Source organism: Cebidichthys violaceus, unplaced genomic scaffold (genome assembly GCF_023349555.1).
Source record: "Cebidichthys violaceus isolate CVI_PGR_0920_01 unplaced genomic scaffold, fCebVio1.0.p SCAF_179, whole genome shotgun sequence".
In the NCBI taxonomy this organism is placed as follows: Eukaryota; Metazoa; Chordata; class Actinopteri; order Perciformes; family Stichaeidae; genus Cebidichthys; species Cebidichthys violaceus.
The window spans coordinates 28,703-146,657 of NW_027176350.1; the positions used below are offsets into that span (position 1 = coordinate 28,703).

Below are 117,955 nucleotides of genomic sequence, written 5' to 3' on the forward strand. Positions count from 1 at the left end.
CAATAAGTGCTAATCTCTTATCCCAACTCAATATTGTTCAATGTTGACACAATAGGAAAACATGAGAATAAAAGCCAGCATTAAATATTCAATATAGAAATGCATAAAGTACACAAAATACATGCAAACACATTAGTAATAGCAGATCAAGAAATACATTTTTTTAACTGTCTTGGTGGAAAAAAGCCGTCATAGCTATTTAAAAAAAATACATCTTTCATTCCAACAATACATTAAATGTAAAAGAAGTCAGAGTGTAAATCCTTTAGAGAATGATCCCTCATCTCTTCAGCCCAATGGAGCTTCCTATTCTATTTCAGTCCTTTCACAATCATAACACTCTTTCTGTTAGAAGTTCTCAGCCAAAAAGCTCTGGTAAACCCACTGTACGCGACCTTAAAGGAGAGCGAGTATTGGACTTGCTTTTGACAGGAAATGCAGCAGAAATGCTACTGTTACTCTCTACTGAATGAGTAAATGGCAAAGGTTTGCTGACACATTACCTGTAAAGATCAGTAAGGTGATGATTATGTCATGGCTGCTACATTTTGTTATCTTGTTGTAGAGCTCTTCGTCCTCCCAAATTTTCTGCTCGACATAAGTGAAAATAGAGGGAAATGTCACTCATGTCAAGTGGTTTGACTCTTATCAACTGTTTGTTCAGCAAGCGTTTCCTACAATAGTTTCTTCATATGAACGGCGTAAAATCATTTCCACTGAAAACTCTAGGTACATTTTCCTACAAAATACATTCATCAATTTTTTTACCACATCAGATCAATTAATTAAAAACTCACCTTTTAAGGGAAAGATGATCGTTGATTTGATATGTTTTCATATATCGATGTGTTCTCATACACACATTCTTCTGGTTCTAGGCAAAAAAAGATTTGTTACATATTATTATTCACATGCCCAGTTGTAATTTTGTACACACAATATAATTATGATATACTGTAGTTTATTTTATATTTTATATTTTTATTTAGTCTTTGTTGTTTTTTATATATATATATATATATATATATATATATATATATATATATATATATATATATATATATTAGGGCTGGGCAAGTTAACGCGTTAATATCGCGTAAATGCATTAAATAATTAACACCGACAAGTATTTTATCGTGCGTTAACGCAGTTTTTTTATTTGTTATTATTAAGTGGACATTTTTAACACAACAACCGGGCAGCGAGCGGTGAACAACTGTTTGTGTGTTTGTGTGGCGTCTCTTCCTGCTGCTGCTGCCGCCCCCCCCCCCTTCACTCCGTCACCGTTGGTCACTCCTGTCTCACTCACACACACGTGGACGATCGTCTCGTTACAGGATCAAACGTGACAATATCAAAATACATATTGTCGTGTTTTTAAATTAACAAATAAACATAGCATATGAGAACAAACTGCTCTTAACTGCAACTCTTAGCATAACTTCCCAGGTTCCCATGCTTCACCTATATTCCCCTGGGTCCTAAGTCCACGCAATATTAGAGTTTTTAAAGTTTTTTTTGTTTGGAATATGTATAATAAGCATATCATTTAGTTATCACTACTGAGAATTTAACAAACATAAAAAACATGACGTAGATAGGTTTGCAGATTTCAAGGTGTATATTTAAAATTGTATCTATTACACACATGAAAATAAAGTTGCTGAATATCTATTATCAGAATCATTATAATTGTATTTTAACTACTGTGTAAAGGGAATACTGCTGTTAAAAACCACCTTATTTGTTTAAAGTGTTTGCAAACCAAATTTTATTGCACTTTTGTTCATATAGCAGTACCTTTAAAATACAAGTGCGCAATACACTACTTTTTAATTAATTATTGAACTTTGCGCATAACAATGCCATTAATCGCGATTAATCGCAAAAAATCATGCAATTAATCATGATTAAAAATTGTAATCGTTGCCCAGTGCTTATATGTGTGTGTGTGTGTGTGTGTGTGTGTGTGTGTATATATGTGTGTGTGTGTGTGTGTGTGTGTGTGTGTGTGTGTGTATATATGGATGAATTAGATCAGATAAATACAAACCTTTACTTTCAGAATGTGGCGGAGTTTTCTTGTTTCTAAATATTAAAAATAAAGCATTGTTAAAATGTGGCCGTACCACAAGATGCAACTCAAAGTTCAAACTGTAACCTGTGTTGCCTTTGGGTAGACTTTTACAAAATGATTCCCTTATTATATAATGGATTTCTAAACTTTAATACAAGATTGTTTACTGATTTAAGTTAAGCACTAAAAATGCAAAACAACAATTACAAGTATTTCAAGTATTGTTACACCAGTTATGCATTTTCAATGCAAAGAATTATAAATGTGATCAACAGATATATTTTCATTGACCTCCCGTGAACATGTTAAGAATGTCATTCATGTAATACATTAAATCCTTTCTGTTTATTATATAGACTACCATACATCTAATTACAAGAGATTAGGGTAAGGTCAGTGTTAAATTAGGGTTAATCTAATGTCATTAATCTATTACTACATAATAAAAGGAAGAAATGGCTGACTGGGAGTAAAGGTTATTCTTTAACTTACTTTTTTTTGTAAAGATAGTACCCTCCACCAGCTCCTGCAGAAGAAGCCACTAAACATACGATAACTATTCCAGCAATGACACCAGCTGAAAGACCTCCAGACCCGCCTTTACCTGAAAAAAATACAAAATCACACAACCAATCAATTTTGCAATATCAGCTATTTGTAAACTCTTAAAAAAATCACAAGTGAGGTGAATGCAAAATAAAGTAAAACGATCTGGGGCCTGTTGTTCGAAACCTAGATAAGGGATTAAGTCGGGATATGTTGGTTATCCTGGCTGAATTTAGCCTGCAGTTGGTTGTTCGAAAGCTGGATAACTTTATCCTAGTCAAGTTACCATGGTGATTTATTCTCTGCAGCTAGCCTGCTCCAGACCAGGCTAAATGCCAAGCTTAGTTGATTCTGTTGTCTTATCTTTGGAGTCAGCGGCTGTGCTGATCAGAAATTAATGTGTTTTATACAGTCATTCCATGTTCTGATGAAGGCTACGCATTGGCCTCGTTTTTAAACAAACAACACGTAGGCTAAATTATTATTTAAAAAAAGAAATAAAACAAAACATGATCAAATTAAAAAAAATAAAGTTAGCCTATTACGATAGTTCTTTTTCATAATTGGGGCCTATTCGTGTGTTCGTCATTGTAAATAAACACCCTTCATATCGTTTGCCAGCTCAAATCTGATTTTATTGCAGTCATTACAGTAATTAGAAATGGTTGCACTTGCAAAGGTGCTTGCAATTAATTACACTACTCATTTAATCAGCCCGTCTCCAAACTTCAAGACAGCAGCGGTGCTTCATTTTATGAGAGGTGTGTCACCTTACGTCAGCATTCAGATCCGCTGTTCATTGGAGGAAAGTGTCCACACCTGTCGTCTCATCAGAGAATCTGTGATCAATCTCTGTGGTCTACTGAAGAAAGCCGTGGCCGCACACTTACTCGAATTAGTTAGACCTGGCTTGACAAAGCCGCCCCTCCTCAGCCTGGCTCGGCGTTCGAACAACCAATTAAGCCAAGATGAATTTATGAGAGTTTGTCCAACCTGGCTTTCCCACTTATCCTGGATGTCTTTATTCTACTTTCGAACAACAGGCCCCTGGTCAAAGCAAATTAGCAGAGTTTGTTATCCTCTTGGGGCAAAAAGGCAGCAGAGAACAGATTGGAGTCCCTGCCACTCTTCACATGAATAAAAAGTATATGTTTACCATGATGATAAAGATAACAAGTAAAACGATGATAACAAGTTTGAAAATGATAAACAAAATCTGGGGGTGTGGAGTTAGAAGATGGTTACCGGACTTCTGTAGCCCGCTCTTCATCTCTGCTTGAAGCTAGCATCGTGACGCTACATCAGCTGCTACTAGCACAGCAAATCTGAATCTCTGTTGATGGTTGCGTTGTACTGTGGGTAATGTAGGCGTGTTTTTTTTCCAACTATCCATTGTAAGTCAGATAACTTTGAACTGTAGAAGTGTATTGCTAAACTCTAATCTATAAAAAAAAAACATCTTTAGGAAGCCTATAGTACACTTAAGATAATCAGACGTATAACACTGTGGGTTGGCTTCAATATCCAAGATTATCAACAAAATCAACACCATGTTGGTACCTGTTACAGACAATCCATGGACCGCTGACAATGTTCTCCCAGTTATACTATTCATCACTTCACAGATGTAGTCGCCACTATCAGAAGATTCAGTGATGTTTTTAGTAAAAATGGCAGAATTGTGTATCTTTGTCCCGTTCAGTTTCCAGGTGTAAGTAGCAGGTACGGACTCAGCAAAGCAGATTAATGTTAAGGTCTCTTCCAAATGTATCTCACTTGGACCACAGATTTGAACATTTTCTGGTCCATCTGAAAAACAGATATTTGTAAAAGTTCTTAAAGCAGCATAGATAATAAAGAATATAAAACTCTTCTGTTACAGAAATATTTCAGTAGCACACTGTTATTTAAGGCAGTCATCATTTTGAACAGTACATGTATAGTTTGTTACCTACAGAAAACAACCATGGTGTATGTAGCGTCATCGTGGCTGAGCGGGTTGCTGACGTTACAAAAATAATCTCCAGTGTCTTTTTTACTCAGACTGTTAAATGACAGCACTCTGTTGTTGTCGTAAAGTGCCATGGTGTCATCCGGAGTCAGATGTAAGCCATCCTTCATCCAGTCTCTGGTAAACACAGAGCCAGCAGCATCACAGGATAAGTTGAAAGAGTTCCCTTCAATCGACGGGTTTGTTTTCGATCTGATAAAAGCACCTGATATTCTCTCTGTTGGGTGACAGATGTGTGAAAAATGTTAGAAAAAGTATCTGAATTACTGAGGGTTTACCGAGTCAACCCATAGAGACACACACAGACCCATCTTTGTCTTTTTATAGAGGGGGATATGGGATCTTTAGAGGGAGATAGTAAGTCAACAGTATGCCTTATAGACGTATACGTCTTCTGAAAGCTGGAAACCTGAAGATTAATTTGAGATGCAGCTCAGCAGTGTGAGTCAAGATTTTTTAGTCATTACTCAGTGATCTGAATCAGAAATTAATGAAGTAATCCATTATCTGTAACCACTATTCAGAGGGGGGGGGGGGGGCTGGAGCCGATCTCTACTGACATTGGGCAAAGGCAGGGTACACCCTGGACAGGTTGCCAGAATATCGAAGGGCTGACACATAGAAACAGACAACCATTCCCGCTCACATTAATACATAACGGCAAGTTACAGTCATCAATTAACCTAATCTGCATGTCTTCCGACTTTGGGAGGAAGCAGGAGAACCCGGAGAGAACCCACGCTGCTACGGAGAGAACTCCACATAGAAGCCCTTAATTAATTAATGTAAACAACAACAAAAAACACACATTTAGACACCAAGATCTTGAGGAACACCATATTAAAACCATGTTGTGATTTGGTTTGAAAAAAACTATGGACATTGAAGAATGACGATTAGATGGCGAGCACTTATATTATGGAAACTGCTCAGAAACTGTTTTCGTTAATATATCTAGGAAAGTCATACATGCTCTGAATGCCTTAAGTCTCATGTTTGTGGTTGTAAAGTTTCATGAGGCTGTGATTATCCTAGAAATACAAAACTCAAAACAATTCTTCTCTTAATCATGTGTATAATGAGTGTCCAACTGTCTTCACAGTTATTTCAACATTTACATTAGGTTGAACAACCTAAACCTCAGAAATATCATCTACAGTGTATGAGTTCTTAGTGTGTCAGTTCACACAATGAATAACTGAGAAGGAAACTGTCATTAAAACCACAAGATTCTTTAACGATTGACTGAAAACAGTGGAAGGTTGCAAGACTCATGATCTTTGTCCTGGAATGTGCTTTCCATTTGACCAAATATTGTTTCAATGTTTAGACCACAAGTCTTTATGGAGCATGTCATCCATAAACACAACATTGACATGTAATCCCTGTTTAAGTTGACATAGCAAAGTTACACATATGCAGAACATACAGAGCAACATTTGAAGTGTTTCTGTCCACCTGTTGAATGTAAATCCAATATTCACTCTTCTTTTACCTCTGCTTTTGTTTCCACCAACTCCTGAGGGAAAAATGTCTCTAGCTGAATAATGATCGTCTAAACTCACCAAATCATTTCTAACTGTGTCTGTCAGCTGTTTGATGCAGGGCAGGTGGTCTACAGTTGGTTTTGCTGAAAATGATCTATAGAACTATGAAAGTGAATCAAAAAATTCAAGCTGCAGGCTGGAAAACCAAAACAATGAGCTGAAAGATACGTAAAAGATTTATAGAGCTTTGATCATAGCCGCTTTAAAAAATAGGATGAAATAAGCAAATTATCAAATTTGTTAGGATTTTGCAGTTGCCTTTTAGAAACAAAACTTCACCTGCAAGATTAAGCAATACATTTTTTTTTTACAAAGTTTTACAACTATTATCATTAATAATAGTAATAATAATAATAGTTGTAATAGTAATTATTGTATTAATAATAATAATAACGATAATAATAATTATTATTTATAATTAAGATTCTTTGCTTTGAGTTGCTTTATGCAAGTGTACACTTACTGTAAGCACTATCTTTTTGACCCTTTCACGACTACATCGAATAAACCTTTTAATTCAAACTTACCCAATACAGAGACAACTGAGGGCTGAGACATTTCATTCCTCAGAGTTTTGTTGTTAAAGGCCTGACAGCTGTAGTTTCCACTCTGACTCATTTGAATGTTCATCAGACTGAGCTCTGGTCCAGTTTCAGAGAGCAGGTCTCCATTCAGAAACCACTGAAACAGGGCAACAGGTCTGGAGTCAGCTGAGCAGGACAGGATGATGTCTGACCCTTCATCATAGTATTGTTGTGACAGAGATATTGTCAGATTAATAGTATCTGGGCCATCTGCATGTTGGGGAAAACCACAGCAAAAAGTTAGTATGCAAAACTGCATTATCATGTATCAAGTCACCAGAAAAAAAGAAACATCTCTACAATGAAATGTAACAGAACAAGCATGCAATGAAGACAACACAACACAAGGCCACTCCTCACCAAGCTGTTACAATCTAAACTTTCTATCTCTGTTTGCATCCAGATGTTGTCAGATGAAGAACTGAGCATGTAGGTTAGTAACTCACAGCTGATGAAGAGGTTTATTAGACCACTTCCGGCACCATTGACAGGTTTGGACACATTGCATCTGAATGGTCCCTGGTCGTAGCGCGTCACATTAATGGTGACATTGGCGCCTCCATCAGTGAGCTGAACTCTGTCACTGGCTGTAACCTCAGAGCTGCCGTTGAGCCAGAGGCAAGAGAGAGAGGATCCAGAGGAGGAGCAGGTCAGACGGACAGAGCTGTCCTCCACCAAGTCTGTGCTGCTGGCAGTTGCCATGACATCAGAAACTGGCACTGTGGATGAAAAACAAAATGGTTTTACATTTGCCACCACATAACAAAAGTACAGCATAGGAAACACTGAGAATGAATCATTAATCTTATAATGAGATGTTGAGTGGCTGCACATTGAAAGTTTACATGAACTCCTGCCACTTTTTCTCACACATTTTTAGACCAAACTGTCTGTTTAGGGCTTTTACAAAATGCTTTGCACGCCAGAGGAAGATTCATTTTTGTTGATATTGTGTCGAACTGGAACTGATTTACCTCAGTGTTATTTTTAGTGAATAACCTTAAAGCTTCAACCAATACTGATACAGTGTCAACCAAAATCTGAATATGTAGAGACTATACAGGTGTACCCAACTACAAACTCAATCTAACCGTTTTATGTTTTGATTTTTTTTACCTAATGTTGATTTTAGCGCTTATAGTCATACCACTAAAAATAAGGACATCAGTGGTCAAGTGAAATGATTCAAATGTAAGTTATGATGCAGTTATTGTAAGACTTTGAGACTTTAGATTGCATAATCAGTGATAAACCATCCTCAAATTTACAAATAAGTTTTAAGATCTTATGATCTAACTACTTGCATTTTCCCAAGCTTTCAACCACCCCTCAGATTTTTCATTTCTTGTTTTGTTTGAGTATTATGCAATGATTAATGTAATAACGTAATCTGAATTCTGGTATAGATTTTGTCTGAAAACACTGAATATTTACATTATTTAAACTGAAACTATCTATTTCCTTCTCAATATCCATGCATTAATTATTGAAAGAGAAGAAACTTGTGAGATGTGTGGAATTTGCCCACCATGTACGTCCAGTCTTGTGTTCCCTTCCTTCGGTGGTTCTCCAGCTATACTAAAGAAAACGCTGTATTCTCCACTGTCATTGTGAGTCAGATTCCTGAGCTCCAGAGATCCAGTAGATATGAAGAATGTGATCCTGGCTTCGTACTCTGGTTCAGTGAAGTTGTTAACATTGAAATATATATTTTTACCACCAAATTTCCAGGTCACTGATTGAAATGGTGTTTCTGATGGAGTCAGCATTGTGGAGAGCATCACTGTCTCTCCCACAGCTGCATTCAGAGGACCGTCTGGCAACACACCAGCTCCTTTGGTCAAACCTGGAGGAGACATTTACAGGGATCTAAAAACTACCCGAAACACAAATGTGCAGCAGACAATACACCTGTTCTCCCTGAAGAAGCTTATCTACAGTACACCTCTGGGTATGAGAAGCATCGTGAGTATTTCCATAGCTCACTTGTAGCTTTGAGGTATTTTTCAACATTTCATCTTTGCTGCAAACAGAAATAAAACTTCTGAATAAAGTTAAAGTGATCATCAAATTGCTAACAAGCTGAAGTAACTGACATGTTTACATAGCAGATTGTCAGCTGCATAGAAACTCCTCTTTGACCCCTTATGTTAGGAAAAGGTTTGTCTTCCCACATTAATTTAGAATACAGCAACAGGGGAACTTTCATAAATAAGTTAATTATCACTTGTATCTGCTGTATCATGTGGTAAAAGCTCACCTGAGATGGCCACCAGGATGATGAAGTGTATCACAGCAATTTCCATTTTTTCTTCAGTACCATTAAATATGACAAGAGAAAAGAGGGATCACACTGCTTCACTTTGCTAATTTCAGAATGATGTGTGCTGATTTCAATATATGAAGGTAGTACAAGGAAGTACTGTACAGTGGGGGTTTGCCACATCATCATACCTCTAAAAGGTTCACTTTCCTGCACTGTAGTTGATCATTAACAATGTACACAAAACACAACTGTGAAGTATTTTGAATTTATTATGTCCAAATAGCAACAACCACGACAGTTTGACATCATTAAACAGTCATGGGTTTGTTCAGAGACGCCCTGTTTTGAATGTGGATCTTTGCTCCGAGTCGCCAACATTACAATTGATACATTAGTCCCGTCAGGTTGCTGATGGCAAGACACAATCATTGTTCACAAATGATTCGATTAATTAACACAGTATTCTGTACTGCAGTACATGAAGTCATATACAGTGTTGTAGTTCTGTTGTTTTAGGTATTGTTAGCCATACTAGAGTCTCAATGGCAATGTTGGTCTGTTGTTTGGTTGGTTGGTTCCCCACTTTGGTTTGGACTAAAAAAATAATTAAATGGATTGCTATATAATTGAAAGTTAAAATTTTAGACAGACATTCATGGCACCCAGAGAATGAAAACCTACACACAGACCTGATCCTGATCCTCTGACCTTCCTCTTACGCCACCTGCAGGTCAAACTTTTCACTATCTTGTGAAAGATCTCAAGCTCTACATGATGCATTGCAACACAATTAGGTTGAAATGTATGGTTATTATTCTGAAAACTTTATTTAGTTTCCACTCTTCTATCATTTCATAGGGACTCAAACAACTCGCTAATAAACAATTCTCAAATACAAATAAACATAAAACACAAGCAGATAACAAAAACAAAAGAAAGGTAATAAAAGCTGAATCAATCTTAAGAAACTAGAGGTTTGTCTGTTCATGATGTCACACAATGATTCAAACATTCATGTATTTAATGATGCCTGCTGCTTCATAACATTTTGTTTTTAATTTCTCCTTTAGTTACTTAAAAGTTGTTTTATTCCACCCTGTCTGACAGACATCATGCGTAATCTTATTGCTGTTGACACACTGAGTATTCATTTATTAATAGTTAATGAATTATTAGTGTGTATGAATTATACTATTAAATAAACAGTAGTATTCACATCGCCTCATTTACCTTCAGTTGTCAATATAAAAACACATTTTCACCACTAGAGGGTGACGTCTAGCAGCTTTGGGTCATGACTGCAGCTTAGTGAGTTTATCTCATTATGCAGACACTTTGTAACTCAACACTAGCTCTGCGTTTACTGACTCGTATAATTGGAGCTGCCGGAGGCTCTCACATTTATTTCGACAGTCAAAGTTTGATGAGTGACATTTCCCTCAGCTGTTTCTATCTCACAAAGGTAGATCAATGGATATGTTACCTTTACTTTGTGCAGTCGCTGTGACTTTCACAGGTAAGACTCTTTATTTTAAAAGTTTCACTGTCTTCTGCTGTCAGTGTTCAAAATGCATTTTCTAAACTTTGTAAATCGTTGAATTGTTGAGATGTTGTTGGAAAGGTTCCCTGATCTTGAGGTCTGCTGTTATGCTTTTGTGACTCGATGGCAGCATGGACAGCAGACCGTACGCATAACTACTAAAAGTAACTTAGTTGCTGTGACAAATGTTTTTTTTTATAGTTGGCTCTGATGAATATGCTCTAGGAAATATGATCATAAATTACAAATACAAATTTGGTAAAATAGTGTAGCTTTATTGGAAAGTGTAGGATAGATTAAAACGCCTAATATGAGGCTGTTCTGATTGATAGTTAGCCCACTAGTCTCTCACTAAATGGTTTCTTTTGTTTGACTTCAGTTCCATAATGTGGTCTAAAAATGTCATGTAATTAAAATGCTGAAGATTGAAACCAACCACTGTAACTTCATTGCTTGTTTGTTTTCCATATAAAGACATCTATACTAATATATTATGGAAATGATTGTTTTTGTGTTTTTCCTTTCGGATTATGCCGTTTTTTCAATCTCCACAATTTATCAGAGTTCCTCTCAGACCTGTAAATGTCTCCTCCAGGTTTGACCAAAGGAGCTGGTGTGTTGCCAGACAGTCATCTGAATGCAGCTGTTGGAGAGAAAGTGATGTTCTCCACAACACTGACTTCTTCAGAAACACCATTTCAATCAGTGACCTGGACATTTAGTGATACAAATATAATAGTTTTCAATGTTAACAACTTCACTGCACCAGAGTACGAAGGCAGGATCACATTCTTCATATCTACTGGATCTCTGGAGCTCTACCGAAGGAAGGGAAAACCAGACTGGACATACATGGTGAACAAATTGCAATTCTTAGTGGAGACTCCACATGACACTTGATTGATGAATAAAAAGTGTTTAGGTGTCGAGTGGTTTGAAATTTGTTCTATAAAAAGGTTCAAAACATACCTGCTAAAACAGAATTCAGATGATGTTATTACATAATAACATAATTATTTGATACTAAGATGAAACAAGCAAGGAAAAAGCCTGTTCAAACGTGATTGGTTTATACTCCACAGATTACAAATGGAAACGCAAATGCTTCCGATTAGGGCTGCACAGTTAATCAAAATTGAATCAAAATCTCAATATGGCCTACTACAATTTTCAAATCGCAAGAGGCACAATATTTTTAAAGGTGAAATGTTTATCAAAATACCATTTCAAATTGAATATCGTCTGCTGCAAAGATGTGCTGACCTAAACATATTCAAAAGGCTTAAAACATATCTTTGTTTGGTACAGATACCAGCAAAAATTCACATCATATTGCATTTGCATTTGCAATATGATAATCACAATTAGATTTTTTTCCTAGACCAAAATCTTGTGTATAGAGATTATTTATTCACCATATTGCCACATTAACTACAGTCCATCACAGGAGGGCGGCATTCTGCAGCTTTTGGCATAAAGTCATCTGCAGATTCAACGGATTTGTCTCAATATTCAGACATGTTGCAATTCAGCGTTTTGTTAGATTATCAGTGTTGACTTGAACAATTGTCATATAATTACAACTGCCATAGGATTACATTCATAAAGGGCACATTCAAAGTCTGATGATCAGCTTTGACTTGTCCACGAAGCTTCGTCAACAATCAAGAATAAACCTGAGGCACAACTTAATTGTTTTATTTATTGTTTGTTAGCGGTACACAAATGTCAAATGTATCAGTTCAAATAAACAATAAGTATATACAGCTTTACAAAAAATAATTTCCACAGTTGCCAGTGTCTGACCATTATATTTAAAAGACTGCTACATATTCAGTTGCATTTAAAACCATATAACAGAAAAAAACGTAATATGTTGTGTTGCAATTCTCCAAATTGTTTTAATAAAATTATTTGTATGTATCTTTTGCATAATCTCTTATCCCAACCCAATATTGTTCAATGTTGACACAATAGGAAAACATGAGAATAAAAGCCAGCATTAAATATTCAATATAGAAATGCACAAAGTTCATAAAACACATGCAAACAAATGCAAACACATTAGTAATAGCAGATCAAGAAATTGGTGCAAAAAAGTCATCATAGCTATTTTCAAAGAAGAGTGGAACACCTTTAGAGAATGATCCCTCATCTCTTCAGCCCAATGGAGCTTCCTATTCTATTTCAGTCCTTTCACAATCATAACACTCTTTCTGTTAGAAGTTCTCAGCAAAAAGCTCTGGTAAACCCACTGTACGCTACCTTAAAGGAGAGCGAGTATTGGACTTGCTTTTGACAGGAAATGCAGCAGAAATGCTACTGTTGCTCGCTACTGAATGAGTAAATTAATATCTTGTTGTAGAGCTCTTCATCCTCCAAGGCTTCTGTTTGACATAAGTGAAAATAGAGGGAAATGTCACTCATGTCAAGTGTTTTGACTCTTATCAACTGTTTACGAGTGTTCAGTTTGCATTTCCTACAATAGTTTCTTCATATGAACGACGTAAAATCATTTCCACTGAAAATTCTAGGTGCATTTTCCTACAAAATAATTCATAAGTTTTTTACCAAATCAGATTCATTAATAAAACTCACCTTTTAACGGAACGATGATCGTTGATACTATATGTTTTCATATATCGTTGTGTTCTCATACACACATTCTTCTGGTTCTTGGCAAAAAAAGATTTGTTACGTCTTATTATATTCATATTGTATGTATGTATGTATATACAATATAATTGTGATGTACTGTAGTTTATTTTGCATTCTGTCTTTGTTGTTGTGTGTGTATATATATACACATATGTGTGTGTGTGTGTGTATATATATGTATGTATGTATTTATGTATGTATGTATGTATGTATATATATATGTGTATATATATATATATATATATATATGTGTATATATATATATATGTGTATATGTATATATATGTGTATATATATATATATATGTATATATATGTATATATATATATATATATACATATATATATATATATGGATGTATTATATATATCCATATATAATATATATTTATATATGGATGAATTAGATCAGATAAATACAAACCTTTACTTTCAGAATGTGGCGGAGTTTTCTTGTTTCTAAATATTAAAAATAAAGCATTGTTAAAATGTGGCCGTACCACAAGATGCAACTCAAAGTTCAAACTGTAACCTGTGTTGCCTTTGGGTAGACTTTTCCCAACATTATTCGATAAGGGATTTCTAAACTTTAATACAAAATTATTTACTGATTTTAAATTGAGCACTAAAAATGCAAAACCACAATTACAAGTATTTCAATTGTTACACCAGTTATGCGTTTTCAATGGAAAGAATTATAAATGTGATCAACAGATATATTTTCATTGACCTCCCGTGAACATGTTAAGAATGTCATTCATGTAATACATTACATCCTTTCTGTTTATTATATAGACTACCATACATCTAATTACAACAAATGAAGGGTAAAGTTAGTGTTAAGTTAGGGTTAATCTAATGTCATTAATCTATTACTACATAATAAAAGGAAGAAATGGCTGACTGGTAATAAAGGTTATTCTTTAACTTACTTTTTTTTGTAAAGATAGTACCCTCCACCAGCTCCCGCAGAAGAAGCCACTAAACATACGATAACTATTCCAGCAATGGCACCAGCTGAAAGACCTCCAGACCCGCCTTGAACTGAAAAAAATACAAAATCACACAACCAATCAATTTTGCAATATCAGCTATTTGTAAACTCTTAAAAAAAATCACAAGTGAGGTGAATGCAAAATAAAGTAAAACGATCTGGTAAAACGATCTGGTCAAAGCAAAATAGCAGAGTTTGTTGTCCTCTTGGGGCAAAAAGGCAGCAGAGAACAGATTGGAGTCCCTGCCGCTCTTCACATGAATAAAAAGTATATGTTTATCATGATGATAAAGATAACAAGTAAAACGATGATAACAAGTTTGAAAATGATAAACAAAATCTGGGGGTGTGGAGTTAGAAGATGGTTACCGGACTTCTGTAGCCCGCTCTTCATCTCTGTTTGAAGCTAGCATCGTGACGCTACATTAGCTGCTACTAGCACAGCAAATCTAATACACTTCAGATAATCAGACGTATAACACTGTGGGTTGGCTTCAATATTCAAGATTATCAACAAAATCAACACCATGTTGGTACCTGTTACAGACAATCCATGGACCGCTGACAATGTTCTCCCAGTTATATTATTCATCACTTCACAGCTGTAGTCACCACTATCAGAATATTCAGTGTTGTCTTTTGTAAAAACAGAAGAATTGTGTATCTTTGTCCTGTTCAGTTTCCAGGTGTAAGTAGCAGGTACGGACTCAGCAAAGCAGTTTAATGTTAAGGTCTCTTCCAAATGTATCTCACTTGGACCCCTGATTTCAACATTTTCTGGTCCATCTGAAAAACAGATATTTGTAAAAGTTCTTAAAGCAGCATAGATAATAAAGAATATCAAACTTATTCAATAATTGATTTAAAACTCTTGTGTCACAGACCTACAAACTAAAATATTTCAGTAGTACACAGTTATTTAAGGCAGTCATCATTTTGAACAGTAAATGTATAGTTTGTTACCTACAGAAAACAACCATGGTGTATGTAGCGTCATCGTGGCTGAGCGGGTTGCTGACTTTACAAAAATAATCTCCAGTGTCTTTTTTACTCAGACTGTTAAATGACAGCACTCTGTTGTTGTCGTAAAGTGCCATGTTGTCATCTGGAGTCAGATGTAAGCCATCCTTCATCCAGTCTCTGGTAAACACAGAGCCAGCAGCATCACAGGATAAGTTGAAAGAGTTCCCTTCAATCGACGGGTTTGTTTTCGATGTGATAGAAGCACCTGATATTCTCTCTGTTGGGTGACAGATGTGTGAAAAATATGAGAACAGGAACAAAAGTAACGGTTACTGTGAGTTGACTGAGTAAATACATTTAAAGGAACTTGCAAGATGCAGACATAACTACTGATCCCTTAATCAGGTACAGTATATAACCGAGTATATAACCAAGCCAAGGGTCAGACTGTCCACACTGATAGACTGTCAAACACAGTTTTGGGTAATCTATACTTTAGAAAAATCATCTATTTGAGTGCAACATACCATTGACATTTTAGAAACATAGTGTGTCAGTTCACACGTTGAATATTGGAGAAGCACTAGATTTTTTAACAATTGACTCAAAACAGTGGACAGATGCAGTTTGACCAAATGTCATTGTTTCAATGTTTTGACCACAAATCTCTACATAGCATGTCATCCATAAACACAACATTGACACATTATCCATGTCTAAGTTTAAATAGCAAACATTTAGGTTAGGCATGCAGAACATACAAAGCAACCTTTGGAGTCGTGTTTCTGTCCACTATAAGTTCAATATTAACACTCTTTTTTACCTTTACTCAAATTCCTGCATTTCTGCATTTTACTACTGTATTTTATTGTCTTACACTGCTTTTTAGTGTTTTAATGACTGTTAATGAATGTTCTTAATTGTTTTTAAATCTCCTTTTCTTTTGCCTTATGTTTTGATGCTTTTAATGGTTTTATGTGAAGCACTTTGAATTACCTTGTTGTTGAAATGTGCTATACAAATAAACTTGCTTTGCCTTACATTTTTTCTCCACCAGGTCCTGAGGGAAAAATGTTCCTTTAGCTGCGAAATGATCTACTATGTTCACCAGCTAATTTCTAACATGGTCTGTCAGCTGTTAGGTGTAGGGCAGTTAGTGTACAGTTGGTTTTGCAGAAAAAGATTCTTTAAAAAATGTCAAGCTTGAAACAAAACAATGAAAAAAATAAGATACTATATATATATATATATATATATATATATATATATATATATATATATATATATATATATATATATATATATAGGTTGGTAGAGCATTGATTATAGCTGTTTTCAGTAATCCATTGAAATTAGTACATTTTAAGACACTGCTTTGAGTCCACACTACAAATTATGCAAGTTTACACTTACTGTAAGTGCCATCTTTCTGACGCTTCGCTACTATATCCACTACATCCAATACTCTTAATTTAAACTTACCCAATACAGAGACAACTGAGGGCTGAGACATTTCATTTCTCAGAGTTCTGTTGTTAAAGGCCTGACAGCTGTAGTTTCCACTCTGACTCATTTGAATATTCATCAGACTGAGCTCTGGTCCAGTACCAGAGAGCAGGTCTCCATTCAGAAACCACTGAAACAGGGCAACAGGTCTGGAGTCAGCTGAGCACATCAGGTTCATGTTTGATCCTTCCTCAAAGTATTTTTGTGACGGAGATATTGTCAAATTAATATTTTCTGGGCCATCTACAGTGTGTGGCATATGAGGAGTAGAAAAACAAAAGAAAAAAATCACCAAAAGAATGTTCTACGTGACATGCAGCTTCTGTCAGTGTGAAGCCTCATTATACTGTACCATCAACTTTGAAGCATGCATGCATATAGTGCAGGATAAAGAGTCTGCACATATAAGTCAATAACTCACAGTTGATGGAGAGGTTCACTGGACCACTGGTGCCATTGCTTACAGGATTAAACACTTGACACCTGAATGGTCCCTGGTCACAGCGCGTCACACTGACTACAGTGAGAGTGGAGCCTCCATCAGTGAGCTGAACTCTGTCACTTTCTGTAATCTCAGAGCTGCCGTTCAGCCAGAGGAAAGAGAGGAAGGATCCAGAGGAGGAGCAGGACAGACGGACAGTACTGTACTCCAACACGTCTGTTGTGTTTGAAGTTACCATGACATTGGCAACACCCGCTGTGGGTGAAAAACATTGTGGTTTTACTGACCACCTTTCAGGGACAAGGGCACATTGTTCAGTAGAGTGGAGCAATGTGGAGAGCGAATATGAATCCCATTTTAATAATACCATGATAAATGATAATGATTAGACGTTCAAGGTCTGTATGTGAGTTGGACATAGACATGTTGTCACAGGAATGTTTACTTTGTTTATCGCATACTATCTGTTGTTTAGTGCAATATTTAACCAGAGTTTGCTAACCGTACCTTGTTTATTTGACCTAATCAGCCATGACCACATTCACCTTGTAAACACAACAGTTAAACTTGCAAGTTAATGCCTCAGAATCAAACTGAATGGCAGTTTCATTATCAATCACTCCAAAGCAACTGTACGATGTGAAAGGAGATAAAGTCTGTGATCAGACTAGATAACTGTAAAGATTTTGCAGTTATAACAAGTAACATGCATTTACACGGTGAATGTGTTTAACTATGACTGTCCTCAGTTTGTGTAATAGTCATATTTTCTTGCCACAACTGTGTTATTGGCCACTCCAAGAAGTATTTTTTGTACAAGCTCAAACATTTTTCATTCTGAGCCTCAGTTGTCTCTGTACAGTCAACAATTGCAGACGTATCTTGTATTGTTCTTTTTGTTTCACAGATGCTTAATACAACCTTTTCAATTTACAGCTGGGGGAGACGGGTGTCATTGGGAAAAATATCCCCAATAAACTTTCAGCATATTGTGATACAAGTGGTCTGAGAGAAGACTAGACTTCTGAACCTCCTCTTGGCTCTGTTTTCAGGCTTTAGAAACCTGGTGACAGGAGACTTTGAGCAATCACAGGTCATTTCAGAGAGAGGGCATTCCTATAAACTCTACCACAAATGCAGATGCACACACACATCCCAGATGGTGAACGCCTGATTCAATGGCAGGAAATCCTGCAGTAAAATGAGCTATTCCAGCATTTGCAACAACGGTCTACACTGCAAAGCAACCCAATAAAAGAAAGACAGACTTCTCAAAAAGAGTCTAAAAGAGGCTGAGAATAAATGTAATTAGTCACGTCAATATAGACGAAGCGTTTTAGACATGGGTGGGCCTTTTGCTAACCTCTTTAGGTTGTTGTCTGGAATGATCTTGTGATGTCACAATAATCCAGCTGCTGTCTAATGGGAGGGGCTTAGCACAGAGAAGGGAGAGCTGCAGGAGGAGGGCTGTATTTGCAAATTCTGACTTCTTTTTTTTTTTTGCCTTTTCCAGAAAACTGCCTACCCCAGCTTTAAGAAAGCTTCATCTGATACCATCACAGGTACATCCCTTCTTTTTTGTATCCATATTTCTTTGAACAAAACATTTCATTGAACTTACTCAGTACAGAGATGGCTGCAGGCAGAGATTTTATAGATCTCAGAGTTTTGCTGTTATTGGCTCGACAGCTGTAGTTCCCGCTCTTACTCTCCTGAATGTCCATCAGTCTGAACTCTGGTCCAGTATCAGACAGTAGATCTCCATTCAGAAGCCACGTATATTGGGCATCAGGCCTGGAGTCAGCTGAACAGGACAGGTTGATGTTTGATCCTTCTTCATGGTATTGTTGTGGCGGAGATATTTTCAGATTCATATTATCTGGGCCATCTACATGTAGGGAAAACCACAGCAAAAATATAGTATGCAAAACTGCATTATCATATATCAAGTCACCAGAAATGTAACAGAACAAGCCTGCAATAAACAATTTCTAAATTAAACCGTCTGTACAATAACTTTGTTGGCATTGTGCTGTAGTTTGATTGATTCCATAAGGTTGAAAAATGTGTTTCTAAGACTTTGGATACAATACAACAGGGACACAATACACAACACAAGGCCACTCCTCACTAAGCTGTTACAATCTAAACTTTCTATCTCTGTTTGCATCCAGATGTTGTCAGATGAAGAACTGAGCATGTAGGTTAGTAACTCACAGCTGATGAAGAGGTTTATTAGACCACTTGTGTCATCACTGACAGGGTTGGACACATGACATCTGAATGGTCCCTGGTCGTAGCGCGTCACATTAATGGTGACATTGGCGCCTCCATCAGTGAGCTGAACTCTGTCACTGGCTGTAACCTCAGAGCTGCCGTTGAGCCAGAGGAAAGAGAGAGAGGATCCAGAGGAGGAGCAGGACAGACGGACAGAGCTGTCCTCCACCAAGTCTGTGCTGCTGGCAGTTGCCATGACATCAGAAACAGGCACTGTGGATAAAAAATAAAATGGTTTTACATTTGCCACCACATAACAAAAGTACAGTTGAAGGAAACACTGAGAATGAATCTATAATCTTATGAGATTTTGAGTGGCTGCACATTGAAAGTTTACAGTACTGGCATTAAATTAACTCAGTGGTATTTTAGGTGGTTGTTCTTTCAAATACATTTTCAATCTCATGTAATCCAATTTATCATCCTATGACCTTAACACAGTATGACCATAAAACGTCAATCAATGACGTTGAGACTGATTGTCTCAACAAGAGCTATGAAAAGCAAATTAAGGCAGGACAGTTGTGCAGGAATGCATTTGAGTACACAGGTGTATTTAAAAAGTGTATCCATTACATGTTTTTTAAGATATTGTCGATATCAGTGGTTAGGGTCATAGAACTAAAATTAGAATAATGCTCATCGATTAAATTATTCAAAACTCATAGTTACTGTAGAACTTATAGACTTTAAATTTCATTATGAGTCAGAAAACATCCCAAAATTTGGATGGAGAAGTAAATTGAGCATAAAAGTTTATTCTTGACCGTGAAAACAGTAGTTTGACAAAAAATAAATGTTATTTAAAGTTGACTTACTTGCTTTTTCCTACACTTTTTATTCATCAATCAAGTGTCATGCATAGTCTCCACTCAGAATTGAAATTGAAATTTGCTCACCATGTACGTCCAGTCTTGTGTTACCTTCCTTCGGTGGTTCTCCAGCTATACTAATGGAAACGTTGTATTCTCCACTGTCATTGTGAGCCAGATTCCTGAGCTCCAGAGATCCAGTAGATATGAAGAATGTGATCCTGCCTTCGTACTCTGGTTCAGTGAAGTTGTTAACATTGAAATATATTATATCTTTACCACCAAATTTCCAGGTCACTGATTGAAATGGTGTTTCTGATGGAGTCAGTGTTGTGGAGAACATCACTGTCTCTCCCACAGCTTTGTTCAGATGACTGTCTGGCAACACACCAGCTCCTTTGGTCAAACCTGGAGGAGACATTTACAGGGATCTAAAAACTACCCGAAACACAAATGTGCAGCAGACATTACACCTGTTCTCCCTGAAGAAGCTTATCTACAGTACACGTCTGGGTATGAGAAGCATCGTGAGTATTTTCATAGCTCAGTTGTAGCTTTGAGGTATTTTTCAACATTTCATCTTTGCTGCAAACAGAAATAAAACTTCTGAATAAAGTTAAAGTGATCATCAAATTGCTAACAAGCTGAAGTAACTGACATGTTTACATAGCAGATTGTCAGCTGCATAGAAACTCCTCTTTGACCCCTTATGTTAGGAAAAGGTTTGTCTTCCCACATTAATTTAGAATACAGCAACAGGGGAACTTTCATAAATAAGTTAATTATCACTTGTATCTGCTGTATCATGTGGTAAAAGCTCACCTGAGATGGCCACCAGGATGATGAAGTGTATCACAGCAATTTCCATTTCTTCTTCAGTACCATTAAATATGACAAGAGAAAAGAGGGATCACACTGCTTCACTTTGCTTTGCTAATTTCAGAATGATGTGTGCTGATTTCAATATATGAAGGCAGTACAAGGAAGTACTGTGCAGTGGGGTTTCCCCCCATCCTCATACCTCTGAAAGGTTCACTTCCCTGCACTGTAGTTGATCATTAACAATGTACACAAAACACAACTGTGAAGTAGTTTGAATTTATTATGTCCAAATAGCAACAACCACGACAGTTTAACATCATTAAACAGTCATGGGTTTGTTCAGAGACGCCCTGTTTTGAATGTGGATCTTTGCTCTGAGTCGCCAACATTACAATTGATACTTTAGTCCCGTCTATCATTTCATAGGGACTCAAACAACTCGCTAATAAACAATTCTCAAATGCAAATAAACATAAAACACAAGCAGATAACAAAAACGAAAGAAAAAGGTAATAAAAGCTGAATCAATCTTAAGAAACTAGAGGTTTGTCTGTTCATGATGTCACACAATGATTCAAACATTCATGTATTTAATGATGCCTGCTGCTCCTTAACATTTTGTTTTTAATATCTCCTTTAGTTACTTAAAAGTTGTTTTATTCCACCCTGTCTGACAGACATGTGTAATCTTATTGTTGTTGACACAAACTGAGTATTAATTTATTAATAGTTAATGAATTATTAGTGTGTATGAATTATACTATTAAATAAACAGTAGTATTCACGTCGCCTCATTTACCTTCAGTTGTCAATATAAAAACACATTTTCACCACTAGAGGGTGACGTCTAGCAGCTTTGGGTCATGACTGCAGCTTAGTGGGTTTATCTCATTATGCAGACACTTTGTAACTCAACACTAGCTCTGCGTTTACTGACTCGTATAATTGGAGCTGCCGGAGGCTCTCACATTTATTTCGACAGTCAAAGTTTGATGAGTGACATTTCCCTCAGCTGTTTCTATCTCACAAAGGTAGATCAATGGATATGTTACCTTTACTTTGTGCAGTCGCTGTGACTTTCCATTGCTACAGCTGGAGAACTACCGCAGGAAGGGAACACAAGACTGGACGTACATGGTGGGCAAATTCCACACATCTCACAAGTTTCTTCTTTTTCAATAATTAATGCATGGATATTGAGAAGGAAATAGGTAGTTTCAGTTCAAATAATGTAAATGTTCAATGTTTTCAGATAAAATCTAGACCAGAATTCAGATTATGTTATTACATTAATCATTGCATAATACTCATACAAAACAAGAACTGAAAAATCTGAGGAGTGGTTGAAAGCTATAAAAATGCAAGTAGTTAGATCATAAGATGTTAAAACTTATTTGTAAATTTAAGGATGGTTTATCACTGATTATAAAATCTAAAGTCTCAAAGTCAGGAGCTCAGGAATCTGACTCGTGATGACAGTGGAGAATTCAGCGTTTCCATTAGTATAGTTGGAGAACTACCGAAGGAAGGGAACACAAGACTAGATGTACATGGTGAGCAAATTTCAATTTCAATTCTGAGTTGAGACTATGCATGACACTTGATTGATGAATAAAAAGTGTAGGAAAAAGCAAGTAAGTCAACTTTAAATAACATTTATTTTTTGTCAAACTACTGTTTTCACGGTCAAGAATAAACTACACCAGAGTACGAAGGCAGGATCACATTCTTCATATCTACTGGATCTCTGGAGCTCTACCGAAGGAAGGGAAAACCAGACTGGACGTACATGGTGAGCAAATTTCAGTTCTTAGTGGAGACTGCACATGACACTTGATTGATGAATAAAAAGTGTTTAGGTGTCGAGTGGTTTGAAATTTGATCTATAAAAAGGTTCAAAACATACCTGCTAAAACAGAATTCAGATGATGTTATTACATAATGACATAATTATTTGATACTGTTGAGAGATCGTAGAAAAGTATGAAAGTATAAAAGTATAACTGTTATAACCTGTAAACCTTTTCAATCAACGTATAACCATTGAACCTATAAACCTTTTTACTTTTTGATAGAAATGATTAAACCTATAACTTGCTTTACTTTTTGATAGATGTGATGAACCATATAAACTGTATATGTGTCTTTATTAGAATAGTCACTCTAAAACGTATGCTTCCTCTTGTGAAAAGGATCAAACCAGTTACATTCTGTGTTAGCTCTAAAAGAGGGGAGGACTTGTGTGTGAGTTACTCATGAGCCTGAAGGAGGTGGAGCTTTTTAGCAGCATAAAAAGGAGCAGAGAATCTGTGAGTTTGGGCTTTTTTCCCCCAACTGGACTTAGGGGTCTTACCCCCTTAGAAAGTGACTGGATTATTCCTCATAACAAAATCAGTGAGAACTGATAAAGAGGAAAACTCCGTATAGAAGGAGTGTTAGACTTATTTCTTGTGCCACAGAAACTGTTTCATTGACTTGAAATTGTTGTATGAGATTGTTATGAGAAAAACCTAAATAAAAATCCGGCCTTACATTTTGTAAGAGACTGAAACCAAACAACGTATTCTGGTCCTTTAAAACAATTTAACCCTCTTCCCCTGTCCGTTGATGGTGTGATCAGAAGTGACGACTGAAGCATGCAGAGGAGCTTAAGGTAAGTACCCTGAGTGAAGACTTGGCAGTGTTAGTCATAAAATGGTGAGAATGTTCACAATAGGCAATAGTAAAGTACAGACGAAGTACATAACTATTATATACAGGGTGCTAGGGTTGCATCCCATTGAGAACGCCTAGGGCATTTGCCGTAAAAGAATTTCAAGAAGACAATTAATCCGAAATCCTAACAATAGCGACGGGTTGAGATAAAAGGCCGAAGGTATTGTTCCAGCACCTCAAAAAGGAACGTATATCCTTGCAGGTGGGACAGCCGACGGAGTGACCACCGTGTTAGGTGCGAACGACTTCCCCGCCTAGAAACGGGGCAGGCGCTGCTCACGCTTCAATACTAAGATGAAACAAGCAAGGAAAAAGCCTGCTCAAAGGTGATTGGTTTATACTACACAGATTACAAATGGAAACGCAAATGCTTCCGATTAGGGCTGCACAGTTAATCAAAATTGAATCAAAATCTCAATATGGCCTACTACAATTTTCAAATCGCAAGAGGCACAATATTTTTGAAGGTGAAATGTTTGTCAAAATACCATTTCAAATTGAATATCGTCTGCTGCAAAGACGTGCTGACCTAAACATATTCAAAAGGCTTAAAACTTATCTTTGTTTGGTACAGATACCAGCAAAAATTCACATCATATTGCATTTGCATTTGCAATTTGATAATCACAATTACATTTTTTTCCTAGACAAAAATCTTGTGTATAGAGATTATTTATTCACCATATTGCCACATTATCTACAGTCCATCACAGGAGGGCGGCATTCTGCAGCTTTTGGCATAAAAGTCATCTGCAGATTCAACGGATTTGTCTCAATATTCAGACATTTTGCAATTCAGCGTTTTGTTAGATTATCAGTGTTGACTTGAACAATTATCATATAATTACAGCTGCCATAGGATTACATTCATAAAGAGCACATTCAAAGTCTGACGATCAGCTTTGACTTGTCCACGAAGCTTCGTCAACAATCAAGAATAAACCTCAGAGGCACAACTTCATTGTTTCATTTATTGTTTGTTAGCGGTACACAAATGTCAAATGTATCAATTCAAATGAACTAATTATATACAGCTTTACAAAAAAGAATTTCCACAGTTGCCGGTGTCTGACCATTATATTTAAAAGACTGCTACATATTCAGTTGCAGTTAAAACCATATAACAGAAAAAAACATAGTATGTTGTGTTGCAATTTTCCAAATTGTTTTAATACAATTATTTGTATGTATCTTTTGCATAATCTCTTATCCCAACCCAATATTGTTCAATGTTGACACAATAGGAAAACATGGGAATAAAAGCCAGCATTAAATATTCAATATAGAAATGCACAAAGTTCATAAAACACATGCAAACACATACAAATGCAAACACATTAGTAATAGCTGATCAATGTTTTTTTTTAACTGTCTTTGTGCGAAGAAGTCATAGCTATTTTCAAAAAATATATCTTTCATTCTAACAATACATTAAATGTAAAAGAAATCAGAGTGTAAATCCATTAGAGAATGATCCCTCATCTCTTCAGCCCAATGGAGCTTCCTGTTATATTTCAGTCCTTTCACAATCATAACACTCTTTCCATTAGAAGTTCTCAGCAAAAAGCTCTGGTAAACCCACTGTACGCGACCTTAAAGGAGAGTGAGTATTGGACTTGCTTTTGACAGGAAATGCAGCAGAAATGCTACTGTTGCTCGCTACTGAATGAGTAAATGGCAAAGGTTTGCTGACACATTACCTGTAAAGATCAGTAAGGTGATGATTATGTCATGGCTGCTACATTTTGTTATCTTGTTGTAGAGCTCTTCGTCCTCCAAGTTTTCTGCTCGACATAAGTGAAAATAGAGGGAAATGTCACTCATGTCAAGTGTTTTGACTCTTATCAACTGTTTGTTCAGCAAGCGTTTCCTACAATAGTTTCTTCATATGAACGACGTAAAATCATTTCCACTGAAAACTCTAGGTACATTTTCCTACAAAATACATTCATACATTTTTTACCACATCAGATCAATTAATTAAAAACTCACCTTTTAAGGTAAAAATGATCGTTGATTTTATTTGTTTTCATATATCGTTGATGTGTTCTCAAACACACATTCTTCTGGTTCTAGGCAAAAAAAGAATTGTTACGTGTTATTATTCATATGCCCAGTTGTTAGTATATACAATATAATTGTGATATACTGTAGTTTATTTTGCATTCTGTCTTTGTTGTGTGTGTGTGTGTGTGTGTGTGTGTGTGTGTGTGTGTGTGTGTGTATGTATGTATGTATGTATGTATGTATGTGTGTATATATATATATGGATGAATTAGATCAGATAAATACAAACCTTTACTTTCAGAAGGTGGCAGAGTTTTCTTGTTTCTAAATATTAAAAATAAAGCATTGTTAAAATGTGGCCGTACCACAAGATGCAACTCAAAGTTCAAACTGTAACCTGTGTTGCCTTTGGGTAGACTTTTCCAAAATGATTCCCTTATTATATAAGGGATTTCTAAACTTAAATACAAGATTGTTTACTGATTTAAGTTAAGCACTAAAAATGCAAAACCACAATTACAAGTATTTCAATTGTTACACCAGTTATGCATTTTCAATGCAAAGAAATATAAATGTGATCAACAGATATATTTTCATTGACCTCCCGTGAACATGTTAAGAATGTTGTTCAAATAATACATTACATCCTTTCTGTTTATTATATAGACTACCATACATCTAATTACAAGAGATTAGGGTAAAGTCAGTGTTAAATTAGGGTTAATCTAATGTCATTCATCTATTACTACATAATAAAAGGGAGAAATGGCTGACTGGTAATAAAGGTTATTCTTTAACTTACTTTTTTTTGTAAAGATAGTACCCTCCACCAGCTCCTGCAGAAGAAGCCACTAAACATACGATAACTATTCCAGCAATGGCACCAGCTGAAAGACCTCCAGACCAGCCTTTACCTGAAAAAAAATACAAAATCACACAACCAATCAATTTTGCAATATCAGCTATTTGTCAACTCTTAAAAAAAATCACAAGTGAGGTGAATGCAAAATAAAGTAAAACGATCTGGTCAAAGCAAATTAGCAGAGTTTGTTATCCTCTTGGGGCAAAAAGGCAGCAGAGAACAGATTGGAGTCCCTGCCACTCTTCACATGAATAAAAAGTATATGTTTACCATGATGATAAAGATAACAAGTAAAACGATGATAACAAGTTTGAAAATGATAAACAAAATCTGGGGGTGTGGAGTTAGAAGATGGTTACCGGACTTCTGTAGCCCGCTCTTCATCTCTGCTTGAAGCTAGCATCGTGACGCTACATCAGCTGCTACTAGCACAGCAAATCTGAATCTCTGTTGATGGTTGCGTTGTACTGTGGGTAATGTAGGCATGTTTTTTTCCCAACTATCCATTGTAAGTCAGATAATTTTGAACTGTAGAAGTGTATTGCTAAACTCTAATCTATAAAAAAAAAACATCTTTAGGAAGCCTATAGTACACTTCAGATAATCAGACGTATAACACTGTGGGTTGGCTTCAATACCTAAGATTATCAACAAAATCAACACCATGTTGGTACCTGTTACAGACAATCCATGGACCGCTGACAATGTTCTCCCAGTTATACTATTCATCACTTCACAGATGTAGTCGCCACTATCAGAAGATTCAGTGATGTTTTTAGTGAAAATGGCAGAATTGTGTATCTTTGTCCCGTTCAGTTTCCAGGTGTAAGTAGCAGGTACGGACTCAGCAAAGCAGATTAATGTTAAGGTCTCTTTCAAATGTATCTCACTTGGACCACAGATTTGAACATTTTCTGGTCCATCTGAAAAACAGATATTTGTAAAAGTTCTTAAAGCAGCATAGATAATAAAGAATATAAAACTCTTCTGTTACAGAAATATTTCAGTAGCACACTGTTATTTAAGGCAGTCATCATTTTGAACAGTACATGTATAGTTTGTTACCTACAGAAAACAACCATGGTGTATGTAGCGTCATCGTGGCTGAGCGGGTTGCTGACGTTACAAAAATAATCTCCAGTGTCTTTTTTACTCAGACTGTTAAATGACAGCACTCTGTTGTTGTCGTAAAGTGCCATGTTGTCATCTGGAGTCAGATATAAGCCATCCTTCATCCAGTCTCTGGTAAACACAGAGCCAGCAGCATCACAGGATAAGTTGAAAGAGTTCCCTTCAATCAACGGGTTTGTTTTTGATGTGATAGAAGCACCTGATATTCTCTCTGTTGGGTGACAGATGTGTGAAAAATATGAGAACAGGAACAAAAGTAACGGTTACTGTGAGAAGAGCAGGACAGACGGACAGTACTGTACTCCAACACGTCTGTTGTGTTTGAAGTTACCATGACATTGGCAACACCCGCTGTGGGTGAAAAACATTGTGGTTTTACTGACCACCTTTCAGGGACAAGGGCACATTGTTCAGTAGAGTGGAGCAATGTGGAGAGCGAATATGAATCCCATTTTAATGATACCATGATAAATGATAATGATTAGACGTTCAAGGTCTGTATGTGAGTTGGACATAGACATGTTGTCACGGGAATGTTTACTTTGTTTATCGCATACTATCTGTTGTTTAGTGCAATATTTAACCAGTGTTTGCTAACCGTACCTTGTTTATTTGACCTAATCAGCCATGACCACATTCACCTTGTAAACACAACAGATAACCTTGCAAGTTAATGCCTCAGAATCAAACTGAATGGCAGTTTCATTATCAATCACTCCAAAGCAACTGTAAGATGTGAAAGTAGATAAAGTCTGTGATCAGACTAGATAACTGTAAAGATTTTGCAGTTATAACAAGTAACGTGCATTTACATGGTGAATGTGTTTAACTATGACTAAACAAAATGGTTTTACATTTACCACCACATAACAAAAGTACAGTATAGGAAACACTGAAAATGAATTTATAATCTTATGATGAGATGTTGAGTGGCTGCACATTGAAAGTTTACAGTACTGGCATTAAATTAACTCAGTGGTATTTTAGGTGGTTGTTCTTTCGAATACATTTTCAATATCATGTAATCCAATTTATCATCCTATGACTTTAACACAGTATGACCATAAACGTCAATCAATGTCTTACTGATTGTCTCAACAAGAGCTATAAAAAGCAAATTAAGGCAGGACAGTTGTGCAGGAATGCATTCGAATACACAGGTGTATTTAAAAAAACAGCAAACAGTGTATCCATTACATGTTTTTTAACATATTGTTGATATCAGTGGTTAGGGTCATACAACTAAAATTAGAATAATACTCATCGGTTAAATTATTCAAAACTCATAGTTACTGTATGACTTATAGACTTTAAATTTCATTATCAGTGACAAAACATCCCAAAATTTTGATCGAGAAGTATATTGAGCATAAAAGTTTATTCTTGACCGTGAAAATAGTAGTTTGACAAAAAAACTAATGTTATTTAAAGTTGACATGTTTTGTCTTGGTATCAAATTATTATTATCATGTCATTATGTAATAGTATCATCTGAATTATCTTTTAGCAGGTATGTTTTGAACCTTTTTATAGATCAAATTTCAAACCACTCGACAACTAAACACTTTTTATTCATCAATCAAGTGTCATGCATAGTCTCCACTCAGAATTGAAATTGAAATTTGCTCACCATGTACGTCCAGTCTTGTGTTCCCTTCCTTCGGTTTTTCTCCAGCTTTAGCAATGGAAACGCTGTATTCTCCACTGTCATCACGAGTCAGATTCCTGAGCTCCAGAGATCCAGTAGATATGAAGAATGTGATCCTGCCTTCGTACTCTGGTTCAGTGAAGTTGTTAACATTGAAATATATTATATCTTTACCACCAAATTTCCAGGTCACTGATTGAAATGGTGTTTCTGATGGAGTCAGTGTTGTGGAGAACATCACTGTCTCTCCCACAGCTTTGTTCAGATGACTGTCTGGCAACACACCAGCTCCTTTGGTCAAACCTGGAGGAGACATTTACAGGGATCTAAAAACTACCCGAAACACAAATGTGCAGCAGACATTACACCTGTTTTCCCTGAAGAAGCTTATCTACAGTACACCTCTGGGTATGAGAAGCATCGTGAGTATTTTCATAGCTCACTTGTAGCTTTGAGGTATTTTTCAACATTTCATCTTTGCTGCAAACAGAAATAAAACTTCTGAATAAAGTTAAAGTGATCATCAAATTGCTAACAAGCTGAAGTAGCTGACATGTTTACACAGCAGATTGTCAGCTGCATAGAAACTCCTCTTTGACCCCTTATGTTAGGAAAAGGTTTGTCTTCCCACATTAATTTAGAATACAGCAACAGGGGAACTTTCATAAATAAGTTAATTACCACTTGTATCTGCTGTATCATGTGGTAAAAGCTCACCTGAGATGGCCACCAGGATGATGAAGTGTATCACAGCAATTTCCATTTCTTCTTCAGTACCATTAAATATGACCAGAGAAAAGAGGGATCACACTCCTTCACTTTGCTAATTTCAGAATAATGTGTGCTGATTTCAATATATGAAGGTAGTACAAGGAAGTACTGTACAGTGGGGGTTTGCCACATCATCATACCTCTGAAAGGTTCACTTCCCTGCACTGTAGTTGATCATTAACAATGTACACAAAACACAACTGTGAAGTAGTTTGAATTTATTCTGTCCAAATAGCAACAACCACGACAGTTTGACATCATTAAACAGTCATGGGTTTGTTAAGAGACGCCCTGTTTTGAATGTGGATCTTTGCTCTGAGTCGCCAACATTACAATTGATACATTAGTCCCGTCTATCACTTCATAGGGACTCAAACAACTCGCTAATAAACAATTCTCAAATGCAAATAAACATAAAACACAAGCAGATAACAAAAATGAAAGAAAAAAGTAATAAAAGCTGAATCAATCTTAAGAAACTAGAGGTTTGTCTGTTCATGATGTCACACAATGATTCAAACATTCATGTATTTAATGATGCCTGCTGCTCCTTAACATTTTGTTTTTAATTTCTCCTTTAGTTACTTAAAAGTTGTTTTATTCCACGCTGTCTGACAGACATCATGCGTAATCTTATTGTTGTTGACAAACTGAGTATTCATTTATTAATAGTTAATGAATTATTAGTATGTATGAATTATACTATTAAATAAACAGTAGTATTCACGTCTCCTCATTTACCTTTAGTTGTCAATATAAAAACACATTTTCACCACTAGAGGGTGACGTCTAGCAGCTTTGGGTCATGACTGCAGCTTAGTGGGTTTATCTCATTATGCAGACACTTTGTAACTCAACACTAGCTCTGCGTTTACTGACTCGTATAATTGGAGCTGCCGGAGGCTCACACATTTATTACGACAGTCAAAGTTTGATGAGTGACATTTCCCTCAGCTGTTTCTATCTCACAAAGGTAGATCAATGGATATGTTACCTTTACTTTGTGCAGTCGCTGTGACTTTCACAGGTAAGACTCTTGATTTTAAAAGTTTCACTGTCTTCTGCTGTCAGTGTTCAAAATGCATTTTCTAAACTTTGTAAATCGTTGAATTGTTGAGATGTTGTTGGAAAGGTTCCCTGATCTTGAGGTCTGCTGTTATGCTTTTGTGACTCGATGGCAGCATGGACAGCAGACCGTACGCATAACTACTAAAAGTAACTTAGTTGCTGTGACAAATGTTTTTTTATAGTTGGCTCTGATGAATATGCTCTAGGAAATATGATCATAAATTACAAATTAAACTTTGATGAGAAAGTGTAGCTTTATTGGAAAGTGTATGATAGATTAAAACGCCTAATATGAGGCTGTTCTGATCGATAATTAGCCCACTAGTCTCTCATTAAATGGTTTCCTTTGTTTGACTTCAGTTCCATAATGTGGTCTAAAAATGTCATAGAATTAAAATGCTGAAGATTGAAACCAACCACTGTAACTTCATTGCTTGTTTGTTTTCAATATAAAGACATCTATACGAATATATTATGGAAATGATTGTTTTTGTGTTTTTCCTTTCGGATTATGCCGGTTTTTCAATCTCCACAATTTATCGTAGTTCCTCTCAGACCTGTAAATGTCTCTGTAGCTCTATCTTGCTACCCCGGTGGGTCTTGAGAGCACAATGATGTTGTCAGACTCGGAAAGGCGTTCTCAAACGTTTTTTATTGTTATATATTAACAGACTGGACCTGGCCGTGTGTTCTCCTGCCTTGCCTCCGAGCACACGCCGCGGGAGTTTGGTGTGTTCCACCGTCCTGCTCGTGTCACAACCAGTCTGTGTCTCTCTCCGAGCCCTCTCGCGCCTCCGTCACTAGTGGGGTTTAAATGCAACACAGTGAGGCCAAAATCAGGATGCGTTTCAGCTGGGCCTAATTAAGTCTCTTCCCGCCCCGTTCCCTGAACCACTCCCCCACTCTGTCCCCTCTGCAGCTGAGCCCACACACACACCCCGCCGCCACAGTCTCCTCCAGGTTTGACCAAAGGAGCTGGTGTGTTGCCAGACGGTCATCTGAATGCAGCTGTTGGAGAGAAAGTGATGTTCTCCACAACAGTGACTTCTTCAGAAACACCATTTCAATCAGTGACCTGGAAATTCGGTGATAAAAATATAATAGTTTTCAATGTTAACAACTTCACTGCACCAGAGTACGAAGGCAGGATCACATTCTTCATATCTACTGGATCTCTGGAGCTCTACCGAAGGAAGGGAAAACCAGACTGGACGTACATGGTGAGCAAATTTCAGTTCTTAGTGGAGACTCCCATTGACACTTGATTGATGAATAGAAAGTGTTTAGGTGTCGAGTGGTTTGAAATTTGATCTATAAAAAGGTTCAAAACATACCTGCTAAAACAGAATTCAGATGATGTTATTACATAATGACATAATTATTTGATACTAAGCAAGGAAAAAGCCTGCTCAAAGGTGATTGGTTTATACTCCACAGATTACAAATGGAAACGCAAATGCTTCCGATTAAGGCTGCACAGTTAATCAAAATTGAATCAAAATCTCAATATGGCCGACGACAATTTTCAAATCGCAAGAGGCACAATATTTTTGAAGGTGAAATGTTTGTCAAAATACCATTTCAAATTGAATATCGTCTGCTGCAAAGACGTGCTGACCTAAACATATTTAAAAGGCTTAAAACTTATCTTTGTTTGGTACAGATACCAGCAAAAATTCACATCATATTGCATTTGCATTTGCAATTTGATAATCACAATTCAATTTTTTTCCTAGACCAAAATCTTGTGTATAGAGATTATTTATTCACCATATTGCCACATTATCTACTGTCCATCACAGGAGGGCGGCATTCTGCAGCTTTTGGCATAAAAGTCATCGGCAGATTCAACGGATTTGTCTTATTATTCAGACATTTTGCAATTCAGCGTTTTGTTAGATTATCAGTGTTAACTTGAACAATTGTCATATAATTACAGCTGCCATAGGATTACATTCATAAAGAGCACTTTCAAAGTCTGACGATCAGCTTTGACTTGTCCATGAAGCTTCGTCAACAATCAAGAATAAACCTCAGAGGCACAACTTAATTGTTTCATTTATTGTTTGTTAGCAGTACACAAATGTCAGATGTATCAATTCAAATGAACTAATTAAATACAGCTTTACAAAAAAGAATTTCCACAGTTGCGAGTGTCTGACCATTATATTTAAAAGACTGCTACATATTCAGTTGCAGTTAAAACCATATAACAGAAAAAAACATAATATGTTGTGTTGCAATTTTCCAAATTGTTTCAATACAATTATTTGTATGTATCTTTTGCATAATCTCTTATCCCAACCCAATATTGTTCAATGTTGACACAATAGGAAAACATGGGAATAAAAGCCAGCATTAAATATTCAATATAGAAATGCACAAAGTTCATAAAACACATGCAAACACATACTAATGCAAACACATTAGTAATAGCTGATCAATGGTTTTTTTTTAACTGTCTTTGTGCGAAGAAGTCATAGCTATTTTCAAAAAATATATCTTTCATTCTAACAATACATTAAATGTAAAAGAAATCAGAGTGTAAATCCATTAGAGAATGATCCCTCATCTCTTCAGCCCAATGGAGCTTCCTGTTATATTTCAGTCCTTTCACAATCATAACACTCTTTCCGTTAGAAGTTCTCAGCAAAAAGCTCTGGTAAACCCACTGTACGCGACCTTAAAGGAGAGTGAGTATTGGACTTGCTTTTGACAGGAAATGCAGCAGAAATGCTACTGTTGCTCGCTACTGAATGAGTAAATGGCAAAGGTTTGCTGACACATTACCTGTAAAGATCAGTAAGGTGATGATTATGTCATGGCTGCTACATTTTGTTATCTTGTTGTAGAGCTCTTCATCCTCCAAGTTTTCTACTCGACATAAGTGAAAATAGAGGGAAATGTCACTCATGTCAAGTGGTTTGACTCTTATCAACTGTTTGTTCAGCAAGCATTTCCTACAATAGTTTCTTCATATGAACGGCGTAAAATCATTTCCACTGAAAACTCTAGGTACATTTTCCTACAAAATACATTCATAAATTTTTTACCACATCAGATCAATTAATTAAAAACTCACCTTTTAAGGGAAAGATGATCGTTGATTTTATTTGTTTTCACATATCGTTATGTGTTCTCAAACACACATTCTTCTGGTTCTAGGCAAAAAAAGATTTGTTACGTGTTATTATTCATATGCCCAGTTGTTAGTATATACAATTTAATTGTGATATACTGTAGTTTATTTTGCATTCTGTCTTTGTTGTTGTTGTTGTGTGTGTGTGTGTGTGTGTGTGTGTGTGTGTGTGTGTGTGTGTGTATATGGATGAATTAGATCAGATAAATACAAACCTTTACTTTCAGAAGGTGGCAGAGTTTTCTTGTTTCTAAATATTAAAAATAAAGCATTGTTAAAATGTGGCCGTACCACAAGATGCAACTCAAAGTTCAAACTGTAACCTGTGTTGCCTTTGGGTAGACTTTTCCAAAATGATTCCCTTATTATATAAGGGATTTCTAAACTTAAATACAAGGTTGTTTACTGATTTAAGTTAAGCACTAAAAATGCAAAACAACTATTACAAGTATTTCAAGTATTGTTACACCAGTTATGCATTTTCAATGCAAAGAATTATAAATGTGATCAACAGATATATTTTCATTGACCTCCCGTGAACATGTTAAGAATGTCATTCATGTAATACATTAAATCCTTTCTGTTTATTATATAGACTACCATACATCTAATTACAAGAGATTAGGGTAAAGTCAGTGTTAAATTAGGGTTAATCTAATGTCATTCATCTATTACTACATAATAAAAGGAAGAAATGGCTGACTGGTAATAAAGGTTATTCTTTAACTTACTTTTTTTTGTAAAGATAGTACCCTCCACCAGCTCCTGCAGAAGAAGCCACTAAACATACGATAACTATTCCAGCAATGGCACCAGCTGAAAGACCTCCAGACCAGCCTTTACCTGAAAAAAAATACAAAATCACACAACCAATCAATTTTGCAATATCAGCTATTTGTAAACTCTTAAAAAAAATCACAAGTGAGGTGAATGCAAAATAAAGTAAAACGATCTGGTCAAACTAAATTAGCAGAGTTTGTTATCCTCTTGGGGCAAAAAGGCAGCAGAGAACAGATTGGAGTCCCTGCCACTCTTCACATGAATAAAAAGTATATGTTTACCATGATGATAAAGATAACAAGTAAAACAATGATAACAAGTTTGAAAATGATAAACAAAATCTGGGGGTGTGGAGTTAGAAGATGGTTACCGGATTTTGTAGCCCGCTCTTCATCTCTGCTTGAAGCTAGCATGTCACACCTGTATGTCAAGCTGGGTTTTTGTCCTGTCTCCACGTTTGTTTTGTGACTTCCTGTTTTATTTTGGAAATTAACTCTCCTCTCGTTTCAGGTTCCTTGCTCTTCCTCATGTGTCACCAATCTGATTGTCTTCCCTGATTCCTGATTGTGTCCACCTGTTCCCCCACTTCCCTCATGTGTACTTATAGTCTGCGTCTCCCCTTGTCCTGTGCCAGTGTGTCATGTCCTTTCGTCTTGCACACCCGCCCTATGTTAGTATCAAGTCCAAGTCATAGTTTTGTCTGTCCCGAATCTTGTTATTGAGTCCTTGGTTGGCCTTGTGCCGTTTATTGCTTCACAGCCCTTAGAATTATTTCAGAGCCTTTTTGTTAGTGACTGATTATTTTCTTGTTTCCTCGGTAAGAGAGATTTTGGTTTTGCATTTTGCCATTTTGACTATTCAGCTCTTTGAGTTAAATCAGAGCATTTTTAGTTCTACTTTGTTATTTTCTTCTTTCCTCGCTAAGAGAGGTTTTTGTTGGCTTCCCGTATTTAATATTGCCCTGCTCTATTAGTTTAGCCAGAGCATTTCCCCGTTCTTCCCTCTTCGGAGGAGTTTTTTGTTTCCAGGGATTTCCCTGTGTATTTTTGTTGGAAATAAAAGATTGTCAGCTGAACCTCTACTCTGCGTCCGAGTCCTCCTCAAGAGCTCCCTTCGTGACATAGCATCGTGACGCTACATCAGCTGCTACTAGCACAGCAAATCTGAATCTCTGTTGATGGTTGCCTTGTACTGTGTTAGACGTGTTTTTTTCCCAACTATCCATTGTAAGTCAGATAATTTTGAACTGTAGAAGTGTATTGCTAAACTCTAATCTATAAAAAAAAACATCTTTAGGAAGCCTATAGTACACTTCAGATAATCAGACGTATAACACTGTGGGTTATCAACAAAATCAACACCATGTTGGTACCTGTTACAGACAATCCATGGACCGCTGACAATGTTCTCCCAGTTATACTATTCATCACTTCACAGATGTAGTCGCCACTATCAGAAGATTCAGTGATGTTTTTAGTGAAAATGGCAGAATTGTGTATCTTTGTCCCGTTCAGTTTCCAGGTGTAAGTAGCAGGTACGGACTCAGCAAAGCAGATTAATGTTAAGGTCTCTTTCAAATGTATCTCACTTGGACCACAGATTTGAACATTTTCTGGTCCATCTGAAAAACAGATATTTGTAAAAGTTCTTAAAGCAGCATAGATAATAAAGAATATAAAACTCTTCTGTTACAGAAATATTTCAGTAGCACACTGTTATTTAAGGCAGTCATCATTTTGAACAGTAAATGTATAGTTTGTTACCTACAGAAAACAACCATGGTGTATGTAGAGTCATCGTGGCTGAGCGGGTTGCTGACTTTACAAAAATAATCTCCAGTGTCTTTGTTACTCAGACTGTTAAATGACAGCACTCTGTTGTTGTCGTAAAGTGCCATGTTGTCATCCGGAGTCAGATGTAAGCCATCCTTCATCCAGTCTCTGGTAAACACAGAGCCAGCAGCATCACAGGATAAGTTGAAAGAGTTCCCTTCAATCGACGGGTTTGTTTTCGATCTGATAAAAGCACCTGATATTCTCTCTGTTGGGTGACAGATGTGTGAAAAATGTTAGAAAAAGTATCTGAATTACTGAGGGTTTACTGAGTCAACCCATAGAGACACACACAGACCCATCTTTGTCTTTTTATAGAAGGGGATATGGGATCTTTAGAGGGAGATAGTAAGTCAACAGTATGCCTTATAGACGTTGTATATGTCTTCTGAAAGCTGGGAACCTGAAGATTAATTTGAGAATCTTTTGAAGATTTTTTAGTCATTACTCAGTGATCTGAATCAGAAATGAATGAAGTAATCTATTATCTGTAACCACTATTCAGAGGGGGGGGGGGGGCTGGAGTGGATCTCTACTGACATTGGGCAAAGGCAGGGTACACCCTGGACAGGTTGCCAGAATATCGAAGGGCTGACACATAGAAACAGACAACCATTCCCGCTCACATTAATACATAATGGCAAGTTACAGTCATCAATTAACCTAATCTGCATGTCTTCCGACTTTGGGAGGAAGCAGGAGAACCCGGAGAGAACCCACGCTGCTACGGAGAGAACTCCACATAGAAGCCCTTAATTAATTAATGTAAACAACAACAAAAAACACACATTTAGACACCAAGATCTTGAGGAACACCATAAAAAAGCCATGTTGTGATTTGGTTTGAAAAAAACTATGGACATTGAAGAATGACAATTAGATGGCGAGCACTTATATTATGGAAACTGCTCAGAAACTGTTTTCGTTAATATATCTAGGAAAGTCATACATGCTCTGAATGCCTTAAGTCTCATGTTTGTGGTTGTAAAGTTTCATGAGGCTGTGATTATCCTAGAAATACAAAACCCAAAACAATTCTTCTCTTAATCATGTGTATAATAAGTGTCCAACTGTCTTCACAGTTATTTCAACATTTACATTGTTGAACAACCTAAACCTCAGAAATATCATCTACAGTGTATGAGTTCTTAGTTAGTGTGTCAGTTCACACCATGAATAACTGAGAAGGAAACTGTCATTAAAACCACAAGATTCTTTAACGATTGACTGAAAACAGTGGAAGGTTGCAAGACTCGTGATCTTTGTTCTGGAATGTGCTTTCCATTTGACCAAATATTGTTTCAATGTTTAGACCACAAGTCTTTATGGAGCATGTCATCCATAAACACAACATTGACATGTAATCCCTGTTTAAGTTGACATAGCAAAGTTACACATATGCAGAACATACAGAGCAACATTTGAAGTGTTTCTGTCCACCTGTTGAATGTAAGTCCAATATTCACTCTTCTTTTACCTCTGCTTTTGTCTCCACCAACTCCTGAGGGAAAAATGTCTCTAGCTGAATAATGATCGTCTAAACTCACCAAATCATTTCTAACTGTGTCTGTCAGCTGTTGCAGGGCAGGTAGTTGGTTTTTCTGAAAATGATCTATAGAACTATGAAAGTGAATCAAAAAATTCAAGCTGCAGGCTGGAAAACCAAAACAATGAGCTGAAAGATACGTAAAAGATTTATAGAGCTTTGATCATAGCCGCTTTAAAAAATAGGATGAAATAAGCAAATTATCAAATTTGTTAGGATTTTGCAGTTGCCTTTTAGAAACAAAACTTCACCTGCAAGATTAAGCAATACATTTTTTTTTTACAAAGTTTTACAACTATTATCATTAATAATAGTAATAAGAATAATAGTTGTAATAGTAATAATTGTATTAATAATAATAACGATACTAAGTAAGTAACTAACTAAGCTGTTACAATCTAAACTTTCTATCTCTGTTTGCATCCAGATGTTGTCAGATGAAGAACTGAGCATGTAGGTTAATAACTCACAGCTGATGAAGAGGTTTATTGGACCACTTGTGTCATCACTGACAGGGTTGGACACATTACACCTGAATGGTCCCTGGTTGTAGGGCGTCACATTAATGGTGACATTGGCGCCTCCATCAGTGAGCTGAACTCTGTCACTGGCTGTAACCTCAGAGCTGCTGTTGAGCCAGAGGAAAGAGAGAGAGGATCCAGAGGAGGAGCAGGACAGACGGACAGAGCTGTCCTCCACCAAGTCTGTGCTGCTGGCAGTTGCCATGACATCAGAAACAGGCATTGTGGATGAAACACAAAATGGTTTTACATTTGCCACCACATAACAAAAGTACAGTATAGGAAACACTGAGAATGAATCATTAATCTTATAATGAGATGTTGAGTGGCTGCACATTGAAAGTTTACATGAACTCCTGCCACTTTTTCACATTTTTAGACCAAACTGTCTGTTTAGGGCTTTTACAAAATGCTTTGCACGCCAGAGGAAGATTCATTTTTGTTGATATTGTGTCGAACTGGAACTGATTTACCTCAGTGTTATTTTTAGTGAATAACCTTAAAGCTTCAACCAATACTGATACAGTGTCAACCAAAATTTAAATATGTACAGACTATACAGGTGTACCCAACTACAAACTCAATCTAACCGTTTTATGTTTCGATTTTTTTTACCTAATGTTGATTTTAGCGCTTATAGTCATACCACTAAAAATAAGGACATCAGTGGTCAAGTGAAATGATTCAAATGTAAGTTATGATGCAGTTATTGTAAGACTTTGAGAGTTTAATTGCATAATCAGTGATAAACCATCCTCAAATTTACAAATAAGTTTTAAGATCTTATGATCTAACTACATGCATTTTCCCAAGCTTTCAACCACCCCTCAGATTTTTCAGTTCTTGTTTTGTATGAGTATTATGCAATGATTAATGTAATAACGTAATCTGAATTCTGGTATAGATTTTGTCTGAAAACACTGAACATTTACATTATTTAAACTGAAACTACCTATTTCCTTCTCAATATCCATGCATTAATTATTGAAAGAGAAGAAACTTGTGAGATGTGTGGAATTTGCCCACCATGTACGTCCAGTCTTGTGTTCCCTTCCTTCGGTGGTTCTCCAGCTATACTAAAGAAAACGCTGTATTCTCCACTGTCATTGTGAGTCAGATTCCTGAGCTCCAGAGATCCAGTAGATATGAAGAATGTGATCCTCCCTTCGTACTCTGGTTCAGTGAAGTTGTTAACATTGAAATATATATTTTTAGCACCAAATTTCCAGGTCACTGATTGAAATGGTGTTTCTGATGGAGTCAGCGTTGTGGAGAACATCACTGTCTCTCCCACAGCTTTATTCAGAGGAGTGTCTGGCAACACACCAGCTCCTTTGGTCAAACCTGGAGGAGACATTTACAGGGATCTAAAAACTACCCGAAACACAAATGTGCAGCAGACAATACACCTGTTCTCCCTGAAGAAGCTTATCTACAGTACACCTCTGGGTATGAGAAGCATCGTGAGTATTTTCATAGCTCACTTGTAGCTTTGAGGTATTTTTCAACATTTCATCTTTGCTGCAAACAGAAATAAAACTTCTGAATAAAGTTAAAGTGATCATCAAATTGCTAACAAGCTGAAGTAACTGACATGTTTACATAGCAGATTGTCAGCTGCATAGAAACTCCTCTTTGACCCCTTATGTTAGGAAAAGGTTTGTCTTCCCACATTAATTTAGAATACAGCAACAGGGGAACTTTCATAAATAAGTTAATTACCACTTGTATCTGCTGTATCATGTGGTAAAAGCTCACCTGAGATGGCCACCAGGATGATGAAGTGTATCACAGCAATTTCCATTTTTTCTTCAGTACCATTAAATATGACCAGAGAAAAGAGGGATCACACTCCTTCACTTTGCTAATTTCAGAATAATGTGTGCTGATTTCAATATATGAAGGTAGTACAAGGAAGTACTGTACAGTGGGGGTTTGCCACATCATCATACCTTTAAAAGGTTCACTTTCTTGCACTGTAGTTGATCATTAACAATGTACACAAAACACAACTGTGAAGTAGTTTGAATTTATTATGTCCAAATAGCAACAACCACGACAGTTTGACATCATTAAACAGTCATGGGTTTGTTCAGAGACGCCCTGTTTTGAATGTGGATCTTTGCTCTGAGTCGCCAACATTACAATTGATACTTTAGTCCCGTCAGGTTGCTGATGGCAAGACACAATCATTGTTCACAAATGATTCGATTAATTAACACAGTATGCTGTACTGCAGTACATGAAGTCATATACAGTGTTGTAGTTCTGTTGTTTTAGGTATTGTTAGTCATACTAGAGTCTCTATGGCAATGTTGGTCTGTTGTTTGGTTGGTTGGTTCCCCACTTTGGTTTGAACTAAAAACTGTAAAAAAAAATTAAATGGATTGCTATATAATTGAAAGTTTTTAAATTTTAGACAGACATTCATGTCACCCAGAGAATGAAAACCTACACACAGACCTGATCCTGATCCTCTGACCTTCCTCTTACGCCACCTGCAGGTCAAACTTTTCACTATCTCGTGAAAGATCTCAAGCTCTACATGATGCATTGCAACACAATTAGGTTGAAATTTATGGTTATTATTCTGAAAACTTTATTTAGTTTCCACTCTTCTATCATTTCATAGGGACTCAAACAACTCGCTAATAAAAAATTCTCAAATGCAAATAAACATAAAACACAAGCAGATAACAAGAACAAAAGAAAGGTAATAAAAGCTGAATCAATCTTAAGAAACTAGAGGTTTGTCTGTTCATGATGTCACACAATGATTCAAACATTCATGTATTTAATGATGCCTGCTGCTCCTTAACATTTTGTTTTTAATTAACCTTTTATAAACGAGGCCTATTTGCAGGCCTCAGCTAGAATAAAGATAAGAAATACCTAATTAAGTGTATAATTAAATTTAAAAAAAAAAAAAAAAAAAAAAAAAAAAAAAATGTATATGTTTTTGAGATGACAAAAATCATGGAACTATCAGAATACATGTTACAGGTTAACAAGATAAGGATGGAACACAGCACAACTTGGAAAATTCAAAAGCTCGCCCTGGAAAAACAGCAATTTCAGGATATTGTTTTTTGGAAAGTATGGAAATCCAAGATTTTAAATATTCCCAGCTCTTATAACAACTGATAAAGGCTCTATATACACAGTTATACATAGATACAGTGAAACATTTATAAAATATAGAGCATATAAAATTAAAAAACTGATTAAATATTCCAATATTTGAACAAAAAAATATTTTTTAAATTCAAAAACACTCTATATCACTTCTATGTATCACTCCTGATGTTCAATGAATCAAAAGACAGAAGATTGGACCTTTTTTGAGTGTTTTAAGCTCTTTCTAAGCCCTTTTTAGTTGTTTAGTTTAAGGTCAAATACTGCTTCAGATTCAGCCCACTCTCTCTGTTCAGGGCTGTATCTCAGCCCCCCTTTCTCCGATTTTCACCATTGAGACATCCTTCGAACCGTAGGAGCCAGTAGCATTGCCTGGAATTGAAAGCTAGATGATTGACAGCACTATTAGCCAATAAAGCTCAAAAACGTCCCATCTGATGGCAGATCTGAAATCTAATTTGCTGAGCTGCCAACCCTCCCAAGAAGCCGAGGAGTGTCGGAGAGACACGAATCGAACGGATTCACACGGAGCACATGCAGCTGGACATTCATGCAGTGGAAGTACGGAGATATTTCATTTTTTCGCTGAGATTCGACCAAAAGTGAGTACAATATTCGATGAAAGCTGTGTGACTTTTTGTGTTTGAAGCTGAATATCTCTGCGATGGTTTACCGGAGAGAGAAATGGAAAATATGTCCGTAATCTCCGTCAGGCGGACATGCTTTTTCATGCTACATATTCGTAGGTAGCACGTTGCTAACGGAGTGTAGCAGCTGTTTTCTCCGGTCTGTTCCAGTCATATCGAGTATGATTTATGATATTTTGTTATTTGTTTGCTTGGCTGATGGGAGATGTGTTTGTCTCATGTAGAAGTGACCGAGTTCATGTTGTTCCCAGGACGCTGAGGTTTCTGCAGAACTATAACATCACTATATTCGTTCTTCGTGGGTTCTCTGCCAGTTACTTTTAACACAAAACTCTCCAAGTTTTTATGTACTCTGCGTCCAAATGGGGGACCCTCGGGTGTATTTAATATCTCCTTTAGTTACTTAAAAGTCGTTTTATTCCACCCTGTCTGACAGACATCATGCGTAATGTTATTGTTGTTGACAAACTGAGTATTCATTTATTAATAGTTAATGAATTATTAGTATGTATGAATTATACTATTAAATAAACAGTAGTATTCACGTCGCCTCATTTACCTTCAGTTGTCAATATAAAAACACATTTTCACCACTAGAGGGTGACGTCTAGCAGCTTTGGGTCATGACTGCAGCTTAGTGGGTTTATCTCATTATGCAGACACTTTGTAACTCAACACTAGCTCTGCGTTTACTGACTCGTATAATTGGAGCTGCCGGAGGCTCACACATTTATTACGACAGTCAAAGTTTGATGAGTGACATTTCCCTCAGCTGTTTCTATCTCACAAAGGTAGATCAATGGATATTCTACCTTTACTTTGTGCAGTCGCTGTGACTTTCACAGGTAAGACTCTTGATTTTAAAAGTTTCACTGTCTTCTGCTGTCAGTGTTCAAAATGCATTTTCTAAACTTTGTAAATCGTTGAATTGTTGAGATGTTGTTGGAAAGGTATATGTGCTCTAGGAAATATGATCTTAAATTATAAATTCAAATTGTATTAAAAAGTGTAGCTTTATTGGAAAGTGTATGATAGATTAAAACGCCTAATATGAGGCTGTTCTGATTGATAGTTAGCCCACTAGTTTCTCACTAAATAGTTTCCTTTGTTTGACTTCAGTTCCATAATTAAAATGCTGAAGATTGAAACCAACCACTGTAACTTCATTGCTCGTTTGTTTTCAATATAAAGACATCTATACTAATATATTATGGAAACGATTGTTTTTGTGTTTTTCCTTTCGGATTATGCCAATCTTTCAATCTCCACAATTTATCGTAGTTCCTCTCAAACCTGTAAATGTCTCCTCCAGGTTTGACCAAAGGAGCTGGTGTGTTGCCAGACAGTCATCTGAACAAAGCTGTGGGAGAGAAAGTGATGTTCTCCACAACAGTGACTCCATCCGAAACACCATTTCAATCAGTGACCTGGAAATTTGGTGGTAAAGATATAATATATTTCAATGTTAACAACTTCACTGAACCAGAGTACGAAGGCAGGATCACATTCTTCATATCTACTGGATCTCTGGAGCTCAGGAATCTGACTCACAATGACAGTGGAGAATACAGCGTTTCCATTGCTAAAGCTGGAGAAAAACCGAAGGAAGGGAACACAAGACTGGACGTACATGGTGAGCAAATTTCAATTTCAATTCTGAGTGGAGACTATGCATGACACTTGATTGATGAATAAAAAGTGTAGGAAAAAGCAAGTAAGTCAACTTTAAATAACATTTATTTTTTGTCAAACTACTGTTTTCACGGTCAAGAATAAACATTTATGCTCAATTTACTTCTCAATCCAAATTTTGGGATGTTTTCTCACTGATAATGAAATTTAAAGTCTATAAGTTCTACAGTAACTATGAGTTTTGAATAATTTAACTGATGAGCATTATTCTAATTTTAGTTGTATGACCCTAACCACTGATATCAACAATATGTTTGCGTTGTTTTTTTAAATACACCTGTGTACTCGAATGCATTCCTGCACAACTGTCCTGCCTTAATTTGCTTTTCATATGGAGCTCTTGTTCAGACAATCAGTAAGACATTGATGGACATTTTATGGTCATACTGTGTTAAGGTCATAGGATGATAAATTGGATTACATGATATTGAAAATGTATTCGAAAGAACAACCACCTAAAAGTACAGATTGAAAATACCACTGAGTTAATTTAATGCCAGTACTGTAAACTTTCAATGTGCAGCCACTCAAAATCTCATAAGATTATAGATTCATTCTCAGTGTTTCCTATACTGTACTTTTGTTATGTGGTGGCAAATGTAAAACCATTTTGTTTTTCATCCACAGTGCCAGTTTCTGATGTCATGGCGACTGCCAGCAGCACAGACTTGCTGGAGGACAGCTCTGTCCGTCTGTCCTGCTCCTCCTCTGGATCCTCTCTCTCTTTCCTCTGGCTCAACAGCAGCTCTGAGGTTACAGCCAGTGACAGAGTTCAGCTCACTGATGGAGGCGCCAATGTCACCATTAATGTGACGCGCTACGACCAAGGACCATTCAGATGCAATGTGTCCAACCCTGTCAGTGATGACACAAGTGGTCTAATAAACCTCTTCATCAGCTGTGAGTTATTAACCTACATGCTCAGTTCTTCATCTGACAACATCTGGATGCAAACAGAGATAGAAAGTTTAGATTGTAACAGCTTCGTGAGGAGTGGCCTTGTGTTGTGTATTTTGTCCCCGTTATATTGTATCCAAAGTATTAGAAACACATTTTTCAACCTTATGGAATCAATCAAACTACAGCACAATGCCAACAAAATTATTGTACAGACGGTTTCATTTAGAAATTGTTTATTGCAGGCTTGTTCCGTTACATTTCAGGTCACTTGATATATGATAATGCAGTTGTGCATACTATATTTTTGCTGTGGTTTTCCCTACATATAGATGGCCCAGATAATATGAATCTGAAAATATCTCCGTCACAACAATACCATGAAGAAGGATCAAACATCAACCTGTCCTGTTCAGCTGACTCCAGACCTGATGCCCAATATACGTGGCTTCTGAATGGAGATCTACTGTCTGATACTGGACCAGAGTTCAGACTGATGGACATTCAGGAGAGTAAGAGCGGGAACTACAGCTGTCGAGCCAATAACAGCAAAACTCTGAGATCTATAAAATCTCTGCCTGCAGCCATCTCTGTACTGAGTAAGTTCAATGAAATGTTTTGTTCAAAGAAATACGGATACAAAAAAGAAGGTATGTACCTGTGATGGTATCAGATGAAGCTTTCTTAAAGCTGGGGTAGGCAGTTTTCTGGAAAAGGCAAAAAAAAAAGAAGTCAGAATTTGCAAATACAGCCCTCCTCCTGCAGCTCTCCCTTCTCTGTGCTAAGCCCCTCCCATTAGACAGCAGCTGGATTATTGTGACATCACAAGATCATTCCAGACAACAACCTAAAGAGGTTAACAAAAGGCCCATCCATGTCTAAAACGCTTCGTCTGTATTGACGTGACTAATTACATTTATTCTCAGCCTCTTTTAGACTCTTTTTGAGAAGTCTGTCTTCCTTTTATTGGGTTGCTTTGCAGTGTAGACAGTTGTTGCAAATGCTGGAATAGCTCATTTTACTGCAGGATTTCCTGCCATTGAATCAGGCTTTCACCATCTGGGATGTGTGTGTGCATCTGCATTTGTGGTAGAGTTTATAGGAACGCCCTCTCTCTGAAATGACCTGTGATTGCTCAAAGTCTCCTGTCACCAGGTTTCTAAAGCCTGAAAACAGAGCCAAGAGGAGGTTCAGAAGTCTAGTCTTCTCTCAGACCACTTGTATCACAATATGCTGAATGTTTATTGGGGATATTTTTCCCAATGACGCCCGTCTCCCCCAGCTGTAAATTGAAAAGGTTGTATTAAGCATTTGTGGAACAAAAAGAACAATACAAGATACATCTGCAATTGTTGACTGTACAGAGACAACTGAGGCTCAGAATGAAAAATGTTTGAGGTCGGAAAAAAAATGCTTCTTGGAGTGGCCAATAACACAGTTGTGGCAAGAAAATATGACTATTACACAAACTGAGGACAGTCATAGTTTAACACATTCACCGTGTAAATGCACGTTACTTGTTATAACTGCAAAATCTTTACAGTTATCTAGTCTGATCACAGACTTTATCTCCTTTCACATCTTACAGTTGCTTTGGAGTGATTGATAATGAAACTGCCATTCAGTTTGATTCTGAGGCATTAACTTGCAAGGTTATCTGTTGTGTTTACAAGGTGAATGTGGTCATGGCTGATTAGGTCAAATAAACAAGGTACGGTTAGCAAACTCTGGTTAAATATTGCACTAAACAACAGATAGTATGCGATAAACAAAGTAAACATTCCCGTGACAACATGTCTATGTCCAACTCACATACAGACCGTGAACGTCTAATCATTATCATTTATCATGGTATCATTAAAATGGGATTCATATTCGCTCTCCACATTGCTCCACTCTACTGAACAATGAGCCCTTGTCCCTGAAAGGTGGTGAGTAAAACCACAATGTTTTTCACCCACAGCGGGTGTTGCCAATGTCATGGTAACTTCAAACACAACAGACGTGTTGGAGTACAGTACTGTCCGTCTGTCCTGCTCCTCCTCTGGATCCTTCCTCTCTTTCCTCTGGCTGAACGGCAGCTCTGAGATTACAGAAAGTGACAGAGTTCAGCTCACTGATGGAGGCTCCACTCTCACTGTAGTCAGTGTGACGCGCTGTGACCAGGGACCATTCAGGTGTCAAGTGTTTAATCCTGTAAGCAATGGCACCAGTGGTCCAGTGAACCTCTCCATCAACTGTGAGTTATTGACTTATATGTGCAGACTCTTTATCCTGCACTATATGCATGCATGCTTCAAAGTTGACGGTACAGTATAATGAGGCTTCACACTGACAGAAGCTGCATGTCACGTAGAACATTCTTTTGGTGATATTTTTGTTTTGTTTTTCTACTCCTCATATGCCACACACTGTAGATGGCCCAGAAAATATTAATTTGACAATATCTCCGTCACAAAAATACTTTGAGGAAGGATCAAACATGAGCCTGATGTGCTCAGCTGACTCCAGACCTGTTGCCCTGTTTCAGTGGTTTCTGAATGGAGACCTGCTCTCTGGTACTGGACCAGAGCTCAGTCTGATGAATATTCAAATGAGTCAGAGTGGAAACTACAGCTGTCAGGCCTTTAACAACAGAACTCTGAGAAATGAAATGTCTCAGCCCTCAGTTGTCTCTGTATTGGGTAAGTTTAAATTAAGAGTATTGGATGTAGTGGATATAGTAGCGAAGCGTCAGAAAGATGGCACTTACAGTAAGTAAGTGTAAACTTGCATAATTTGTAGTGTGGACTCAAAGCAGTGTCTTAAAATGTACTAATTTCAATGGATTACTGAAAACATCAATGCTCTACCAACCTATATATATATATATATATATATATATATATATATATATATATATATATATATATATATATATATAGTATCTTATTTTTTTCATTGTTTTGTTTCAAGCTTGACATTTTTTAAAGAATCTTTTTCTGCAAAACCAACTGTACACTAACTGCCCTACACCTAACAGCTGACAGACCATGTTAGAAATTAGCTGGTGAACATAGTAGATCATTTCGCAGCTAAAGGAACATTTTTCCCTCAGGACCTGGTGGAGAAAAAATGTAAGGCAAAGCAAGTTTATTTGTATAGCACATTTCAACAACAAGGTAATTCAAAGTGCTTCACATAAAACCATTAAAAGCATCAAAACATAAGGCAAAAGAAAAGGAGATTTAAAAACAATTAAGAACATTCATTAACAGTCATTAAAACACTAAAAAGCAGTGTAAGACAATAAAATACAGTAGTAAAATGCAGAAATGCAGGAATTTGAGTAAAGGTAAAAAAGAGTGTTAATATTGAACTTATAGTGGACAGAAACACGACTCCAAAGGTTGCTTTGTATGTTCTGCATGTCTAACCTAAATGTTTGCTATTTAAACTTAGACATGGATAATGTGTCAATGTTGTGTTTATGGATGACATGCTATGTAGAGATTTGTGGTCAAAACATTGAAACAATGACATTTGGTCAAACTGCATCTGTCCACTGTTTTGAGTCAATTGTTAAAAAATCTAGTGCTTCTCCAATATTCAACGTGTGAACTGACACACTATGTTTCTAAAATGTCAATGGTATGTTGCACTCAAATAGATGATTTTTCTAAAGTATAGATTACCCAAAACTGTGTTTGACAGTCTATCAGTGTGGACAGTCTGACCCTTGGCTTGGTTATATACTTGGTTATATACTGTACCTGATTAAGGGATCAGTAGTTATGTCTGCATCTTGCAAGTTCCTTTAAATGTATTTACTCAGTCAACTCACAGTAACCGTTACTTTTGTTCCTGTTCTCATATTTTTCACACATCTGTCACCCAACAGAGAGAATATCAGGTGCTTCTATCACATCGAAAACAAACCCGTCGATTGAAGGGAACTCTTTCAACTTATCCTGTGATGCTGCTGGCTCTGTGTTTACCAGAGACTGGATGAAGGATGGCTTACATCTGACTCCAGATGACAACATGGCACTTTACGACAACAACAGAGTGCTGTCATTTAACAGTCTGAGTAAAAAAGACACTGGAGATTATTTTTGTAACGTCAGCAACCCGCTCAGCCACGATGATGCTACATACACCATGGTTGTTTTCTGTAGGTAACAAACTATACATTTACTGTTCAAAATGATGAGTGCCTTAAATAACTGTGTACTACTGAAATATTTTAGTTTGTAGGTCTGTGACACAAGAGTTTTAAATCAATTATTGAATAAGTTTGATATTCTTTATTATCTATGCTGCTTTAAGAACTTTTACAAATATCTGTTTTTCAGATGGACCAGAAAATGTTCAAATCAGGGGTCCAAGTGAGATACATTTGGAAGAGACCTTAACATTAAACTGCTTTGCTGAGTCCGTACCTGCTACTTACACCTGGAAACTGAACGGGACAAAGATACACAATTCTTCTGTTTTTACAAAAGACAACACTGAATATTCTGATAGTGGTGACTACAGCTGTGAAGTGATGAATAATATAACTGGGAGAACATTGTCAGCGGTCCATGGATTGTCTGTAACAGGTACCAACATGGTGTTGATTACAGATTTTGTTGATGGTCTTGAATATTGTTATCAACACGCAGTGTTATACGTCTGATAATCTGAAGAGTGGCAGGCTTCCTAAAGATGTTTCTTGCAGTTGTATTATTTTTTTATTCACAGCATTCTTCTATCTACCCATAATGCAACTCAATCGGCAACACTTGGGGCAGAGATTTAGGCTGTGTTCGAGATCACATACTAACTATGCATGCTACATACTCAATCTTGATGTACTGCATACTGCCTTCTAAATTAACAACTATATTACCAGTGGACTGTTCACACTGAAGTATACTCAAGCAAGACGTATCACATGACTGACAATTGGTCTCGTTGTTTACAATGTTTACGTGGGAAATAAATCAAGTGAGGAAGTAGTCATTTTCTCATAGACTTCTATACAATCAGTATATACAATCATCACAAAGAATTTGTATTGGCTTTACTTTTCAGAACCGGAAGTCTCTGCCTGTTTTTAGCCTGGCTCGAAATATCACATGACTCAGTCCAGTATAAAGGCCCACAGACGCAATGCATTGTGGGGCAGTTGAGTATGTGCAGTAAGCTCACTCATACTCAGAAATTCCCACACATGCAAGCATTTATCGCATACACAAAAATGACACATACCGTGCAGTTGCAACGCACTACATTCTCAATTTGACATCATACTCAGTGGGAATAGTGGGTTAGTAAGCAGTTTCGAACACAGCCTTTCATTTTTTTATGCTAGTGGCAACTATTGTAGCCTCGAGAAGCTAGCGGGCATAATGAGACGATGAGAGAGTTACTGTGGTTTCTGTATACATAATGGTGTAAAAAATCATGTTCTTATCCGCTGTTGTATTTCTGCCTGCTCAGGACCACCACCACCACCACCACCGCCTTATTGGATCATTGGAATAGTAATCGCAGTTTTAGTCATCTGTGGAGCAGTTGGGTACTACATTTATATCAAAAAGTAAGTGGAAAAGAGCTTTAAGATATTACCAGAGAGCCTTTTTTTATTAATAAGAATCTATCATAATTATGGTAAGGTGACTGCTCAGTATTATCAAGTTTGGACCCAAAAGCACGACTCAGAGACCAGACAGGATCTGCAATGAGAGGAGAGTCAGTACATGGCAAAGGAAGAGAGCAGACAGAAAATGTGGAACTAGATTCAGGTAGACGTTGAGGCCGTATACTTTGTTTACTCAACCTACAAAAGGTTGATGTTCAACAAAGGGTCACTTGTGCTGCTTTTGTTATACATTTTCCATATAGAAAATGCTAAGCCTGACTTCGCCTTGGCACTGTACAACTTCATAGTTTAACATTTTGTTGTTGTCAGGTATAAATATTAACCTGTGATGTATTATGTGGCTCACCAGGAGTTACATATTTGTCATCAGTGTTTCAAAACTCTTAAAGTACATAAACCTGTTTAAAAGTTTTTGAAATGTTCGCCGGTAAAAACTAAAAATTATTATTTGTAAATTACTCTTAAAAAGTACATTTTGCACTAAAATCTCTTCATGAAAGAACTACATTTCCCTTTATGTTATTTCCAATGAATATATATATATTTGATTTCAACAACATAATGTCAATATTCATATTATTTTGCAAAATTGCATATAATGCTGGTCTAATGTCTAATTTACATAATAATGATTCATTACCTCTCTCAACAGAAAACGGACAAACAAACTCTCTACTACTACTAATAGAAACCCGACTGCAGGTACAGGTATGTGTATTGTGTGTGTATTTTATATGACTATATGTACTATACAGCATTTTAGTAGGGGTCAACTTTAAATGCATAGTATGCCTGTAAATATCCTAAACATTGTTTATTTCTTATATTTTAAATTAGCTGAAGGCCAGGACAACAAAGCATATGCGGGAGGTCAGGTAAAAGTCAACCAGTGCTAACCAGATTACTGATATAAACCTGAGGCCTGAACTTCAAAGCGAATCCAACATACCCAGAGTATCTTTAAATGATCTGGCTTAACTAGCCCTAACATTGCAATCCCCCTAAGTGGTCCTATGACAGTGGTGATCACTTCGGTAGAGAACTATAAGTGAGGTAAGACGTGAACCACCGTCGTAGGATTGAAAACCCGCTGCGATGTTTCCTCGCTAACCCCAAATCCTGCTTTGTAGTACAGGCCTTAGGTTACGCTCTGTGAATGAGTTTACATGTCAAACTCAATGCCACCAATACTTTAAGTAATATAAAGTATTACTTATATAATAGTATATAAGTAATACTGTCATAAGTCTTGATGGTCCACATACATGGCTTTGATTAAAACTAATTATTTTATCACATATAGTGCACAGAAATAGTAGATACTCATATAGAATGGTGAGTTTCAAGTGATGTGCAAAGTCTTAAAATATGAGATTCTTTTTCTGTGATACATATGTGGCCAGTTTGTGATCTGGCTTGTTTATGTTGATTCAAAAGAGGCTGCTATCAGACTCATCTGGGATCTGTGTTTACCACAGCGTCCAACGTCAGACTTTGAACCAGGAAGTAGATATACAGTTGACAAAATGGAGTGGAAGTGTGTATGTGTCTTAACATCGGCAGTTTGATGCAGCTTTTATTGTTTATGCTTGTTTTGGACAATATTAGTCAGATATCCATTTTACTGCTAGTATTTCATCTGATCTGATATAACAGTAAATGTAATCTAATATTGTCTCCCTGACTTTGTCGGTTGTAGGAGTTGAACTATGCAGATATCAGTGTTTTCCAGAAGAAAGACGGCGGGACAGTGCAGCTGGGGTTACAAAGTAACTCTTCAGAATATGCCCAGATCATAGTGAACAACAATCCTCCTGCAGCTTCCTCCCCTCCTACCTATGACGCCCACCAGCAGCGAATGAAAAGGCCAGCTCCTCAGCCTCGTTCTAATGCCACAGACGTTTACGCACAAGTTTGCAAGAAATGACCGCACTGAATGTGATGTATTATATGGTAAGGTTAGACTGGAGGAGAGAAGCAGCTGACATGTGATCAGAGAAACCTGCACTTCCCTCTCAGTTCCTTTTTTATAGAGGACTAATGTTGACCTGTGTCAAAGCACTTTAGCAGTGGTTAATAATCCACCAGGTTCTAACAGTTGTTGCCATGACAGAGGTCAGGTGGTACAATGTTGTCCTATAAGCTTACCACATAATAGCTTTCTTTGTTTTAATATGTACAGTCAATGTTAAGTAGAAATATCTGATCTTGAGCATAATGTTTGACACTGGCTTGGTGTCATGTTTGACTCCACATGTGTAATTCCAGTTTAGATTCCAGTTTATGAGTTATGGATTTGTTTTCATATTTATTTTACATCTTACAAAAACAAAACATATTGGTTATTTAACAATATCTAATTTACCTTCCAGTGGTATCTGTCAGGGTATGGACACACCCTGAGCTTCTTAATTTGTCAGTACAATAGTGAACTAAAATGACCTTGCCATGGTGGAAAGATTTACACTGGTCCAAAGGAACAGTTGAAAGATCAATAGATAAATACATCTTTGTAATTTAATTCCATAGTGATACAGTTTAACTTTGTTATCCCACAAATGGAAGGTCTGCTGCCACAATAATCCAAAATGCTAGCATGCAACAGTATGCAATACGTTTTTCTCCAGTTCCACTTCAACAATAGAAGAAACAATAGTTGATCAAAGTTAAAAGAATACGCATGAGTAGTTATGAGCTTGATATCTACACCTACAATAATGACCAACCCTGTAGCCCCAATTGAAGGTCCTATAAAAGACTCATGTAAACTGTTTCCTGTAAGAAATATCTCAGTCATTTCCCGCAAGTGATCATCAGAGTAATTCAGATCATGTTTACGGTACATGTCAATAAAAGTTACTATGTGACAAAATTATATGGTGCTTTAACTCTTAGCATATCTCCCTCAAAGGCCTCAAGCCAACAGGGAAGTAATTCAAAGAAGTGAAACATTGCAACTGGAAAGCAGAAGTTAAAAAACATTTCTACACTTACGTTGTGACTTCTCAATCCTGTACATAACTTTACTGTTTGTAAATCCCACATTACAAGTTGTTGATTGTATCTTTATTCTCAGGCATTAAATGCAGTATGTTTGCACACAGAGGGGTTTCATTTGTTAATAAAGCTGAACACACTGTGTGATGGGGTTCACTTTGAGGTTAATAAAGTAGTTAAGTCTGAATAGTATTGGAGATGGTAAGGCCATCAGCAAGAACTAAGTCTCAAGTGCCACCTCAGATTTTTGTTCCTGAAAAAAACTAAAATAATAAGTAAATCCAAACCCGTTGAAAACGCGACACTATGAGAGCAGTGAGATTTGGGTTGGACAGTTAAAGCAGATTCAGATGATACTTCTCTGTAGGTTCATCAGGAGCAACCCCTTACTCATTGTTTTCACATTGTTATTTAATAGATTTACTGTAGAAATAGTGATTATAAATGCAGAGTAAGATTAATTGTATCTGTTATCGCAACAAATGCATGAAATTACAAGTACTGTATGACAAGTGTCTTGTGTCTTTCTCAGTTGTAAATGTGTATTTAAAGGGCGAGGCTTCGGATGAAGGCAGAAAGTCACATGTCTTCAGCCTGGTTCCACATTAACAGCCAGATCAATGCCATCAGACATTATATACACAAGTTCTGTTTTAGTTGCACCCTTTTTTGTTAGATGAAGAGAATGAAGTCTCCCAACCTGAGCTGATGAGTGAATGGGCGTTTGGCAGATTTCCCCACCCCCATTAGTTACTCATTAGTAAAGCTCAAACTCCATGTCAGCTACACGCATGGTTGATTTCACCTGCTTTGTAATGAAATATTGTTTTGCAAACTAAATGTTTCCCACACTTTAATCAATGTCAAACGGAATAATATAATAATGATAACATTGGGGTGTTCTAATGGTATTTTAAGGAGATAATTGGTGGACAAATGAATGGATTGTAATATATCGTGGCATCTTTAATGGATTATACGCACCGTTTAACGGGTAAAAAAAACAAAGTTGAAGCTGACCAAAATCACCTTTAAATTTACAACTTAAAAGGCTGTAATTTTTGCATTATAGGGTTGTTTTTATGGCTTTTGGTTAATTTTCAGCCTCTCTGTTAACTGTCCTGTGCCCTTACAGGACTTTTTGAGTGTTTTTATTGTTTTGGGTTTTGCTTTTTCAAATGAATTGACTCTGGCTACCATACTAAACACCTTAAACTAATATTAAAGCTTTGATATGTTTAATTCTAATTTTTGTTTCATAGTGAATTGTGTAGTATAATGATTTGTCGAGCAGTATCCTCTGTCCGCTCTTTTTATTATAACTTTTTTTGTTCAACCTAACTTTAATTTTGACTTTGTCATTTAATGCCATTTAATTTAATGCCACACCAAACTGAACATGTGATTAACGTTTGACCAAAGATAGAATGCAGTGAATGTAACGCAGGTTGTATTTGTAATAATTTTATTGCTCATTCAGATGATTAAACTACTTAAGTGACGTTTGTGCATTTGCAGACTTTTCACATTTCCTTTGTTGGATATGAAAACAAAGACAATTGTCTTTGTTTTCATATTTGCAAAGTTCATGGTACATTCCATAAATATAGCAAACATGCAAATAATCCGATGGCACAATGGCTTGTGGCTGTTATTTACAATGCCTAAGGTCAATCAATAGTGGATCATATGTGGGGGGAATTTTGAAGGGAAATTCAGTGCAGTGAAAATCTGAAATAGTCTTATTGAGTAGTCAGTTTGTTATCAAGAATCATTGTGTAATTGGTTTAATTACTGCAACACATTCAAAGTTCAGTATGATTAATAACCTTCACACACCAATGTTTACACTGTTTTGCTGTTGAAAGCTTTTCACCAGAAAAGCCCCACTTCTTTGTACACAGACGGTGTTTAGTTGGACGAGTCATCTATGATGAGAGGTAATGAGCTTTAATGTAAAATAACTCATCGTTACTAAAATAATAATGACTAATGAAACTGTTTTCACATCCCTCAGGCTAAATAAGGCAGATAATGCAATGTTTAGTGATCAGAGAATCATATTTTCTAGATTTGATGAGCAGAACAGACTGTAAAGCTGCTTTATTATTATATTGGCACCAATTTCTTGGCCTGCTGAGAGACTGCTGCAGTAAAAAAAAAATTCAGGTCATTTATTGTACTTTATATAAAGGCTATATTTAAAAGAGGAGCGAACCACAAGTAATGACAAACTCTGGTGAAACAATGCCATCTAGTGTTTGATACAAAGCTCTGACATAACTGTCCAGAACAACAGCAATTTCAACACATCTGTTTCTACTTGTCTTGTCACTGTTTTCTTCAGATTTAGACTAATCCATATTCATGGAATTTAAAAAAAAAGGTCACATCATCCCACAATTTACAAAAGTCACAAAAGCTAACTGAACCTTTGTACTGTAATTTCAGATTTCCTGTCATAGTTTAGGGAAATTTCCTTTGATAAAAGATTTCGTTATCAAGTAAATTCTGAAGTTGAGCAAGATGCTGGGTGTGACTGAAATGAGTAATGTTTTAGTGATTTAAAAAAGGAGACTCTGTAGTTCTTATTTTCATACACACAGGAGTCTGCCATGAGAAACATTACTATGATACGCTACTGGAGGGGTCTTCACTGTGTTTTGCTGGTGGCACTGATGGGTAAGAGCACTTCATTTACTGACAGATTTTTATAAACAGTAGCTTGTCACTCCAGGTTCTGATTTAAAAAACATATATATGAGTGTTTAGACAGTTTGGTATATTAAGAAAGCTGGTGATGTTTCATAGGATAAAGAAATTAAACATTGTTTGATTTTTGATTCTGCCTGAATATGCTCTTCATGTAGCCTACGGTATGTAAGGTGTTTCATTAAAGTTTAGACTAGCCTTGACTCACTGCTCTGATTTGAAATATGACTTTTATCTTTTCTGAGGTGGTCTTCACAAGGCCATTTACTTATATTAAGAATATACTGTAATTGATAATAGATAATAACAACTTAATATTGCATCATCATCGTCTGATACAACTTACTGACTCCTGCTCTTCTCAGGTGCACCAGGTTTGGAGGCCTGGGAGCAGATTTCCTGGACCGGGCAGGTCACAGCTGGTTTCAGTACCACTTTCACCTGTTCCTCTTCATGCCATCCAAACTGCATCTACACCTGGTCCTTTATGGGCCGCACGGTCAACGGGAGCAAATTAACCTGGACGCCAAATGGACTGGACAACATAGTAGATTTACAATGCAATGTGCTCAATCTGGAAACGGAGGTCTCCAGCAGTATTACCTCCATTGTAGAAATTAAGAGTAAGTAGAGCACGTTTATCACTATATCAGGTGTGCCGAGGTGGAAAATAACTATTAATACTTGAAGTACTGTACTTAAGTACATTTTTACGATAATTTACCTTAAAATATATAAAGTAGTTCAAAATGAACTCAACCTTGACAAACTACTTCCACATTGATCCATCAGTATTTGCAATCTAAATAATGTTTTATATTAATTTGTCGGTCACAGGGTCAATTTTTATGCATACTTGGATATTTTAAAGGTACTATATACAAAACTGGGAGCATTTCTATTGCCTCTCAACATGGTAATGCACACACGGAGGAAGAACAACTTAATTCTCTGCTCAGGTAGACATAACCCTTATAGATCTTTACATAGCAAATAGTTGTTTGCTGCTATACCTTCAAAAAATGTCATCATTATTATACGCACAATATGCAGAGTTTAAGTGACACACAATTTACAAGCATTATCTCTGATGTGTGTACTTCTTCTTTCGTTCATGATTTTATAATCTTCTGCTAATGTCCCCTGTTACAGATCGAGTGTCCGTGCAAATCAGTCCACCGAACACTGTCCCATCTCTCAACCAGCCACTGGATCTGGTCTGTCATGGTGCTCCAGCAGGTGACCCTTCACAGCTGGTGAACCAGGTGGTCTGGCACAAAGATGGACAGAAGGTGGGCCTGCGTGAAAATATGCAGCTGCTGCAAAACAACCTCACACTTCACTTTGACTCACCACTGCCTTCTGATGCTGGATTCTACATGTGTGAGACTTCTGCGGCGACGTTTCAACAGACGAGAGTTTTCAGCCTGGGCTACCTACTCAGCTGTAAGTGGTCATTGAGTGAAGAATAGTTTGAAGAATTTATTACAGTATTATTCACATACTGGAGTGAACTTTCTTTTGTTTTGTAGTTGATCCTTGGAACGTCAGCATCAGCGGACCTGACACCGTGTTTCCTGGCATATTGAGTACATTCACCTGCCTGACGAGCTGTACCTTAAATGTGGATTGTACTGTCAGATGGCCGTTCAGGCAGGGTTTCCCCATTGGAAGCTACTTTTCAGTCCATGAAAATGAGCTCAAGTGGACCTCTTCCATACCGGGTACTTCCCAAAACTTCACCTGTGTTGCAGAAAGTGCAGCAGTTGGACGCTCTGCTGAGGCCACCAAGTTGGTAGAAGTTTTAGGTACAGACAACTCTTTACTTGCTCCTGTGTCTGCTATCACATCAGCTTCAAGTTACATATTCAATCCAGTTTAATGACTTGATTTGTCATCTTCACACTCACACAGGTATTCCTCTCTCTGGATCAGACGCGGTGCAGCTAAGTGGATTTTCTGCAATGATCGTCAGCCTGGAACTGCTGCTGCTTATTGCTTTTTAAGCTATATTGAGTGTATTTGCACTTTTGGAAATGTTTTTCTTGCAGGACTGCAATGATAGAAAAAATACATTATCTGTTACCTGTCTTTTTCACCTGGTTACATTTGACAATGAAGCCTCTCTGATAAATGACTTCTCAGTTCATAGAAATTCAGTGGTTATTCAATTAGGTTATTCCAATTTTTACTCATCGTATACACATACATATTCAGGTTTTTTTGGAAGCTACAGTGACATAGTTGCTCACAGTTGTAATTTGTATGACTTTTATTGAGACTCTGGGTTTCAGCAATCAGCTGTCATCAAATCCCCTTGCAAATTGCATACTGTTGCCTGCAGTGTGCACACACTGGGTCATACTACGGGTTTTTGGCACACTGTATTTGACGTATTAGGACATGTCTACTAAATATTTTCCTGACATAATAAATAGCACGGTAGTATGGATATAGGAACGCAGAGTTTGACTTGAAAATTACCTGACCTGGATGTGTTACTGATTCACACGCATGCCGAAAAGAGGTTTTTGTGAAGTCAATTTCTGTCGAAAAAATAACCGACTCCTTTATAGTGATGTGTTTTTAAAATACACGAGGTTGGTGACTCAAGAAAGTCCTTCTTAACCTCCCTTAATAAACTGAACAAATAAGACAGATAAGAGAATCAATCAGAGCTAACAGATGAGGGAGACAGAGACCTCTTGTGTATATTGCTTTTATATTTTATATTATCCGTCCTTTTTGTTCTTTTGTCTTTTTTTCTCAGGATGTTGTCTCACCTGTTGCAAATGATTTTGGCTTGTGGTTTAGTTGGATGGGGAAGTAAAACTAGAAAACTATTTAAAACTATGCTGTTTATGTAAAATAACAAAAAAAGACTTGTCATTCCGCACCAGAGCCGAGTTATATATTTGGCCTCCGTTCAAGTTTCAGTTGAAACACTGCGTTTGTTTTGAAATCTACAAATCTATGGTGGTGGTACAAACAAATACAAGGACATTAATTACAAGGCGTATGTTATAATAAACCCCCCAAAACTGACTTCCTTGATCTGTTGTTGCCATCTGGCCATGAGGTGTTACTGACACTGTGTTCGTCAAAGTACATGTTTCTATTGTATTTAAAAAATAAAAAAAATATTTATTTTTTTATGACATATGACATCATTAATCATGTATTTTGAAAATATGTTTCCACAACTTTCAACTCTACTACATATACTGAGTACTTACCGAGCAGCACTCTTCATAATCAGTGGACCGTGAAGACGGATGTGGTGTCCCTGTTGACAAAATACAAAAAAATGCAAATTACATTTAGTTAAAGGCTAAAATAAATGTATACTTTGATCTTGGGGTTGTACATTAAGTTTGGAACAAAAATAAGCTATTTAACTTCTATTTAGCTACACAACAACTGTTTTTATTCTTACGTTTTCTTTTCTTTTCTCAGCCTTTTCTTGTGTTTTCTTTACTTTGCTCTTTTTTCAGTTTTGGTCATGGACTCCTGTTTGCTTTCCAAAAGGTGGTGCTGTGCTCTCAGTGACATAACAAACAATAAAATGAAGTCTATATTGAGCTATTTATTATATTTTGTGTTTTAGTTTGTATTTTAGTTTTCTTAGTTGATACAGTAAAGCTTTACAATTATAGTACAATGATAATATAATGTCCAAAGGCATATTTCCAATGTGTTCCTTACTGTGAATAACAATAGCTAAGAGTCACTCAAGGTGATTGGGCATCAATCCATCAGCAATCCAATATAATATACTTGTGTCATAATTATTGAAATCACTCCATGTCAAATAAAAATAAAAATAAATTATACAAAATGACATGCAAATCATAACTAGGCGGGTAATCTTACACTTCTAAATTTCCCATAAACAATAATTCAACCTGAAAGGATTATCAACAAACAAATGTTGATTCTGATTAGTCATGCCACCCAAGCATCCACCACACCTGTCTTGATTCTGCTCTCTTTTTGGAAAATGTGGTTCCTCGGGTCCGGGTGTTGGATTACAAAGCCAGGACATGAGGGCATCAAGCGTCACTTCAGGGCAGAAACTGAGTCGGATGTTATCAGGAGCATTCTGTGAAATGATGACGTTTATTTCTGTACAGTCTCAGAAAACACTACCTCTCACACTAACTTGAGGCCAGTAATGAAGGAAATTAACATGGAAGCATTATTCAAACTATAATCTTTGGATGTGTGGAAATGCAGGTCAGACTACATAAAATGTAATAATTCCCTGACAAGTGGTGGTAAAATTAAGTTCTGTTTTGCACACTAAACACTTTATGCTACTCCAAATATTGTACTTTTCACTCCATTTATTTGACAGCTATAGTTACTAGTTACTTTTCAAACTCTGAATATTAATAAACATGTAATATAAACATAAAATCAACTAATAAATCATACCTAATAGTGTATAAAGTATTGAAATTAAATGCAACAGCCTATTCATCTGAAAAGACAAGTAATAAATACTACTCTACATATGTACCGTTCAGTTAAATAATTAGAAGCTGTCCTTTCAATGCTGCTACTCCTACTCACCTTGATGCTCTACAAATACCGCAGCCCAGTCATCAATCTCACCTCCTGTGTGTCAGCTACACAACACAGGTCTGCTCAGATACTGAACTTTGCACCACCGCAGCTCAAATAATGCCACAGGTGTTTACTGAGTGGTATTGTGAAAGGTATAATGGTTTGCCTACTCAACGTGTAATGAGAGAAAAGACAGCACTTCTTAATGACTGAAAGAGATGAGACGTGCACTGATTGAACTGTGAAAATACAAATTTATCAGCTGGTTGGTCATATAATCCAGTGTATGGTCTTCCCTCATAAATTAAAACTAGATGGTTGTTGATGTGTTGCCGCTTGCAAGATTCAGAACACTGAGTACACAGAGCACAACAAATGGACATTATCAGCAAACATATTCTCCACAAAGCTGCTGCAGGTGTTTTCATTTTGAGTGTAAAGCTGCTGAAAACATGAGGAGTGGACTCGAGGTGAAGTCTTTGTCTTTGACACACACGGAGAGCGACATATGGGTACACCGAAACCTCAGGGAGAATGTAACACCTATCCAATGAGGGTCACGGCAGGGATAGACAGGACACTGATGGGGATAAATAAAGCATAGTCCTTCCACAAAATATATTATTTAGCCAAAAACAACAAAAAACTAATGAATACAAATGGATAACTATACCCACAACCCCACCCCCTAATCCTGCCTCACATACCTTCTGTCATAATTTGTCATTTTGCTCATTAGCCATTTACAGAACTTACCCAAGATAGTAAACGGAAAGCGCAATGCACCTTTAGTAAGTTTGACAAGAGCAAACACCAAAAAACCAGAAACCACCCGCAGATAAGAACTGGGGTTGCTGCTTTAGGTATTTATGGGTAGGGGGCTGGACACATGTAAAAGTATAATAGAGGAGAAATAGTGAAGACCTCCTCAGACCATCGATGAAAAATGGAGAAGATAAGTGAAGGAACCCTGGCTATTGCATTGCTGGCTTTAATACAAGGTAGTGTCTTTCATACTTAACTATACTGCAAGGTGTTATTGATATAACAGTTAGTAACAAATGTTCTCTTCTTCAGGTGTTCTGGCCTCTGGTGCTGTGGAGGTCCAGCCCTCCATCAACCCTGCGGAAGTTGGGGACTCCGTGACGCTGTCTCTGTCTCCTTCGACGACTCTGAGGAGTGGGCAGTGGGCAGTGGGAGAGTCCCTCATCCTCACCTGGCTGGGGGACCAGCAGGCAGTCTTCCTCAGTCACAGCGGCAGGGCGTCAGTCAACGTCGTCACTGGAGCTCTCACCCTGAGCTCCGTCACGGTGGCTGACTCTGGAGTCTACGTAGTGCAGAGCAGTGACCCCCAGCTTAATGCCAATGCTTCCGTCACTGTTCTCGGTGAGACTAAACATATGGCTTTGTTCAATAACTGCATTCAATAGTTCATACATTTAGAAACTCTATAGCCTCTCATAACCATTTCATTAGAAACCAGCCCAATGTGAACTGCCCAAATGACATTCAAGGTAAGAGTCTGGTTTGGCAGCAACGAGAAGTGTTTCTCACAGAAATCTTCACAACACAGACTTCTCTGTCTTAATGAACTGCATGGGAAAGATCAAATCCAATAATGTTAAATCAACTCACTTTAGAGCTTTAGAAAGTTAAAATAGTACTGGTTTGTGTAATATTTCAGAAGGTAATATGAGTAGGATATTTGGGGACTTGTTCCACAACTGCCTATACATATTTATGTTATTTTTATTAGTATTGTACAGACATTTCTGAGGGCAAGTGTTTTCTGTCACAGAGACTTGAGCCCTTATTCATTTGCATTTCCTTCATTATATCCATCCTCTTTTCTGAAGTTCAATTGGGTTAGTGCTTTGAAGAAGGCTTTGAATAAACAATACAAAATAAATCACCAAAAATGTAGGTGTTGTATAGTTTACCGTTTAATCAACATAAACCATTCACAAAAAAATATTTGTTTTTTAAAGATTGTCATGCTATTATAATGTAATGTCACTTTGGATGCTGTCACTTTAAAAAAAAAATATATTTTTAAATATGTATTCAACCTGAATGACAGGAAGAATATGAAGGCCATATGAAGAATATGTACAGTCAACAATGAAACCAGTTTTAGTGGCCCACAGAAAATGGAATAAAAGAGGCGGTGTAGACAGAGACAGCAGAGCATCAATCTTTTGAGCAAATAAAGACGTGTTGACAGACAACAGTCAAACAGTAAGATCATCAAAAACAAGAATTATATTTAAGGTAATCGGAACATATGAACAAACATACTGAAGCGTATTAGAAAGTGAACATCAATTTGTTGCAGTGAACAAGTGCAGTTAGACACGTACAGGGGGAGAGGCAGAGAAGAATGTGCTGATGAATTGTTTACACTACCCTTCTTAATGGAACAGGTTCCTGTTGTGAGGAAAAGAGAACATCCCTAAACAGTTCTCACAAACGACTTAAAGGAATTCATGTTCCTCCCTCGTGATATTTAGACTGACAACCAGCGAACGCTGTGACAGCCTGCCTGTGTTTTGGTTTTGCTGCCCTTTTTGCTCACATGGTCGCGTCCTCTGGATAGTTTCTGTCCGTGTCTGTGTCTGTCAATACTCACCTTTGGACTTGTCCTTTTGTCTTCTTGTTCCTTCAGTTTCACAGAGCCTGTTTCTGCTGGGTCAATAGCTCCCAACATGTCCCTGCCTCCCCATACAATATAATCTATAAGAATTATATCAGCATGTTGTATATGTAAAGGCCGTACCATGTTTTACATTTTACCTCACATAATTAGGTTCTCTTAAATATAGAATTCAAACAAAATTACACCAGATGAGGTAATAAGTTATTAAACTACCTTCTAAAGAAACACTTTATAGCTTGTAACAGATTACACATTTTTTAATGCTTTATAGATCAGTAATTATCTTAAATGAGCGCATACGATTAGGAGGACCCTCTTGGAAAAATATGCAGTATGCAGACAAAAAAAAATCATAACCCACTTTTAAACATTACAAAACCAGATTTGAAATTATTATTAATGTATTATTATTAAGTCATTAAGAAAGGATTGTAAAGTTTCTAAAGTTTCTTATAACAAATACAGTATTTTTATGAAGTGGTTTAGCATGAAAAATAACAATATTCTTCCCCCCTCGTGTAGGACAAAAAAATAGAAACACCTCACAATTTTAACTGTGATATCACAAATAAACATGTAATTAAATTGACCTATTTACCACAAGTCACCAAAAACTGGACGGCTTCATAAAGATGGATATTATGGCAGGGCTGTTGTATTGGACTGCATTAGATTGTATTGGTGTTCCTAATAAAGTGGCCACAAAACGTAGGCCTATGAAACATTAACACTAACATCCATTTTTTTGTATGTATGCTTTTCCTTGGATGCTTGCCTACTACAAAGCCTCACAGTGTACAGTATGTTAATTCTCGTCTCATCCTCACAGAGCCCATCTCAAATGTGACGCTAAGAACCAATCAAACCAACCTGATGGAGTTCAACAGTTCAGCAGTCGTTGCGTGCTCCGTCTCCTCTGGATCCTCCCTCTCTTTCCTCTGGATGAACAGCAGCTCTGAGGTTAAAGCCAGTGACAGAGTTCAGCTCACTGATGAAAACTCCACTCTCACCATAGTTAATGTGACGCGCTATGACCAGGGCCCGTTCAGTTGTCGTGTGTTCAATCGCGTCAGCAATGGAACCAGTGATCCAGTAAACTTTACTATCAGCTGTGAGTAAGGCGGAGTCATTTCAATCATTTGCTATAATCGACCAGTTCTACAAAATGCCGTCTCCTCTCTTCTGTGTTTTTTCTTTGTCTCTTTCTCAGATGGTCCAGATAACATGGCGCTAACAGTGAATGGACAGAACACGACTTCCTTTCCCATCGGATCCAATCTGGCTGTGCTCTGCTCAGCACAGTCCAATCCTCCAGCTCAGCTTCAGTGGGCTTTCAGAGGAGAGCTTGTGAACACTACGGGTCCATTGTTGGAGCTGTTCAGTGTCGGTAAGGACCGAAGCGGTCCATATTCCTGTCTGGCCTTCAACAATCACACCAACATGAACAGCAATATCACCGCACACATCATGATAGCAGGTGAGTTTGTTAGTATAGTGACCTCAGCGTCCATGTTTCTCCTTCTGTTTCTTACTTTGGTTTGTCTCCACAGAGCCTTTGTCAGGATCTGAACAACAGGCAGTCAATGTGATGCTCCTGCCGCTGCTGTTATTAGTTGAGTTCCTCTTCTTATTGCCAGGCAAGTTGTAGAATACCGTCTTTATGACATTGATACATTTCAAAATAATGAAGATTAATAATCAAATTTGTGGATTGACAATACATTCTGCATAGTTTAGAAGAGAAAAAGGTGTATTATCCCTTCAAAATGGTGACACTTCTACATTAATTCAGATCAGCCTTGAACATGATATAATGAGTTAAACAAAATCTGCTTCCTGTTAAGTCGTACCTGACATCAATGATGTAACTGGCTGCAACTTTATCATATTTTCATAATTGATTACTGTGACATTTGATTACTATGACACATTATTTATCAATTCAAAGTTTGGTTCATGAAATGCCTGAAAATAGTGACAAATTACAAATTATAATCTGCTAAAGCTCAAGTTGAACGATTCAAACAGCCTGCTTTGTCCAAAACCCAAAGACAAACAATAGAGCCAAAACTCTCAGTGGAACCAGTGAATTCTAGCATTTTAGATTTTTTGTTTTGTTTTTATTGATTAATTAATTCAAATACAAGCGATCCTGTTCTGAACTATTTATACACAACTAATTTGTTTTGCCAAATACGTTTTGATGAATTTACATTATGAAGAATTCATACATCCAGCTATACTTAAATTTAACTAACTCACTTAAAGTAATACAACTAACATGAATAATAACTTGAATGTCACGATTTTGTGTTTAATTGTTTCTTCCGGGTTTTTTTTACTTTCCCTGCCTCTTGTGTCCTGTGTTCACTTCACTTCCTGTCCTTGTCTGTTTCCCGCCTTTGTGATTGTCTGCCCCTCCCTTAATTGAACCCTGCTGTGTCTCATCACCTGCACCTTCCCAGTGTATTTAAACCCTGTGTGTCCCCTGTCTCTTTGTCGGTTTGTCTGTTGTGTCACCTGGTCTGCTGTGCTCTGTTCTGCCCGAATAAGATCATTCATGGTATGTTCCTTGTGTTGCCCCGTTTCCTGTTCAGCTTTGCTTTGTGTTTTGGCAAGTATGTTTCCCTCCTGATTGTTTTTTGATATCCTTATCCCGTTTTTGAGTTTTGCCCGTTCTTTGTTTTTTCCCTTGGATTTTTTTGTTACACGTTTGTTGGACTTCCTTGCACTGTCAGTTTTACTTTAGACATTTTTTTTGTTTTCTTATTAAATTCTCTAACAAATCCTTTTGCTCCTGTGTCTCTCTGCGCTCGGGTCCATCTCCTACCAGTCTTTCCCATAACCCTGACAGCCTCTCTTTCACAGATGTCGGTGGCTCATCCAGTCCATCAAAGACTCTGATACAATGATATCGGAGCCAGTGAAACTTGAAGCAATAATCCCAAAAATATAAATCAAAACCATTTCCTGTGTCCTGAAATTTAAGTTTTTATTTGAATGTTATAAGTGGATTTGATTAACATTACGCATTTCAAATTTTTCTGTCTTTGGCTTGGTATGCAAGTATATGTAACTAATCAAACAATGAATTCTGTCTGATAAGAAAACACTTTGCACAACCGCATAGCTCAAACATCTAATCTAATCTTATGCTTAATAAAAATGCCCCTGTGCAGACTAAGTTTTTGTTGGTCATTCATGTACATGTAGCACTAATGATTTCATCTAGAATTGCTCTAATTATTTAAGTAAGATTGAGTATTTAAAAATAATGCCCTACATGTTGCTGATTTAAATGCAGTCTTAAACAATGAGGAAATGTTATTTTTATGTGGCTGAACTCAAAAGAAACTATAAGGAAAATATAAAAACATTTTGATATTCTTTGTTGGTGAACAAAGCTATATCTGTGGGTGTTTGGTTACATTGAAGAAAGAGAAACATCTAGTAAAGGGACAGATGTTCCTCCATTAAATCCTGTTCATAATGCAGCTGGTTTTCAAATTAAAATTGTTCAATGACAAGACATTTATTGGTAAAGATGTGGAGTGACCAGTGTTGAATATCTTAACAGGATTCCAATGTTTAATTGATTTTATAAGACCTCAAATATTCGATGACTTTTACTTTTGTCCTTCAGTCTTTTTCCTAATTTTCCACCTACATCGTGGGAAGACGTGTTGTTTAGCCTCACAGTATATTTTGCAGCAGAGAACCAACACTCCACTAAATGGGTTTTCACTTTTGTTAAACGTCATAGTCTTAGAGCACACTTACAAAATGTCCCGATCCCCTCCTCTGTTGGTTAAAAGGCCGAGGTTTACAGTAAATGGGCACTCCTTGGTGTGGACAAAGGCAAAACAAGGTGGGGCTAGGACTGTATGATGGCAAGGTGATGGTAGGGGTAAGCGCTTACATCATGAGAACAGAACGCTTGAGGAAAGCAGAGCAAATATTTGCTGATACAAAGTCTGCTGTGACCATACAATATCTCCAGATTTCTGTTTATCACAGCCAGAGTCAAGGCCATTTAGCTGGCAAGGAAGACTCCAACCAAAACCAACCCGAAGAGTGAAATGGAGTCTGCACTGGTGTTAGCCCTGATTCTGTTCACGACATTTGCAGCAGGTACGAATTATTTTGAACTTGATTCATTTAGCATTTTCTAATATATAGGGGAGACATTTTACAGATCGTACTGATTAAAAAAAGTGAAATGCTAAATGTGCTACTTTATGTGCTTTGACCAGTGTTTTAGTATTTAATATATGCATGTAGATAACTACTTTTTAAGGGTGACCGAGTGTTCCTTGCTTTCTGTTTCTAGCTGCATCTATCCAGAAGATACATGCCTCTGAGAACCCGTTACCAGTGGGCAACAATGTCACACTTTTCAGCCAGTACAATGTCACCACAGGGGCGTGGCTGTTCGACAATGATATCATTGTGCTGATATTCTCGGGAAATCCAGTGATAACTAACACTTGGATTGACAGGGTTACATTCAATTCAACCTTTTCATCATTGACTATAAGTTCAGTACAGCTGGAAGACTCTGGATTGTACACATTACAGGCAGTGAATTCTTTTCGCGCCCAGTTAACGCTGTCAGTCCAAGGTAAGGACCACTTTATCACTTTACATGTTGACTCACTCCTTGATGTATTTGCTCACATTCCACTATTGTATATTAATTAAAGCTCAGTCTATACTCAAACTTGCATACTCGTAAACAAAAAGACAAAAGACGAGAGCGGCGTGGAAGTCTTGAGCTTTAACGGTCACCTTGCCTGCAACATTTGGGAGATTTTGTCAGCTTTTGTTCGAGTTGGTCTCATGTCTTTAGTTTCAGTCTTCAAATTAAATAATTAAGACATTTTGACTGAAATTAATTTAGTTTTGATATAGTTTAAAAATTCAAAATCACCAAACATGCATGAAAGTATATTAAAATATATTGGAATACTGTCACAACGTTAATAGTCCAATCTACTCTCTTAGTCAATTTAAGATGAGTGAAGTACAGTCTAAAACATTACTAAGAGTTTACATTAGGCTGTAATTGAACTAAATGCTAGTGTCAGTATTCCTTATCGTATCTCAAGCACTTACCTTAAAGCAAAGTACAACTGAGGCTGATGAGAATGTCAAGATTTTTAGCATTAATTTGGCTCGAAAAAGATTTTGACCAGATGATGGTACTGGATGAAATGTTAAGAGATCAAAGTGAATGCAATATATCCTCAGGTGGATGTGAATGTCTGTGCAAAGTACATTGGCAATCCATCCAAAAGTTGTTGAGATATTTTAGTCCCCACCCAAGTGGTGGACTTGCCGAACATCAGACCAATATTGCCATCTATTGAGCGATGCTGCTAGAGAGGCTAATTATAACTTTGGCTTGGATCAGACTTCAGTTCAAGTCATAAGAGTCATGTTTCCACCTCTGCCTACAATTGAAAGAGCACTCAACATTTCATGTCCACTACAATCCCATGTTCCCACAAAACCTGCTAAATAGTTTATTTCCTTCCTTTGCAGTGCCAATTTCAAATGTGACTCTGAGGGCAAATGCAACCAACCTGGTGGAGTTCAATGACACAGCAGTTCTCACGTGCTCTGTGCTCAAAGGCTCGTCCCTGTCTTATGTTTGGCTGAAGGGCAGCTCTGTGGTCACAGCCGGCGGCGAAGTACAGCTCAGCAATGGAGGTGCCACTCTCACCATGGTCCGGGTGACCCGCTATGACGAGGGGCCGTTCAGGTGCAATGTGTCCAATGGTGTGAGCCATGAAAGCAGTCTCCCTGTATATCTGAACATCAGCTGTGAGTTTGCACAAACGAAAGCTTAAATAGACAGTAAAAACAGTGTAAATAGGCCTATGTATCACTCAACATCAACCCCTAACACAGTGTCCCTCTTGTTGTTTCATCAGATGGTCCAAGTAACACAACGATGGTGATCATGCCCATGAGGTCCGCCTACAAAACAGGATCTAACATCACACTGTCATGCTCAGCGGAGTCCAGCCCTCTGGCGATGATCCAGTGGATGGTTGATGGGGTGTACCTAAATCAGTTTGGCCTACACCTTCAACTGGAGAGGGTTACAGAGAGCAACTCAGGAAATTACCAATGCATATTTCACAACACAGTAACATTGAGGTTCAGCAGCAAAAATGCAATGATCAGGATTGTGGGTAAGTTTGGATTTGTGGTATTGTGGCAATTTTTGCACCTTTTGATTTTGTTTCTCTCAGCAAAGACATTTAGATTATTTTAAAGAAGTTGTTTCAGATTTTGTGGTAACATCACCTCTAAAGCTCACTAATCAAGACATATCTCTTTTACTCAATCCATGCAAATACATGTAGTTGCTGTTTGAAATGCTTGACTATTTCTTGCCTGTGACTTCCGGAAATCTTGTTTTAACCATGATTGAGATATATTTTAACACTTTTTTGGATGTAATAAACAAATTGGATATAAAGTGGTAATTAGTGAGCTTTAGAGATGCAGGTGTGCAGATTTTTCTTTATTTTACCTTGCAGTTGAGCCAAGCTAGCTGTGTCCCCGTGTCTCCAGTTTTTATGCTAAGCTAAGCTAACCGGCTTTTGATTGTAGCAGTATGTTTCATGGACAGATAATGGAGAGTTCTCAATATTCTCATCTAACTCTTGGCAAGGAAAGGTTAAATAAGTGTATCCCTCAAAATGTGAAACTTTTTCTTTAATATTGTCAATGTCATATGCCATTCACTCAACCCACATACATGTGTGAGTTTCAATTACTTAATTCCCGTCTCCTCCTATAGAGCCAATAGTAGCAGTTGTGGTGAATCACACAGGTGGACCAGTAATACTTCATGAGACGTTCAGTCTGCATTGTGAAGTGACTGGATCTGTTGCCAGCATTCAGTGGAGGAGGAACGGTCAACTTATTACAGCTGACAATACAACCTTCTTTGACATGAACAACAAGACATTGATCATCACCCAAGTCCAACATTCAGATAACGGGGATTATCAGTGTCAGGCTTTTAATTCTGTGAGCAACATGACCAGCAGCCCCTACACAGTTAACGTAAACTGTAAGTATTTTAATCTCTAACTCACTCTTTATTTGCAGATACACAAAGAATAGTGATATTAAAAAATATAACCTTAATTTATTGTCTGATATTAAAAGATGGCCCAATGCAACCGGTGATCACGGGGCAATCCATGGCTCTGACAGGAACACTGGAAACCCTCAACTGCTCAAGTGACTCTCATCCTCCCAGCCGCATCAGCTGGTACTACAATGGTTCCCTGGTGGCTACCACCTCACATTTAGTGATTGGACCTCTGACCTTAAATATGAGCGGGAAGTACATCTGCAAGGCCTTCAACAACATCACCGGCACAAACAGCACTGCCTACACGATGCTCACTGTTTTGGGTAAGAATAGTTTGACATTTTGTGGAAATATGCTCATTTGCTACAGCTAGCAGACAGTCAGCTTAGCTTAGACTGGAAGCAGGGGGAGCAGCTAGCCTGGCTCTATGCAAAGGTAACAAAATCCACCTTCTAGCACTTCCAAAACCACAATGTGTCATTTTTACACAATGGTCAGTGAGCTTTAGATGTGATATTAGGGAAAGTTTCTTACCTTTGGATAGAGCGAAGCTAGCCGTTCCCCCTGTCCCCAGTCTTTATGCTAAGCTAAACTAGAAAGCTCTAGGCTAGAGCTTCATACCCAACGGAAAGAGTGGTATAAATGTTCTCATAGCAAAAATAGTATTTCCCAAAATGTCAAACCAGTTCCTTGATATTCATTAAATCTACTTTAAAAATCACAGAACAGCCAGTGTATCATACATAGAGTCACCATCCTTTTTCTGTCTTTCCATAGCTCCAGTGACCATGGCGTCAATAAAAATTGTCGGAGCTCAGCCAATCCAGAACCACACTTTCACTCTAACCTGTGAGACAGCTGGAGGTGTTGAGTCTATAACCTGGATGTATGGTTGGTACCCACTGTATGCTGACAATACAAGAAACCTCTCAATGGACAACGCCACCCTGACCTTTGATCCTGTCATGAGCTCCGACAATGGGAACTATCAGTGTGTAGCTTCCAACCCTCTCAGCAGCTTTTCCAGTCAAATCTTCGCACTGGAGGTTATTTGTGAGTACTCGCCATGTGGTTTACCCCAATCCCCTTTTATCCTTTGTCAGATGAGGACTTTTTCAATGTGTGAAAAAAATTGAAAAAATGTGATTCAACCAAAACCAAAGAAGAATTTGCCCCAAATACTTTAATACTGCAGTTTTAGTTCAGTTCTGGAAAATGTGGTCACATCTAGTCAATTTATCACAAAATACCATCCATGGTTCTGCATTGTATCAATAACTTGACAGCCGTGTGACCTGTTTTCAATGAAGGTGATTAAAGGTAATACTTTTGTGTTTAGATGGACCGAAGATGCCAAGTATCATGGGACCAAATGCCGCAAAGACAGGAGACAATGCTACATTCAGCTGCTACGCATCATCAGACCCTCCCAGCTCCTACAAATGGTTCTTCAATGATTCTCTAGTGGCCAATATGTCCGATTATGTCACACCGCCTCTTACCAAAGACATGAGTGGGATGTACACCTGCATGGCCTTCAACAACATCACCGGCAAAAACAGCACTGCCTACACAATGCTCACTGTTTTTGGTCAGACTTGGATTGCTATTTTTAAGTTTCTGTATGTCTTCAATGTTTTTGACCAGGACAAATAGGAAAGGTGGCACAGGTGAAAACCATTTAACTGTTGTGCATTTATTTTTAAATTTTTTCAGATCCACTAAAGTATGTACATGTGGAAACACCGATGAATCCTGCCATAGAGGGTTATTCTTATCAGCTAACATGCAATGTGACTGGACCTGTTAAGCATGTTTACTGGATGAAAAATGGTGAGCCACTGCGTGAAGACAACAAAACTGTTTTCTCCGTGGATAACAAGACAGTCACTTTCAACCCACTCGAGTACAATGATACTGGACACTACCAGTGTATGGCTATTAATGCTCTTTGGAACATGACCAGCCCTCCGTACATGCTTCTTGTGAATTGTGAGTAACATTTAAAAAGGATTTATTTCACTGTAACTGACAGTTTCATATACTGTATAGTGCATCATCTGAAGTTCTTTAAACACATACTGTATGTCACCAAGAGAGCCTGTCCACTCCTTTGCTGTTGCAGTTGGACCAAAAACACCAATGATTCATGGGCCAGCTTTTGCTGAGACGGGACAATACGCGGTCTTCCACTGTTCTGCCATGTCGATGCCTCCCAGTCAGTTCAGCTGGTGGTTCAATGGCTCCAAAGTGGCCAATTCTTCCGTGTTTACAACTGCCGTTTTGTCGCTAAATATGAGTGGAGAAATAACCTGCATGGCCTACAATAATGTGACGGGAAAGAACGTCACAAAATCCAAGATGCTCACAGTCATTGGTAAGAATATCGATGGGTTTGACTCCTTCAATGCATGTCGTGTCACTGTACAAGCGATCAAGTACTCATGGATTTCCGCTGTGTTTTTGCCGTCCACAGAGGCAATAGGGTCAGTGATGATCAGAAACAACACAGTTCCAATAAACTCTGAAAACTTCACTCTCACCTGTGACGTCACTGGGCCCTATGACATGATCTACTGGATGAAGGACAACATGCACCTGAACATGACACACTCAGTCGCAGACCCTCACATGTCCTACCACATTGAAAACAACTCGTTGCATTTCACTCCATTGACCTTGCACAATGAGGGGACATATCAGTGTGTCGCTACCAACCAGGCTGGTCCACATATAAGCCCCAAATATATGCTCCTGGTGAACTGTGAGTGTTGTTGAAAAAGATAGGGATTTTTTTTGTTTCTCTTTCAGTCAATTTTAACAGGTTTTTAAGAAAATCTAACATATGTGGCATTAAAAATATATTTAATACGTAAATCCCTGACGGTACTGTAAAGGAAAAACCAAATGCATTTGGTGTATGATCAGGTTTGACACACTAACATCACCTCAATAACTGCCACTATCTTTACCAATGACATGAACTCACACACGAGCACCCTGTTGATCATGGGACTAAGTGGGTTTTACAAAAACAGATTTGTTTACGTTACATAAGCAAATTTACTGAGCTTGTGATTGAAATTTAGCAAAATAATAAATATTTACTGTAACAGTACAGTGGTTTCAGTTTGACCAGAAATACCTGAAGGGGTTTTTGAAATGCTGTTCAGAACATATGTGGCTTTGACTCTGACCAACTCAGTCTCTGTGTGTTTGCAGATGGCCCTCTGAGTGTGAAAATCGCTGGTCCATATTTAACAAAACATGGCCTCTACGTGTCCCTGACATGCTCTGCGGATTCTCGGCCAGATTGTGACTTCCACTGGTTCTTAAACTATGAGTCATCTGCGGCTGTAATGACGGGCTCCGTCATCACTTTCCTTGCGACCAAAGAGAATGAGGGAAACTACACATGTAAGGCGAGGAACCCTGTGACCAATATCACAATGTACCAGACTCAAGCCTTTCCTGTCGCTGGTGAGTGAGCCTTTCTTCAAAAGTTTGATGATATTTGATTAGCTGACAAGCAAAATATGAATAATAATCCTCTTTGTTGTCCACAAATGTTGAAATTTGCCTTCGGCTTCAAAGGTTGATTAAAACACATAGTAAACCACAGTACATACAATAAATAGCACACTATGCACAGTACAGACAACAATAACAGACTTATAATAATCTTTCAGTGTGATTGGCATTTATGAACTCAGCATAAATTATTGGAAAGACTTTTTGAATAAATCTTTTGATCATCTTTAAAATGTTTTTGTTTATTTGCATTGTTTTAGATAAAGCTGGCTTTTTGTGGAATATTTGAAAAATAAAGATGTTTACACTCAATTACTACAGTTAAAACACTATCAGAATAAGTGCTATACAACTAAAGATATCTCATGTTGTATTAAATGTAACATGTGATTCATTTGTCATTATTTCTGTCCTTTTGTCTCTCTTAGATCACGCCTCCGCCCTTCGCTTCCCATCCCAAGGTGGTCTGCTTATAATGGGTCTGTTTGCTTTGTCTGTCCCTGTGCTGTTCAACTGAGTCCTCTGCACTGAGAAATACAGTCAGATTGAAAGGCCTCTTGCTCTCACTGCAGTCTTAACAGTCCTTTTGGAAAATTAAAAGAAAATGGTACTGTATAATCAATAATCTGATGCCACTTTATCAGTTCTTTTGGGTTTTTGCTGAAAAGACAAAGAGGCAGACTTCAATTCATGTTACAGTTTGTTGTTAAATATATTTCCTTTTTATTTTCCTCTTATTGTATTGCCTGTTAAATGTTTTTATTATTAGCAAGTATAAATAGTTGTTAGTCTTATTGTGATGGTTGTTGTTGTCACTACCCTTGAGGTAGTTTATTTCAAATATTTCGATACCTTTGCATAGTTTAACAAATGCATTACTCTAAAATACCTGCATACTCTTTCGGTACAAACTGCAATTCTTCAATCTGACCACCAGCAGCTTTTTTTGCCATGCGCAATAATATTAAAACTGTAAGTAAATGTAAGTCTTAGCATGCTTTAATTCATGGTATTTATTTCTTAATCAATACATAATAAACAGAATCAATTTTGTGGAAACGTTTTTATTTTGGAGGATATAGTGTCTTTGTGCTGAGTCAGAGTTCCATTCATGCAAACTTTCATGAGGGAAACATTGTCATAAACAAAATATGTATGACAGTAAACATTGCATTACCATTGTTATATACTGAGTAATGATATGTGTGTATACGGTTCTTCTAGTGTTGTTCATATAGGGACACTGGTCCTGAACTTCCTGGGCTTCCTGCCCTTCGGATCTTTTTCCCTTCTTCTTTTGGAAAGCCAGCTGCACCTTTTCAGATTCTTATTTCTTTTCCTCTGGCACAATGTTTTCACTGGTTGTTTGAATAAATCCAGACAGATGAAGCAATAGGATGAGAAAAAAACAAATTGTTCACCGTCCAAAATATTTAAAAATCTCACTTCTGAAGAGTATTTCAATTTATAATCACCTTTCAGTTTAAGCCAGTTGGATTTACTGAATGCAAGACTGATCTCACTTTTTACTTTATTTTATGAATAAAAAAAAAAAATGTAACTTACATTTTCCATTGCGCCTGCCAGATTGCTGACAAACACAGCGATTATTCACAATCTCACTTCCCTTTACTAGGTGACCCAAATACAAAAGGACGAAAGAGCAGAATGGGTTAGGATAACATGCTGATACTCAGGCTCTGATTACACATAAACAGATGAGATGCTATAATAGGAGCTTTTTTGTTCACTTTACACCTTTGATAATGCTGCTTTCACCTTCACAGTTGCACAGTCTGGTGTGCTGTCTTCTGTTGACTGGATTTGCAGTGGTCAGTGGTTCTCCAACAGCAGAGGCTACGACACAATTGATATCAAACTCGATTAAAAAAAAAAGATTAATGATAATAATTTGATTGAATTAAGTAATGCAAATGCAAAAACTCAAATAATGAACCACTCTTGTGGAAAATGTGTTTGAAACATTAATCTCACAAACCATCGCTGAATTTGCTGACAACCAGTGATTCTGCATGTGTCTCAGGAACACCTTTAAGAAATGAGGAAAACAAATCACAAAATAAAACATACAAGATGTTATTTTATACTTTTCTAACCCAATACATTGTCTCATTCTGATACAATACCTTGGCTGTGATCAGTAAATACAAGCAGTACAAGAACCAACCGCAAAAACCTCCTTGAGCCCATGTTGTAGTTAAATCAGTCCAATACAGTCAGTCCAGGTAAAGAAATCTTGCATGTGCGCTACCTTCAGCCCCAGTGAGGGAATGAAATGGTTGTTGTTGTTGTGGCTCTTTATAAAGGATGGTGTTGATGTCTGAAATTATAGCCGTGGCACATTCATCAACTGGCAGGTATATGAAGCATGAAGCCTGTCCAACCCGCACCTTTCACAGTGGGTGACTGTGAATAAGAGGAAACGTGTACCTTTGCCAAAAAAAACCTGATTGTGGTTGTGAGTAATGGCTCATTGACATGAGAAATTAAACCACATGATACTGACTTCCTCTAAAAGAACATTTGGATGCCAGATGTGCTCATGTTTTGAGTCTCAAGTGGAACTTTTCTTACATAGTCTTGTTATGTGATCTTACTTTGAGTAGTTAGGTGTGTCAATGCTTTCTCACATTGACACACAGCTGAGATCAAATTTTGTCTTCAGTATGTATCTGTTACACTCAACACAAGGACACTGAGGTGTCAACATTGGATTTAAACTCCTCTCACTTGGTTGGTGTATTGTGAATTATAAATATCTGTCCAAAGTATTTCCTGCTATACAGGATTGGCTCACAATCAATGAAAATGATGTCAAAGTCGTCAGTTATTACATTTAAGATGATGCTTGCTAAAATCTAGACAACTGCCAGAATTGTAAGTATAAGGTATTGTATTATGTATAATGACTGTTGGATGCCGGTTATGGGCAAAGCGAGACTTGCTCACCCTCCTAAAGTGACAGAAATGCAGCTCTCCGCTCACAAGCATGTCTGAGACCGAAACGAAAGCAGTCAACCAAAAGCAATAAATCTCTTGTGGACCTAATCTGTGTATGTGTACTCATAATGAACCTCCTTGTTCAGTTTTGAGGCATACAAATGTAGTACCGCATCAGTGACAATGCATCAATTTATCTTAGTATCAGCATGCAGATCTGATCAATCAATCAAAAGGGACACTAAAACACTTTTTCATATTTAATGCATTCTTCCATCTCTTACACAATCAGCCATCCTGAAGCATAATTCAAGTTCTGTAGCACAATCCTTCTATAAGAGGCTCAGAAGCATTTTAGTGTGAAGTAAAGCCTTTGGAAATGGTCTGATTGGCCATTATGTTGCAGATGAGATTAAACTTGAAGCACAAGCAACTTTAGATATATCTATACAACTTCACAAGCTACTCAAATACATCTATGTTTGCAACGCAGCCTCTCGCGTCAAAATCTGTTGCTGTTACAATACGTGGAGCAAAAAAGGTACAAGGACAATAATGAGACATGTGACATGATAAAAGGCAAGTAAACAGTAATGGTCAATCAAAAACATTTGGTCATTCAAATTAACATATACAAAAGACACCAGACATCACAAGAGTAAATAAAGCCATTGCCAAATAAATGTAACTTAGTGAAACCAAAATGATGAATTACAGCAATATTCTGGTAAGGGCAGTTCTTGTATCTGTTTTTTTTTTTTTTTTTACCAGACATATCCTAGCACCTAAAGAGCCAAAGTCTCACAACCTTTTCCAAATAATTCCTGTTCCAGTAGCCTCAGGCAGATAATGCATTTTGTCGTAGACGGTTTTTTTCTCCTGAAAAAGTAGATATCTGTCTGTATTCTGAGGTAAATTGGGCTTTTATAGTCTCTTGAGGGCTGTAGGCAAAAGGACGAGATCTGGGGCACAGTTATAAATAACATTTTTAATCAAGTGCAGCAACTTAAGTTTTGACCTACAGACGCTGTATAACTGACATCCAGTGTCGTCGTTTCACTGTCTGGCTCTGATCCACATGGATGACAGACATGGAGTTCCCCTCATCATATTCATCAGCAGAGGGCTGAAAAAACCCTTCAAATGGAAAAACACTTTGAAAACCAAAAGCTATTGGAACAGATAACAGGGAATTGAGGTAAGACTTTGTCTCTCTATACCGTAGCACATTTAATTTTTTGACTGTATCATAAACACAAAAATAACCTTTATGGTCCCATTATCAGTAACAGTGGTCATCAACCCTGGCCATGAAGAGGACTTACACTAACAATTTGTGCAGCTCTTAGCCCCAAGTAACTGATTTGATCCATCATACAAGTGTTAATAAGCTGATTGTGATGTTCTCTGGGAACAGGGATGAGGACCACTGTGGTAGTGTAAATGTTGTGCCCTTGTTGCTCAGTTCTCTGCAGGCTTGTCTAGCATGGACTTGAGATGGGCGTGCAGGGGTTCGCACACAGCCTGGTAGCCCTGAGGGGTCAGGTGAAGGTAATCGTACATGTCATGATGGGAGATGCTACCATTGGAGTGGACGAAGCCTGGGTCCACGTTGAGGAAAGAGGCGTGTGGGAGTGACAATACAACCTCCTGGACCAGCTCGTTCACCTTGGCATTTCGCTCCCGCAGAGGATTTGGTGATTTACCTCTGGGCAATACACCCTGGAGAACAGATGGAAGGGTGTTATTGTTTAAGTGATAGAACACCTATCAGCATAGTAATATTCTAAGTGATTCATACATCAATGTAAAATAAGATAAAATTAGGTTAAATCAGGCGTTACTTTTCAACCTGTCAGTTGAATCGCAAAAATTATGTTTGTAGCTCAACCAAAGACACATGAAGTTGACATGTGGCTCCATTTCAGCTTTTTAAATGTTAACAACCGGCCCAAAAGAAAATTGTTTACCTAATCTCACAAACTGAGATGGAACTAAAAGGGATGGCATCACTGTGCAGTCTGATGGTTGTATGAACTTCATTTGTCACTGTTAATGCCCACACAGGTGAGTAGATAAACACTTCTTTTAAAAGGAATGAATCAGAAAAAAGACCTACAAGTACAAGTGTCCGGGCATGTGGGAGCTTGTTCTTGATCACTTGGACAATAGCCATGATGCCTTCACAGATCTGTTCAGCAGTCTGACCATGATTGTTAGTTCCTACCCACAGCACCACAACCTATAACAACACAAGAGAAGGGAATGCATGACTGAGCACACGTCATGGATAGTTTAGGGTCAGTACACTTGGAATTTTATTATCATAAATACAAGCACAATGAATCTACTGTGCGAGTAAACAAGCACAATCGTGTCCTCTATATTTGGCAGTGATATGCACCTTTGGGCTGATGTTATCCAACTCGCCGTTGCTCAATCTCCACAGCACATGTTGTGTTGCATCACCGCCCACCCCAAAATTTAGGGCATGGAGAGGGGAGAACAGCTGCCGCCATATCTGTAGACAAACCACAACAAAGCGTCCACGTGTTGAAACCCAAAGTTCACACTATTTGAAAGCATGCATAGATGATAGATGAGATCAAGACGCACTATCAAACTCTGTATACAGAACCAGACACAGTCAAGTGTGTAATTTATGTTTTACCCCAAACTGGTGCATGAGCTGAACAAGAGAATCCCCAACAAACAGGACATCGGGTTCTTTGTCTTTGCTGTCAGACACAAAGCGGTTGTGCTACAAAAAAGGGAAAAAAGACAAATATATAGACTTAGAAATCAACTCTACATGAGAAATTCAGACACACAAAATAGCCTCTTGTATATGTTGTGATTTAGATATTGAAATTGGAAACATTAGCTTGAACACAAGAAAGTAGATTTCATCAGTGGATCTAATATCCCCCTGCCAATCTATTGATAAACTATAAAGTAACTGCCTACAAATTAATTATGCATCCCTTTTGTTATAGTCATAAAACTGAACATTAGCGAGAATGCAAACTGGGAAAACCTGGGAATTCCTGGCTGTTATGCTGAAGCTCTGTAAAACCTAGAGGAGTAACAGAAAACTCAAGAGCAATATTGTTTCACACACCAGAGACATCCATCGTCCATCTCCCTGGGTGTCTACACAGGGAGTGGGTGTGGCGGCTGGGTTTGGGTCTTCAGCACTCATGACTCGGCTCTATCTGTGTTGGGGAAAGCAATCACGGAGGGCTGTTGGCACTGTTTTACAACGGAAACAAACCGATAATCCACAGACTATAGCTGTAACTGCTAGCTACATTTAAGGAGGTTGTGTAGAATTAGCCTCAGTAGCTAGCCTACATGCTGAAACACAAGATAGATGTATAGCTAGTTTAACAGAGATACCGGACACACAAGGAACGCAAATTGTTATTAACGTTAAATTATGCGAAAGGGGAAAGAACGAGCTGTATATAGCGGCTACATTTAGAGATATTAATGAACATAGGTTACCATGAAATCAAAAAATCGTCATCTCCCAATTCAGTTTCAGGAAGTACATTTTCACTATAGTTGCCAATACCATTGTTGCCCATGGGCAACAACATAAATATTTACGTGTATTTTAGAATTGAGCGATATTTAATTAGTAATACACGTTTAACGTTGGATTACAGAACATACCTTATAAAAGAAATGACAAATCAAACATTGTTCAAGTGAAGGAGAATATAAAAGATGAGACAGTTTTACCTACTCGTCTATGAAAGTGGACTCGCCCAGCTCGTAAGTGTTCGCGGGAGTTGCCGCTGCGCAAAGAAACCCATCTACTACGACATTGTTGCTGAGCAACGACAGATTTAAGTGGCAGAAAAACGACTGTCGGTAAGTAGCGCTGTTAATTAACGATTCTAGGTTATTATAAAAAATGTTTCTTGACAGATATACTGTTTTTCTCGTATGACATGTACTATGTGTAGTATAGGTTAGTGCTGTGTTTCTTATCAGCTACAGCTAAATACTATAGAGGCATACACCTGTGCTGCACTTAAAGGAGCACCTGGTGATTGACGTTATTATCACCTGTTTGAAAACCACATAACGAGCTAGTAAAGCTAACAGCTAGGCTACGTTAACTGGCTTGTTCTTGATATCTGACTGAGTGAGAAGAAAAGACGAGATGCAAACGTTTTGTCGGCCTTTAGTCAAAATGTGCAATATTTATTTAGTGGATATCTGTTTGTTTTTTGTGACAGTATTAATGTTAATGTAGTTGAGGCCATTTGATACGGTACACATGGACTATATGTGTTGGAAATAGTGGCTTTAAAAATATTTACATCCAGTTAAAGACAGTTTCCCTGGTTATGTATTTAAAGTTTCCCTTCATGAAAGACTTTTGTTTGTGAGCCAATTTCAATATTTTGTAGAGATGTGAATTCTGCATTTGACCAGAGCCACTCTGATATCAACTCTGTCCATCATGGAAAGATTACTTATGTGCTCAGTGGAGAGGGGACAGATCAGCCCAGACCCACTGCCGTAAGGATCATGATATTGTCCAGTTTTTATGAATCTAGCCTACAGAGACTGTGGCTGTGGTCAACCAACAGCTGTTCCCGTTTATATCATACAATATCATAAATGCCATGACCAGTTAAAGGATATGTGTGCACTATTGTCAGCACCTGTGCAATGTTGTGAACTACAAAATTAGCATTTATTTATGTTCTCAAAGTATGGCTAACTGGGTCTGAAGAACAGCAAATATCGGAGTGTCTATGTAAATGGAGACGGGTATCACTCACATTATGAGGATCCTCAGTTGAAGCAGTTAATGATCACTTTTAAGTGAGTGTTTTTCCATACTTGTAAACTATTGTCTGTCTCTGCTAAACTATCCACACAGATCTATGAAGAAAAATACCTCACTTTCAGTATCTATGATCCGAAATGTCACGGTCCACACAAGGCTCAACATTTGTATTCAACCACTGTCATTGAAGCATAAGTCGCTTGCTTGATAATGCAACAGCATCTTGTAGAAGTTGCCCAGCTGTTTTGTTCTCTATTTCCTACAGACTTAAAAAAATTCAGAATCTGGTGCAGCAGGAGCCACGGGTGTGGCGGGGCTGTTTCAGACAAAGAAAAGATCCTAAATGTTTTCAACAAATGGCAGAATGAAACGACTGAGGAGCCGCAAGGAGAGGAGTCAGATGAGAGCTGGCGGGAAAGGAGCCTCAAAGTCCAAAACACATCACCATCATCACTGCCATCGCCAAAGGAGTAAAGACATGGCGTATTTCCAGAACTGCTGTCATAGTAGCTGTCATTGTGCTTCAAGGAGAAATGCACCGTTTCCAAACGTCATTCCTGTGCCTCAAGAGCCCAGTATAATCACGGACCGTCGCCTGATAGGACACCACGGCTTGTTCAACCACGAGGTGAAGTCTATCGACGTAGAGCGCTTGTTAAGTGAGCAGAGGAAATTGGGGAAAAGTGGGCGTCAAGGACAAGAAAAGAACAATTCTTCTTCACGTCCATCTTCAACATCTCACGTTCCTTCTCTGTTTGTCACTCATCATTTATTGGGTGCTGATACTGATGAGGTTCTGCCATTTAAAGAAAAAACAGCCCATGCTAATTGCCGGAAGAAAGAGGAGAAAATCAGTCAGGGATCAGATCTTACACCGGGGCAGAGACCGCAGAAGAAGCTTGATCTTTCATCTGAAAGATTTAAAAGCGTCTCCTCGTCTAAACACAGCTCAGATGTAGTGATAATTAAGAGCAAGAAGACAAAGCCTCTCATGTCTGAAAAGGGCAAAGATTCCCAGCTGACTCCCACTGTTGTCAAAGAAAATGTAAAGATATTAAACAGGAAGGCAAAGGGACACATTTCTTCTGTGGAGCACACCCCAAAGAACCAGGAGTCTCCGGTCCACCAAACACAAGCTCGTGGTCTCAGCCCAAGCCCAGTTCTGCTCTCCAGCTCAGACACTGTCGACAGCTTTGACATCCAGCGCAGGAGACAAGACGCTCGCTGTGCTTCTAAGTCTGTTAGTGCAGTGGCAGCAGGTTTGTGTGACTGTCTGCAGTTCCCACTTCTGAGGAGAAGAAACCTGGTGGCAGAGAGCAGGGAGGTGCTGTTGAAAGCTCTACGGGAGAGGCACGGACCCCGGCTTCAGGAGAACCTCCTTGAGGTGCAGCGAGGCCTCAGCTTTGGTGTCGATCCAACAAAGAAAGTCCAGGTTCAGGAGCCGACTATGATAGATGAGCTCCTGCCTCCAGGTAGGCTCTGAAATACTAGACAACTCTGATTCTCATTATAAACATAAAAAATAGTGATTTGTAAAACATTAGGGTTGTTTTTAAGTGATAAATCAATGTCACTGTATGTTTTATCATTATTGAGATATGGTGGTTAAGTTCTCATCAAGAATAAGTAATAGTAATAATACATTTTACCAACATTATTGATGTTAAAAACCTGAACTTTTTACTGTGTTTTTGACTTCTTTAGTATTGGTATCAATAACAACTTTACCTCAATATTGATAATACTGTTTAGTGATAGTTATCTATATTTAAAGCTGCCCTGTAGAGTTTTCCTGTAAAAAGAAAAGTTATGTTTACAGTCAGTGTTATTTACCAAATCACACTGAGTGTGTCCTTGAGGCCTGACAAATGCATTTCTTTCAGTGTAAAACATTTGCAAAGCAGATTTTAAACCGTTCATTGTTTCCATCTGTGTCCACTAGCTTTCGGTGTTCTTCTTCTTTGCCTTTATTGGAGTATTACTACATTTCTTTGCATGTCAATTTAAATTATAAGCCCAATATCATAAATGTATCACTGCCAACTGTCAATCATTTGCAATAGCAGGAGTGTATTGCATGTTCTGCGTGCGCTGCAGTTTTTCAGTTATGTCTGCTCCTTTTTTTTTTTTTTTTTTGTTGGTGCAATAGCATTTCAAGCTGACACTGCGAGTCAGCCATGTTATGACAGCCAGAAAACCACATCTTTCAAAATGATGGGAAGTAGACCTTTTAAGTCCAGGCCGGAGCCACACCAAACCCTGGAGCAGGTAAGATCTTAAAGTTACTTTGTTAGTTTAGTTCATTTCACATATGCTATTTCACAGCTGTTATCCTTCCTTTAGTAATCCACAGATAATTTACGATTCCATAACTCTGGAAATAAAATGTTTTCTGGTTTTCATGTAAAGACTGCTGATTGGTTTAGAAGCCCTGTGGAAACCTCTGTCAGCCTGTTGGATGATATCCTCAGACCTACTTGCGCTCCTCAGTTCTGCATGGAGTTTGAGCCCTCTGGAGGTACAACCAGAGATCATTTGTTCTCTCCCACCTCCTGCTGGGGAGAAAAGGCCTCAGTATCTCAGCACTGGGAAGATGGCTTCAACAAGCTAAAGAACAGCAAGGCCGTTATGTTTGATTCCTTTGAAAACAGCTTTTTGAAGCACACCAGAGCAGTTCCAGAGAGAAGCAGTGGGTTTCAATACAGAAGCAGCAACATCCAGCCTTTCTTTCCCTCTCAAGCACAGCTGCCAGATAGACGTTCAGCAGAGCCAATGCACTTCCCCCACGAGAAAGACCCATTTGAAACTGACAGATACTCTTATGCTCCCTCCTTCTCTGCTCAAATTCATCCTCTGCGGAGCTTACAACCTTTGAGCCAATTCAGTCATCCTTCAACTCGCCCTCCCCTCAGGTCCCACCACACTGACTTGACCCATTTCCCACCATCTCACGCCCTCGAAAGAGACCCGGCAGCCCCCCTTTCTTCTTTCCTGAGCCCTGAACACTGGTCCTTCCCTCCTATGAGACTGTACTAATGTGTTGTGAAGTTCTGCGTAGAAACATGCTTGTGAACATTTCTTGGGCTAATTAAAAAATACAATGCTGTCTTAACTCATACCATCAAGATTTATTTTTTTTGTTCACAGTCAGCGAAATTATGTTGTGTGCTCATATTTGACTAAAAACACAATATTAAATTGAACTAATAACTGGAATCTCAAGTGTTATCTCTTTTTCTTTTGTCCTATGTGCAGCGGAGATATAGAAACCCATGATTATGTATCGTTTGCATCCTTGAAACATTTTTAATATGCAGAACTGTACACATATCCTTTAACACAAGTGTTATAGTGGGGAAACTCTTTACAGACCAATCATTTTAACCAAAAATGTGCTATTTGATATTGCGTTGTATGTGGGCCAAATTTAAATGCAATTAAACACATTTGTACAGTTTGTGCAATAATATAAAAGACGTGCAAAATCAAACCGTGCTAAATGTGTAATTAAACTGAGCATAAGATATTTAAATAACATTTACATTACGGTCATTTAGCAGACGCTTTTATCCAAAGCGACTTGCAATTCAGTATCTATCTACACACCGTAGAGACAGCTACAGGAGACATTTTTTGGGTTAAGTGTCTTGTTCAAGGACACATTGACATGAAACTAGTAGAACAGGGGCCGGGGATCGAACCGCCGACCCTCTAATTGAAAGGCAGCCCTGCTCTCCACTTAGCCACAGTCACCCCCACAGTTCTGATTCATGCTTGTATAAGTTATTATTAGTCTTACAGTTCATCACAATTACACCACATTAAATGACCCTCTCCCAGCAGCAGAACGTGATTATTCCTTTAACGTACTGACAGGTTTATCTTGACAATCACAAATGAAATTGCCAAATCTTTTTAAGGTAGCAAGTAACTGTTTTCATCTGTTCTGTGAGTCTCAAAGTTTCCGGTTTCTTCTTCTGTCTCTTGTCTGCTCCCGCTTCTCACTGCCCGACGTAGCTGATTCCAAAACAGCTCTTGGGCCTGTGTGGGGTTAGTGCAGTCTGAGCCAGGCCACTGCAGGTACGTCTTTTTTAACATGACTTTCCTCATGCGGTGATAGGACGACACCTGCCTCTGAGAGATTTCCTCCAGAAACACGAGCAGGAGAACGTCCCGGTGCTCATCAAAGAGTCGGTAGCTGGCCAGTTGGATTTCCAGAGAGCACCACTCGCTTCTGAGGAAATTCCTGCTCACCACACAAATAGTCTTCCGGCTGCTATACACAGCAGAGACGATGTTGTCCACGATGTCACGGCCCAGCTCAAAGTCCCTGTGATGTAGGCAAAGTTTAAAAGACGATCCATTTCCCTCCAGGTTGGGCATTAACTGCTCCATGACCCATTGTTCATCGGAGGAATTGTAGGAAATGAATGCATCATATTTGCAATTCTCGTCCTTTTCTCTGAGTATGCGCCACTGCTCACTAAACCAGGAACGGAACACATAGTAGCCGTACTTCATTTTCCAGTAGAGTTTGACATAAAGTAAAGGAGTCACTGTGAACAGAAAGATCATAACTGCTGTGCTTAAGAATAGGTACTCTCCTAGATCTTTGTAACAAACTTTAGTGTCAAAGTTGTAGAATTTGAGTTTTGCATCGTTTGGGCACGGCAGATTGTAGAGATACACCACCTGGACATGTGGGTTTTTTACTGTCCAGTTTTGCAGTAAGCTGTTCTTGCAGGTGCAGCTTAAAGGAGTATTACGTATGTCAAGGTAGCGGAGGTTAGGTAAACTTTGTAGCGCATCAACGGGGATGCTCTGCATAACATTACGGTTGAGCTGCAGTGTGTGTAACTTTGTGAGATTCCCAAAAACCTCCTTTGAGAAGTTCTGAATGCCCATATTTTCTACAATCAATTTGGTCAGATTTCTCAGATTTTTAAAGACTCCTGGTTGTAGGTTTGTCACTCCAACACAGCAGTTATCCAATGTGATGAAGTGTAAGCCTGTCAGATCATCGAAGGCATCGGGTGCAAGATTATAGATGTTATTGTTGGTGAGATACAGAGATTTCAGTGAGTGGAGGCCACGGAGAAAAGTGCGGGGTAAAACAGTGAGGCCAAACGGCCGCTGGCCATCCAGCTTCAGATCACTGAGTCTGCTGAGATTTATGAAGGGTGAAATGACCTTGTCATTGAGGAAGCGAATCTGATTACTTTGTAAATCCAGCACTGTTAGTGTGTCTTGAAATACACGATAGAGGGAACTGTCAATCTGTTTGAGGTTGTTTCCATCTAGATAGAATTTGGACAGACTTGTTAGTCCATCAAGGCCAGATGGCTGAAAATAAGTGATCTTATTACCGCCGAGGTCCAGTGTAGTCAGATTCCTGAGACTGAGAAAGGTCCCATTAAAAATGACAGATATGCGATTGTTGCGTAGGTTAAGGATTTTTAGATTGTGATTATCTTCAAAGGTGTAATTGAACAAATCCGTTAAAAGGTTATTGTCCAAACGTAGTGTCTCAACCCTTTTTAGGCCTTTGAGAGCTTTACGATCAAGAAAAGCAATTGTGTTTATGTTAAGCTTCAGCGTCTTGACATTTGGTGTATATTTGAAAGCATAAGAGCCGACTGAGAGGATGCGGTTGTAACGATAGCTCAGCTCCTCCAGATTATTCAAATGTACTATATTTTGTGTTTTACAGGATTGGAGGGAGGTGAGATGGTTATGCTCTACAATAATACTCTTTATATATTTCTGTTTATTGAGGAACTCCAGACAACCTGTGCTTTTAAGGTTGTTGCGGGATAGATCCAAAGTACCTGTGATATTAGGACAATAGTACAGTGTGTACAGTGTTAGATTCTCAATCCCATTAACACCCAGGTCTAAATTTGTAATATTTTTCACTTTTATACTTAACAATCTGCACAGCTCCATGAGCAGGTCATTCTTTAGACCTGTGCCAGAGAAATCCACGTGACCTGCATTGACATTGCTGATGTTTAAAAACTTCACTACCTCGACACTTGTTGAACGCAAACGCAGATAGTTTATATGCTTCAGATCGAGTCCTTGAAAAGCCATCGTCTGGAGCCTGGGATTGTATGACAAATCCAGCAGCTGGATGAACCCGAGAAATGAATCCTTACACCCTAATTTAAGCAGATTATTTCGACATATATATAATGTAGTGAGGGACTTTGGTAGTGACACATTTGAATGGCTGAGAGAGGTCAAGTTGTTAAAGCAAAGATCTAGTTCTCTCAGATTTCTTAGATGTGACACAGACTCAGCAATCTCTGAAAAATTTGACAGAAAGTTTTGTCTCATGATTAAAGTGGTCAGATTGAGAAGAGTGGAGAAAATCCCCTCTGGGAGCCGCTTTAAAGTGTTGTTTGTCAGTGAGAGAAAGGTGAGGCTGCCTAGGTCCTTAAACACAGAAGGATTGAGCTCTGATATGTTGTTAAAGGACAAATTGAGAGACTTAAGTTGATGCAAGTCTTGAAAAGCATATTTATCGATGCGCCTCAAGTGATTATGATCTATTCTGAGGTCTTGAAGGTTTGGTAGATGAACAAAGCTCCTGTTGGGAATCTGCCATATAGGATTAATGCAGATGGTGAGATTGATGGCAGATGGCGGCAGGTCCTTGAGAATAGCAGGCATGTTCTTTTCCTTGCGACGGATGCAATTGAAACTTTGTCGATTTGAGTATGGGTCTTCAATGCAGTTCTTGAAGCTGTAACCACTGATGAGTTGAACAGCACCAAAGACGACTGTCACTGACAACAGCTGATAAGTTACACTTGCCATTTTGTCTTGTTTCAGATCAGACGGATGGTCCTTTGTTGGTTTGTTTGAATATGATGTGGCAAATGTCTGTGAAGAAGGCCTCTTATTAATCAACTGAACAGGTGCAGGAATCTGAGGAAAGAGAGCAGAATTTATATCACTCGTCATGTTCGGTCACTTGCACTTTCAAACCACGTTTCCTACTTTCTAAGCAGACCAATCCTAATACAGAGCTGCTACCACAATCCTTAGATTTAAATCACCATTCATCCTGTACATGTTGTAATATTCACATTGGTAAGACTTGTTTATCAGCAATGTTAGAGCTATGAGATAACAAATATCCTTTTTGGATGCTTAAAACAATGCTTGATTGTGATTGGTCCACATGCAGATAGAGATTGTTGGTGCAATCTCAGTGGGTGTGAAGTTCACCTTCTTGCAAGACAGCTAACCTGTGTGTCACTGGTATGTTAAATATATTATTTGAGCTATATTACATTGCCTGGAGTAATATACCCATATTGTTCAAAACAAGAGGGAGTTTCACAAAGTCAAGGATGCTTCCTGGGAAGGATGGGTCTGACGAGTGTACTCTATTTAGAATAATTCAGTATGTTACAAGTGATTGATTTTGCATTTCTCAAAACGATGTACACAGATTCAGAACATGTAGGCCTATTAAAGAATAAATAAACAGGGATTTTACAATTGTTATGATTTTTAAACGTACAAATCATACAGTTAATATGCTCTCCTTAAAGCTGCCAGATTCCATTAAAAAAACATCGCAATTTTACCTCGGCGAATGTTAAACACACTTCATTAAAACTTTATAATGAAAACTCATCAAATCTGTGTTGGTTGGCCTAGTCTTTCCACTTCCAACAATAACCAACTCAGAGTTAGATGTGAAAATATGATAGCTTTAACCCTGTTGTCGCTCTCTGCTGTTTACTGGACTCAGTGCTATTTATAGTTCGCTGAACGAGTTTGTCTCTGAACTAGCTTTTCGTTGCGCAACAAAAGTTGAAACACACTTTTAAATTAAGCCTTGACTTCACTGATATAGATTCTAATAGTATAGATTCTACAACTGGATTTCAATTTCTTGTCTGGAATTTGTTCAGAAACAGATTTTGGTGGACTGCTGAGTTGAAATGTTTACCAGCATGTTTCCCCTGTTTAAAAATCAGGTGACAGGAAATGTATCGTGTGCATAGGATTATGTTTATTTTAGGTGCATGGAGGATACACTCATGCATCCTTCAAAATTCTCTGAACGAAGGACTCAGTCCTCGGTAGAATTGAAGGATCCAGGACATTTGTTTTCTGGTTCATTCAAGAGCAACATCACAGAAGATGAAAGAAAGGTATACATGATGGAGCCAGGTCTAGTCCTAACATATTTTGACCCGAGCAAAGAGAGCTTAGGCTACAAGTCAACGCATCTAAGCATGGATTGGGTGCAGTCCTAATGAACTAGGGCAACCTCATCGGCTATGCATCTAAATCACTAACAGACAGTAAAGTCAAATATGCCAGAGCAACAGCCTCAGAGAAGCCATGGGCACAGGTACATACAGTATAGAGCAGCTTACCTGTCAGTGACACTAATGCCTACCATACACTAGAGGACTTGGACAAGACTGACACCCTTTCATATCTAAAGACAATGTGTCATAAGTCACAGGGTTTTTAGTCAAAGACTATAACATTTTGCAAAGACTGGGGTTCTTGAAGGGTCAGTATTTGCTACTGACCCTAGATTTCTTTTAGAGATCATTTCCCACCTGCTTCTGATGGAAATTTACAAAATAAAAACCGCTAATGAAAGAAGTGCTTGTTAATGTCATTGAATTTCACTATTTGCATTATGACCAACATACACCAGAGCAGAGACTGAAAGGGAAATGCTACTGAAAAAGACAATCGAGGAAGGGTCTCCTGAGGAGAGAAGAATGTGCCCTCAGAGCCTATAGCAGAATACTGGAACCATCAAGATGAACTTTCACAAACCATATTCAAGGGGGAGACAATCATCATCCCTACCTCACTGCAAGCAGGTCACATAGAATGGTGCAAACAGAGGGCCTGTGACATCCTATTTTAGCCCGGGGTGATTGAGGAGATGGTTGGAAAAGTGTTTGCCCCATCTGTTTGCGAAGACCGTTCTTTCAACACTATGGAGCCTATGATAGTCCACAAGATCCTAGACAGTCCATGGCAAACAGTCGCGACTAATCTGCTCACACGGAAGATTGAGAACTGTAGAGTCGCAGTAGACTATTAGCAGGTTTTTCAAGTTTGACAAGCTATACAGCACCAAAGCCTTTGTTGTGATACATGGTTTGAAAGCAGCTTTCTCCACGCACACCTCAGACCTCAGAAAGTTTGGCTCAATCTAACGCTCAATCTACCCAGCAGCTTCAGCCCACAGTCCAGTCACCAGGAAACAATTTTGGCATTGAATGTTTCTGCAAACTATGATTAATACGTTGAATGGGAATGTTTTTTATTCTTTTACATGGATTGTTTTTGCATTTGGGCAGAGCGCTTGACGTATTACAGCGAGCGTCGTGCAGAGCAAGTGATGAAGTATATATTGAAAGTTACGTGGCATAACAATGAGTATAAAGAGCGGGAAAGTACATTAAAAAGTTGGTTAAAGGTGTGGTGGATGGCACAAACAAACACAGGTCTTTAACCCAGGGGACTGCTGTTTGTGTCCCGTGTTAAACTAAAAGTAAACTTGTTACATTATTACATCATTATTTGAACACAAACCAATATCCCTGTTGGATGCTGAACAATTCTTAATTGTCTGTGTGTTAAAACCTTTTAAAAACGAGGCCTATTTGCAGGCCTCAGCTCGAATAAAGATAAGAAATACCTAATTAATTGTATAAAAAAAAATAAATAAATAAAAAAAAACAAAAAAAAAAAAACTTTTTTTATATATTTTTGAGATGAGAAAAATCATGGAACTATCAGAATACATGTTACTGGTTCACATAAGATAAGGATGGAACACAGCAGAACTTGGAAAACTCAAAAGCTCGATCTTGAAAAACAGCACTTTTAGGGTATTGTTTTTTGGAAAGTATGGGTATCCAAGACTTTTAATATGCTGGGCTCTTAGAACAACTGATATAGGCTCTATATACACAGCTATACATAGATACAGTGAAACATTTATGAAATATAGAGCATTTCAAATTAGAAAACTGATCAAATACTCCAAGATTTGAATAAAAAAGTATTTTTAAAATTCAAAAACACTCTATATCACTTCTATGTATCACTCATGATGTTCATTGAATCAATAGACCGAAGATTGGACCTTTTTTGAGTGTTTTAAGCTCTTTCTATGCCCTTTTTAGTTATTTAGTTTAAGGTCAAATCCTGCTTCGACTCTCTGTTCAGGGCTGTATCTCAGCCCCCCCTTCTCCGATTTTCACCATTGAGACATCCTTCGAACCGTAGGAGCCAATAGAATTGCCTGGAATTGAAAGCTAGATGATTGACAGCACTATTAGCCAATAAAGCTCAAAAAGGTCCAGCTCTGAAATCTGATTTGCTGAGCTTCCAACCCTCCCAAGAATCCGAGGAGTGTCGGAGAGACACGAATCGAACGGATTCACACGGAGCACCAGCAGCTGGACAAACATGCGTTGGAAGTACGGAGATATTCCATTTTTTCGCTGAGATTCGACCAAAAGTAAGTACAATATTCGATGAAAGCTGTGTGACTTTTTGTGTTCGAAGCTGAATATCTCTGCGATGGTTTACCGGGGAGAGAAATGGAAACTATGTCCGTAATCTCCGTCAGGCGCTCGTGCTTTTTCATGCTGCATGTTCGTAGGTAGCACGTTGCTAACGGAGTGTAGCAGCCTTTTTCTCCGGTCTGTCCCAGTCATATCGAGTATGATTTATGATATTTTGTTATTTGTTTGCTTGGCTGATGGGAGATGTGTTTGTCTCATGTAGAAGTGACCTAGTTCATGTTGTTCCCAGGACGCTGAGGTTTCTGCAGAACTATAACATCACTATATTCGTTCTTCGTGGGTTCTCTGCCAGTTACTTTTAACACAAAACTCTCTAAGTTTTGATGTACTCTGCGTCCAAATGGGGGACCCTCGGGTGTATCTGGTTTTAAGTCCGCCTTCCTGCAAGACAGCTTACCTGTATGTCTCCTGTATATATACTTTGAGTTATAGCACGTCGTTGTCTGGAGTACATGTAGTGCAAAATAGGACTCAATCCAAAATTCCAGTTTCACCAGGTTCCTGTAATAGTCTCTTGTCACAGTATAATCCCCACCTGAGGCATTGCTGTATTTGCCGAGAAATCTGAACTTTGTACAAAGATAACTGGGTTCCTCTTTTAAGATGTTTTCATATCCCTTTTTCTCTATGTGCTTGTGTTCCTCGTGCACCTCCTGACACTTTGTTATATTACAGATCTGATACTAGACATTGTTGGTTAAACAGCAAATAATTTGGCCTGAAGAATACTCCTAAAGTAATGGACGACAGACAACTAAATTATTATGACATTGTGTCAATCGTTGTATGAGTGACAGCAGCATTAGTCAATAATCCTTGTACATTTTATGTCAGAAACATCCTCCCATTATGTGTCCTACATTTATACGAACATTTACATACACTTTAAAGAAGGTATTTTTAGTCTTAAACATCTGTTGTCCCAGAAACATCCCCTGAAAATAACAGTGAGAAGTCACCCTCTTATAATCTCACACTCAAACTGTTAAAATCTTTCATACTGTTAAGAAAAATACTTGCCAGTTGTTGTCAACTATGTTACTAGATTTGAAGTTCAAATTAATATCATTATTTTGCCATGACAGCCTCACCTGTTCAAGTGAACGTTGTTCACCTTGCCTCTTCCGAGAGCTGCTTGCGCTGCACCGTGGACATCTTGGATACTCACTAAATCAGAAAGAGGAACATGGGTGCAACCCATTCTTTTCCTTTCAGTCACAACATCATAATCCCACGAGTTTTTTTTTTTGTTTTTATTGAAATACTGTATACTGAATGAATATACATTAGTTAATTAAACATAAGTAAATTACTCCTTTAATATGATACTAGATGAATACATGATATACATTATTGAAAAACATTGTGTACAAGAAAAGCAGTGTTCAGGTATAATTTAATTCCAAAATAAATGTGAGTAAATTCACCACTATAAACTTTCTGATTTACTGTAAGGTAAATGTCATTGTCCTTCATTTCCTTCTTCTTCACTGGTCTGTTACGTAACAATCACAGTTAGTCGGTGTTCAAGAGTTTTGAAATGATGAAATATAGATTTATTTTTATTTTTATTTTCGTCCATTTGAATTTTTAACCTGTTCAAAGTCGTCCTTGTTATTTTCCACATATTCTTTATTTGTAATGTTTTAAATTATATTCAACGTCCAGTCTTTTTTTATCCTCTCCTCTTCTGCTCTCGTGCCATCTGACACAGTCCACACAGCGGCAGGCAGGCCATGATGACCCAGTCGTCACACACCGAGCCCTGGGAAGAAGCACATGGGACATTTAACTGGTGACAAACATCAGTTATCTCATGCACAAAACAATTCGGTTGGGGTGAATGATATCTTCTTTACTGACCAGATTCACAGTTACAACACAACAGCGTCATCTTTTCAGTATATAAATGAACTGTATCATTGTTTTTGTGGTCTGCATGTTCAGACAATTTGAACACACTTACTTCAATGTGGTATCGGCTGCGTATGCTTGTCCTTAGTGCAATCATGGCACCTGGAAGGAAGGGCAGGCAGCAGCTGTCCCCGTTGTCCTGAGCCACCTTACAGCCCAGGATACAAGGGATGAACGTTGCACAAAGACCTGGAGGTGAGAGGCACTTTGTCACATTGGAATTCATTTTGCGGTGTTGGTTCCTTTCTGTTTGCTTCCACGAACACGCGTTAACACTTACAGATGCCACAGTCTTCACAGCAGTCACACACATTTGAACTCCAATCTGATGATCCGGACGTCACAGTGTACTGTGTGACGGAGACCTGAGGCTGCGAGCTGATCACATTTGACTGGAACGCCATTGCTGTGAGTCGAAGCAAAGGAATATGAAATCTAAAAACAGATCATATTATACTAAGTCACGGTACTATTAAAAATTAAAGATACCAGTTCACTTCATATCTGGTAACATTTTCTAGCCCTATTTGCAGTAATGTTTCCCTCAAACAAATACCCTGTCCAGTCCTGTGCCGTCAAAGCTTCTGCAGGCTTTCATTCCAACCAGAAACAATTTAAGCTTATTTCATTAATAGTACCAAAGAGGGCGGCATTAAAGAAGCAAAATCTGTTCAGTGCAGTTCATTTGAATGAAAACCAAAAGACTCTTCCATGAAGAAGGATTGGACAACCTCGGTTTGGAGGAAACATTTCTCCATATCTCACCTGGTCTCTCCTCCTGAGGTTTGTGTATGGCCCCTGAAACGGTGGTCTTGGGGTGTAGACGGTCCGGGGCTTAATCCATAAACAGGAGGGCAAAGGCAGGGCCACAACTCTTATACCCAGTCTGACATCACTCTTGCACCAGAGCCCAGTTTCAGTGCTGATATGACATGGCAAACAATGGCCATTTGGGCAGGTGCAGTCATCTTGTAAAGACAAAACCCAAGTGTTTAGTTTTGGGGCGTATCACCATTCAAAAGGGTGCACCGTACATGACGTGGTCTTTATCAGCACTCAGTAATTGAAGAACAAAGTGGGCACATAGTACATATTTGTATTTCAGCAACTTATAAACCAGGTTTTACTTTTATGGCAGGCGTGGTGTGTATACACACTGTGGGTCCAATTCTAGTAATAGGAAAATAATAGTAGAAAATGAGCTGGGACCCTCAAGCAGACTTGAAATAGGCTTTGTACTCTTGTGCGACAATACATCTTTTGACATTGGTACATATTGAATTTGTATAGTATGTCCAGATGTACACATGGCTCTGCAGAGAACACTGGTTAACAACACAAAAGGCTCCTTAACTAGTTTAAGTACAACAACTATTCATTTTAATCTGTTGTCCTAAGGATCCACTTTGGATCCCCTTTAGCTGTAGACCCAGTAATAATTATAACAGAGTCTGAATTGACTTAATGTACGACAACAACATTAAAGAAGTATTAAAGTGATTCAATAAATATCCCACAAGATAATTTGAGTTGACTCCAAAAAAATACCAATAACAATACAACATATGTTAAGTTTTCAAGATTCAGGTTGTCAAAATATTTAAATAATACAGTTATACACAAAACAAATCCAACAAATCAATATCTAACACAAATAATTACATCAAAATAAACAGATACACATAATTAAATAAATTAATGAAAATTTAACAAACTACGAATAGTATGAAACACAAGATGTAATGCAAAAAGAAATGGGCATATAGTATGATGAAAACATTAAAAGTTGATTCATTTTCATATTGGTCTTGGCCTGCCCAATTTTAATCTGACAACTTAATTCACAAGTAGCACTGCTGTACAACCTGTTCAGATACAACGGATTTTCTTTTGCTCTAAATCTGTGATTGGTGTTGACAGTACTTTTTACATAGCGCTGCCATCCCAAACCCCAAATATGCTTGTATAGTGTATTGTAACAGTTTATTCATTCAACAGACTAATATCATTATAACAACTGACCCCAAATATAATTCATGTCAGCATGTGGGATAGCATACATTTATTTGTCTGTGAACTTTTTTTAATTTTTTTTTAAACAAAATGTATAGTCCATATAACATAATGACCTTTTTTCTTATATGGTGTTGTAACAGTGCTTTATGGTATTTCTATATTTTGTCACCTTTCAATTTGCAATCCCAGTCTGTGGAAAAGGGAGGAGTTTCAATTTCAAACTTTTTTTTCTTTTTTTTTTCTCATGAAACAGTTGAGTCTGTGAGACTCCAAACAATGAGGAAGTAAAACCAATGTCCACACATATTAACCCTGTAAACAATATTCAAACACTTGTTATATGGCTTATTTTTTGTGTTATAATATACAATGTAAGTGGGCTTAATGATGTGTGAAGAGACTGTGATAATATAATATGACATGCACGATCATTACTTGATTGTATCATGGTTCTTTCCTAAATGTGAGATGCAAGAAAATGTATGCTTTACATTTTCTTGCATCTCACTTTTTGGGTGAAATATAATGTCTCTTTTTTTTGTTTGCTTTTAACCGATGAACTACCAGACACATTGAGCTCAAGTAGCCCCCTAAGTAGGTTATAGAGGCGTGGCCTTAAATCCCATTGCAGTTTGTGTTAACATATCTGAGCAACAGATAAACTATAATCTGATTACAAAAATGCCTGCCAAGACAGGACAGAACAAAGAAATACATTCTTATGCCCCTCTGTGACTCATTCCCTGCATGTAATACAACTATGGAGGCTTATAAGAAAGTGGATGTCCCACAGATATAATGTTACTTACAGATTTGGACAGGTAGATTGGCAAAGTCAATAAATAGTTGTATTTGTCTGCCGATAAGTAAGGTCAAAAAAAGCTTTAGGTAAAATAGAAACAATGTCATTACACAGTTTGTCCACCAGAGAGCCCTGACTAGTGATTTTTTACATTGTTTAATATGTATCTTGATCATCTTGGTACTTAATTAGTAATACTATTTTTATAAATACAGAAAAAACAATCTGGTCCACTTACACTCCTCCATGTGCTCACCAGAATACAGTACATACTGTAAATATAACGAACTTTAACATTATACTTCTGTGGTGTGTATTGCTCTGCTTATCACACAAACAAGTCGACAGAAGGAAGCAAAACACCAGTGATGTTGCACAATAATTTAATTTACCAGAAGACCCTTAGTCGAGACAGAAGTAACCGCAAGAGTGTTCAGTTCCTCACATGCTTTAGTTGTTTTTGAAAAGAAATCATAAAGTAAGTCCTGAAAAGGGCACTTTACTCATTCTGTCCATCCTGTCTGTCTCTGGTCTAGTTTGTGGAAGTTATGCAAAAAAAACAAAGGGCTCTGTGACACATCACCACATTTTCTCTCTCAATCAGCATTTGAGTGGTCCTGAGCTGAGTCTGCATGTGTTAAAAAAAGCTTCACCTAAATAATTCCTTTTGAATGATAAAAATGAGTTTTAATGTGAACAGACTATACCGGTAGTTTCAGTGGAGGTGTTTGCTCACATCAGGCACCTGCAGGAAGGTGTCAGAATCACATAATAGTTTTTTAACTTGTTGCTTTACAAAGCATGACAGAGATTTAAATGTATTTCTTTTTAGTGCGTAGTGCATTCTTGCAGATACCATTTTGGTATCAGAGAAAGCATCTCCAATGAGCATGTTCATGTTTTTCTCTAAGCGTCTGTTATTCTTCACCACTTAGATTATCAAATTATTTCATTTCCGGTTGTGTTCTTTTTGATTGTATCTAAACATATATAGTATCCAGGATATCCTTCATCAGTCCCTTTGTTTGCATCCTGTCTTCTCAACAAGACTTCAGAGGGGTAAGTAACTAATTTGCATTGCAAAGGTGTTTGAGTTAAAAATCACTAAAATCAGAAACTAGTTTTCAGTACATTTGTTTCTTCAAAAATGTATCCTTTTGACATTTTCATGGATTTGTAAAATTCTTGACAATCACAGAATACTAAGTCTTTACCAAGTCATTACAACACATTCTGTAATGCTTAATACCTCAAAGCAAGCAGAACATAAAGAACAAGATAGTAGCGATTCCTGTCAACCAAGCACTTTCACTTCTCCTCCATTTGTGAAGGATTGTTTTGTAAAACCAGTTTCTACTTCCTTTGAGTTAAATTCCCATAAACTGTGTTCCCTTTCAATAGTATATGTAAGAATTGTATACATAAAAATAACATATATTGGATCTGCAGTATAGACTAAGTACAAAATAGAATATTTTTCCATATTGAGTACATCAGTCACAATTTCCCTAAGGCAGTTTTCCATTCTTATCACAGCTATGTTTGCATCTGTCTTATACGTGTGAGGATTCAGTTCCTGAAATTACAACTTCTTCTTTCTGATCCTCTCATCTGAATACTCTGTTGTGATTGTGAGTGTGCTCTATTCAACTGTTGGAGGGTTTCAGGTGTTCTGCTGTCTCCTTGTTTACTACAAATATGGATCATGTTCATCCAACCACAGACGATTACTGGGTGAGTGGATCATTTTCAAATCTTTCATGTGCATCATCGGTCATCAGGGGACGAACTGAGACGGTCTCTGTTTGCAACTTAGATTTTATAACATGAGCAGTTAACCCATCGTAGAGAACATATTCCTAACAGATATTTTCAGATGAGTTAGTCAAATGTTGTACAGTATCTTCCACAAACATTAGCTATCTTTAAAGTTCCTTATTGACAAAATACTGAAACAAGTTTTATTTTGACATTTTTAGAATCTTATTATGACCTTTGTGTCCAAAACTGCCATCACTGAGACTCAAGTAAATTAAAAGAAAATACACAATGATGGGTTTCTGGATGACACCGTTTGTGAAATGCTGAGAAGCACACTTTTACAATCCATCTGTTTCAAGAAATTGAGTTAAGTCTTTTCCTCTCTTGTCAACAGGACTATCCCGATGACTATGACAATTACACCTATTCCCCTGACACAAGCAAGTCGCAGGCCGTCCCATGCTTGCAGGAGGACAGCTACGGGTTTGCACAGAGGTACTCTCCTGTTGCATACACTCTGGTGTTCCTCCTGGCTTTTGTGGGCAACGTGCTGGTGCTTTGTGTGATCCGACGCTACCGAAACTCTCAGAGAAGTGGAGCCTGCTCCTACTCTCTGACGGACACCTTCCTCCTTCACCTGGCCATTTCTGACCTCTTGCTGGCCTTCACCCTGCCCCTGTTTGCAGTGCAGTGGGCTCACCAGTGGGTGTTCGGCTTGGCTGTCTGCAAGATCTCCAGTGCCCTCTTCTCCTTGAACCGCTACAGCGGCATCCTTTTCCTGGCCTGCATCAGCTTTGACCGCTACCTGGCCATCGTCCATGCTGTCAGCTCTGGCTGGAAGCGCAACACCTGCCATGCCCAGATTGTGTGCGCCATCATCTGGGTGTGCTGCCTGGGCCTGAGTGGAGTGGACATGGCCTTCAAACAGGTAGAGGAGGTGTACACTGTGGGCCATCAGAAGGCGCTCCTGTGCCAGGTGTGGTTTACTGAGAACTCCACCCAGTGGCAGGTGGGGCTGCAGCTGGTCAGTGTGCTTCTGGGTTTTGGGCTCCCCTTACTGATCATGCTCTACTGCTACATCCGCATCTTCAGGTCCCTCTGCAACGCTACTCGTCGCCAGAAGCGCAAGTCTCTCAGCCTCATTGTCTCCTTAGTTTCTGTGTTTGTCGTCTGCTGGGCACCGTACAGCTGCTTCCAGCTGGTAGATAGTCTGAACAAGCTGGGCGTGGTGGCTGGAGGTTGCCAGTTTGGCCATGTGATGGACATTGGGACTCTGATCACTGAAAGCTTGGGACTGTCGCACTGCGCCCTGAACCCTCTGCTGTATGGCTTTGTGGGGGTGAAGTTCAGGAGGGAGCTGGTCAGAATGTGTAAGGGGCTGCTGGGACAGAGAGGCTTGCTGGGGATGGAGGGGTGGAGGGAGAGGAGGCTCAGGAAAACCACCGGATCCTTCAGCTCTGCAGAAAGCGAAAACACCTCCTTCTCTGTGATGGTGTGAAACGAGAGACAGGAAGAGCGAGGTGTGTGTGTGTGTGTGTGTGTGTGTGTGTGTGTGTGTGTGTGTGTGTGTGTGTGTGTGTGTGTGTGTGTGTGTGTGTGTGTGTGTGTGTGTGTGTGTGTGTGTGCGCGCGCGCGCGCTTGTGCGCGTGTGTGAAAAAAAATAGAAAGCAAACTTGAGTGAAAAAAGAAAGGATTAAAATATATAATAAAAGTTTAGCTTAATTTCAACTTTAAAATGTTCTCAGCGGGAAAAGTGAAGAAGTGATTTCTTTGCTTTGATTTCTGATAGTTTGTATGGTGCAGCTTCCAACATGTTTAAAACGAGACACCACATCTCACACGCTGACCCGGTCATCTAACTTTTTTTTTTTTTGTGTGTCCACAAATCTAATCTTGTGAAACATCTAGATTACTTCATACTCCTAGAAAAGCTTGTTCAGCAGTTGAGATGTAGCTGTGGCCTCATATCTCACATCCTTACACTCAGTATATATTCTTATCAGAATCCACACTCTGTTTACAGAAAAAACAAGTTTCAGATTATAAAATAGTGAAAATGGTTGTGTTAAAATTTCTATTTCTCGTTGGTTTTTGTTTTTTTCGTGATCCATATAAAGCTGGTCTCTCTGTGCTTCAAAACTCTTCAGCAGTATAACTCATTTTGAATTTTGTATATTACATCAAAACCCATGATGTTTGTGATGTGCCAAGATTTTTGTAATAAATATTTTGTAATTAAATATAGTGTCCTGTTCTTATATGCATCAACATCTCAGATTCGTTCTCTGCACGTTTACTTGATTAACTTTCATCCAGCACAGCATGCAGTTGCCAAGTGCACTGACAGGTCTCCTGATGTAAGTGGTAGAATTTAATGTATTTAAGTTACAGGTACTTGTACTTTACTTGAGTATTTCAATTTAATGCAACTTTGCACTTCTCCATTACAGGCAAAAGTTGTGCTTTTAACGCCACTATATAGTTATAGTCACTTTTGAGATTACAATTTTCACATCATTTACAAGTCAAAAAGCACTTACCAATGCATTGCATTTCATAAGTGTATTATGTAATACTATATTTGTATGTAAAATACAAATGTCAAAAATGTCAAAAATTAACTTTAAAGTAGCTTAAAATGTAATTACTCAAGTAAAGTAGCCTGCAACTACCTCAAATTACAATGTATTTTATTTCACAGCAATACAATACCTCAAACACTATGTTATGTTTTAGTTTTCACCCTTCTGTCTGATTTAAAAAATAAAATAAAAAAAAAATGTACTTGAGTAAAACCATGATCCCACTAAAACATCACTGTCACACTCTGATGTAAAAAAGACCTACTGCAGATTTTATTCATCTTCATTGTATTCATCCAACCCGGTAAACCCTCAGGTGGTTGGAGCAGGCCTCGGGTTTAAACTCTTGTTCGGTTTGGAGACACAAACGCAAACAGCTCCACCTCGTGGAGAGCGGCTTTGTGTGCGGCGCATTGTGAGAGGCATTGTTTGACTGTACTTTGTGTGCAGCACTCCCGTGCGGTTCATAGTAGCATCAAGTCAGGCACAGTAAGCGGACGGCCGGAAGCTGGGTAATTTGGCCTTCAGAATAAAGCACCTCAACCACACGATAATGGCAACGACAGTAAGGACTGTGCCATTTTTTTATCATTTCGCTACAAACACAAGCACACTGTCCACTTCTCAGTCTCTTTTATTTTGTATTTTTAGCAGTTGACGCTGCAAGGATTTCCAATACACGTTTTATTTTGAAAAACAATTAATCGAGCGCTTCGGGTTTTATGTGTGTATTGACAGATTTGGCAGATTTGCAATGTGCGAGACGAAGTGGCATTTGATTAACCAAAATAATCCGGTGAGAGTGCACGTAAGTTCCTTCTGAGTTTATAATGTGATCTGTAAAATCATTGTTTGCTCCGCGAAGTGGCTCCGTGTTGTAAAACAGATAGTGAAGCGCAGCTTTGCTCAATCGTCTAGTTGCTTTCGTTTCTCCCTCTACCAGGGGTGCTGTTGTAATCGAGGATTTCCCCGCATCTATTCCCCTCTAATTCTTACTTTAGTCATTGTTAAAGTTTACGCTCAAAGGCGGAGAGATATTTCTTTTCGTTTTCTCTGCTGGACTTGATGTTCGCTCGACAGCTGCAAGATGTCCCTTCCAAAAAACTGCGGCAGTAAATTAAACTAAAGCCGTTGACCCCGGTGTGAAGAGTTTGTCCTTTTTTAGTATCATCCGTCCTCTGCGCACTGCGAGGTTATTGTCCTCTAAAGTCTGCAGCTGAAGCCTTTATGTAGCCAATATGTGCGTATTATACGGTGCAAGTGTTCTCTCATAATAAGCAAGTATATGTTGCCGTTTATAAGAAATGTAGACTTGATACATAATGTCAGTTGTAGTCAATTTTTGCGGTTCAGATATTCAAGCCTTTACCAGCTGTTTCTTTTTTTAGTTTCAGTTTCGCACCTGATCTATGCTGTGGAGCACTGTATGTCTATTTGCGCGAGCGTCTTTGACGTGTCGTATCTTACACCAGTACTTCTGGTTTCGTGGCGTACGTGTTTGCGTATCTTCATCAACAGTAAAAACAGAGTGGCTAGAGCTCACAGCCACTGTGCATAAAATAGCTTCATAGGTTGTGTGCGTGCGTGACCAGGGGGAACTGTGCTTCCCGTTTAAACCAACTCCACTGTTGCCTCATATAGTGAGATCACACCATGAGTTCTGAGTGGGTTGAGGCTTGTTTAAAGAGGGTCAGTCGGACTTCCCAAAGGGACATTTTCAGGACTCTACTCTCTCTCACACACACACACACACACACACACACCCACACCCACACACACACAGCTGACTGTCAAACACACAGAGGGAGGAGTATATAAGCTGGTGTGTTTCAACATCCGTCCTCTGAGGCTCTGCAGCATTTTAGATTTCTCTCTCTTTGCCTCCACAGTAGATGAACATGGATGTGGTGCTTGATGGATTATTTCTCCAGAACGGCACCTATGACTACGATAACAACTATGAGTATAAAGAGGACATCGAGCCAGGAGCCAGTAAAGCGGTGTGGACCCCGGTACTGTACTTCTTGGAGCTGGTTGTAGGGCTGCTTGGAAACGGACTACTCCTGGCCATTCTGGCTAAGAAGAGGCGATCCTGGAGCATATCAGACACCTTCATCCTCCACCTGTGTGTTGCGGACATCCTGCTGCTGGTGACGCTGCCCTTCTGGGCGTTACAGGCGGCTCTACAGTGTGGATGGTGCTTTGGGGGCTTTCTCTGCAAGATCAGTGGAGCTGTTTTTAATGTAAGTACCAAGTCGTGTGTGTAGAACAGTCTGTGAAGTGAAAGGGAAATCTTTTCAGTGAAGCTGTGAGAAAGTTGTGTTTGGCTGTCGGCCATTATTTCCCTCCCAATCAAGGGTCATTGTACTTAATACTTTTATTAAGCAAGTACACTCCCCGGTCACATCCACATTTCAGCATTTCTAGGAAGAGGCAAGAGGAGGGGATCAGAGTAGAGGAGAAGTGAAAGCTGGCTGGAAGTTTCCATCTTACACTAGATCACAGCTCAAGTTTTCCTCTTCTTTTTCCTAGATCAACTTCTACTGTGGCATCTTTCTGCTGGTTTGCATCAGTCTGGATCGCTACTTGTCCATCTTCCACGCCACCCAGCTGTTCTCCCAGAAGAACCCCAGGTTAGCTCATATCAGCTGCCTGTCAGTCTGGATCATCTCCCTTATCCTCACCATCCCTGATTGTGTTTTCCTGGTGGCGAGGAAAGATCCGGCCCAGGTGAAAACCCTGTGTGTTCCCAGCTACTCCCAGTCAGTAACTGATTGGCAGCTGGTGTCACGCATTCTCCACCACACGCTGGGCTTCCTGCTGCCTGCAGCCGCCCTGATCTTCTGCTGCTCCTGTGTCCTGCTTCGGCTGCGGCACAGCTCTGACGGCCTCCGAAAGCAGAGGGCCGTCACCTTCATCCTGCCCCTGGTAGCGGTCTTCTTTCTCTGCTGGCTGCCGTACAACATCACACTCATTGTGGACACCTTCAGAAGCCGCTCGGAGGAGCCGCATCAGCCTGAAAGTTCCCTGAAAACAGCTCTGGCGGTCACATCTGCTTTGGGCTGCATGCACGCCTGCCTCAGGCCTCTGCTCTATTTCGGCCTATGTAGAAACGTCAGGAAACAGACACTGGCCATGTTTAGAAGTGCTAAAGTTGAATCTGAGAGCTCGCTGTGGGGCTTGGGTGTTGGCAAGGAGGCCCTGCCTGACCCGAATCCCGAAGGGGAAGCGCTGAAACAGATGACAACAGATCATCAGGTGCAGTCAACTCAGTGCTGATTAATGGACAGAAATGCCCTCCTGTGACTCAGAAGGGATCAGAGTGATGCTCCACCCGTGAGGGGAATTTAGGGTGAAATCGTGTCATGGGTTCAAGGGAAGGAGGACCTTATGATGAGATAAGGATGAGAAATAGATATTTTTACAAAATGACTCTTCAATGTGAAGGTTTCCGTGCCATTTCATGGTGACATTCATTGTATTTGTATTTTGCAATCACTGTTGCACAATTTTAGCTTGTTACCCTAAATCATGAGTTTTTTTATTCAATTGTAAATATCTATATTTTTTGTTGTGTATTATTGGTATTATTATTATTATTATCATTGTACTGTTTTATATAAGTGTCAGTGAACAGTTTTTAAGCTGTTTAACAATTTATCATAAAGCTTTAACGCCATATACAGTATATGCCATAATGCTTAAAATTCTTGGAATGGAATATGGTAATATAGAAGCCTTTGTAAAAACAATACAAGATAATTCTTCAGTCAGTGTTATTGGGATCCTCCATCAAGTAGACTGACAGAGTTTGTTCCATGTAATCGGATGACACAATTGATTTATTACTTATGTTATCTTGTTACCTTCAGACAGTAAAGACTGTGTGGATTCCACGATTGTGCAGTGACTTTGTGTGTGTGTGTGTGTGTGTGTGTGTGTGTGTGTGTGTGTGTGTGTGTGTGTGTGTGTGTGTGTGTGTGTGTGTGTGACCACAGTGCAGTGAGGGAATTTCCCGTTGGCAAATCCCACAGCCTTATTTCTTTTTGACTTCTTTGTTGCAACATGGTGTGTGGACTGCAGGATGGCGGATGACACAAACAGGTGGTGATGTCATCAGTCAGGTGACAGAAGAGGAGGAGGAAGTGGGGAAGAAAGATCTCAATACTGAAGCTCTTTCATAGCTCTCGGCTTACTCTCATCTAGAGACTTGTCTGTTTGTTTGGCGGAGTGAGAACAGTGCCATGCTTTATGGATGGAAAAAGGGTGTAGGTTGCAAATGGAGGAAAGGAGAGGAGTTAGAGAAGACGAGATCTTATTCTAAAGATCACGGTGCACGTTGTGTTGAGCACTAAATTTGTGGTTTCCCCTCCACATTGTTGGGTCAGGTTATGTCCTGGTAGGCACGCTTGATTTCTGCACTCAAAGCAAGATAATGTTAACACATATAAATATGACCTGAAATAAAGTGATCTTTCACAACTGGGTGTGCTTTTAGAAAGTCTAAAAGAGTAAAATAAGTTCACACAAGAAAAGACAACACCTTCCCTCCTCTCTGGCCGCCTATTTTCCTTCCTCTTTCTAATGGTGTTTCAGTTTGCCTAGAGCCAAAGCCTGAAAACAATGGTCTAATGTTAGAAAAGCGGCTTTTATCTGTGGCGGCAGCAGCAACACGTCAAGTTTATAGCATTACTGAGTATTGCCTCAGATTGAAGTGTTATTTCCTGTGTCAGCTAGAGCTTCTCACCAAACGTATCAGGACTTTTCTTTAATGAATAACAAATCTGTTATCAGTACAAACACAACTTTGTTGTACCGTCCACAGTAAAGGGAGTTGAGTCCACCAAAAATTCAAGGCTTTTTATTCATCTAAGTACGTACAAAAGTTAAAAAGAATTGAGCATCGTGACTAGATGACTGAAACCAAGACAAATGCATGGTGACCACATACCACACAGAGCTTGATGTGTTTGAATGAACGTGCAGCCAAGCTGTTAACTCTGAAAGACTGTGGGTGAGTTTATGAACCCTTCGCTCGCTTTGTTCTCTACCTCCGTGTCGGAACCAGTAGCGTAATAACAGGGTATCTATACTATAGATACCCTGTTATTACTGGAATCAAACTTTAAGGGACGCTTTCTTTTTAACACCAGTGCCACCAGCCTGCTGTTGTGAAATGTTTGCTGCTCGTCTAAATTATGAATGAGACGTGCTGTGATGGAAAACAGTAGTCTGCCACAAGTCACGGCATTTCCCTGTGCTCTTTGCTTTTCTATCACCTGTCTGTTTTTGCTTAGGCAACGTGTTTGAGGATGTGCGGCGGCATTTTGTGACTTTAGTTTCCTGTCAAAGAGATGTAAGCTATTTCCCCTGAAACCCCTACGTGATGGTTCGCAGTCAACTTGTTGTTCATGCTTGTATTCTATGTAATCACCTGATCCTGACTATATCATAAGCATAGAGAACATTTTTTAGAGAAGTTACGACATTAAAATATCTTAAATGCTCAATACATACAGAAAGAACAGATAATACAAAAGGGCCGTTGCACAATCTAACTTCTAAAGTTTAAATTGTGAAATTCATGCTGCAAACTATCCTCTATCATTTGTTACAGGGTATACAGTATTTACTTGACTGATTTGATAACTTCTTAACTAGCTGTATAGGAAAAATGTGAAAACATCAGTTTCTGGTAAATACCTCTCAAGATTACAATTTAGGAAACCTAAAGTAAAAAATCTCACATGTAACACAAATGTTTTTAGGGATAAAGCGCATGGGTGTTGGATAGCATTTTTGACTACCCACCAACTAAACTTAAATATTTTCTAGGTATTTAAAATGTATTTATTCATTCATTTATCTGTTCAATTTTATTTTCTGTAAATTCTATACAATTTTGTATGAAAAAATTGGCCTTTAAGGGGTCCTGTCGAGCTGTACTGTAATGTTAAAAACATACTGGTTTATGATAAAAAAAATATAATTTTATTCTGTATTTGAACAATCCATGTACAAAAATAAAATACAACATATAGTAACCTATAATTGTGGTATACAATATATTTCAAAGCAGGATATAGCCTTAGTAATAATACTCACTGAAGTATTTACATGTTATGTTGCAATGTAGCCTGACACTCAGAAAAGGGAAATTACTACTTCTCCGAGAATAATATATCTGCTTCCTACAAGTACAGGTGTTTGACCTCAAGTCCCAGACAGTCAAATTATTTTAGTCATGTTCATGTTGACTATGTTCAAGTTCAGCTACTAATACTGTGAACTACAGGACACTGAAAGAAAGCATAGCATGTTACTGGTTATATGACACAAAAAATGAACAAAAGCATTGTACAATCTGCTGTTCATGTGTCTTTTTACATACATATGCTAATTTACAGGTTCAAACTTGTATTTTGGGTTTATACTAAAACATGTTAACATGCATTAATGATAAAATAAAATATTGTTTTTTCTCATACTGTCTGAATATACCTGTATTTACACTCTGTCTGAAACACACTGTTTAAGCACATTTAACAACAGAATTGCGTCCATGTTTGTGTCCATGTTTACTTTGTGTATCCACTGCAACCGCAAAGAGACTGGGACACATTTAGAAGGTTTACGCTTAAAACTCTGGAATGCTCTATATTGTATACAATAAAATCAAATTGCTCGTTTAAAGGCACAGTTTTCTTTACCATATGGGACCTTTCTGTAATTTTGTCAGCGTGGTCAGTTTTGTACATGTTAATACGTTAGGGTGTCTCTCTTCTAAATAGCAATGGAGTTGGAGGTGTCAGCAGACTCGGACCAAATGGAGCTTCTCCTGCTGGTAACGGATTGCAGTTTGGCACTTGTCTTCAGCTTGCAGCCCAGAGACCTCAGGATGTCCAGGAGCTGATGCCGGAACTTCACACCCACAAAGGCATAGAGGATGGGATTGAGGCTGCAGTGGAGGAAACCCACGGAGGAGGTGATTATCTTGGCTGTTTCAAGAGACGTTCTGAGCCCGCAGGTCTCGCTGCTGTTGCTGGAATGAAGTGTGTCCACCATGAGTGTGATGTTGTATGGCGTCCAGCAGAGAAAGAAAACGGCCACTACTGCCACGATGACCCTGAACGCTTTCTGCTTTTGGAGGCCCTGGGAGCCGCAACGCAGCCGGTGCAGGATGCAGGAGTAGCAGAAGATCAGGATGACTGAAGGCAGCAGGAAGCCCACCGTGTGGAAGAGCAGGCGTGATGCCAGTCGCCAGTCACCTACCGTCCCAGAAGCAAATCTGATGTAGTTGCGTACACACTGTGTTTTTTTGCTTATTCTATTATCATTCACAGCTTCCAAAAAGACCCAGTCAGGGATAGAAAGGAGCAGGGAGAAGAGCCACACTGCCAAGCAGCTGACCTGAACGACCCAGGGCTTCCTGCGTGAGTACATCTGGGTAGCGTGGACGATGGACAGGTAGCGGTCCAGACTGATGCAGGCCAGCAGAAAGATTCCACAGTAGAAGTTGATCTGAGGGTACAAAGAAATCCGACACAAGTGAAAAATCTCTTTGCAACCACGATTTACTATCATGCACTCTAGTGCACAGTTAGTGCATCTTTGCTGTTGCACACCTCTTACCGTAAAAACAGTTCCGGTGATCTTACAGAGAGGAGTGCCGAAGGTCCATCCATGATCTTGAGCGGATTGTGCAGCCCAGAGGGGCAGAGTCACCAGCAACAGGACATCTGCCACACCAAGGTGGAGGATGAAGGTGTCCGTCACACTCCAGGTCCTTCTGCTCTGAACCAGAACTACCAGCAGCACTCCATTCCCCAGGATGCCCACAACAAACGCCACAGAGTACAGAGCTGGGATGAACACCGACTCAAAATGCCCAACCTCTTTCGAGTCGCAAATGTCGTCACAGCAATCGTATATCGTATCATTAGATTCATTGTAGTATAATTCATCATCAAAAAGGCCATCGAGGCTTTCTCCGGTCAATGTATACACGCCGTCCATCAGTGAACTCTGCACAAAAAGAAGAACAAATCTATACATTAATTTGGTTCCAGCACCACACGGTGGGGCTGTTTACACATTTATCCATCTATCCATTGTCTGTATCTGAATTATCTGCACATTTTTGAAGTTCATTTAAAATGCTCTGTGTAATACAAAAAAGGAACAAACAAGACAGATCAGAGCAAGATAACAATTCAACACACTCAAAATTAATTATGTCAAACAAAAGAGGATAAGTCACCATATGCATTTTGAGCAAAAGAGGTTTCGTTCTTTGAGTAACTGGTTTGTAATCTGTCTATTAGACATAATCCTGAAGTATTCTGGACAAGTTGTATCTGTGCTCATAACTTTTTGGGGTGCATTAGAGTAAATACTTTGAAGGCTAAAGAATACCCCTTGTTGCCGTTCTTGTTAAACGTAAGCACCATCATTTCTTGACCGTGGTGTAACAATGCCAAATGATGTGAGGTTTTATGCTATGATACCTGATAAACTTCATGACTTTGTGCCAATCAACATGATCTGAGTTCCCTGTTAAGCTGGAGGAAATTATGACCACTTCAGTCATATTACTGTGCAGAATTGCTTTGAGCAGATTTGGGGAAGAGAAATTGATGCACACGAGCAGAGGAAGCGTGTGTAATTTCAGTTTCAGCAAGAGTCTTGATGCACTAAAATATTCATCATGTTTTTTTATTGAAACACAAATAACCAAAATAGCATGACTCAAGAATAACATGGACATATTTATGAAACAAAAATTCTGAAATACAAATAACTATGTGGATGAAAAGTGCAACAGAAAAAAAGTGTTTAAGAAAAAACTTTCAAGTGAGACAGAAGAGTAGAATAAAGAAAGAAATGACATAATAGTAACAATGCTTCAATCGTGCTTTAATCTGTAACTTGTTGCATGAATTATCATTTGGTCATGATGAATGACTCAAACGCAACTTTATACTGACTGGCACCGTAACGTTAACGGCACATTGTCACGCCACAAATCACATCACAGTCTGACCTACTGCAGTCTCTTACTGTGAACTAATATAATAATAATATAATATAATAATATAAATAAGATTCAGTTCATGTTTATCAGCAATTAGTTAATTAGACGAAGATCACATACACAAAACAGGTGAGAAGTACAAAAGCAGTTGAAATGCATTGATCAAATTATGAATAATGTCATGTAATGTATTCAAATCTTCCTAGTAACAAACCATATATGGATCGTCTGAAAATATAGGCTACGCCAATAACTTACCAAAGTGTAATCTTTTGATATTGTCTTCTCCTCTGTGAGCAGGTTAACAAGGGCACACAGCTGAAATGATCAGTGTCACCAAAAACAGCACATATAGAGCCACCAAAGGGGAAGCCCAGAAAAGAGCTGTACCTCTAACCATACATGAAACTTACGCTTATGAGGAGGAACAAAACCATGCAGAGGTTCTCATGTTTTAAGGGAACTCAGGGAAACTATTGATAATTGGAATTATTTTGATTTCAACCCCACTTTTAGTATTTTGGTACACTTTCCATAAACACCTGTGAATAACATTTCTATGAATTCACACCCACAGATACACTGGCACGGTCATGTGTGGAACGTAATGGGCTTTTCAATGTAACATTCAATTGAGATGTTGAAGCTGTTAATTACATTTCTGAACTGCAAATTTGGATTAGATAACTTTATTCACCCCCAGGTTTGTCATCTATTCACAATGACAACAGCAAAGGTCATCATACTATAATGATGCACCTAAAAACAAGACCAATGAAATCTGCAATACAAATTAAATTAAACCTTATAAAAAATATATGCTACTATATAAAATACAGATTCAAGTATTTAAATGCAACTTTGATAGATCTAATGAAAATCGTACAAACATACAAACAGCAGTGAAATGAGTTTCCAGTGGTCATGCTGTTCACCATTATTAACTCACACACCAATTTACAGAGACAACTGAGGTTAGTTCTTGTCTGAACATCTAAACAAACAAAAAATAATAATGAAAAATAATGAATGTACTTCTTCCTATTGGTTAATGTGTCTATCCTATCAAGTTCTATACTTCTAGTAGGCCTATTGAACTGTTTTTCTTCTTTTTGTGTGTTTTGTGCATTTCGTGCACATACACGAGGACGCAGATGCACGCAGGTGATGCGTTACACAGTCCTACTGATAGTGTCACACTATTCCTCTGATGCCAGGATATGCTGCAACGTGCCAGCAAAGACCAGGAAGAAGAAGCTCTCACTGATGAACTGATGAACTTGGCAACAATAAAATCAACAACCTGTTACTATGAGAACAGGAGTCGGAAACAAATAACATTCAAACTCATGTTGAGCTACTGGATGTCTTGATATGCCCCAACGCCAAACCATCCACCATGCTCCATGCACAGGGTTGTAGTGCTAAAACAGTCATGAATTGTCTTTATACTTTCAGTCCTTTTACGCAAAAAATTGCACTTACAAACATATGCACACACACACACACACACACACACACACACACACACACACACACACTGGCCGTCAGTTAACAGAGTTGCATATCTTTTCCACCACTCTGTTGAACTGGTTGATCAGCATACATGTGGTGAGAAGCGTCGTCTTTCAGGATGACTCTGGTGAGGGCCTGGTTCCTAATCTGGACCACGCAATGCTGGATTTTAAGTATTTACTATGCAAATGTTTTATCAGGAAGGGATTGCACATTTGTTAGACCACAAAGATAAACTCAAAGCAGTGCATGTAAAGATAACTCCACATTGCACCTTTAATGGGCTTGATACTATTTATATATCACATATCAGTGTAAAATCTCACCATAAATAGTTCTCACTTGCCATATCATAATTGCAGTTGGCTCCAAAACCTCAAGATTGTTATCTCAACTTTTTTTTTTTTTCTCGGTATTTGTATTCTCACCAGCATGTAAATTAGACACCTGCGGCTGCACCGGGTGTCAAGTGTCTGTTTCCCCTCGCCCATCTCCTCTTTAAAAGGTTCAGGGCTTTTTCCTGTTTGTTTCACACCTTTTCTTTCCTCTTTTGTTTTGCAGGGTTTGTGCAGTTCTTGCAGTGAGAGTCTGATGGAAGGGTTTTTCACAGGCCACAACCAGAGACAAATATTGCTGGAAACTAATATAATTTTGATTCACACCAAGGTTTTTACATAGAATGGATACAGCGTGCACACTTAAAGTTTCACTGTATGGTTGAGCTGTGAAATGTAGTGTATTGGACTTGGTCGGGTTAAATCATATGTCCCAAAAATCTCATGTGACATTACAGTTTTCAGATGTTTGGAAAGGGATGATTCATTTCTTTGAAAGCATAAATAAGATGTGGAAAGGTTGTTTCCTCAATGTGGTTTTTTAGACACCGAAGTGTTCGTTTTGAGATCCACACAAGAAATACTCAGAAGCATGTACAGCAGTACTGTGAGGTTGATTCTAAGATGCTACCTTCAAAACACTGTCATATGCTTTTCCTGTTTTAGCTAAAGAAATGTTAGACAGGAAAACAACGCTGCACCACTTCCTTCACATTTTTAAATGGCTTTTCTATATTCTATCTATACTATAGGTTTGTGAATAAACTGCGATAAAGTGTGATAAACTTAAGTAAAATAGTGTGTTAAATGTAGGTTGTGAGCATTTCCCTAAATTTTAGATTGTTTTCATTTGTGAAACCATGGAGATGAGGAACTGAAAGAACAAAAATACTTAAAAAAAAACATTTCCACACGCCAGTTTCTATAATTCTGTCCTGTTGGCTATCACATTTGAAAAGCAATCATCATTTTACACAGCCAGTTGTAATCAGTGTGCTTCGACAAGATTCAGTGTTGCATTATTTTCCACTTCCTGTCATGATGGTGGTGAGATACATCGCTCACAACAACATAAGTTGAAGACGCTATTTTTGGAAGATTTATTAATCATTCGGGATGTTAATAAGGAAATATCAAATGACCTTGAACACCTGCAGAAATGGTTTTGTATATCCTTCCATTTGAACATCTCCTTCCTTCTTCTGGTTTGACTGAAAGTGGTGTAACCACATTGTAGGTTAGTATGTCACAAACATCAGGACCTGAATGCATTAAAGGCCCTATATCCATGGCAGCACCGACAGTTACATCATCTCATGATGCACTGAAATGTTTCAGTCCTGACACATGAAGTCTGTTTGTTTTACAAGCTTTCTGATTAACAGAAGGAAAAAGGATACAGCTCGCAATCTCTGACAAATCCTTTCTAGAATATGGCTTTTGGTTTCAAGCTGTCTGTGAGATTACCGGGGGTTTCTCCCTTTAGGTCCTGGCAGGCATGTGCACAGATAGACCCCTAGTGGTGCTCAAGCACCTGCCCTTTTGCCCTGAATGAGAAAAGTGCCCCTTCTACTGGAGCCCAATTTTTTCTTCATTCATCAGTATTTAAGAATAAAAATTACTCTCTCTGTCATCAATTCCCCCCAAATGTGTTTTGATATCTGACGGGGCATTTATTTGAGTTCTTGTGAGAATTTCGCCCCGACATGCTCCTCGGTGCTCACAAGCCCCCTCCGCACCTGCCCCCCAAAATGTCTGTGCACGTGCCTGGGTCCTGAACTCCTGCCTGAAAACTAGCACTCATCCAGTTAGTGCGGGACACTCCAGAATGTAATTTTAAAACCTTTTAGTTTTTGTTAATGCACGTTTAGTACAGTTTTGTGTTGCATAAAGCTCAAATCAAAGATTTTTGTTTGAACGTTGTTGGAGAAAAATAACTTTTAGAATGATCTGTTCTTATTGTTTAACATACAACGCTCCATGAAGTCTGGGGTTCCTGTGTGAATTCTCTTCACACTTGTTATCCTCAGATGTTCCTCGTTTAGCAGTCACTGTGACCTTCTGTAAGGGACGATTGTATATCTTACTAAACGTCAAGATGACGATTGCTTGTGCGGAAGGGGCGAGTTCAAGACATGCCACGTAGCTTTATGCAAATGATTCTGTGCAAACGCACTTGTGTGTTAGATAGATAGATAGATAGATAGATAGATAGATAGATAGATAGATAGATAGATAGATAGATAGATAGATAGATAGATAGATAGTAACTTTATTGATCCCACGAGTTGAAATTATTTCGTTACAAGCAGCAATAGGTTCCAGAGCAGCAATAGGTTACAGGTATAAAAATCTTAATATTATATATAAAGAAAAAAGAAAAAGAAAAATACAAGAAAAATACACGTCACAATACACAATATATACAATTATAATAGAGTAAAGATGTTATATAAAAAATGCACACTATATACACAGTGAATAGAATAACAATCCGAAGTATAAATATCAGAGACTCAGAGACAGACCTCTGAGCAGCCTTGATACATGACTTGTATGTGTTTCAACTCTGTCTCCTTCTTGCAAGAATAAATGTCCTGTGATAATTAGTTTTACATCGCCTTCAAGTGAATTTCTCTAACAAACGTGTTCCTCATGTTGTGACGGAGCTGGTCTTGACGCACACGATTGTCTTATATATTGTTCAATGTTTCACAGCAGCAACCTGCTTTATAAGACCACTGGAATCAGGTTAAGTTATAATTGTGTGTCCCTTCTTACAGATGCTTCCTCGGAAGGTTCACCTGAGGGTGGAAAAGATGGGGTGTTTCTGTGTCTGTGCAGGGTGGGAGGTGTACTTTGTTATGTTATCTAACATGCATTTATTCTTACTCACAACTCATTTGTGGTCTCCATTCCTTTGCCCAGCCTTGGGTGACAGTAACTTGTAATTTTATATTGCAATATGGGTAAACAGGAATTTTAAACAGTTCATTGATTTGCAACATTGCCCACAATGGCCTAATACACCAAACAATTTCAAAGGGATAACCATCTAAACAGAGACTAAACAGTGACTTAAAGAAACTTGACAAGTTTATATCATCTCGGGGTCTACATTGTCATATCTATATTTTTACAAAGAAGACATTTCTTCAGTTGAGATGCATCGTCAATGTTAGTTTGATTTATTTGTGAAGCCTTAAAGTTTTCCAATGTTAAGATCACAAAACAGCTAACCTTCACGGAAACAGATTATTTGTGCACATTTTCTTGTAAAAAAAGTTGTACCCACATCACCCTTGTGGTTTTCCTGTGTAACATTTGCTGCAGTGACTGTTATAAACCACATTTTCAACCTTGATATTTAGTTGAGCGGTGCAGATTTGAGCTCCTCGACAAATATATACGACTGAAATGTAGCTTTTTTCATGCATTTTGGGTTGACAATGTACGAAATTCACCACTTTGCATTGTGACAGGAATGAATCCAACAATTAAAAAAAAAAAGTGAGTTTGTAGTCAAACTTGCTATTTGTACATATAGAAGGACAGAGAGTTACACTTACATGTGTAACATTAAAACAGCTTTGATGCTGACTAGTGATGTTCAACTGTGACTAATGAAGTGTTTTTGAACATCGCCTGGAAATTCATCACTTACAGGTATAAATAAACTCATAGAACACATGGAAAATGAGGGGGTGTAAGAGAGTGTTTGTGGTTAGAACAAAATGTTCCTTTTTTCAGTCCTTTACAGTACTTTAGGGTGTTTCAGTTAGTTTGAACATTTTAGTAAATAATCTTAACACCAACTGCTCTTCAGGCGCATATACGTGATGGCGGCCTGAAGCCCAAGGCAGTGGACGTGCATTTGATCATGGCTACACTGAGCTATGTTTGGTTTCTGTCTCATTTAAAGGACAGACACAAAGAGCACATCTGCCGCCCATCCCTCCATGGTGAGAATAAATGTGTTGTGTTTTAGCAATTTCACAGTGCGGTGTCACACGATGGCAATGTGGCTCCATCTGTTGGACATACTCGTACCATTATCCCCCAGAATGGTGTTTTGAATGAAGAGCTGGTGTGTGGGCCACTCAATGAGATGATTTGTCTTTTATAAAAGGAAGATATACAGCTAGAAAAATATACAGCTATGATGTGTGATTAGTTTGACTCAGCACAAACAGGAGTGATAACAGAAAGTGTTTGATCCTTGACTTGTTAGTCCTACAGCTAAATTACCTTTTTGTTTGTTCACGACCAGGGTACAAAAACTGACAAAACATCAGACAAAACATTTACAAAATCATCAATGCAAAACATCAAGTTTATGGGTTCATCAAGTTTAACGAAAACAGCTGAATTTGTTCAAACAAATTGCAAAGTAAACAAAAAGTTGTGAAAAAATGTAAAATAAAAAGTCCAATAGTAAACGTATGTGCTGCTGAATAATGTAACAGAGAGAGCGTTTCCCTCTCTCTGCCAGGTGTGCAGACAGCTGCAGATGTGCACACCTCCACAGGAAGAACAACTGATCATAATAATGATCACAACCTCAAGATCCACTATAGTGGGCGGTGTTGTATCATGATTGGCCCCTGTCACTAAGTAGGCAGTCAGGAGGGAATATGTTGAACTACATATAAAACTTACATAATTAGAGGGGATATGAATAGTTTGGAGGGAAGTGAGCCAACAGTGGCAACAGTATTGGGATAGTGCGACAAAAGGAAGATACTTCAATAAAAAATAAAGCAGGAGGGGTAAGAAGTACAAAAACTAATATAAGTAATCATGAGTAGATTAAGAATTGGTCACAGCAACTTGAATGGTCCACTTTTTGGCATGGTCATTGTAATCAGTGTCAAGAAATGGAGACGGTAGTCATCAAAGCGTCCTGATTTAATTCAATTGAATCTATTTTGTATAGCCCAAAATGACAAATCACAAATTTGCCTCAGAGGGTTTTACAATCTGTACACAT

The 117,955-nt window shown here is 38.2% G+C and overlaps 14 protein-coding genes and 1 long non-coding RNA gene across 28 annotated transcripts; 7 read left to right on the plus strand and 8 right to left on the minus strand.

Annotated features, from left to right (window-relative positions):
* Positions 1-563: 563 nt before the first annotated feature.
* Positions 564-21,145, minus strand: LOC137874239 (carcinoembryonic antigen-related cell adhesion molecule 5-like). The gene is made up of 16 exons (XM_068712855.1): positions 21,045-21,145; positions 20,310-20,630; positions 19,351-19,623; positions 18,755-19,021; positions 17,113-17,388; positions 16,755-16,934; positions 8,294-8,611; positions 7,212-7,484; positions 6,709-6,975; positions 4,579-4,851; positions 4,184-4,432; positions 2,786-2,788; positions 2,570-2,675; positions 2,054-2,088; positions 798-874; positions 564-588 (listed from the first exon to the last, which is right to left on the minus strand). Exons 1-15 carry the CDS (start codon positions 21,088-21,090, stop codon positions 801-803), a joined length of 2,961 nt encoding a protein of 986 aa, XP_068568956.1. The 5' UTR covers positions 21,091-21,145; the 3' UTR covers positions 564-588; positions 798-800.
* Positions 21,146-24,716: 3,571 nt separating this feature from the next.
* On the minus strand, positions 24,717-30,279 carry LOC137874242 (carcinoembryonic antigen-related cell adhesion molecule 8-like). The gene is made up of 8 exons (XM_068712857.1): positions 30,125-30,279; positions 29,390-29,710; positions 27,698-27,970; positions 27,303-27,551; positions 26,569-26,680; positions 26,056-26,090; positions 25,752-25,831; positions 24,717-25,543 (listed from the first exon to the last, which is right to left on the minus strand). Exons 1-7 carry the CDS (start codon positions 30,168-30,170, stop codon positions 25,779-25,781), a joined length of 1,089 nt encoding a protein of 362 aa, XP_068568958.1. The 5' UTR covers positions 30,171-30,279; the 3' UTR covers positions 24,717-25,543; positions 25,752-25,778.
* Positions 30,280-33,392: 3,113 nt separating this feature from the next.
* LOC137874238 (pregnancy-specific beta-1-glycoprotein 8-like) lies at positions 33,393-40,868 on the minus strand. The gene is made up of 10 exons (XM_068712854.1): positions 40,823-40,868; positions 40,096-40,423; positions 39,014-39,291; positions 37,534-37,560; positions 36,933-37,205; positions 36,538-36,786; positions 35,117-35,228; positions 34,601-34,635; positions 34,329-34,407; positions 33,393-34,120 (listed from the first exon to the last, which is right to left on the minus strand). The coding sequence occupies exons 1-9, from the start codon at positions 40,866-40,868 to the stop codon at positions 34,376-34,378; spliced, it is 1,380 nt and encodes a 459-aa protein (XP_068568955.1). The 3' UTR covers positions 33,393-34,120; positions 34,329-34,375.
* Positions 40,869-43,553: 2,685 nt separating this feature from the next.
* Positions 43,554-55,563, plus strand: LOC137874245 (carcinoembryonic antigen-related cell adhesion molecule 5-like). 6 transcript variants are annotated; one of them, XM_068712862.1, is made up of 12 exons: positions 43,554-43,691; positions 44,159-44,479; positions 45,166-45,438; positions 45,768-46,034; positions 47,399-47,674; positions 47,853-48,119; positions 49,316-49,588; positions 49,770-50,018; positions 50,902-51,001; positions 51,717-51,772; positions 51,902-51,939; positions 52,764-55,563. In XM_068712862.1, exons 1-12 carry the CDS (start codon positions 43,646-43,648, stop codon positions 52,989-52,991), a joined length of 2,394 nt encoding a protein of 797 aa, XP_068568963.1. In that variant the 5' UTR covers positions 43,554-43,645; the 3' UTR covers positions 52,992-55,563. The 6 variants fall into 6 exon arrangements, with proteins under 6 accessions (XP_068568963.1, XP_068568964.1, XP_068568965.1 ...); XM_068712863.1 differs by having other exon boundaries at positions 51,717-51,766; XM_068712864.1 differs by having other exon boundaries at positions 51,902-51,934; positions 52,764-52,929.
* A 328-nt stretch (positions 55,564-55,891) lies between these two features.
* Positions 55,892-59,909, plus strand: LOC137874237 (hemicentin-2-like). 2 transcript variants are annotated; one of them, XM_068712852.1, is made up of 6 exons: positions 55,892-56,001; positions 56,668-56,743; positions 57,139-57,396; positions 57,926-58,219; positions 58,306-58,581; positions 58,688-59,909. In XM_068712852.1, the coding sequence occupies exons 2-6, from the start codon at positions 56,677-56,679 to the stop codon at positions 58,777-58,779; spliced, it is 987 nt and encodes a 328-aa protein (XP_068568953.1). In that variant the 5' UTR covers positions 55,892-56,001; positions 56,668-56,676; the 3' UTR covers positions 58,780-59,909. The 2 variants fall into 2 exon arrangements, with proteins under 2 accessions (XP_068568953.1, XP_068568954.1); XM_068712853.1 differs by lacking the exon at positions 55,892-56,001 and having other exon boundaries at positions 56,609-56,743.
* A 1,941-nt stretch (positions 59,910-61,850) lies between these two features.
* On the plus strand, positions 61,851-65,232 carry LOC137874260 (carcinoembryonic antigen-related cell adhesion molecule 2-like). Its single transcript, XM_068712887.1, has 4 exons — positions 61,851-61,854; positions 62,420-62,728; positions 64,828-65,090; positions 65,209-65,232. Exons 1-4 carry the CDS (start codon positions 61,851-61,853, stop codon positions 65,230-65,232), a joined length of 600 nt encoding a protein of 199 aa, XP_068568988.1.
* Positions 65,233-67,940: 2,708 nt separating this feature from the next.
* LOC137874246 (carcinoembryonic antigen-related cell adhesion molecule 5-like) lies at positions 67,941-75,709 on the plus strand. The gene is made up of 13 exons (XM_068712868.1): positions 67,941-68,129; positions 68,329-68,619; positions 69,543-69,824; positions 69,935-70,198; positions 70,813-71,088; positions 71,187-71,438; positions 71,893-72,168; positions 72,455-72,706; positions 72,832-73,107; positions 73,241-73,492; positions 73,592-73,879; positions 74,338-74,595; positions 75,075-75,709. The coding sequence occupies exons 1-13, from the start codon at positions 68,078-68,080 to the stop codon at positions 75,161-75,163; spliced, it is 3,108 nt and encodes a 1,035-aa protein (XP_068568969.1). The 5' UTR covers positions 67,941-68,077; the 3' UTR covers positions 75,164-75,709.
* Positions 75,710-75,732: 23 nt separating this feature from the next.
* Positions 75,733-77,114, minus strand: LOC137874247 (uncharacterized). Of its 2 annotated transcripts, none has more exons than XR_011103280.1 (5): positions 76,794-77,114; positions 76,646-76,696; positions 76,405-76,503; positions 76,213-76,278; positions 75,733-76,004 (listed from the first exon to the last, which is right to left on the minus strand). It is a non-coding gene; the product is annotated as an uncharacterized lncRNA (long non-coding RNA). The 2 variants fall into 2 exon arrangements; XR_011103279.1 differs by having other exon boundaries at positions 75,740-76,004; positions 76,426-76,503; positions 76,794-77,022.
* A 740-nt stretch (positions 77,115-77,854) lies between these two features.
* Positions 77,855-81,304, minus strand: pafah1b3 (platelet-activating factor acetylhydrolase, isoform Ib, gamma subunit). 2 transcript variants are annotated; one of them, XM_068712875.1, is made up of 6 exons: positions 81,286-81,304; positions 80,729-80,822; positions 80,279-80,368; positions 80,012-80,128; positions 79,727-79,849; positions 77,855-79,329 (listed from the first exon to the last, which is right to left on the minus strand). In XM_068712875.1, exons 2-6 carry the CDS (start codon positions 80,807-80,809, stop codon positions 79,069-79,071), a joined length of 672 nt encoding a protein of 223 aa, XP_068568976.1. In that variant the 5' UTR covers positions 80,810-80,822; positions 81,286-81,304; the 3' UTR covers positions 77,855-79,068. The 2 variants fall into 2 exon arrangements, with proteins under 2 accessions (XP_068568976.1, XP_068568975.1); XM_068712874.1 differs by lacking the exon at positions 81,286-81,304 and adding an exon at positions 81,115-81,168.
* Positions 81,305-81,427: 123 nt separating this feature from the next.
* On the plus strand, positions 81,428-85,524 carry prr19 (proline rich 19). Of its 2 annotated transcripts, XM_068712873.1 has the most exons (5): positions 81,428-81,486; positions 82,683-83,889; positions 84,567-84,685; positions 84,827-84,935; positions 85,069-85,157. In XM_068712873.1, exons 2-5 carry the CDS (start codon positions 82,761-82,763, stop codon positions 85,074-85,076), a joined length of 1,365 nt encoding a protein of 454 aa, XP_068568974.1. In that variant the 5' UTR covers positions 81,428-81,486; positions 82,683-82,760; the 3' UTR covers positions 85,077-85,157. The 2 variants fall into 2 exon arrangements, with proteins under 2 accessions (XP_068568974.1, XP_068568972.1); XM_068712871.1 differs by having other exon boundaries at positions 84,827-85,524.
* A 1-nt stretch (position 85,525) lies between these two features.
* tlr21 (toll-like receptor 21) lies at positions 85,526-94,156 on the minus strand. Of its 2 annotated transcripts, none has more exons than XM_068712869.1 (2): positions 94,098-94,156; positions 85,526-89,350 (listed from the first exon to the last, which is right to left on the minus strand). In XM_068712869.1, exon 2 carries the CDS (start codon positions 89,237-89,239, stop codon positions 86,333-86,335), a length of 2,907 nt encoding a protein of 968 aa, XP_068568970.1. In that variant the 5' UTR covers positions 89,240-89,350; positions 94,098-94,156; the 3' UTR covers positions 85,526-86,332. The 2 variants fall into 2 exon arrangements, with proteins under 2 accessions (XP_068568970.1, XP_068568971.1); XM_068712870.1 differs by lacking the exon at positions 94,098-94,156 and adding an exon at positions 91,271-91,392.
* A 125-nt stretch (positions 94,157-94,281) lies between these two features.
* On the minus strand, positions 94,282-95,876 carry cnfn (cornifelin). Of its 2 annotated transcripts, none has more exons than XM_068712877.1 (4): positions 95,686-95,876; positions 95,201-95,355; positions 94,973-95,109; positions 94,282-94,771 (listed from the first exon to the last, which is right to left on the minus strand). In XM_068712877.1, exons 2-4 carry the CDS (start codon positions 95,322-95,324, stop codon positions 94,682-94,684), a joined length of 351 nt encoding a protein of 116 aa, XP_068568978.1. In that variant the 5' UTR covers positions 95,325-95,355; positions 95,686-95,876; the 3' UTR covers positions 94,282-94,681. The 2 variants fall into 2 exon arrangements, with proteins under 2 accessions (XP_068568978.1, XP_068568977.1); XM_068712876.1 differs by having other exon boundaries at positions 94,290-94,771; positions 95,201-95,326; positions 95,686-95,873.
* A 2,772-nt stretch (positions 95,877-98,648) lies between these two features.
* cxcr3.2 (chemokine (C-X-C motif) receptor 3, tandem duplicate 2) lies at positions 98,649-101,739 on the plus strand. Of its 2 annotated transcripts, none has more exons than XM_068712878.1 (3): positions 98,649-98,797; positions 99,398-99,472; positions 99,894-101,739. In XM_068712878.1, exons 2-3 carry the CDS (start codon positions 99,437-99,439, stop codon positions 100,995-100,997), a joined length of 1,140 nt encoding a protein of 379 aa, XP_068568979.1. In that variant the 5' UTR covers positions 98,649-98,797; positions 99,398-99,436; the 3' UTR covers positions 100,998-101,739. The 2 variants fall into 2 exon arrangements, with proteins under 2 accessions (XP_068568979.1, XP_068568980.1); XM_068712879.1 differs by having other exon boundaries at positions 99,406-99,472.
* Positions 101,740-102,816: 1,077 nt separating this feature from the next.
* On the plus strand, positions 102,817-105,977 carry LOC137874256 (C-X-C chemokine receptor type 3-like). Of its 2 annotated transcripts, none has more exons than XM_068712881.1 (3): positions 102,817-102,889; positions 103,971-104,324; positions 104,614-105,977. In XM_068712881.1, the coding sequence occupies exons 2-3, from the start codon at positions 103,974-103,976 to the stop codon at positions 105,358-105,360; spliced, it is 1,098 nt and encodes a 365-aa protein (XP_068568982.1). In that variant the 5' UTR covers positions 102,817-102,889; positions 103,971-103,973; the 3' UTR covers positions 105,361-105,977. The 2 variants fall into 2 exon arrangements, with proteins under 2 accessions (XP_068568982.1, XP_068568983.1); XM_068712882.1 differs by having other exon boundaries at positions 102,824-102,877.
* Positions 105,978-108,049: 2,072 nt separating this feature from the next.
* Positions 108,050-111,463, minus strand: cxcr3.1 (chemokine (C-X-C motif) receptor 3, tandem duplicate 1). Its single transcript, XM_068712880.1, has 3 exons — positions 111,374-111,463; positions 109,714-110,106; positions 108,050-109,602 (listed from the first exon to the last, which is right to left on the minus strand). The coding sequence occupies exons 2-3, from the start codon at positions 110,095-110,097 to the stop codon at positions 108,865-108,867; spliced, it is 1,122 nt and encodes a 373-aa protein (XP_068568981.1). The 5' UTR covers positions 110,098-110,106; positions 111,374-111,463; the 3' UTR covers positions 108,050-108,864.
* Positions 111,464-117,955: the final 6,492 nt, after the last annotated feature.

What these genes read in the sequence shown, in the direction of transcription:
- LOC137874239 (XM_068712855.1), bottom strand. Translation starts at nt 21,090, where the DNA reads ATGGAAATTGCTGTGATACACTTCATCATCCTGGTGGCCATCTCAG. An exon ending in AATAAACCTCTTCATCAGCT is followed by an intron (nt 19,022 to 19,350) that starts GTGAGTTACTAA and finishes CCCTACATGTAG; the next exon opens with ATGGCCCAGATAATATGAAT. An exon ending in AGTGAACCTCTCCATCAACT is followed by an intron (nt 16,935 to 17,112) that starts GTGAGTTATTGA and finishes CACACACTGTAG; the next exon opens with ATGGCCCAGAAAATATTAAT.
- cnfn (XM_068712877.1), bottom strand. Translation starts at nt 95,324, where the DNA reads ATGGCGTTCCAGTCAAATGTGATCAGCTCGCAGCCTCAGGTCTCCGTC. An exon ending in CTGTGAAGACTGTGGCATCT is followed by an intron (nt 95,110 to 95,200) that starts GTAAGTGTTAAC and finishes TCTCACCTCCAG; the next exon opens with GTCTTTGTGCAACGTTCATC. An exon ending in GCAGCCGATACCACATTGAA is followed by an intron (nt 94,772 to 94,972) that starts GTAAGTGTGTTC and finishes GCTTCTTCCCAG; the next exon opens with GGCTCGGTGTGTGACGACTG.
- cxcr3.1 (XM_068712880.1), bottom strand. Translation starts at nt 110,097, where the DNA reads ATGGACGGCGTGTATACATTGACCGGAGAAAGCCTCGATGGCCTTTTT. An exon ending in TCACCGGAACTGTTTTTACG is followed by an intron (nt 109,603 to 109,713) that starts GTAAGAGGTGTG and finishes TTGTACCCTCAG; the next exon opens with ATCAACTTCTACTGTGGAAT.
- LOC137874242 (XM_068712857.1), bottom strand. Translation starts at nt 30,170, where the DNA reads ATGGAAATTGCTGTGATACACTTCATCATCCTGGTGGCCATCTCAG. An exon ending in CATCCTGGTGGCCATCTCAG is followed by an intron (nt 29,711 to 30,124) that starts GTGAGCTTTTAC and finishes TGTCTCCTCCAG; the next exon opens with GTTTGACCAAAGGAGCTGGT. An exon ending in CACAAGACTGGACGTACATG is followed by an intron (nt 27,971 to 29,389) that starts GTGAGCAAATTT and finishes GTCACCCAACAG; the next exon opens with AGAGAATATCAGGTGCTTCT.
- LOC137874245 (XM_068712862.1), top strand. Translation starts at nt 43,646, where the DNA reads ATGGATATTCTACCTTTACTTTGTGCAGTCGCTGTGACTTTCACAG. An exon ending in TGCAGCCATCTCTGTACTGA is followed by an intron (nt 46,035 to 47,398) that starts GTAAGTTCAATG and finishes TTTCACCCACAG; the next exon opens with CGGGTGTTGCCAATGTCATG. An exon ending in AGTGAACCTCTCCATCAACT is followed by an intron (nt 47,675 to 47,852) that starts GTGAGTTATTGA and finishes CACACACTGTAG; the next exon opens with ATGGCCCAGAAAATATTAAT.
- tlr21 (XM_068712869.1), bottom strand. Translation starts at nt 89,239, where the DNA reads ATGGCAAGTGTAACTTATCAGCTGTTGTCAGTGACAGTCGTCTTTGGT.
- LOC137874237 (XM_068712852.1), top strand. Translation starts at nt 56,677, where the DNA reads ATGAGAAACATTACTATGATACGCTACTGGAGGGGTCTTCACTGTGTT. An exon ending in CTCCATTGTAGAAATTAAGA is followed by an intron (nt 57,397 to 57,925) that starts GTAAGTAGAGCA and finishes CCCCTGTTACAG; the next exon opens with ATCGAGTGTCCGTGCAAATC. An exon ending in CCTGGGCTACCTACTCAGCT is followed by an intron (nt 58,220 to 58,305) that starts GTAAGTGGTCAT and finishes TTTGTTTTGTAG; the next exon opens with TTGATCCTTGGAACGTCAGC.
- LOC137874246 (XM_068712868.1), top strand. Translation starts at nt 68,078, where the DNA reads ATGGAGTCTGCACTGGTGTTAGCCCTGATTCTGTTCACGACATTTGCA. An exon ending in GTTCACGACATTTGCAGCAG is followed by an intron (nt 68,130 to 68,328) that starts GTACGAATTATT and finishes TTCTGTTTCTAG; the next exon opens with CTGCATCTATCCAGAAGATA. An exon ending in GTACATGCTTCTTGTGAATT is followed by an intron (nt 73,108 to 73,240) that starts GTGAGTAACATT and finishes TTGCTGTTGCAG; the next exon opens with TTGGACCAAAAACACCAATG.
- LOC137874260 (XM_068712887.1), top strand. An exon ending in TGCTTCCGTCACTGTTCTCG is followed by an intron (nt 62,729 to 64,827) that starts GTGAGACTAAAC and finishes TCATCCTCACAG; the next exon opens with AGCCCATCTCAAATGTGACG. An exon ending in GCAATGGAACCAGTGATCCA is followed by an intron (nt 65,091 to 65,208) that starts GTAAACTTTACT and finishes TCTCTTTCTCAG; the next exon opens with ATGGTCCAGATAACATGGCG.
- LOC137874256 (XM_068712881.1), top strand. Translation starts at nt 103,974, where the DNA reads ATGAACATGGATGTGGTGCTTGATGGATTATTTCTCCAGAACGGCACC. An exon ending in TCAGTGGAGCTGTTTTTAAT is followed by an intron (nt 104,325 to 104,613) that starts GTAAGTACCAAG and finishes TCTTTTTCCTAG; the next exon opens with ATCAACTTCTACTGTGGCAT.
- prr19 (XM_068712871.1), top strand. Translation starts at nt 82,761, where the DNA reads ATGTTTTCAACAAATGGCAGAATGAAACGACTGAGGAGCCGCAAGGAG. An exon ending in AGATGAGCTCCTGCCTCCAG is followed by an intron (nt 83,890 to 84,566) that starts GTAGGCTCTGAA and finishes TTGGTGCAATAG; the next exon opens with CATTTCAAGCTGACACTGCG. An exon ending in CACACCAAACCCTGGAGCAG is followed by an intron (nt 84,686 to 84,826) that starts GTAAGATCTTAA and finishes TTTCATGTAAAG; the next exon opens with ACTGCTGATTGGTTTAGAAG.
- pafah1b3 (XM_068712875.1), bottom strand. Translation starts at nt 80,809, where the DNA reads ATGAGTGCTGAAGACCCAAACCCAGCCGCCACACCCACTCCCTGTGTA. An exon ending in ATGGACGATGGATGTCTCTG is followed by an intron (nt 80,369 to 80,728) that starts GTGTGTGAAACA and finishes CCTTTTTTGTAG; the next exon opens with CACAACCGCTTTGTGTCTGA. An exon ending in TGGATAACATCAGCCCAAAG is followed by an intron (nt 79,850 to 80,011) that starts GTGCATATCACT and finishes GTGTTGTTATAG; the next exon opens with GTTGTGGTGCTGTGGGTAGG.
- cxcr3.2 (XM_068712878.1), top strand. Translation starts at nt 99,437, where the DNA reads ATGGATCATGTTCATCCAACCACAGACGATTACTGG. An exon ending in CAACCACAGACGATTACTGG is followed by an intron (nt 99,473 to 99,893) that starts GTGAGTGGATCA and finishes TCTTGTCAACAG; the next exon opens with GACTATCCCGATGACTATGA.
- LOC137874238 (XM_068712854.1), bottom strand. Translation starts at nt 40,868, where the DNA reads ATGGAAATTGCTGTGATACACTTCATCATCCTGGTGGCCATCTCAG. An exon ending in CATCCTGGTGGCCATCTCAG is followed by an intron (nt 40,424 to 40,822) that starts GTGAGCTTTTAC and finishes TTAGATCCCTGT; the next exon opens with AAATGTCTCCTCCAGGTTTG. An exon ending in TACTATCTTTACAAAAAAAA is followed by an intron (nt 34,636 to 35,116) that starts GTAAGTTAAAGA and finishes TTTAATATTTAG; the next exon opens with AAACAAGAAAACTCTGCCAC.